The sequence below is a fragment of the Moschus berezovskii genome, chromosome 15 (assembly GCF_049115385.1).
Source record: "Moschus berezovskii isolate FMDL1 chromosome 15, NW_MosBer_1.0, whole genome shotgun sequence".
In the NCBI taxonomy this organism is placed as follows: Eukaryota; Metazoa; Chordata; class Mammalia; order Artiodactyla; family Moschidae; genus Moschus; species Moschus berezovskii.
The window spans coordinates 37,214,656-37,358,211 of NC_142474.1; the positions used below are offsets into that span (position 1 = coordinate 37,214,656).

General features: G+C 43.1%; 2 protein-coding genes across 5 annotated transcripts; one reads left to right on the forward strand and one right to left on the reverse strand.

The window, feature by feature from the left end:
* Window positions 1-3,145: 3,145 nt before the first annotated feature.
* Window positions 3,146-64,436, forward strand: RASSF2 (Ras association domain family member 2). Of its 4 annotated transcripts, none has more exons than XM_055431894.2 (11): window positions 3,146-3,399; window positions 35,107-35,197; window positions 36,631-36,706; window positions 39,038-39,189; window positions 42,732-42,820; window positions 50,257-50,417; window positions 53,310-53,411; window positions 55,177-55,228; window positions 56,024-56,145; window positions 57,833-57,930; window positions 59,686-64,436. In XM_055431894.2, the coding sequence occupies exons 2-11, from the start codon at window positions 35,139-35,141 to the stop codon at window positions 59,768-59,770; spliced, it is 996 nt and encodes a 331-aa protein (XP_055287869.1). In that variant the 5' UTR covers window positions 3,146-3,399; window positions 35,107-35,138; the 3' UTR covers window positions 59,771-64,436. The 4 variants fall into 4 exon arrangements, with proteins under 4 accessions (XP_055287869.1, XP_055287876.1, XP_088700105.1 ...); XM_055431901.2 differs by having other exon boundaries at window positions 3,166-3,399; window positions 59,701-64,436; XM_088843979.1 differs by lacking the exon at window positions 3,146-3,399 and adding an exon at window positions 3,433-3,460.
* A 52,416-nt stretch (window positions 64,437-116,852) lies between these two features.
* PRND (prion like protein doppel) lies at window positions 116,853-120,512 on the reverse strand. The gene is made up of 2 exons (XM_055424921.2): window positions 120,275-120,512; window positions 116,853-118,551 (listed from the first exon to the last, which is right to left on the reverse strand). The coding sequence occupies exon 2, from the start codon at window positions 118,538-118,540 to the stop codon at window positions 118,004-118,006; it is 537 nt and encodes a 178-aa protein (XP_055280896.2). The 5' UTR covers window positions 118,541-118,551; window positions 120,275-120,512; the 3' UTR covers window positions 116,853-118,003.
* Window positions 120,513-143,556: the final 23,044 nt, after the last annotated feature.

A 143,556-nucleotide genomic window follows, 5' to 3' on the forward strand; every position in this document is an offset into this window, starting at 1 on the left:
TGTTGTGGAATGAGAGTCAGTGGATAAATTTCCAGCTCCCTGACCTTCAGAGAGAACAATTCTGAGGTGCATTTTACAGAGTTGCTTAGTGGCCCCAAAGGAATGGAGGACTAGTTGTATATACTGTATTAACCTTTTCTCCTTGTTTATCTCACGCTACTGCTTTCTGAGATCTACTCATAAGTATATGACCTGTCCCCGTGTTCTTTCCTCACATTCTGCTTGAGGAAGCTCAAACTAAGATAGGTGCTACAGAAGGGCATGGTTCACCATTTACCTTTCTTCTGAGGCCCCTGGTCCTTGGGAGCAGGTGAGAACTCTACATCAGGTCCATGCCATGCAGGAACTGTGGGTGACCCCAGAAAGCTAAACCCAGGCCCTCCCTTTGAGTAGCATAAACAATCCACTAAGTTGACTTTAATGAGGCTCCCCTCCATCCTCAGGTCAGTGTCTGAGAACCTTGGAGAAAGAAGGAGGCAGCCAGTGCAGTGATCTCCTCTATTTTATCCCCAGAACTCCCTTTGGTCTATCAACATATCTTCTCACTCTGGTTGAAATCACAAACAAAGAAGTTGTAGCATTTCCTACTGTCTATATCCCCTACTTCTTCTTCCCTTCCCCCAGAAAACACTGCAATTGAAGAGTAGGCTTTGGGACTCCTGATTTCTCTGCATCTCCTGATTTTCTTCCCAGGCACAAAGTAGAACTCTGATCTCAGTAGACAAAGTCTACCTCTTGAGATGTTACAGGGGAACGTAGAACAATGTTGAAAATCATTTTCTCTGACCATGCTTGATACTTCTGTCACTGTTTCACTAAAGAGAAAAGGGAAATCAGCTTTGAGATTCCAAGCTCCTCAGTGACCTCGTTGCTCTTTAAATTTGTGCAGTCCCAATATGATAGCTACTAACCACATGTCACTATTATGCACCTGAAATGTGACTAGTGGAACTGAATATTAAGTTTATGTAAGCTTAATTAATTAAAACAAATTTAAAAACTGATAATTCAATTATTGGGAAATTTTAAGCATGTTGGAACAACTTGGGTACTTGTGAATATACTTTTTTCATGTGAAAGTTTCATAAAACCTTAATACAGATCAAGTATTTTTAAATTTTTGTTTCAAAATTTAATGCTCAAATTGAGAGTTTCTGAAAAGACCCTGATGCTGGGAAAGATTGAGGGCAGGAGGAGAAGGGGACAACAGAGGATGAGATGGTAGGATGGCATCACCGACTCAATGGACATGAGTTTGGGTGAACTCTGGGAGTTGGTGATGGACAGGGAGGCCTAGCGTGCTGCAGTTCATGGGGTAGCAAAGAGTCGGACATGACTGAGCGACTGAACTGAACTGAAGTGTAAATACACACCTGATTTCAACCTTAGTACAAAAATGGAATGTAAAATATTTTATGAATAACTTTATTTATATTGTCTACACATTGAAATAGTAATATTTTGGTTATGTTGTGTTATATAAAATATATTATTAAAATTAATTTCACTTTTTTTTTTTTTACTATTTTTAATGTGACTAGAAAGTTTTAAATTGCATCTGTGGGCATGCATTGTATTTCTACTGGAGGATGGCTCTAGAAATACTTTTCTGCTGCTTCTGTGAGGTCATGTGCTTCCTGGGGGTAGAAGTTTGCAAGAAAACATGAAAAACTATCTGGCTGCTTTCTCCAACAGGAGCATTAAGCCCCAGTGATGGAAGTGATGGCCACTCTTTGGCATATGTCTGGGGTGCAGGGAAGGCCAGTCTATGATGAAAGAGAAGAGTTGGCTCCTCAGAGAAGACTTTCTGGGTTACTGGAAGCCCTTCAAGTTCTATATTTGCTTCCTACGGAGCTCTCCCTGTAATTCTGACTTTAATGTTGGAGGGAAATCCTCATAATACATTTCCCTGAAGGTGCTCCTATTACCTGCAAAGCAAAGAAGCTTACTGAGAATTAACTCCAAAGTTTGGGGTGGGGGAGGGAGGATTAATGATTGCGCTTTGTGTTTTACAGCTCACTGGGAAGGAACCAGAAGATATTTTTCCTATAGAAGAAGTTGATCAGTGGTCTCCTTGTTCTGGGGTAGCTGACAGTTTTCACCACTAACCTTCAGCTGCATTTTGGATTCAAAAGACTTTTGTGGCCAGCCTGGGAAGCAGATCACCATTTATAACATTGTTTCTAAGGGAAACACATTCCATGCACCAAACAATGAATTTATAAAGTGTGTCAGGCTTCCAGGAGGGGTGAGCTGACCCAGCTGTACCCTGAGGTATAGTTTAACTCTTAGTCTCTGACACCAAAAGGCCTGGAGATCAACTCTATAGGGCTGGAGTATATATGTTAGTCGCTCAATCGTCTCTGACTCTGCGACCCTGTGGACTGTAGCCCGTCAGGCTCCCTTGTCCATGGAGTTCTCCAGGCAAGAATACTGGAGTGGGTTGCCATTCCCTTCTCCAGGGCATCTTCTCTACCCAGGGATAGAACCCAGGTCTCCTGCATTGCAGGAAGCCCATAGTATGTTTGTGGGGCTGGGGGAGAATTGCGATAAGAAGGAGGGAACAGATAAGGCGCCCCTCATCTGGGGTGCTCTAGGGATCCCTGTACACTGAAAGGCCATGGAGGCTCAGGGATGGCTAAGAGGGGGAGGTGAGGGAGGACAAAGAAACTTGGCCTCCGTATTGCTGTCATGTCTGCCAGCCCGCGAAAGCCCGCGAAGTCCAAGGGGCCTTGCTCAGCTCAAACCCTTTCTGGAATAAGCAGGTGTTAGGAAAAATATCCCATGTTCTCTGCTTGGGGAATCCAGGGCGCTCGACGTGGGCTTCGCGGGGCAGAGTGACTGATCTCTGGGAGTGGCTGTCACCGTCCAGAGCGAGCCAACGGCCAAGACGACATCCCTTCCGGAGGTTTTGGAGAATGAGTGATCCAGCTTATTCTCCCCACGCTCTCACTTCTACCCCTCCACCCCAGGCCGGCAGAGGCGCCGGCGGCCTGAGCCCCGACTCGCAGGAGGGAAGGAGGCGACGCGCAGCCACAGCTTTGTCTGGGAGGGAGGGGAGAAGCCCCGCCCCCGGCCGCGAGAGGAGGGGGAAGAAGAAAGGCCAGGGAGGCAGGGTGGAGGAGAGGTGGAGAGCCAGAGAAAAGAACAAGGGCGGGCGGCCAGATCCGATAGAGGCAGATAAAGACAGAGGGGCGGGAGAGAGGACGAGGGAGGGCGGAGGGGGGCGAGGGGGGCGGCGGCCCGACCCCCAACTCGCGGCTGCTGCAAGCTCTGCCGAGCTGCTAGGGAGCCTGGCCCGCCGACTGCTGAACGAGCTCCGTGGCCACCCCCGCCCCGCTACTTTCCAATTCCACGGTCCCCGCAGCGCGCGCGAGATGCAGCCGGTTCCGGACGCAGGCAAGGCGCGGGGCGCGGGCGGCTGGGAGCAAGGCTCCCGGAGCAAGTCGCGGGGCGCGAGGTGTGGTGCACTGGGCGGTCCTCTCTCCCCTCGCTGAAAGTTTTCTCGCAGTGTCCCCTGCTTCTTCCGTGTCAGCCCCTCAGTCCCTCAGCGCCTGTTCTCCTCGCTTCTTTCCCAGACGCTGGGGTTTCCAGGGCGTGCGGACTCCGCTGGGGCCGCGTAGGCGTGGAACCCCGGCCAGCCCGCCTTCTGAGGGACAAAGTTGTGGTCCAGGCTCGTCCTTCCCCTTCGATTCCCTGGGGGGTTCTTCCTTCTCTCCGCGCCAAGGGCGGCGGCAGGAAGCCCCCCCCCATCCAACCCCACCTTATTCCCGGGGTCCCCTGGGACTCCCTGGTGAGAAGTTGCCGGGCGGGCAGGTGCAGGGATGTCAGGCCCCGACAGCCCGGGTGGTTGGGCGGGTGGTGGTGTCCGATCCTAATCCGGTTCTCTTCTTACCGACTAAACCGAGGGTTCCCTGGAGGCGAGTGCCAACCAACAGCGCCCGAGCCTCCCTTGGCCTTCAGAAGGGCGTTGGACGCGCTGGGGCCCTGGGTCCCCCTTGCACTTCCCCTTTGCCGGCTCTTGGCCTGCCTCCAGAGCCTGAGGTCGTTGAGAACCTCGGCTTTGCGTCCTCTCTCACTGAAGAGGCAAGTGCCTTGGGCCCACTCTGGCCACCACTGCATTTTGATCGCCTGCGTTGCACTCAGTTCCTAAGCTGGGAGAGCCCTAGGGACAGAGAGAGGCACAGTGGCCTGACAGGGAGACATGAGGCTCCATTTTATCGTGGGGCGCTCCCTGGGTCCTGAGTTGTTCACCGCATCTCTGCCCGTCAGTGACAGAAGGAGCTGAGGGCCAGGCTTCTGAACCCTGCAATGCACTTTATTCCCAGGTGTGTGGAATCTGGATCCCTAGAGCTTGTTCTCCCAGAGAACAGAGTTGTCTAGAGCTGGCCAAGTTCATAGTATGTACTTTACATGTGATGAATGAATGTAGGCACCAATGAGCTGACAAATAACAATTCCTGTCACAATTGATTGTGGTACAATGGGAGGAAAGAATTAGAAACAATGATTCTTTTAAACAGCTGTGAGACAGAACCAGGGGCCTTCTTTCCAGAGCATCTGGTTGAAGAATCTGGGGTTGGATTTATTTTATTCATCAATCTACATTTACTTACTGGAAACTTTTTCTTCAGGTGGTCTGAAGAATTAAACCTCTTGTGGCTAAGCTATATTACATTGTTTGAGAAGAGGTTTTGTTTGTTTGTTTTTGTTGTTTTGTTTTAAACTTGTGTCCAAATTCAGTGTTTCAGGGACTAAAATTGAAGTCAGCCTGCGAGGTGCCCATTTGGGATCACAGACTCTGGAGTAAGGCCATGAGTATGGGCAGCAACTGTGGTTTCTCCTCTGAACAGGTCAGCCTGATGCCCGCGTGCTGCAGCAATCCAGTGGGCCTCAGGGGATGGAAGAGGGCCTCAAAGGATGGCTGAGCTCAGAGAGGCAGGGTAACTTTAGAAAGAGGGTAGTTCTTGCCCTGGGGTAAGGAGGTGGAGACACCTGGGAGTCTGGATTCAATTCAGGATTCCCTGTGCTAAGAAAGCTGGAAGGTGAATCCTGCTCCTTCTTCAGAAAAAGGGAGAGCAGAAGTGGAGTACTGAGTGTATCTTTGACATGCAACCTAAACATACCCCGTGTTCCTCTGTCCTTATTTTTATGCTGGTGAAATCTGGTTAGAATGATGAGGACACCTTTGGGGGACCTGACTGAGAGAAGGCCAGGGGACCTGGAGCCCCTAGTCACATCCTTGTCCAGGGGAAGGTAATATGCCCTCTGCAGGGCCTGCGCAGTATCTGCCCCTGCTGTATGTCTTGCTGGCAGCATCCCCACTTTCCTGAGAGTAGTTTCACTCTGCTCCAGAGTCCACTTCTCTGGGTTTCATGCAGAGGTGGGATGAGATTATCAGAGAATCCCTTGGAGAGCTTGGGAAAACTGGACGATCCCAAGAGCAGTCTCAGGGTTTGTCCACATTCCTTTTCCTCTGCCCAGAGTGAGAAACTGGGAAGGTCTCAGCAGTGTTTGGGGGGATGGAACAAGACATCCAGTCTGTCTTCAAGCAATAGTTGCAGTTTATAGGGTTTATGAAACTAGGGCAGTGGTCCTTTTCTGCACCTCCTCGCTCATCCCACTACTCGTCACAATATGGTCTAGTTATTTATCCCAATGACACACCGTGCTATTTAAACACTCCTTGCCTCTCCAGAAGAATTTTAAATAAATCCTTAAGACTGGGTTAGCTACCACAGGCCCATGATTGCTGACTTCATTTGTTTGATTATTTGTGGGTTCCTATGGAGGACGTGGTGGGGGAGGGGATGGACCAGGAGGCAGAGGGGAAGCAGAGCACAGTAAACAGGAACATCCTCCAGATTCCATTGGCTAGGTGGCCAGGAGGTCATTTTTAATCATCCCTTGGATGGTAGACTCTGGAGCCTGTAATCAGATGTTGATGCAGTTGCTCAAGGACGACTGCTTGAGGCTGTAGATTTCCTGCCTAAGGCAGCTGTGACTGAACTAGAGAAGGCAATGTCTCACTGAAGAAAGGGCAGGGAACGGGCATTTGGTTAATTCTTGTGGGATGAGCAAAGTGACTTAGAATGGCTTTTCCTAATCCTTATATTGATAAAAATTAGCAAAAAGATACATTTTATTTCCTTGAACATGTTAAACCAAAGTCATTTCACAAATACATTTACTTTTACCAGCATGTTAGTTTGATTAACTACTCCTTTCTATAATGGAAAAAGTATTGGATTTGGAGTTTGAATGGCTTTCAGATTTTCTAGCTGCATAATATTGGGCTATGGAATAGATACTGTCAGCATCCATTCTGTGTTCCCTTCACCTCAACCAATGCTGTTGGGAGCAAGGGTATAAATGCTTCAGCTCCCTCACTTCTCTGTTGGGGCAGCTTTGGGGCATATTCTATGCTGTCTTTCAGAGTTGCTTAGTAAGACCATTTCACAGTTGCTTATAGTAATAACTGACTCCCATCACTGGCTGCCTTCGCTTCCCTCTTTCACTTTCCCACTCTCTTTCCACTTGCACTTGAATCCTTGTCCTATGGTCAACCTCTGGGGGAACGAACCTAAGTCTTTAGTCTGTAGTTAAAAGTCATTTTAAGTCTTTGGGTCTCCATAGAGAATAGATCTTGCCAAAGGGGAGGAGTGAAGGAGAGGGTTGGATTAGGAGTTTGGGACCAGCAGATGAAAACTATTATATGTAGATTGGATAAACAACAAGGTCATATTATGCAGCACAGGGAGCTATATTCAATATCCTGCAATAAACCATAATGGAAAAAATAAAGATAAACCTTGGTTCTGATAAAAAAAAAGTGGAAGATTCCTCCCACCCAGCAGGACCTGAAAAGCTTGGGGCCACATTTCCAGCTATTCCAATGTCACTGCATCCAGGAATTGGTCCCTGACTATGCCCCGTGGGAATACAGCCCCATCTTTTGCATTCTCATTCACATTTTGCCCATCCCTTTCTTCCTTGTTCCATTGTTGTCTCTCTCTCACCTTGTACAATTTGAGAGCTGAGTCCTCGACTGATGCTTCAGTAGCATCCTGCAAAATGCTTTTGACATCTTGGATTCCTTTTAAATATGGTTGAGTTAATAAAAAGTGAGAAGAAAAAACAAAAGTCTCTGAGTCTCAGTTTCCCCAGCTGAATGATGGAAATGATAACTGTCTCACTGTGATACGTGCTCAGACACAGCGAGCATCCAGGCAAACGTTTGCTGGCTCTTTGAATAGTACAGGTGAGGCTATGATGGGCTTGGGAATGGGTATTGTGGTGGGCCATGAAGAATTATGCTCTGGAGAGAGAGGCTTGAGAGCCGGTAGGAGCCAGCTCCAGCACATGCCTGGCCTTGACTGGACTGGGATGTGATCAGTGTCTTAATTTCCGATTTTGTACACAGGTGAGGAGGCTAAGAATTATACTAGGTGTCGGAACTCCCCTGGCAGTCCAGTGGTTAAGACTCCACACTTCTAGTGCTTCTACTGCAGGGGGCATGGGTTGGATCCTTGTTTTGGGACTAAGATCCCACAAGCCGTGCACCGTGGCCAAAAATATTTTTTAGAAAAGAATTGTACTAGGTGTCAAAATTTAGGGTATGTTCAACTGTGCCCTAAACTGGCTGGATCATTGTGTATGAGATACTTATGGGGTTCAGTTAAAAATTATTGAAGTGTTTATGCTATGAGTTTTGGGGGGGATTAGATGATTCCACAGGTCCCTTCTAATCTTTGGTCTCCTCAAGAAGAGTCCATTGCATTCTCCTTCTGTTCATACAAAAAAAAAAAAACCTTTAACAAAAGAAAAATTTTCATGTGTCTACACATAAGTTACCCACCATGGGGCACCCAGCATTTGGCCATCCTAGAGTTTTAGTTTTACTGTAGTCTTTCCTGCTGGCACAAGAGACTTCAGTAGAACTGTCTCAGTAAATTTTGCCTTCCTTGTGGGCCAGTTTCACGTAATGACCTAGGCATGATGTGTCCCCACAGGAGGCTGCGGAGTGGGTAAAGAGGATATGAAAATGATACGCCCTTTCCTGAACCACTGCAAAGTTGTAGGCACCCACATGGAATCCAGGAAAAGTACATGTGGAGGAAGAGACTTCTATATGACAGAATTCAGCATTCCTGGTTGGGTTTTACTCATAATGCTCTATTGATAATCCTCCTGAGGGAGTCCCTGACTCAGCAATTCCAGACATTGGAATTCTTATCCTAAGGATATAATTGGACACATGCAGAAAAATAGGTGCATGAGCAGTGTCCTGTGAAACATTGTTTATAATAATAATAAAACAAAAAATGGAGACTAAATGCCCCCAAATAGTAAATTTGTTAATCATGGTGTATCTCTACATTAAAATACCATGTGATTACAAAATATTTAGGATCCAGATATGTTTCTGTTAACGTGGGAAAATATGCATTTGTAAAGAGTAGGTTACCAAACATTGTGCTGCTGTTGTTATTGTTCGCTCATTCAGTTGTGTCCAACTCCTAACGACCCCACGGACTGTAGCCCATCAGGCTCCTCTGTCCGTGGGATTCCTCAGGCAAGAATACTGAAGTGGGTTGCCATTTCCAAACAATGTACTGGTTTTGTAAGGTCTATTTACATTTGCCTCTGAAAGGGTATATGGAAAAATATTAATAGTGATTGTCACTGAGTGGTGGAATTTTGGAAGATTTTTATCTTACATTTTCTTATATTATTTTCAATTTTTTATGTATTTAAAATATGCACAATATAAAATTAACCTTTTTAACCATTTTTAAGTGTAAATTCAGTGGTTGTCTTAGTCCGTCTGAGCTATACTGTGTAACAAATGCCACAGACTAAGTGACTTATAAACAACAGAAACTTACTGCTCACAGTTCTGGAGGCTGGGAGTCAGATCAGGCTGCGAACATGGTCAGGTGAGGGTCCTCCTCCAGATCATGGACTTATCATTATACCCTCCTGTAGCAGAAGCAGCTGTGGGTCTCCTTTAATCCCATTCATGGCTCTACCTTTGTGACCTAATTTACCTCCCAAAGCCCCCCCGCACCCCCCCACCAATGCCATCATAGGATTTCAGCATATGAATTGGGAGGGGACACAAACATTCAGACCATAGCAGTGGCATCGATTGCATTCACTGTGTTTTATGACCATGCTGCTGCTGCTAAGTCGCTTCAGTCATGTCCGACTCTAAGTCGCTTCAGTCATGTCCGACTCTGTGCAACCCCATAGACGGCAGCCCATCAGGCTCCCCTGTCCCTGGGATTCTCCAGGCAAGAACACTGGAGTGGACTGCCATTTCCTTCTCCAATGCATGAAAGTGAAAAGTGAAAGTGAAGTCGCTCAGTCGTGTCCGACTCTTCGCGACCCCATGAACTGCAGCCATAGCCACTATTCATTTCCAGAACTTTTCCAAACGGAGACTCTGTACCCACTGAACACTAACTCTCCATTCATTCCCCTCATCCCAGCTGCTGGAAACTTCTATTAACATCTTCATGAGTTTGCCTACTCTAGGTTTCTTATAAAAGTGGGACTGTACTGGTAATTGTCCTTTTGTTGATCTTAAGCTTTTTGCTTTTCTGTATCTTTAAAATTAAAAAAAAAAACAATCCGTTTTACTTGTATGAAAGAAGAAAAGGAACAAGAAAGCCCTGGAGAGAATTGTGGTATTTGTTCTCTTGCATTTTCATTTCAGACTGGGCCACAAGGACCTGGCCATCCTTGTTGCTTCCACTGCCATCACCTGGGATGGGGGTCAGGGTCTGACCTTCATCTCAGCCGAGCAGAACAAAGGTGGGCAGCCAGTGGGCATCAGAGCTAATCACATTTGGGACTTGCTGGTTGCTAGCAGCTGGGCCTTGGGCCCCAGGCCTCTACTGCTGAATCATCATATCCCAGGGTTTTTTTGTGTGTGGTGATGGGATTGAGAGAGTATGCTTGGGGTTTACTGTGCCTTAAACCTAACAGCTGTCCTATAGTGAGTAAGGCCCAAACCAGATGGAAGTTGGATTGTTGAGAACATCTTTCCTAAAGAATGAGAATGAAAGCCTCAGCCTTTCTATTTGAACCATGCTTTGTGTATTCCAGATCCTGTAGCTCAACTCAACTTACTAAATACCCACCACGGCACCTGTGGCGACTGCCAAATGCTTTGTCCACAGGCAGGGTCAGCCTGCCTGAGATGCAGAGAAGACTTTAACTGGTGGAGTCCATGAGATCCTAAGTACTCTGGGAGATGGGTAGTGCCCTCAGATAATCAGTGCCCTCTTCCTAAAGCTCCATGCAAACTTTTATAGACATCTGGGCCAAGGATTGATCTCTTGTGTGGTGGGTTGTGTATTTGACAGGATAATCAGGGACATGGTGCAGAGGAGTGGAGGCAGGGGAGGTGGTGTGTATGTGTGTTTCAGTCTGGTCTGAGGTGAGAGGAGATCAGGAAGCTTCAGTACCCAGAACCTGGATACTAGGTTGCGTGGCTGTATTCAGGGGTCAAGGGAGTAGATCGAGTGACTTTGCTGTGGGACGCCTTGTTCTATGGAAAATGATTTAAGTTCCTCATTAATCAAGCTCCCAGAAGAAACTGCCCGCCCTCCAGCAAGTTGCTGAGAAAATGTAGGTCTGGGAGGGACAGGTGTACAGTACTGTGCTCTCTGGAAATTACTTTACCTGGCTCTGCCTGTTTTCTCTTTGCCCGGCTGCTCTTTGAATCCCAGACAGTGGGGGGGAAGTGAAAAGACTTTACAGAAATGGCCTTTGAAGACCATTTTGAGAAGTTCAGTTTTTCATGGTGCTGATTTTTCTTTAGGGTTAGTCAGCTGGTTTCAGGACAGGAGGAGGAGAGCGTGAGTGTGGTTTTGTGGAAAACTTCCCCTGAGCCTCCTGGAAATGTTCTGGAAACCCCTGGATGAGCTGTCTCTCCTGGGTCCAAGATCTGCTGTGTGAGGCTGAATTTCCCTGCCTATACATACTGCATAGGGTGTTAATGAGGTTAAGAAAGGGTGGATATAAGATGCCGCACCATGGCTGCCCCCGGGGGAGGCTCAGTACTTGCTGGACCCTTCCTCTGCTTGCCCTTCCTTATTGCTTCCAACTGGCAAGGAACGTGCCCATACCTGGGGGTGAAGGAAGCCAGCACTTTAGGCTTTTGCATTTCCTATCCTGGCTCCGGGGAGGCAAGGAGGGGAAACCCTAAGATCTCTGCACACAAAGCTCAGAGTCTCAGTCAGTAGCACCAAAAAAGGGAAGGACCGCTGGGGTATCCTTAGGAAGGGGATGTGAGGTCAGAGATGAGTCTCAGAGAAGCACTCAGTAAACAGGAAGTGTGGCCAGAGAGAAACCTGTGCTTGTAGGAAGTGGGGCATTGGCGGCAGCCTCCCAACTTGGCCTGGATAAGCCGGCAGCCCCTGCTGAGCTGATGGCAAGTGGAGGCTCAGAGCACGAGGAGTGACACAGATCTTGGGCCCTCCCTGTGAGACAGGGCTCCACTTAAATCTTGTAATTAGTGGGCTGGAGGAGAGCTTAATTTGCCCTTCGGAAGGTAGGACTTTAAATACCCCATAAAATAACCCTTGGTTTTGAGAAATGCAGGTCGAGAAATGCAGGTCAAGTAATGCTTAGTTTTATTTGCCTCCACCAACTTCCCATTCTTTCCTCATGCCAAGTCAGGTATATGGAATTTTGCACTTTGTTGAGTTTTATCTTGTGAGGGGACATACCTTGGCAGCAACCCTTTGGGTGAAGGTGATGGAGGTCCTGCTTTAGGGAGGAAGAGGTGACTAGGTCCTTCCCTGGGGGGCTGTAGATACTAGAAGTTATCTTTCTAGGTCTTGTGGGTTCTCTGAGCTATAGTCAAAGTCCTTTATACACACACACACACACACACACACACGCCCCCTCTCTCCGTACACTCTCTTATACACCCCTACCTACACATTCATTTGCACACTTACACTTCCCTCACACTGATACTTACACATTTACACGTGCTTACTCTCTTACACATTTACACTTATACATTTCCTCACACATCTACACCTACACATTCACACACATATAGCTTTTTCTGTATGGAGTTTTTGCTCCCTTTATGTCTTTTTGGTCCCATTCCAACACCCTGCTTATTTGACATGAGGCTAAGGGTCTTTGGGTTTCCTTCTAAATATCCATCCAGAAAGTCAAAAACTTGTGGATGTAGATGAGACTTCCCTGTAAACAGGTAGTTGCTCATCTGGGCCCGTGAGATGATTGTTTAGGGGGTGATTATTTGTTGTGACTCTCCAGGTCACTCACCTGGCCACCTGCCTACTAGCATGGGAGTAGGAGACAGGTCTTCTCAGCAGGAAACAGACCATTTCCTCAGAGCTTCCACAGGCATACTGAAGAATTCAGACCAGTGTGCAAAAGGCCTGAGCAAGAAGGATCAGTGCCCAAGCTGTCAGAGGAAGGAGCTGGGGCTTTTGCAGACCATGCTCTTGGCATGAGGGAGCCCACTTGACCACCTGCTGAATCTCATGTACTCATCTGGCAGGTGTACCAGACAGAGGCTTCTCCGGGGATAGGAGTGAGGTTGCCTGTCAGCAGGGGCCTTGGACCTGTTGTTAGACCCCCAGGCTTTTTCCAAAAGGAGGAGCAGGCGGTTTGTGGGGCCCATGAGTGTGAGGAATAGCTTGTTCTGTAGACAGAGGGTGAGATATGTCTGGGCATGCATGGCTCTGTGACATTGCAAGTACCCAGGTGTCTGGGTGGGATCTCTGTCCCCTGCAGGGTCTGCTTTTCCTGCAGGTTGTCTGCCAGGCCAGTCACTGACTCAACTTGTCTTCCCCAGGACTCTGGGGCATTCTGTGGCCAGCAGCTGAAGCCAACCTCCAGCTGCCTGTACTACTTGGAGACCCTCATGCCCAGTGCTTAGCCAAGGCACCAGAGAAGGAGCACTGTTTTCATGTCAGTTCTGTGACCTGGGACAAGTCACCTAACCTTCTGTTTCCTCATCTTTAAAGTGATAAAAATAAAGAGTTCTTTTAAGGAATAGGAGAAAGCTTTTAGAGTCTTGTTACCAGCAGCACCAGCAGCACTTGGAAGCTTGTTAGGGATATACCTTCTCAGTGGATATACCTCCACTCCAGAAGTGTTGAATCAGAAATTGGGAGAGTGGGAGAAAAGGAATCTGTATTTAATGAGCCTTCTGGGGGGTTCTGATATATATTTCTCTAGAATATGGCCGGGTCAGATGATTTTTAGCCAAAAACTTCTTCACTGCAAGGCAGCTGTAGCAAATATAAGTTCTGTTTTGCATCAGACAGTCCTGAGTTTGAACTCCAGCTCTCTCTCTTCCTGACTGTGTGTCTTTGGACAGGTTATTAATACTTAACTTCTTTGTGCTTCAATTGCTTCATCTGCAAAGTGAGACTATTAAGATTTCTTTCTACATGGGGTTGTTATGGAGATTAAATGAGTCAAAATAGGTAATAACTAGCCTGTAGTAAGCTTGCATTTCTGTTAGTGTATTATTCACATTTGTTGTTTTATTATTAGCATAGTAATATTGTTGTGATTGTTCTGTTCACTATTTGTGAGGAAAATAGGTGATCAGGGCTTCCTTTGACTAGTCTTCTGTTAGTTCTTTTTGCTGCCTACCTCTGCATAAAAGTGCCATCCCTCCTCAGGCAGGACACACCAACCTCTTCCCAATTATTTAGGTTGGTGCAAACATTTTTGTGGTTTTGGACTATAAATTTTTAAATTTAAATCATTATAACTAGGTTCAAACACATCTTTATTAATCAAAATAGGTACCATTTCAACCACAGTTTTGCCAATGAGAAATAAGTTTGTTTATTCCTGTAGCTTAAAAATCCCTGCTTTGGGATTCCACAAACTCTTGGAAAGCATTTTCTGTATTCTGCTGGTTGTGGAAGTATTTTCCCTGCAAAAAAGTGTTCAAGATGCTTGAAAAAGTGGTAGTTTGTTGGTGAGTGAAGTGAGGTGAAGTGAAAGTTCCTCAGTCGTGTCCGACTCTTTGTGACCCCATGGACTGTAGCCTGCCAGGCTCCTCTGTCCATGAGTTAGGGAGAGGTCAAGTGAATATGGCAGATGAGGCAAAACTTCACAGACCAATTCGTTCAACCTTTGAAGCACTGGTTGTGTGAAATGAGATTGGATGTTGTGGTGGAGAAGAATTGGGCCCTTTCTGTTGACCAATGCCAGCTGCAGGCACTGCAATTTTTGGTGTATATCATTGATTTGCTGAGCGTACTTCTCAGATGTTATGGTTTTGCCGGGATTCAGAAAGCTGTAGTGGATCAGACTGGCAACAGACCAACAAACAGTGATCATGACCTTTTTTTGGCGCAAGGTTGGCTTTGGGAAGTGGTTTGGAGCATCTTCTCACTCCAGCCGCTGAGTTAGTCATCATCTTTTCGTCGCACGCCATAATCCGGTTGAGAAATGGTTTGTTGTTGCCTAGAATAAGAGAAGATGACATCTTAAAGCAACAATTTTTTTGATTTGCGGTCAGCTTATGAGGCACCCACTTACTAAGCTTTTTCACCTTTCCAGTTTGCTTCAAATGTCGAATGACCATACCATAGTCAATGCTGAGACCCTTAGCAACGTCTCACGTGGGTCTAAGTCTCAGGGACGGCTCTCAGTTGGTCGTTGTCAGCGTCTGATGGCCAGTCACTGCATTCCTCATCTTCAAGGCTCTCGTCTCCTTTACAAAACTTATTGAACCACCACCACACTGTTTGTTAGGCGTTCCCAGGCCGAATGTGTTGTTGATGTTGCAAGTTAATAAGAAAATTGCTCGAATTTGCTTTTTATCTAACGTCATTTCCATGATCTAAAATAAATATAAAATAAACAACAAGTAGTACATCATTAGCAAAAAATAAATAAATAAAGCAAGAAATATGCATTAAAATGATGCCGCATAACCACATTTATTTAAGAATGTATTCCAGGATCAAACAGCAAATTTCAACAATGCAACAACTGCAGTTACTTTTGCACCAACTTACTACCTTCCGCCTCCCTTTTCTCTAACCTCTAACATCTTTTTGGGGTGCAGAGGAGCAAAGCTTTGTATTCGCAGTCATAATAAAGCTGAAGAAATGGAGTACGTATACCCAGTACACTTGACCTTATCTCTCCCTTTTGTGCTGTTTAGTGCTCTTTTCCTGAGCAGAGTGACTGAGAGCCCTGTAGGTGGTTCCCTGGAGGCCTGGACACCAGGGGTGAGAAAGGAATGGAGAAGGCATATGGGTTTGGCCAGAAAGTGGACCTTTTATTGAAGAAAGCAATGGAAGGGAAAGTATGCTATTCCTTCCTAGGCAGCCCAGATTTTGCCGTTGTCTAGGACAGGCTCAGGTGGCATCTCTTGTAATCTCTGGATCTTGGCAGAGCCCCAGGCCACAGCTCAAGTCTCCTTCCTTGTGTGGTGCTGTAGAACTGGGGTTTCCTGTTTGCCATTGATACTTCTTCCTGCTCCCATCCTAGCGAGCTGAAGTGCAGAGGGGACGGCACTGTCTCCTCTTTCACTGCTTGGTTATAAAGTGGAGTCCCTCTGGAGACCTCATGAAGCAGTGTTCAATGCTCTAGTATAAAGTACCATGTCGGAGAGCTTTCTTCTCCAACCCTGGAGCTCCAGATTGTCCCCAGAGGGCAGGGCAGAGCAGGGTTCAGAAAAGAGGTAGAGAGGGGCCTCGAAAGGGGAAGCTGCAGGCCTGCAGTTGGTGTTTCATCTGCATCTGGTGCGTGTCGCTGACTTCCTGCTTTCTGTGGTGTGGGGCCCTGGTTTGCTGGATGGGGCCCCTTGCATCTGCTCTGTGCATCTGTTCTCATCCTTGCGGATGCTCTATGCTGTCCCCTCTCCCCTTTGAAGTTTAGTAATAGGAGGGGGTGCAAAAGACAACTCATTTGTTTTTAGAAAATTCTGTTCCTTCCATTCTTGAAAAACTACTCTGAGATGCGTTTGGGGGTGTCCTCCATTTACATAGCTCAATCTCCATCATATTTCATGGTGGCTCTCAGCCGTGGTTGTACATTGGCATGACACGGGGAGATTTTAAAAATGCTCATGCCCGGACCTCTTCCTGGAGGGTCTGAAGAAATTGGTCAGAGTTGCAGCCTCAACATCAGGAATTTAAAATCAACCCTCCTACCCCACTCCCTTGGCTTCCCAGATGGTGCAGTAGTAAGGAATCTGCCTGCCAATTCAGGAAATGCAGGAGATGCGGGTTGATCCCTAGATCAGGAAGATCCCTTGGAGTAGGAAATGGCAACCCACTCTAGTATTCTTGCCTGGAAAATTCCACGGGCAGAGGAGTCTGGTGGGCTATAGTCAAGGGGGTCTCAAAGAGTCGGACACAACAGCACACACCAACATACCCTACTCTTACTCCAAGAGAGCCTAAGGAGCACCCAGAATTAGAACTTCTGAGATGCTGTGTGTCTTGAGGTCAACTGTTACTCCTTTCCACCTTGGTTTCAGTTGAGGCCTTGCCAAGTGCATGACCAGGCCTGACCAGTTCTCACTGGTCAGGGCATAGCTCTGTAAGGTTTGCCCCACTGGGAATGCTTTGTAGAATAAGCCCTCACCTTTCCCAGCCTGTCTCTCTCTTCTAGTTATATCTCCTTAGAGACTGGGACTGCCTGGGTCCTATAAATTGGCTGTTGTTCCCTCACTCCCCATCCTACCCTGGGAGCTGAGGTGGGAGTCAGGATGTGGGGCCGGACTCTGCTTATGCAAACAGGAAGACAGAAAACAAAGAAGCAAATAAACCACTGAAGAGGTTCTTCATCTCACTCTGGACTTTCCTGCCAGGGGTTTCCCCTGTTTCTGTTCTTTATTTGCCTGCTGGGACTTTCCAGTTGATCAATAAGATGAGAGACACTTAGTCTCTAGGCTGAATCAGAAGTGTTGTAGGGATTAGCCAGCCTCCTGGCAATGCTCTGAAACCAGATTAGCTTCAGTATGTTCTCTGGGCTCCCTGACAGAAAGGGAGTGAGGGCACAGGAATTTGGAGGAACCAAGAACAGACAAAGCTGTTCTTTTAAGACAGCTTTCAATGCCTTTTCTACCTCCTCAAGCTACCTATGGATTTAATGGTTTCTCTTCTCATCGGAAGTTGAGCTGGTTAATTTCAAGGGCCTGGACAGCCCCTCGTTTATTCTTGGGGAGTCTGGAAACACCTGTGAGTGGGGAGTCTGTGAAAAGAGAAAGGAAAAATCCTTTGTGCAACAGCTACAGGGTAGCTGCAGGGCTTTTACTGGTCCAGAGGTCGGGCATCTGTCCCCATTTCTACAGCTCAGCCTTACATTGCACCCAGTGATGCTGGGTGGGCAGCTGTTTCCTCCCAGCTTGAGAGTGGGTGGAAGAAGGTGACAGAGCCAGGAGGTGTTTCAAGCCCTAATGTGGGGCATGTGTGGTGGTCACTGCTGGTATCCACCCAATCCCCTTTATCTACCACATGTTATAAGTATGGACTGTTGACAGGTCTCAGTTGCTCCCTAGTCTTGAGAACTGCTCTTCAGGGAAATGCCTCGGCACTTACCCCCTCCTCCCAGGGGTGACTCTCAGCCAATGACTGACTAGTGCCAGATACAAAGGCCTGGTCTGCCTCTCTTAGGGTGGAACAGTTCCATGAAGTTGTTCACACCCTAGAGCTCCCATGGGATCAGGCTGTGGCTCGGCTCCAGTTCCTTCCCCAGCCCAGTCTTGCCTCCCTCACTTCCTTACAGGTTTCTCCTGAAGTCACTTCCTCAATAACCCATGTGCACAAGAATCCTCTGCCCCTAGGAATTCCCTGACATAAAACAGCAGGTTAGCTTTCCTAGGGCTGACTGTTGAATCCATTGTTTCCAAATAATTAATAATGAGAATGCGAATATTTTCAGGAGAGAGACACAGTGTGGGATCTGGGGCCCAAAGAGAGAAACCTCTAGGCCCAGGAGAAGAAAGAAACACTAAATTAGTGGTTTCTGTATGGTGGTAAGTGCTGTGATGAAGGACAGGCTGAGGTGTGGGTACTGTCCCCTCAACACTACCCAGGGATAGTGGGAACAGTTTGTAGGGGGAGGTAAGTTTTGGCAGGGTTCAGGGAATGCGTGAGTTTCCTTGGGTCTGAGAAGAAGGAGTACCCTCACAGAGCATGAAAAGCAGGCCCCGAAAGTTCTCTGTAGCTGGGATGTCATTATCTTCAATAGCTTAGGAACTTTTGCTTTGTCAAGACATTCTCTTGGATCTTAGGGAAGATTGTGTCCTCAAGTTGTCCTGGGAGCAGGCAGGAAGGGTCTTCATGTGAGAAGTACTAGATTCTGCTGACAAGCTGCATGGCATCACGCAGGCATTTAATGGAGCTGAGTAGAACCCAGAATATCCTGCTAGGGCATGAAGTGGTGCCAGAAGAGAAGACTGATTGGTTAGTAGCCTCAACAAGTGTCCAGTGTGTCTAGGTGACTAGGAGGCTCATGTCCTGGCTCAGAAAGTCACTCCTCTAGACATTTTAGCAGACATGCTTTATAGTTAATGGGGCTTCCCAGGTGGTGCTAGTGGTAAAGAACCTGCCTACCAATGCAGGAGACATAAGAGATGTGGTTTGATCCCTGGGTTGGAAAGATCTTCTGAAGGAGGGCACTGCAACCCACTTCAGTGTTCTTGCCTGTAGAATCTTATGGACAGAGGAGCCTGGCAGGCTACAGTTCATAGAGTTGCAAAGAGTCGGATACAACTGAAGCCACTTAGCACACACACATACATGCATCCCATCTTTTAAAGTTTTTCTAAAGAGAAGATGTACTGATTTAGAATTCTTGAGGGCTAAGTGGTCATGTTCACAGGGGGGTTCAGTAGGTTTAAGTATGTTTTAAACTTCAAAGATTATTTGTGTCAAATCTGCCCTTTCATTCCTGTCCCATGCTTTCTCTCTTCTTTCTCTGTATGGGACTCAGTGAGCTGTTTCAGTTCTGTGCCTGAGATGCTGTCTGATGTGGGAAGCCCTCTCCTTCCCCTCTCTCTTACTTTCCCCTCTTCTAAGAGATGGTGAAAAGTTGTTCTGTATTCTCAAGGCAATGTGGAAATGATGCATGGAAATGATCCTTACAAGGCATTTTGGAGTCCAGAAGGGCTTCATAAATTCTTGTTTACAGAGAAGGCAGAAGAATTGCAACTAGCTAGCTGAGCAGATCTCTCTCTTTAAGACTGTAGATACTAGTGGACATCCTTGGCAAAAGTGTCCAATTGAATCCATATCCCAGCCCCATCAGCCATCTTCCTCTGACTCTTCCTTGTATGAGAAGCAATATTCTGTTTAAGGAAGATTGGACTGAACTCTAAATTCCGGCCTTTTGTTTGCTCTGTTACTCTGTTTGCCTTAAAGTATAGGTAAATTTAGCTAGCTTTTTTTCCCCCTCTTCTGCTGGCTGGGGGTAGCCAGTGATTTGTGGTGATGGTTGGAAAGTTTATGAAGACAGATGCAGATGTTATCCTTGAGACAGACAAAGGAGGGCTTGGGTCCTAGAATCAGTTATCTGTAATTTCAGTTCAACAATATGGTAGACTGTATAAGTATTTTCCTAACATTCCTAATCCAAGAAATGTAAAAGTAAAAAACAAAAACAAAAAAACAGGTGGGGAGAATTCAGGCTGGAGACAGAGATTGGGCCAAATGAATCTGTGTGTGCTCAGTTGTATCCAACTCTTTGTGACCCCATGGACTGTAGCCCACCAGGCTCCTTTTTCCATGGAATTTTCCAGGCAAGAATATTGCAGCAGGTTGACCTTTCCTACTCCAGAGGATCTTTCCTACTCAGGGATCTAACCCACATCTCTTGCATCTCCTGCATTGGTATACCAGGCGAATTCTTTACCACTGTGCCATATCGGAAGCCTAGGTCAGATTTATAGTGATGGCCTTGGTGAAATCACTCACTACGGAGAGAGTGACTGAACTTTAGAGAATTCCCACATTTGGGCTATCAGACTACTTGATGATTTTTATCAACCTGGTAAGTAAAAAAGTATGTATGGATGTGAGAGTTGGACTGTAAAGAAGGCTGAATCCCAAAGAATTAATGCTTTTGAGCTGTGGTGTTGGAGAAGACTCTTGAGACTCCCTTGGACTGCAAGGAGATCAAACCAGTCAACCCTAAAGGAAATCAGTCCTGAATGTGGGACTGATGCTGAAGCTCTAATACTTTGGCTACCTGATACAAAGAACTGACTCACTGGAAAAGACCCTGATGCCGGGAAAGATTGAAGGCAGGAGGAGAAGGGGATGACAGAGGATGAGATGATTGGATGGCATCAGCGACATGAGTTTGAGTAAGCTCCGGGAGTTGGGGATGGACAGGGAAGCCTGATGTGCTGCAGTCCATGGGGTTGCAAGAAGTCAGACACAATTGAGCAACTGAACTGAACTGAATAGTGCTGGAGAGAGAGGACAGACATTGCAGAAGATAAACCAAGAATGAAAGGAAGAGAAGCAGCAATCAAAGCTGGTATAGGATAACATTTCCCTGGCTGGAGAAAGACTTGAATGTTCAGGATGAGGTCTGTCAATGGACAGGCACCACTAATCTGAATTCAACTCTATCTAAACTTTGGGACTGGCTCTGGCTGAGGTCCCTCATGACCTTGTGTGGTAAATCAGAGACTGCTCTTGGTTTCTGTTCCTTAGGTTCCCACCACCAGCTCCTGGCTCTGCTGATCATGGACTCCTTCTCTTGGTTTCCAAGATACTGTGTCTCTTCTTTTTCCTTCTCTTCTAGGGACTCTTTTTTTCCTGCCTACGCCTAACCTACTGGGTTCATTGGATCCTTGCCCTTGGCCCTGCCCTTCAGTCCTCCCTGCTCTCTCCTTGGTGACCTTGCCACTCTCCTGACCCCCTTCCCCTCAGCAGAGCCAGGATTCCCTCCCTGGGAGCTCCACACTGTCTCTTTCCTGGGGCACAGACCTGGCAGGGCTTCTTGTCATCAGCATCATAGGGTTCCATGACCTGCCTCAAACTCGGCCCATATTCCTCACAGCAGTGTTTATGACTGTGCATGGCACCGGACCAGCAGCCCGGTGTATTGTGGGAATCGGGCCTTTTCCAAATCTTTTTACTGATGGAGCGTGACTTTTTTCTCTACCTCTTTAAACTCATTGGACCCTGTTACTCCATCCCCACTGCCTACCTCCCTGGGACAGGCCTCTCAATCGGTCCCTTTGCCTCTGTTTTCTTCCCTAATCCTTTCTCAAAGTAGAGAGTAGAGTGAGGTAATCATTCCAAAATTCAAGTCAGATCACACCCTTCTCTTATAACTCCGCTTGTTTTCTTGTTGCCACTGTAAAAAATGATTGGTGGCTTAAAACAACAAAAATGTACTCTCTTACATTCTGGAGGCCAGAAGTCTGACATTGGTTTCAGTGGGCTGAAACCAAGATGTTAGTAGGGCTGCGCTCCCTCTAGAGCCTTTGGGGGGTGAGGGGGAGGGTTAATTTGCTTGCCTTTTCTCGCTGTGTTCCTTGGCTAATGGTCCCTTTCTCCATCATTCATCCATAGAGTAGCATCTTCAAATATCTTTCTCTGTTGAGGTTGTCTGTAGCAGAATCTCCCTCTGACTTTCTTTTAAGGATACGTGTCCTATATTTAAGGTCCACTCAGGTAATCTAATTTTATTTAAAGAAAACTGAGCGCCAAAGAATTGATGCTTTTGAATTGTGATGTTGGAGAAAACTCTTGAGAGTCCCTTGGACTGCAAGGAGATCTAACCAGTCCATCCTAAAGGAAATCACTCCTGAATATTCATTGGAAGGACTGATGTTGAAGCTGAAACTCCAGTACTTTGGCCACCTGATGCGAAGAACTGACTCATTGGAAAAGAGCCTGATGCTGGGAAAGATTGAGGGCAGGAGGAGAAGGGGACGACAGAGAATGAGATGGCTGGATGGCATCACCAACTCAATGGACATGAGTTTGAGTCAACTCTGGGAGTTGGTGATGGACAGGGAGGCCTGGCCTGCTGCAGTCCATGGGGTTGCAGAGTCAGACATGACTGAGCAACTCAACTGAACTGAACTAGGTGGTGACCCATTCCAGTATTCTTGCCTGGAAAATTCCATGGACAGAGGACTGTAGTGGGCTACAGTTCATGGGGTCACAAAGGTATGGACATGACTGAGTGCATGTGTGCAGGACAGTCTAGAATAATCTAGGATAGTCTTCCTATTTCCAGATCCTTAATCACATCTGCAAAGTCCCTGTCTCCAAGTGACATTGACAAGTTCCAGGGATTAGGACCTAGATATTTTTGGTGGCTATTATTCAGCCTACCACACACCCCATCCTATTGCACTTCAAAGTCCAAACTCCTTGACATAGTCAAGGTCATATGTACTACCTCATCTTGGTGCATGCACCTTCTGCCTGGACCACTCTGCCCTTCACCTTTGCCAGCTCCATCTCATCACTGAGGTCTCAGTTTAGAGTTCACTTCCTCCAGAAAGCACCTGGGACACCACCGACCTCCAGATTAGGGGTATTTCCTTGTTCTTCCAGCTTCAAAGCCAGCAGGAGTGAGTTGATTCTTTTTCACGTTATGTCACTATAACACTGATTTTCTGCCTGGTTTTTCCATTTAAAGGTTGTGGCAAAACATACATAAAATTTACCATTATAACCCTTTGTAAGTATACAGTTCAGTAGCATTAAGTACATTCACATTGTTGTGCAGCCATCACATTATCCATCCACAGAACGCTTCATCTTGCAAAATTAAAGCTATACCTATTAAATCAGTAGTAACTTGCCTTTCCCCTTTCCCCAACCCCTGGCAACCACCATTCTACTTTCTTGTCTCTTTGGATTTGACCTAGGTACCTCATTTAAGCAAAATTATACAGTAGTTGTCATTTTGTGACTAGATTATTTCACTTGGCATAATGTTCCCATGGTTCATCCACGTTGTAACATACGACAGGGTATCCTTCATTTTTAAGTGCTGGGAAAGGTTGGGGGCAGGAGGAGAAGGGGACGACGGAGAATGAGATGGCTGGATGGCATCACAGACTCTGTGGACATGAGTTTGAGTGTACTCCGGGAGTTGGTGATGGACAGGGAGGCCTGGCGTGCTGTGATTCATGGGGTCGCGGAGAGTCGGACACGACTAAGCGACTGAACTGAACTGAAGTCTGAATTGTATATATGTATCATTAATCTTTGCTTTTAGCTTCTCTTCTTTTCACAGCTATTTGTAAGGCCTCCTCAGACAGCCATTTTGCTTTTTTGCATTTCTTTTCCATGGGGATGGTCTTGGTCCCTGTCTCCTGTACAATGTCATGAACCTCCATCCAGAGTTCATCAGGCACTCTATCTATCAGATCTAGTCCCTTAAATCTATTTCTCACTTCCACTGTATAATCATAAGGGATTTGATTTAGGTCATATCTGAATGGTCTAGTGGTTTTCCCTACTTTCTTCAATTTAAGTCTGAATTTGGCGATAAGGAGTTCATGATCTGAGCCACAATCAGCTCCTGGTCTTGTTTTTGCTAACTGTATACAGCTTCTCCATCTTTGGCTGCAAAGAATATAATCAATCTGATTTCGGTGTTGACCATCTGGTGATGTCCATGTGTAGAGTCTTCTCTTGTGTTGTTCGAAGAGGGTGTTTGCTATGACCAGTGCGTTCTCTTGACAAAACTCTATAAACCTTTGCCCTGCTTCATTCCGTGCTCCGAGGCCAAATTTGCCTGTTACTCCAGGTGTTTCTTGACTTCCTACTTTTGCATTCCAGTCCCCTATAATGAAAAGGACATCTTTTTTGGGTGTTAGTTCTAAAAGGTCTTGTAGGTCTTCAAAATCACTGCGGATGCTGATTGCAGCCAGGAAATTAAAAGACGCTTACTCCTTGGAAGGAGAGTTATGACCAACCTAGATAGTATATTAAAAAGCAGAGACATTACTTTGCCAACCAAGGTCCGTCTAGTCAAGGCTATGGTTTTTCCAGTGGTCATGTATGGATGTGAGAGTTGGACTGTGAAGAAGGCTGATTGCCGAAGAATTGATGCTTTTGAACTGTGGTGTTGGAGAAGACTCTTGAGAGTCCCTTGGACTGCAAGGAGATCCAACCAGTCCATTCTAAGGGAGATCAATCCTGGGCGTTCATTGGATGGGCTGATGCTGAAGCTGAAACTGCAATACTTTGGCCACCTCATGTGACGAGTTGACTCACTGGAAAAGACCCTGATGCTGGGAGGGACTGGGGGCAGGAGGAGAAGGGGACAACAGAGGATTAGATGGCTGGATGGCATCGCCGACTCGATGGACATGAGTTTGGGTAGATTCCGGGAGTTGGTGATGGACAGGGAGGCCTGGTGTGCTGCGATTCATGGGGTCGCAAAGAGTCGGACACGACTGAGCGACTGAACTGAACTGAACTGAACTGATACCGTTCTCCACAGCGGCTGTGTCAACATTCACACCAACTGTGCAAGGGGGTTCCCTTTTCTCCACACATTCTCCAGCATTTATTGTTTGTAGATTTTTTTGGATGATGGCCATTCTGACCAGTGTGAGGTGATACCTGATTATAGTTTTGATTTCCATTTCTCTAATAATGAGTGATATGCAGATGACACCACCCTTATGGCAGAAAGTGAAGAAGAACTAAAGAGCCTCTTGATGAAAGTGAAAGAGGAGAGTGAAAAAGTTGGCTTAAAACTCAACATTCAGAAAACTAAAATAATGGCATATGTTCCCATTACTTCATGGCAAATAGATCTGGAAACAGTGACAGACTTTATTTTGGGGGGGCTCCAAAATCACTGCAGATGGTGACTGCAGTCATGAAATTAAAAGATGCTTGCTCCTTGGAAGAAAAATTATGACTAACCTAGAGGGCATATTAAAAAGCAGAGACATTACTTTGCCAACAAAGGTCTGTCTAGTCAAAGCTGTGGTTTTTCCAGTAGTCATGTATGAATGTGAGAGTTGGAATATAAAGAAAGCTGAGTGCCAAAGAATTGATGCTTTTGAAATGTGGTGTTGGAGAAGACTCTTGAGAGTCCCTTGGACTGCAAGGAGATCCAACCAGTCCATCCTAAAGGAAATCAGTCCTGAATATTCATTGGAAGGACTGATGCTAAAGCTGAAATTCCAATAATTTGGCCACCTGATATGAAGAACTGACTCACTGGAAAAGAGTCTGATGCTGGGAAAGATTGAAGGTGGGAGGAGAAGCGGACAATAGACGATGAGATGGTTGGGTGGCATCACCAACTCAATGGGCATGAGTTTGAGTCAACTCTGGGAGTTGGTGATGGACAGGGAGGCCTGGCATGCTGCAGTCCATTAGGTTGCAAAGAGTCAGACATGACTGAGAGACTGAACTGAAGTGAACTGAACTGAATAATGAGCAATGTTGAGCATCTTTTCATGTGTTTGTTGACCATCTGTATGTCTTCTTTGGAGAAATGTCTGTTTAGGTCTTCAGACCATTTTTTGATTGGGTTATTTGTTTTTCTGGTATTGAGCTGCATATTTTGGAGATTACAATCTTCTGTCAGTTGTTTCATTTGCAATTATTTTCTCCCATTCTGAGGGTTGTCTTTTCATCTTGTTCATAATTTCCTTTGCTGTGTAAAAACTTTAAAGTTTAATTAGGTCCCACTTGTTTATTTTTGTTTTTATTTCCATTACTCTAGGAGGCAGGTCAAAGAGGATATTGCTATGATTTATGTCTGAGTGTTCTGCCTATATTTTCCTCTTAAGAGTTTCATAGTTTCTAGCTTTATGTTTAGATCTTTAATCTATTTTGAGTTTATTTTTGTGTATGTTATTAGAAAGTGTTCTAATTTCATTCTTTTACACATAGCTGTCCAGTTTTCCCAGCACCACTTATTGAAAGACTGTGTTTTCTCTATTATATTTTCTTGCCTCCTTTGTTAAAGATAAGTTGCCTATAGGTGTATGGGTTCATCTCTGGGCTTTCTATCTTGTTCCACTGATCTATATTTCTGTTTTTGTACCAGTACCATACTGTCTTGATGACTGTAGCTTCGTAGTATAGTCTGAAGTCAGGAAGGTTGATTCCTCCAGCTCTATTCTACTTTCTCAAGATTGTTTTGGCTATTTGGGATCCTTTGTATTTCCATAGAAACTGTGAAGTTTTTTGTTCTAGTTCTGCAAAAAAATGCAACTGGTGATTTGATAAGGATTGCATTGAATTTGTAGATTGTTTTGTGTAATATAGTCATTTTCACAATATTGATTCTTTCAATCCAGGAACAAGATATATCTGTCCATCTGTTTGTGTCATCTTTGATTTCTTTCATTGGTGTCTTATAGTTTTCTGTATATAGGGCTTTGGGCTTTCCAGGTGGTGCAGTGGTAAAGAATCCACTCACCAGTGCAGGAGGCACAAGAGACATGGGTTCAGTCCCTGGGTTGGGAAGATCATCTGGAACAGGAAATGCAACTGGTTCCAGTATTCTTGCTTGGAATATTCCATGGACCGAGGAGCCTGGTGGGCTACAGTCTATGGGGCTGCAGAGAGTCAGATACCACTGAGAAACTGAGCACACATACACATAGGTCTTTTGTCTCTTTAGGTAGGTTTATGCCTAGATATTTTATTTTTTTGTTATGGTTCCAGTGGTAAATGGGATTGTTTCCTAAATTTCTGAGTTTTCATTCTTAGTGTATAGGAATGCAAGGGATTTCTGTGTATTAATTTTGTATCCTCAACTTTAAGTAAATTCATTGATTAGCTCTAGTAATTTTCTGGTGACATCTTCAGGGTTTTCTATGTATAGTATTGTGTCATCTGCAAATATTAAGAGTTTTACTTCTTTTTCAATCTGGATTGCTTTTATTTCTTTTTCTTCTCTGATTGCCATGGCTAGGACTTCTGAAACTATACTGAATAATGGTGGTGAGAGTGGGCACCCTTGTCTTATTCGTGATCTTAGAAAAAGTGCTTTCAGTTTTCACCACTGAGAATAATGTTTGCTCTGGGTTTGTCATATATGGCCTTTATTATATTGAGGTATGTTCCTTCTATGTCCATTTTCTGGGGAGTTTCTTTTATCATATCAGCATTGAAATTTTTCAGAAGCTTTTTCTGCAGCTATAGAGATGATCATATGGTTTCTATCTTTCAATTTGTTAATATGGTGTATCACTTTGATTGATTTGCATATACTGAAGAAGTCTTATACCCCTGGGATAAATTCCACTTGATCAGTATTTTGTTCAGGATTTTTGTATCTATGTTCATCAGTGATATTAGCCTGTAATTTTTTTTTAATGTGATACCTTTATCTGGTTTTGGTATCAGGGTGATTGTGGCCTCATAGAATGAGTTTCGAGTTTTCCTCCCTCTGCAATTTTTTTGGAAGAATTTGAGAAGGATAGATGTTAGCTGTTCTCTAAATGTTTGATAGAATTAAACTGTGAAGCCACTTGACCCTGGGCTTTTGTTTGTTGGAAGATTTTTGATCACAGTTTCCATTTCAGTGCTTGTGATTGGTCTGTTCATGATTTCTCTTTCTTCCTGGTTCAGTTTTGGAAGGTTGTACTTTTCTAAGAATTTGTCTGTTTCTTCCAGGTTATCCATTTTATTGGCATAGAGTTGCTCGTAGTAGTCTCTTATGAGCCTTTCTATTTCTGCATTGTCCATTGTAACTTCTTTTTCACTTTTCATTTTATTTATTTGAGTCTTCTTCCTTTATCTCTTGATGAGTCTGGGTAATGGTTTGCCAATTTTGTTTATCTTCTCAAATAACCAGCTTTTAGTTCCATTGATCTTTGCTATTGTTTCCTTAGTTTCTTTTTCATTTATTTCTACTCTTATTTTTATAGTTTCTTTCCTTCTACCAACTTTGGTGGGTTTTGTGCTTTTTCGTTTCCTTCGGTGTAAAGTAAGGTTGTTTATTTGATGTTTTTCTCATTTCTTGAGGTAAATTTGTATTGCTATAAACTTCCCTCTTAGAACTGCTTTCACCTCTTCCCATAGCTTTTGGGTCATTGTGTTTTCAGAAACTGCCATACTGTTTTCTATAGTGGCTGCACCATTTTACATTCTCACTTGTAGTTCATAAGGGTTTCAATTTTCCTGCATCCTCACCAATGCTTGTTGTCTCATGTCTTTGTAATGATAGCCATTCTAATAGGTGTGAAATGATATCTCATTGTGTTTTTAAAAAAAAATTTATTGAGGTATAGTTGATTTATAATGTCATATTTAATTACTGCTGTATAGTAAAGTGACTTAGTTATACACATACATATTCTTTTTCATATTTTTCCATCATAGTTTATCACAGAATGATGAATATATTTCCCTATGCTGTACAGTAGGACTTTATTTTTATCCATGCTATATTTAATAGTTTGCATGATTTGCATTTCCCTGATTATTAGTGATATTGAACATCCACAATTAGAAACCTCCCAACAAAGGAAAGCCCAAATCAGATGGTTTCACTGGTGAATTCTACCAAATGTCTAAAGCAGCATTAATATTGATCCTTTTCAAACTCTTACAAAAAAATTGAAGAGGATGGAACACTGTCAAATTCATTTTACAAGGCCAGATACCAAAGCCAGATAAAGACATTACAATATTAAAAAAAAAACAACTACCAGCCAACTAACTGGAAAAGGCACTGATGCTGGGAAAGATTGAGGGCAGGAGGAGAAGGGGGTGACAGAGAATGAGATGGTTAGATGGGATCCCTGACTCAATGGACATGAGTTTGAGCAAACTTTGGAAGATAGTGAAAGACAGGGAAGCCTGGCATGCTGCAGTCCATAGGGTCACAAAAAGTCCAACACAACTGAGCGACTGAACAACAACAACAGGTCAAAATACTAGATCAATATAAATATAAAAATTCTCAACAAAATACTGGCAAACTGAGCTTTGACAGTGCATTAAAAGGATCATGCACTGTGATCAAGTGACATTTTCCCTTGGAATACTAGTATGGTTCAATATATATAAATCAATAAATGTAATCATTGATCCAACTTATACATTTCTACTTGTTTATCTTGTTAAAAAAAAACCCAGCTCTTAGTTTCATTGACCTTTTCTATCATTTTTCTGGTTTCCATTTCATTTATTTCTGCTCTGATACTTGCTGTTTCCTTCTTTTAGCTAGTTGCAGGTTTAGTTTTTTTCTTTTTCTAGTTCCTTGAGGTATAAAATTAGATTGTCCATTTGAGATCTTTTGTTTTTTCTTAATGTAGGTATGTATTGCTATAAACTTCCCTCTTAGAGGTGCTTTTGGTGTATCTCATAACTGTTAGTGTGTTTGCTTCTGTTTCTATTTAAGATGTTTTAAATTTTCTTTTTTGTTTCTTCTTTGTCTCTTTGGTTGTTCAGGAGTGTGTTGTTTAGTTTCCACATATTTGTGAATTTTTCAGTTTTTTTCTACTATTGATTTTTAATTTAATACTACTGTGGTTGGAAAAGATACTTAGTATGATTTAAATTTCTTAAATTGTTAAGAAATGTTTTGTGTGTAATTTACTTTGAAATGTGTGAAAAATAAGATGAATTATTGAGTGGATAAAGGGATGAACAGATGTATGATAGTGTAAGGATAGTAAATGTCAAGGGTTCAGTTCAGTTTAATCACTCAGTTGTGTCCGACTCTTTGTGACCCCATGGACTACAGCATGCCAGGCTTCCCTGTCCATCACCAACTCCTCCTAGAGCTTGCTCAAACTCATGTCCGTCGAGTTGGTGCTGCCATCCAACCATCTCATCCTCTCGTCCTCTTCTCCTCCTGCCTTCAATCTTTCCCAGGCTCAGGGTCTTTTCCAATGAGTCAGTTCTTTGCATCAGGTGGCCAAAATATTGGAATTTCAACTTTAGCATTGAATATTCAGGGCTGATTTCCTTTAGGATGGACTGTTTGGATCTCTTTGCTCTCCAAGGGACTCTCAAGAGTCTTCTCCAACACCACAGTTCAAAAGCATCAGTTCCTCAGTGCTCAGCTTTCTTTATAGTCCAGCCCCTACATCCATACATGACTACTGGAAAAACCATAGCTCTGACTAAATGGACCTTTGTTGGCAAAGTAATGTCTCTGCTTTTTAATATGCTGTCTAGGTTGGTCATAGCTTTTCTTTGGTCATAGCTTTTCTTCCAAGGAGCAAATGTCTTTTAATTTCATGGCTGCAGTCACCATCTGCAGTGATTTTGGAGCCCCAAGAAATAGTCTCTCACTGTTTCCATTGTTTCCTCATCTATTTGCCATGAAGTGATAGGACCAGATGCCATGATCTTAGTTCTCTGAATCTTGTGTTTTTAACCAACTTTTTCACTCTCCTCTTTCACTTTCATCGAGAGGCTCTTTAGTTCTTTTTTGCTTTCTGCCATAAGGATGGTGTCATTTGCATATCCGAGGTTATTGATATTTCTCCCGGCAATCTTCATTCCAGCTTGTGCCTCATCCAGCCCAGCATTTTGTATGATGTACTCTGCATACAAGTTAAATAAGCAGGGTGACAATATACAGCCCTGATGTACTCCTTTTCCCAATTTGGAACCAGTCTGTTGTTCCATGTCCAGTTCTAACTGTTGCTTCTTGACCTGCATACAGATTTCTCAGGAAACAGGTAAGGTGGTCTGGTATTCACATCTCTTGAAGAATTTTCCACAGTTTGTTGTGATCTACACAGTCAAAGGCTTTGGCATAATCAATAAAGCAGAAGTAGTTGTTTTTCTGGAACTCTATTGCTTTTTCTATGATCCAGTGGATGTTGGCAATTTGATCTCTGGTTCCTCTGCCTTTTCTAAATGCAGCTTGAACATCTGGAAGTTCACGGTTTATGTGCTGTTGAAGCCTGGCTTGGAGAATTTTGAGCATTGCTTTGCTAGCATGTGAAATGAGTGCAATTGTGCAGTAGATGAAACATTCTTTGGGACTGGAATGAAAACTGACCTTCCAATCCTGTAACCACTGCTGAATCTTCCAAATTTGCTGGCATATTGAGTGCAGAACTTCACCAGCATCATCTTTTAAGATTTGAAATAGCTCAACTGGAATTCCATCACCTCCACTAGCTTTGTTCTTGCTACTGCTTCCTAAGGCCCACTTGAGTTTGCATTCCAAGATGTCTGGCTCTAGGTGAGTGATAATACCACTGTGGTTATCTGTGTCATGAAGATCCTTTTTGTATAGTTCTTTTGTGTATTCTTGCCACCTCTTCTTAACATTTTCTCTTCTGTTGCTGCTGCTGCTGCTGCTAAGTCACTTCAGTCGTGTCCGACTCTGTGTGACCCCATAGACGGAAGCCCACCAGGCTCCCCCTTCCCTGGGATTCTCCAGGCAAGAACACTGGAGTGGGTTGCCATTTCCTTCTCCAATGTGTGAAAGTGGAAAGTGAAAAGTGAAAGTGAAGTCGCTCAGTCGTGTACGACCCTTAGCGACCCCACAGACTGCAGCCTACCAGGCTCCTCCATCCATGGGATTTTCTAGGCAAGAGTACTGGAGTGGCTTGCCATTGCCTTCTCCGTCTCTTCTGTTAGGTCCATACAATTTCTGTCCTTTATTGTGCCCATCTTTGCACGAAATATTCCCTTGATATCTCTAATTTTCTTGACGAGATCACTGATCTTTCCCATTCTATTGTTTTCCTCTATTTCTTTGCATTGATCACTAAGGAAGGCTTTCTTATCTCTACTTGGTATTCTTTGGAACTCTGCATTCAAATGGGTATATCTTTCCTTTACTCTGTGCCTTTCACTTCTCTTCTTTTCTCAGCTATTTGTAAGGCCTCCTCAGACAAACATATTACCTTTTTGAATTTCTTTTTCTTGGGGATGGTTTTGATCACTGCCTTCTGTACAATGTCACGAACCTCCGTCCATAGTTCTTCAGGCACTCTGTCTATCAGATCTAATCCCTTCAATCTATTTGTCACTTCCATTGTATAATTGTAAGTGATTTGATTTAGGTCATACCTGAATGGTCTAGTGGCTTTCCCTAGTTTCTTCAACTGAAATCCTAATTTGGCAATAAGGAGTTCATAATCTGAGCCACAGTCAGCTCCCGGTCTTGTTTATGCTGACTGTAAAGAGCTTCTCCATCTTCAGTTGCAAAGAATATAGTCAATTTGATTTCGGTGTTGACCGTCTGGTGATATCCATATGTAGACTCTTCTCTTGTGTTGTTGGAAGAGGGTGTTTGCTATGATCAGTGCATTCTCTTGGCAAAATTCTGTTATCCTTTACCCTGCTTCATTTTGTACTTCAAGGCCAAACTTGCCTGTTACTCCAGGTATCTCTTGACTTTGTACTTTTGCATTCCAGTCCCCTATGAAGAAAAGGACATATTTTTTGGTGTGAAAAATAAGATGAATTATTGAATGGATAAAGGGATGGACAGATGTGTTATAATGTAAGGATAGTAAATGTTAAGGATAGACTAGCTGAAAGTATGTTGCTATTCCTTGTCTTACTTCTTAAATTTCATTTCTGAAAAATTTCAGAAAAAAATACTTGAGAAAAATTCTAATAATACTGTTACCTGAGAGAGCTGGCCTTTCATTCACTTACATATACATATGCCAAAAGTTCTCAACTGGGGGCAGTTTAGTTCCCAGGGGACAGTGGTAATGTCCTGAGACATTTTTTATTGTCATGACTGGGAGCCATGCTGCTGGCATCTAGTGGGTAAGGGCGAAGGATACTGCTAAACATGTTTCAATGCACAGGACAGCCCTCACAACAAAGAATGACCTAGCCCCAAAAGTCGATAGTACTGGGTTGAAAAACCCATATATATATATATATATATCCATTCAGATGAATGTATGTTGTTGTTCTTGTTCAGTCACTCAGTCGTGTCTGACTTTTTACAACCCCATGGATCATAGCACACCAGGCTTCCCTGTCCTTCAGCAACTCCTGGAGCTTGCTCATACTCATGTCCATTGAGTCAGTGATGGCATCCAACCATCTCATCCTCTGTCATCCCCTTTTCCTCCTGCCTTCAATCTTTCCCAGCCTCAGGGTCTTTTCTAATGAGTTGGCTCTTTGCATCATGTAGCCAAAGTATTGGAGCTTCAGATCAGTCCTTCCAGTGAATATTCAAGACTGATTTCCTTTATGATTGACTGGTCTGATCTTGCAGTCCAAGGGACTATCAAGAGTCTTCAACATCACAGCTCAAAAACATCAATTCTTCAGCATTCAGCCTTCTTTATGGTCCACCCTTCACATCCACACATGACTACTGGAAAAACCATATCTTTGACTAGATGGGACCTTTGTTGAAAAAATAATATTTCTGCTTTTTAATATACTCTCTAGGTTTGTCATAGCTTTTCTTCCAAGCAGCAAGCATCTTTTAATTTCATGGCTGCAATCACCATCTGCAGTGATTTTGGAGCCCAAGAAAATAAACTCTGTCACTATTTCCACTTTGTCCCCATCTATTTGCCATGAGGTGATGCGACCAGATGCCATGATCTTCATTTATTGAATATTGAATTTTAAGTCAGCTTTTTCACTCTCCTCTTTCACCTTCATCAAGAAGCTCTTTAGTTCCACTTCTCTTTATGCCATTAGGGTGCTGTCATCTGCATATCTGAGCTTATTGATATTTCTCCCAGCAATCTTCATTCCAGCTTGTGCTTCATCCAGCCCAGCATTTTGCATGATGTACTCTGCATAGAAGTTAAATAAGCAGAGTAACAATATACAGCCTTGCTGTACTCCTTTCCCAATTTTGAGCCAGTCTGTTGTTCCATGTCTCATTCTACCTGTTCCTTCTTGGCCTGCCTACAGGTTTCTCAGGAGCTTGGTAAGGAGATCTGGTATTCCCATCTCTTTAAGAATTTTCCACAGTTTGTTGTGAGCCACACAGTCATAGGCTTTAGTGTAGTCTTTGAAGCAGAAATAGATGTTTTTCTGGAGTTCTCTTGCTTTTTCCATGATCCAGCAGATGTTGGCAATTTGGTCTCTGGTCCCTCTTCCTTTTCTAAATCCAACTTGTACATCTGGAAGTTCTTGGTTCACATACTGTTGAAGCCTGACAAGAATTTTGAGCGTTACTTTGCTAGCACGCAACAAAGTAATGTATATATATGCATATTGTATGCTTGCATGCATATCTGCTCAGTCACATCATGAAGCTTTGGAGCCCCATGGACTGTAGCCTGCCAGACTCCTCTGTCCATGGGATTTCCCAGGCAAGAATACTGGATTGGTTTGCCATTTCCTCCGTCAGGGGATCTTCTTGACCCTGGGATCCAACCCACATCTCCTCCTGTGTCTCCTGCATTGGCAGGTGGATTCTTTATCACTAAGGTAACTACCCTTGAAAGTGTAATTGCTCAGTTTTGTCCGACTCTTTGAGACTCCTTGGACTGTAGCCTGCCAGGCTCCTGTGTCTATGGAATTCTCTAGGCAAGAATGCTGGAGTGGATTGCCATTTCTTTCTCCAAGGGATCTTCCCAACCCAGGGATTGAACCTGGGTCTCCAACATTGCAGACAGATTCTTTACCATCTGAACCACAAGGGAAGCCTTACATGTATATTAAACAAAATTGGACACATAGTTTTATAACTTTGTTTTCATAATGTATTGTCATTTTCTCAGGTAATTAAATTGCCTTTCATATTGTCATATTTTAATGATGATGTATATGCTGTGATTTATTGTGCCCATTTCTCTTTGGGCATTTTTTTTAGGTTGTTTACCAATCTTTAGTATATCTCAGTTATATCAACCTTCTTCTTCAGACAGATCTCTATTCTATGTAGTGAAGTTCTCTTTAGGAAGATTCATTCCTTCAAACCAGCTTGGGTGCCAGCATCCTCTGTGGCTGTGGCTTGGGCATTTGTTTTGGGGCTGTGCAGGGATTTTCATCTTTTGTTTGGGTTTTTTTCTCAGAAGCTCTGGCAAGCAGAGGCAGCAGCCAACAGTGTGGCATCTCCCTGGCCCTTTGTCAGTGTTGGGCTGCTCAAGCTATGTATCTGGGACAGGGACAAAGAACCATGTGCTCCCAGCCCCCAGCCCTTGTTCTGCTGACTTCTTAAAGACACAACTGGACTTTAACTGCTGTCTTCTTTCAAATATAGGCCTCTTCTTCTGATGAAAAGAGAAAAGAAGAATGGACTACCATCACCAAACTTCCCTAGTCCCATGTGGACAAGATAAATACATTTCCAAGTAAGATTTTTTGCTATGGGGTTGTCTTTACAGTGGCCAGTCCCATGTGGATGGAAGGCACTGGCAGAGGAGCCTCCTCTCTTCATGAGAGGAGCTCGTGTGTGTGAGAAGGAGAAAGCAACTTAGTGTGGACTGGTGAGAGCGTGCAAGTTTGCTGCTGTAGATAAAGAACATGCCCCCAGAGCCTGGCCATAGAGAGTGAAATTAAGGGGGTCTTCAAGACATAGTTTAGAGGCTCGAAAGAGTTGATGTCCTGGAGAGTTTCTAGGAGGAGGAGTTGGTTGTGACAGCCCCAAATCTTTACACTCAATGATTGGACTTAAAGTGACAGAACACCCTTTGCCTCTTGCCTGAGAAGAGGCAAAAGCATACCTCAGTCTCCTCAAGTTCCTCCCTCCTCCCAGGCCTCACTTCATTCACTTTCAGATAAAACTTGATCAGAGCATTTCAGGTTTGACAGCTCTCACTCTGATCACAAAGAGTGTCACATGCTCTCACTTCCATGTTTAGTATTAACAGAACTATGCTCCCAGGGGAACAACTTGGAAACCAGTATTTAGAGGCCTTGTAAGGTTTTTAAAAAATGTTTTTATAACTAAAAGCACGTAGAATAAAGAGACAAAAGCACCTCTTGAAGGAGAGTAGAAGAGTACGTTAGAAGAGTAACGCAGAATATTACATTAGGGGCTTCCTGTGTGGTTCAGCAATAAATAATCTGCCTGCAATGCAGGAGACATGGGTTCAATACCTGGATTGGGAAAATCCCCTGGAGAAAGGAATAGCACCCCATTTCAGTGTTCTTGCCTGGAAAATCCCATGAACAGAGGAGCCTGGTGGGCTATAGTCCATGGGGTTGTAAAGAATTGGACACAACTTAGTGACTAAACAACAAAGGTATGTCAATGAAACCTAAGTCAATGGGGCCCAGAGCGCTCCCTTTTAACTTCTTGAAATCCTAGGAGTTTCTGAGTCTCATGAAGGTCCGTAGTGAATGTCTTCTTCTCACAGCATTTGTGAGAGAGGAAAGGCTGTGGAGAGGCTAAAGAAACCTTGTGTATGGGCTTTGAAGTGCATTTGCATCTATAAATCTGTGGTTTAACAAGGCCTGCGTATTTAGCTTGGAGTTGATAAATGTAGTGAGAGCTGCTAACCTTGTCAGCAGACCAGACCTCCTTGGTTTTCTGGAGTTGCTCCTTACATTAAGTCTGTTCTAGGTAGTATTTACTCTTGATCTTGATCCTGAGAAAGTTTGTGGTGAAAGATTGGTGGTTCTACACACTATGGGTGTGTGTATCTGTGTGTATGTGCACGTGTAGACAAACACCCTGACTGGAATGACTGAAGGCCAGATTAGAGGTGAGAAAAAGAGGGAGCAATTGCATTATAAGTGACTTTAGCTGAGATTGTGACACCTTTTGTATTTTTCTCTTAAGGAATGAACTTCTCCTGCATTTGAAGACCTACAACTTGTACTATGAAGGCCAAAATTTGCAGCTCCGACATCGTGAGGTAAGGAGTCACAGGGAAGATCTGTGGGGCTCCTCCCCTAGTGGCCAGCCCAGGCTTCATCTCCATGTCTTCTGGGTCTCCATGTCTCCATGTCACCCTCACCAAGAGGGTCTCTGCCTCTCTTGCCACAGTGAGTAGCCTCTCAATGTTAGTGATGTTAGTGGGAGTCCCTAGAGTTTTTTAGAAGTACACCCCGCGCCCAGATTTTTTCTAAAAAGAATGAGTTTTCTGTTCTGGAGATAGTCCTGTGGCTGGACTAATACTAGCCTCAGAAGGAGGATCCTCCAAAAGGATGCTTTCATGAAATGACTATTTCAGATGGTACTCAAGCAACCTTTTCCCTCTTGGGCAATTCAGGAACCTCACCCTGTCCTCTGTGTTGACACATCTGGCCCATGTGCTGTTGCAGCAATCTGGACAAGTTACATAAGCTTTGGGTGGTAACTCTTGGCTTTTCCCCACAACTGCAACAGCCTTCCTAGAATGCCTTCTTAGAATGTCTTTTGTTATCCATATGTCTTTCCCCAGCCCCCTTCCTGAGTCTAAGTTTACTCGTCCTGTATCCATTTCTATAAAGCCTGTTTCGGGTAGATGGTGAATTATATGGGAACCTGGTAGAGTAATTTATACTCAGGTGTTCTTGGCTGATAAGAAGGTACATGTAATACCCTTCTAAACACATTTTCAGGTTATCAGGCCATATTGATTTAATCTGTAGAAACAGATATCAGGTGGTAGAATTTCAGCTACTAAGGCAGGCTGGTTGGGGATAGTATGTAGTGGCTTTTTGTATGTTCCTCAAACTACACCACTTAGGCAAAGTCCTACTTTGAGTTAAATTCTGCCCTCTAATCATGTGGTATAAAGTATTGATGCCAGCCTTGATCACTTAGAAGACCATACATGTAACCTGTGCTTAAATAACGCTTTTCTCCTTAAGATTCCCAAACACTCTAAAGTTGTTCCACCCGTCTTCTGCCTTCTTTTATTACCCGCTCCCTCTCTAAGGATGATCCTGGGACCCAGATTGGTTGTTCACTGAACATATGTCATCTTTCATGGGGCTTGTCCTGAAGATGTGGCCATAGCCCAGACCTGAGGCCTTCACCCTGCTTATAAAACATGGGTTCAAAAGGTTTTGCTGATTCTAGAAAGAAGACCTGACTCTTTAGGCACTGTCCTCAAACCTTCTACTAATTAGTGACTGGTTCAGTAGCAAGATTTTGGTCCTTAAAAAGCTTTTCTGAGGTATGTCCTATAGATGACTCAAGGGTATGGTAATTCCTGAGATCCATTTCTTTGGGATAAAACATCAAGATAGTTTTAGAAGGCCTTCACATTTAAATTCTTATCAGTCAACAATCCTTGAGTATAAATTTGGAATTCTTGCAGAATTTATTCACCTTTGGAGAGTTATTATGTGGCACATTAGCTAATTATTGGCTCTGAGAAGTTCTGCTGTTAAGAAATCTGATAACACGTCATCACCCAACTCATGATCACTTGATACTCTTTTTAAGGTAACAGCTCATATGCCAGATGAGCTAGTATTCTGTTGAACAAACTTGAGGAAATGTTACTTTAAATCATCAACCAGTGGGTCAGATTGCTAAACATGTTATAATGAAAGACACATCACTTTCTATAGTAGGGGAGGGGGAAAAATAGCTAATTCAAGGTTTTAGCTCTTGCTTCTGTTAGCGTAATTTAAGAATAGGCTATTTTCTCACATACTTTAAGAAATATATTTATCTTTATTTAAAGTCATTAGTATAAAAAAACAACAAAGAAACCATTGTTACAATTTGCACATATCTATGAATTTCGAGGCAACTATGTGCTGACCTCCGAGCTCAGCTTCAGAGCCTGGAGAGTGGCTTGGAGCTGAGGTATGACTGTAACTTGGGTGCACAGGAGATCCAACCAGTCCATCCTAAAGGATATCAGTCCTAGGTGTTCATTGGAAGGACTGATGCTAAAGCTGAAACTCCAATACTTTGGCCACCTCGTGCGAAGAGTTGACTCATTGGAAAAGACTCTGATGCTGGGAGGGATTGGGGGCAGGAGGAGAAGGGGACGACAGAGAATGAGATGGCTGGATGGCATCACCGACTCGATGGACATGAGTTTGAGTGAACTCCGGGAGTTGGTGATGGACAGGGAGGCCTGGCGTGCTGTGATTCATGGGGTTGCGGAGAGTCGGACACGACTAAGCGACTGAACTGAACAGAACTGAACCTGGGCACATCAAGAATACTGTCATTTACCACAAACAACATGGTGCTGGCTTCTTTGGGACTTTTCTGGACTTACCCAATTGCTTTGTGGCAGGAGGAAGATGAGTTTATTGTGGAGGGGCTGCTGAACATTTCCTGGGGACTGCGCCGGCCCATTCGTCTACAGATGCAGGATGACAATGAACGCATTCGCCCCCCTCCATCCTCTTCCTCTTGGCACTCTGGCTGTAACCTGGGGGCTCAGGGGTGAGTAAAGAGAGATAGGACTGGGGGTTGACCAGAGGTATCGGGGGACTGCATGTGTTCTCAAGCTGGTAAGTGCTACCTTCTTTCAGCAAGCCTTGATCCAAGCTCCCATTCCCACTGCCCCCTGCTCTAAACTTGTAATGAGGAGAAAGGGGCATGTGTTGGTGTTTCTGGGCTTCCAGGCCTGTCCCCACAATCAGTGAATGAAAGAGTGAGGAAGGGAGATGCCTGGTCCAAGAGGAGAAGCACCAAGGCTTGAGTGAGCAGCGTGCCATCACTCGTGGAGACCCTGCCTCTCTGAGGGGTATTGTAGTGGCTAGCCAGGCTCAGTCTGCAGATTTCTGACAGGACACCCAGTGCCCCAGCATCCTCCCCACTGGGACCACTCCTCACAGAATGACCCACCCCAGAGTCATTTAGGGCTCAAAACTTCTGTCCAAAGCTCTTTGTGTCTTAGAGGACCCTGGAAGTGGGGAAAGAATGTCAGGCCCTGACCAAGCCAGCCAAGCATCTCTGCTTCCTTTAGGTTACACCTGGAGTTGGGTGGTGGTATGACGGTCTGGGAGGTCCCCTCTCCTGTGTTCCCACAAGAAGGTCTGTGAAGACCAAGCCTGTTCCTTCCTGTAGCCAAATGAGTAACTCTGTACATCTAGTAAGGCACACCTTCTTTACTGTTTTTTTTTTTTTTTTGTGTGTGTGTGTGTGTGTGTGTGTGGCTGTGCTGGGTCTTCCTTGTGGTGCATGAGCTCTTCATTGCTGCATGCAGATGTTCTCTAAGGTGCACAGGCTTCACGTTGAGGTGGCTTCTCTTGGCAGAGCACAGGCTCTAGGGTGTGTGGGCTTCAGTAGTTGTGATGCACGGGCTTAGTTGTCCCGCAGCCTGAGGAATCTTAGTTCCCAAACCAGGGATTGAACCCATGTCCTCTACGCTGACAGGAAGACTCTTAACCATTGGACAACCAAGGAAATCCCTACTATCTGGGATTTCAGTTTTTAGGATAAAGTGACAACCCTTTGTTCCATCCTAAAATTTGCTAATGCTGACTGCCTTGGGGCCAGAGCATGGTGGAATGCCCCAAGATCTCAGCCAAAACCACAGTGATGTTTTTTCTGTTTTAAATGAGAACCAAGCCCTCTCTGTTGGCCCCATTGAACATTTTGTTAAACTCCACAGCCAAATCTATTCTCTGCTGAATTTAAGAGAAACCTACAGTGTTGCCCAAAGCCTGTAGCTGATCTGGTTTATTTCCAAGGGAATTTAAGGAGGAAAGTCTTTGCTTGTACCATCAGTGCAGGAGGAGCCGTGGAGAGGTCCAGTCAAAGTTCTTTGGTTTCATCTAACTTTGCAGTTTCATACTCTGCTTTGCTTTCGGCATTTTCACTGTATTTGGTTTCAAGCGGGCCAAACCCATTCCATAGCACCAGCCTAGCCTGTGGAGTATTACATTTCATTCCCTAAGTGAGGTGGTTTTTAAAATTCCATTTGACCATGTGGCCTTTGGCTGGCCTACTCCAGAGCCTTTCAGGCTGTACACTTGTTTCTTTTCCCTTCCTTATGGCATCAAGCTGGTCTTGGTTGCTTCTTGAAACCTGCAAATACTTCGACAGAGTTTTCAGGAATAATAATGTTATTCCAGTGCCTGCTATAGTAAAGTGAATGCCTGGACCACTGTTTTAAGAAGGATGCTGAGTTTGGAGGAGAATGGATACATGCATATAAATGACTGAGTTCCTTCACTGTTTACCTGAAACTGTCACAACATTATTAATTGGCTATATCCCAATACAAAATAAAAAGTTGTTTTTATTTTTTTAAAAGAAACATGCTGAGACCAGTTTCTGCTTGGGCAATAAAGAGGGTTTCAGACTAGGGAGTGGGCAGTGGCTGCTGTGGGTGCCAAGTGTACACCATTCCTGAGAGGCTCTGATTTCATTCTGGGGCTCAGATGCCCGCAAGTTATAACTATACAACAGGTAGTTCTTTCAGATTTTCAATTTTCAATTGTCTTTCCTTAAAATTATCTCCCTGGCAGTCCAGTGATTAGGACTGCATATTCTCACTGCAGAGGGTTCAGGTTCAGTCCCTGGTCAGGGAACTAAGATCCCACAGGCCACATGGTGTGGCCAAAAAACAAACAAAAAAATTTCATCCCTGGACTGTAAGTCCTATCTCTGCTGAGTCATAGTATTACCAAACCAAATTTGGATCTGCTCACCTACATGCAATAAAGCCAATTTACTGACACGAGGTTATAGTAAAGGAGGGTGCTGCATTTATTGCAAGTCCAAGCAAGGATTATAGGCAGCTAATGCTCAAAAGACCTAAACTCTTTGATGGCTTTCAAGGAAGAGTTTTTAAAGGCAAGGTGAGGAAGACTGTTGCAGGGTGGTAGATGCTCTTCTCATTAATTTGGTGGTGAGATAATTAGGTGGTACTTCAGGAGTCAACATCATCTGGTTCCAACTGGTTTGAGGTTTACCTGCTTGTGGTCAGAATGCAGTTAACTTTATATACCTGGTGGAGGAGTATACATACTCCTCCTGGAAGGAGTCAGTATCTGCAAAACAACTCCTGGATATGGCTCAGCATATTATCTATAGCCCCTGAGGAGGAACTAAAGGTTCTTGAATTGTTTCATGGCTAAACTATTATCTTTTTGTCTTACTTGGCTGTTTTCCTTTGTTTATGCATTTTCTCACTTCTCTGATTATGGTTTTTTTTTTTTTTTTTTTGAGCTCAGGGAAGGCCTAGAAGGCTAAAGCTTTTTAACAAATAAGAAGAGGATGCAGGGGTCTGTTCCCGGGAAGACCCCATAGGGTCTTGCTTGGTTTCACCAGGGCACCTACATTCTTCTCACCATGGGATGGTCTTAATTGGTCAAATATGATTCTCCTTTCTAGCCAAGTCCTCTGTTGATTTTGGGTGTGTTTCTCTGAGCTGCTTCCATTGTCCTTCTGAGCTTTGGCAAGTTATTTCCCAGTTATCAGGGCAATACCAGGTCTCAACTCAGATTGCCTGCATGTGACCCTCTCTCCAGCAACCCCGAGCACACTGCCATCAGTGCCACTTCAATAGTTATTCTGACTCTCGTAGCAACCAACCTATTACTTTCCATTCCTGTTAGATTCCAGAAGAAATTTCTGAGTAATTCCTCCAGCATGAATGGGTCTGTACTAGAATCTTGTTCCTAAAAATAAATGACCATTTTTAGGGTTTTCTAAATAAGGCATCGACTTTGTAGGTGCTTAGAAACCCAGCACAGGTACCACACAGGTATTCTTTGTTGTTCTCTGTCCTGGGCTTGATGTTGCTACAAATGCTGGGAGCAAGCACTTTCTCCCTCCAGAATTCACCTTCCTTGCTCAGTCCTTGGCTCAGGAGCTGGGCCAGCCTCATGAGGCCCTCAGCACAGCCTACCGTGTCCTTCATCACCTACTGCATGGTGATCCCCAGAAGTATTCCCTTTGCATGAGTGAGATGGGGTGGGACTGAGGGAGTTCCTCTGCAGAGGCTGAACCTTTTGTTTGTTTTTGCTTCCCAGTACCATCCTGAAGCCCCTCACCATGCCCAACATTCCAATCTCAGAGGTGGATGCCCTGGCTGAGAGTGATCAGACACTGAGCCCCACAGGTACATGCGTGGTGGGAGGATCCTCCAGTTTGGGGCCAACTGTGTGAAGACTGATGTGATGAATGTTGTATACTGTTACTTATTTTTTGGAAATATAAAATTCACATGGTTTGAGATTCAAAACTTATTAAGAAAAAAGAATTGAAAATTTCATATCTCATCCACCTGCTGATTTTCCCTCCCTAGAAGCAATCTGAAGGCTTTCTTCCCAAGATATTCTTTGCAAACACAAGGAAATACACACCAACAAAGCTTAGTGTTTGGATGTTGTTTTTTTCTTTCCCTTTCTTATATAAGTGGCAGCATTTTGCACATCCCATTTCTGTTAGTTTGTCTTGAGGATTGTTCCATACAAATCCAGAAAGAACTTCTGCATTCTTTACAGCTCTGCAGTATTTCATCGTATGAATAAATAATTTAATCACTTCCTATTGATAAACATTTAAGTCATTTCTAGTCTTTAGACAAACAAAAGTGTAGACAAGGTCCTTGTACATGTCTCATTTCACACATTTGTGTCTGTAGAATTCTTTCAAATTAAGTTTCTAGGTCTGAGGCTGTGTGCATTTGTAATTTTGATAGATAGATATTATCAGTTCATAATATCTTGCAAGTCCTTATATCATGCTTATCCTGTGCCTGACACTATTCTAAGTGCTTTCAATTAATCAACTTATTTAAACCCATACAACAGTCTTCTGAGGTCTATGCTATTATTAACCCCTTCTATAGGTGGTGTAGCTGAGGTTAGTGGTATATGGTGTCGGGAAGGAAGACATTTTTCTCTACCTGTTACCGAGTCCAAGCTCATTCTGCTCCACCACACAACAGGCTGATAAACTGAAAGCTGAGGTGTTCAGGCAAAGGATATGAGTCAGAAAGCCATAGACTGAGAAGATGGCAAACTAGTGTCTCCAAAAAACCCACATTATCAGGGTCTGGATTCCAATTTCTTTTGTAGAACAAAGAAGGTGAGGACATAAAGTAAAAAGGCCATTTATCTTGTCATATAGGAGGGGATGTGTTAAATTCATCTTTTCTGCAACCATTCACTGGTGGGCAGGGTCAGATTGTCTCCCTGTGAACTGAAAGTGGCTTTCACTTAACAGTTAGACAGAGGGGCAGAGTTCCTTGAGGCAGGCCATTATGTATTATTATAACAACAAAAACAAAGGTAAAATCAAAGAAACAGATCCAACATGGAGTCAAAATTGGCTTTTCCCTATTATAATCCCCCACTGTCAACGTCTGTTCCACAATCTTGTGGAAATGGGGTGATGACCGTTGTAACTGCTTCATCAGATGGACCTTTCTGAGAGTGTTCACCATCGGTGCCAGTGTTCCAAATGTTGAGATTTGTCTTCTTTTGTTTCCCTTTGGAAAGTGTCTTCTTTGTACTTGTAGACTTAAAAATATTCACAATCTAAAAGTTGAGAGTTATGTTTTATTCAGCAAAAAATTTTTAGGACTTCAAACCCAGGAGGCAGCATCTCAAGTTAAGGAATTCAGTGCTACATATGGGAAGATACAAGAGTCTTGGCTCACTGAAATCATTCTTTTGATATACTTCTCAGTTAACTAAGGACCTGTATCCTCTAGTCTCACATGCTGAGTTTCCTCAGGGAAACATAGGGAGTGGCCACAATCTGATGGCTGCAAATGGCAAGTAGTCCTTCCTTCTTGAGTTCCCTCAGGGCTCATCAGCTGACACTGGAGAGCTGCAATTGCTGATGACTGATCTCCTCTTGGTCAGGAATTTGGCCAACATTTGGGAAACATTTCATAATTAAACTGTCCCATGGTGCTGGCTGGGAGGCTCATTCAAGATCAGGCAAGAATTCTTGATATGCCACTCCAGGTGCTGAATTTTTGGTTAGGTCCTGTCAATAATTAAAGATTATCTAGATCTTCTGTCTAATTATGATCCAAGAGACATTCTCCCTTGTTAAATCTTCCCACACCTAGAATCACACTATTACAATTACTTTATGTAATAAATGTGGTCTGTTCCTCAAGATGTTTAGCCATAGAAGTTTTGTTGGAGGTCTGGTTACACACTCGGTACTGTAAGAGACAATAATCTTGTAAAAAAGACAGGATATAAGTAATGCAGCTAGTAACATTGGCAAAGACATAGTGCTGCAGGGAGACACAGAGCACAAACAACTTGGAAACAAAGAATAAATTAAAATGATGATTAGCATGACTAGTTGTAGTGTTAGTTGCTCAGTCGTGTCCGACTCTTTGTGACCCCGTGGATTGTAGCTCTCCAGTCTCCTGTCCAGGGAATTCTCCAGGCAAGAATTCTGGAGTGGGAAGCGATTCCCTTCTCCAGGGGATCTTCCCAACCCAGGGATCTAACCTGGATCTCCTGCACTCCAGGCAGAATCTTTACCACCTGAGTCACCAAGGAGTCCAATTGCAATAAAATATCAAGTCCGTAGGAGAGCCAGGGGGGGCCTCCAAATTTTGGCAGGATCAGATAGAAAATGAAATATTTCAGCTTTGTTTGCAAAGGTACACTTTATCAACTTGTTGTAGGTCATACCATAAAATATTTTTTCTGGAAAAAAAAAACTAGTATATTTCTCAAAATCATAAAATTATAAACCATATTCATCAGTCCATGTGCAAAACTTAAAATAGCCTAGTTATAGATTTGAGTACAATGCAGTTAGCAGGAAACTTGGTTATTTCTGTGACATATAACATTTTAGATTATATATCAGGACATGTCAGATGTTAGGGATTCCACATAAATTTTGGAATATCTATATTAGTGGCATTTATCCATACACTATAAACTAAGGTTCTTCTCCAACCATTTGACAAAGATTTTGAAGTAATTTAACATATCAAATAAACTTAGTTTACCCTTCCTCTTTGAAATGTCTCAAAGATGTTCTTTTGAAGTATCCCAGAGTCAGCTGGAGGCTAAAACTTTAGTCAGATTTTGATATTTGGGTAAGTTTGTTAAAAATATCAAAAAGGTATTAAAACACAAGAGGATCATAGGTCACTGGAAACAATGTTTATTCATTTAACCAAAGTCTCAAAATGATTAAAAGAAAGCAAATATGGATCACCTAAGGGCCCAGAAATTCATTCAACCTGTAATCAAAAAGGAGCACTTCTAACAGAAAGAGATATATGAAATTCCAGCCTTATATTAGTTTACTTAACAAAATCCATTTACCTAGTCAACTTCAGTCTAAATTTAGTTAATCCTGACTGGGAAAGACTAGAGATCTCTTCAAGAAAATTAGAGATACCAAGTGAACATTTCATGCAAAGATGGGCTCAATAAAGGAGAAAAATGGTAGGGACCTAACAGAAGCAGAAGGTATTAAGAAGAGGTGGCAAGAATACACAGAAGAACTGTACAAAATAGATCTTCATGACCCAGAAAATCACAATGATGTGATCACTCATGTAGAGCCAGACATCCTGGAATGTGAAGTCAAGTGGGCCTTAGGAAGCGTCACTACGAACAAAGCTAGTGGAGGTGATGAAATTCCCGTTGAGCTATTTCACATCCTGAAAGACAATGCTGTGAAAGTGCTGCACTCAATATGCCAGCAAATTTGGAAAACTCAGCAGTGGCCACAGGACTGGAAAAAGTCAGTTTTCATTCCAATCCCAAAGAAAGGCAATGCCAAAGAATGCTCAAACTACCACACAATTGCACTCATCTCACACACTAGTAAAGTCATGCTCAAAATTCTCCAAGCCAGGCTTCAGCAATACGTGAACCATGAACTTCCAGATGTTCAATCTGGTTTTAGAAAAGGCAGAGGAATAAGAGATCAAATTGCCAACATCCACTGGATCATGGAAAAAGCAAGAGAGTTCCAGAAAAACATCTATTTCTTCTTTATTGACTATGCCTGAGCCTTTGACTGTGTGGATCACAATAAACTGTGGAAAATTCTGAAAGAGATAGTAATACCAGACCACCTGACCTGCCTCTTGAGAAATTTGTATGCAGGTCAGGAAGCAACAGTCAGAACTGGACATGGAACAACAGACTGGTTCCAAACAGGAAAAGGAGTACGTCAAGGCTGTATATTGTAACCCTGCTTATTTAACTTATATGCAGAGTACATCATGAGAAATGCTGGGCTGCAGGAAGCACAAGCTGGAATCAAGATTGCCGGGAGAAATATCAATAACCTCAGATATGCAGATGACACCACCCTTATGGCAGAAAGTGAAGAAGAACTAAAGAGCCTCTTGATGAAAGTGAAAGAGGAGAGTGAAAAATCTGGCTTAAAGCTCAACATTCAGAAAACTAAGATCATGGCATCCAGTCCCATCACTTTGTGGGAAATAGATGGGGAAACAGTGGAAACAGTGGCTGACTTTATTTTTCTGGGCTCCAAAATCACTGCAGATGGTGATTGCAGCCATGAATTAAAAGACGCTTACTCCTTAGAAGGAAAGTTATGACCAACCTAGATAGCATATTTAAAAGCAGAGACATTACTTTGCCAACAAAGGTCCGTCTAGTCAAGGCTATATTTTTTCCAGTGGTCAAGTATGGGTGTGAGTGTTGGACTATCAAGAAAGCTGAGCACTGAAGAATTGATGCTTTTGAACTGTGGTGTTGGAGAAGACTCTTGTGAGTCCCTTGGACTGCAAGGAGATCCAACCAGTCCAGCCTAAAGGAGATCAGTCCTGGCTGTTCATTGGAAGGACTGATGTTGAAGCTGAAACTCCGATACTTTGGCCACCTGATGCGAAGAGCTGACTCATTTGAAAAGACCCTGATTCTGGGAAAGATTGAGGGCAGGAGGAGAAGGAAGCGACAGAGGATGAGATGGTTGGATGGCATCACCAACTCGATGGACGTGGGTTTGGATGGACAGGGAGGCCTGGCATGCTATGGTTCACGGGGTTGCAAAGAGTCAGACAAGACTGAGCAACTGAACTGAACTGACCTTGTATAAAACTTTCTAAGTAAAATGTAATTTAATGCCTCATACCTTCTTCTTTTTTTCTTTTTAGCATTTATTAATTGGGTCTTTTTTAACATTATTAACTGGATCTTCATTGCTGCATCCAGGCTTTCTCTAGTTGCAGTGTCAGATGGTAGGTGGTGGTGGTGTACTCCCTGTTGTGATGTGTGGGCTTCTCAATGTGGTAACTTCTCTTGTTGCAGAGCCAGGCTCTAGATGTGCAGGTTCAGTAGTTGTGGAGAACAGGCTTAATTGCTCTGCAGCACATGGGATCTTCTGGGACCAGGAATCAAACCCATGTCCCTTGCATTGGCAGGGACATGGACCACCGGGGAAGTCCCTCCTCATGCCTTCTTAACACATTATACCATACTGAAATGTTTTATTGTCTTCAGTAGCTTTAATTATATATTTAAATTAGAATTCCCAACTCCTAAAAATCTTAATTTCTATTGAAAACCAAGAGACAAATAATAGTTACCAAAATCTGGAGAAACTATTTTAGATACTTTTTAGCTAAAGTTATCAAGTTATTTTTTTCTTGCTGACAAATTTGCACCAGGTATAACAAAATTTCCTTTGCTTCCCTGGTGGCTCAGAGGTTAAAGCTTCTGCCTCCAATGCGGGAGACCCGGGTTCAATCCCTGGGTTGGGAAGATCCCCTGGAGAAGGAAATGGTAACCCACTCCAGTATTCTTGCCTGGAGAATCCCATGGATGGAGAAGCCTGGTAGGCTACAGTCCACGGGGTCCCATAGAGTCAGACACGACTGAGCGACGGGACAGGACAGAACAGAAAACTAGGTGCGGTGAAAGAGTGCTACTTATATCGATGGCTCCAAAGACATATCTATATTAATTAGGTCAAAAGCAAACATTAATATAAGATATCAATTTAATACTAAATACTTTCCTGTTCCCTGAACCTAAAACTCATTTAAATTTCCTTTGTATTTAGAATTGTTTGGTTTGTAAGCACTTACTTTTCTTTAAGGCAACTTAAACAAAGCTCTTTTATGAATTAACCTTAACAATAATATCCAAAGATACTTACTGAGACATACACATATTCACACAGACACAATAAGAAATATTATACTTTATTTTCCAAACTTAGTCATGAATCAGATATCACAATACAGAACTCACTAGTTTGTAAATAAGTTAGAATAAGAAAAAATTTTAAAGATTTCTTCCTTTTTTACTAATATTTATGGAAAACAAGTCAAGTTCTAAATTACTTTACCTTTTTTCAAAATTTGCATTTTTTAAAGAGATGGCAGAGATGAGGAGACTAAATAGGACATTTGCATCTCAAAGACTACAGGGAAATTTCTCCTAAGATAATTTTGTTTCCCCTTTGTTTAATACTTGCCAGCGTCTTAAGATAAACGGGGTAGTATTTTGGGACTTCAGAGGGGAGGAAGGCACTTCACATGGAGATGGAAAAGCAATGGTTGGTAAACAGATGTTTGCTTGGCCCTGAAAAGACAGTGTGACATGCGGTGAACTTTGATCTGTTTTCTTCACCACATTTAGCCCATATTCTTTGTAGATATCTCTGATGGTAGCCCTAGTCCTGTAATAGGCCTGCTATCTTAACTCCTTCAGATAGTTAGGGAAAAAGTCAGTTTCTTCCTGCGTCTTTTTGGCTAAAAACTTATTACAACCTAAAATTAAGAATTTTAGGGAATTTTTAGGACTTCAAACCTAGAAGGCTGCATCTCAAGGAACCCAGACTGAGAGAGCTGCTGCAAAGAGTCCAGTAATGGGCAGCTAAGATATATAGGAGTTTTGCAACAAAGGAGAGGTAATCAGAAGATAATTGTTGATTTAAAAAACCCAGATATTTCAAGTTAAGGAATTTATGCTTTTCTTTGTATGGGAAAATGCAAGAGTCTGAGCTCAGTGAAATCATTCTTTTAATATGCACCTCAGCTATCTGAGGCAAATATCCTGTGTTTTCACTTCCTGAATTTCTTCAGGAATCACCATAGGGAGTGGCTGCAGTCTGATGGCTGCTAACTGGCAGGTGTTCTTTCCTTCCTGAGTTCTCTCAGGACTTACCAGCTCACCATCAGCTATGACTGCAGTCGCTGATGACGGTGATAGCCTTTGTTTACTGATATGGCAGGTATTGTTCCATTTATCAGTCTTTTGGGTCTTGATTATTTTCAGCATGCCAGTGACATTTTGGGGTGGCAAATTTTGCTCCCCTACAATGGCAGTGGTAGAGCTGGGGTTTGAACCTGGGAGTCTGGCTCTTGAGTCTGGCTCTGAAGTCTGTGCTCTAAACTTTTTCACTGTATTGCTTTTTGTAAATTATGTATCATGTTTTTTCCCCAGCAAGAAATACTGTTTTTATAAAATTTATTTTTGGGGAAGCTGTAGGTACTGTAGCATTGGTCAAGAGGAAGTTACTGTAAGTGCCACATCCCAGGTCCAGTCAGACAGAGCTCATTTCCTCTTTCCATCTCAGACTCCAGGGGCCTGAAGTCCCTACAGGAAGACACCCCACAGTTGATGCGCACACGCAGTGATGTTGGGGTACGTCGTCGTGGCAATGTGAGGACACCCAGTGATCAGCGGCGAATCAGACGCCACCGCTTCTCTATCAACGGCCATTTCTACAACCACAAGGTAGGGGAGGCAGGGTGGCACAGGGCAAGGGGCAGCCCTAGTGGGAGCAAGACCCCTTCCTGGGCAACTGCCACATCAGGGCTACAGACACCTGGGGAGCCACTCAGTCTTTGCCTTGTGGGTGGGCTGCTGGCTCTGTTAGAGATGAGGGCCTCCAGATCAGGAGCCCCCCTAGATGGTGGTGGTGTAGGAAAAACTGAGAAGATGGTTGTGTCCTAGGTCTTGGGTGAGTCCTTTGGGATGGGCCACCAAATGAGGGTCCTTTGCTTCACACAGGAAAGAATTCAAGAGTGAGCGGCAGTAGAGTGAAAGCAGGTTTATTCAGAGAGCTACACATTCTTCCATAGACAGAGTGTGGGCTGTCTCAGAAGGGGGAGGTGGACCTAGGGCATGGGGTCACCTGAGAAAGTGAGAGCAGTCCTGGGAGAAACACACTCCACAGACAGAATGCAGGCCATCTCAAAAGGAGAGTGGTGGCCCCAGGGCAATGGGTCATCTGGGAATGTGAGAGCAGCCCTGGGCTATGGGGGTGGTTGGTTTTTATGGAGTGGATAACTTCCTAGGCTAATGAGTGGGAAGAATATTCTAACTATCTTGAAGAAGGGATGGGGATTTCCATAAATTGGGGTACCATCCACTTTTTGGCCTCTTATGGTTGACCTCAGAACTGTCATGGCACCTGTGAGTGGGTCATTTAGATGCTAATGCATTACAATGAGCGCATATGGAGGTGAAGATCTACTGGAAGTCAGATCTGCTGACATCTTGGGCCTAGTAGGTTCCAACCAGTTTTTGTGGTATCCTGTTCACCATGGCTGTTCCATTCTTTTAATGGTTGTGCCCTGCCCGCTTTTATCCTGTCTCAGTGAGTGAGATGATCCAAAGACAACCCTCATCAGAATCACCCCCTTTACCCCCAATCCACATGTTACTCTCTTTCTGCACCATGTGCTTCCAGCTGCTATGTGGCCTGACTTCTCTGTGAGTTAAAGGGCTGCCCTGAAATAGAGCTGCAGGATTCAGGTTGATCTCACGTGGCCTGAGCCTGTAGCATCTTGAAGCAGGGTTTTGGTTTCTGGCTAGAAATTGAGATCGGGCAGCAGCAGGAAAATTGCTGAATCCTATCCTCTAGACCACCAGGGATCAGTGGCCAGTGACAAAGCCTCGGCCCATCAACTGTGTAGAAATGAATTTCCACCTACAGGCAGAAAGAAGTGAAGCAAGTAAAGTGTTTATTAGGAAGAAAGAGTACAGTATGTGTGGATAGACATCCTGGAGGGCTCAGAGAGAGAAGTTCACACCCTCACAGTAGTTTGAATCACTTTTATGGGGCATTTCTTCTAGATTTCCTTTGATCAGTCATCTTGGTTTGCCTGGTTCTGAGTCAGTAGTTGATATATCTCAGGGTCCTCCCCTGTGTGCATGCACATCTCTTAGCCAAGATGGATTTGATCTAGGAGAGGCACCAGTGAGCAGTAGCATGAAGTGAGGTCTTAATTCCCTGCTCAGGAAGTGAACCTGGATAGCTTGAATGAAAACCAGGAATCCTAGCCACCAGACCAGTGAGGGCTAGAGGCTGGAAGCTATTTTTCCCTGGCTCTTGCTCCTAGTAAAAAATGCATTTATCATGGAGGCAAAAACTGTAAATGCAAGTACAGAGTTTATTATTAGAGACATAGCACAACAACATGTGGGAGAGCACACAGAGAAACAGTTTGTTTAGATGAGAAAGAAGCAAGGCAGAGGTGCACACCTGGAGAGAAAGGGTGTGGGTTCCTCCCTAATGAGGAGGAGCATAGGAAAGAGGTGTTTCATATAGGGCAGTTCTTTTGCGTCTTTGTCTTCCACCTGGCCAATCATCCAATTTGCCACCCTGGCTAATCTGTCTCAAGACCTTCCTCCTACGCGCATATGTACCTTTCAGACAAGAAGAGCATCCTGGGAGAAGCAAGACTCATCATGGCCTGGCATTGTCCCCTGACTTTTGATCCCTAAGGAGCCTTTATGCACAAGTGCAGTGTCTCCTTTGCCCCAAAGATGGGAAATATATGGCCTCCTGATCCTTTATTCAAACAAGATTTAGCCCATCTCTGTTCCTGTCATGACTATTATCTTTAAGGTAAATAGATAGGAGACAAAGCCTATCTATTTACCCTGTTTCTGTTACTCCATTTTGGAGAGCAAACATACCTAACCTGGAGCCCACCTATCTCCTGCCTGGAGAATCTCATGGACAGAGGAGCCTGGTGGGCTACAGTCCATGGGGTTGCAAAGAGTCAGACACGACTGAGTGACTTCACTTTCTTTTTTCTTTCCTTAACTTCAAGATTGAGAAATATGTGGTCTTTTATCTCTTATCTGGGCAGAGCCCAGCCTCCTCCATCATCTTGATTTTATGGAGTTTCTACTATTAAGGCATTTCTACTCATGGGGAGAAACTGTTCAGGCTGGGGCCCATCTATCTCCTGCCTCAAGACCCCAGGCTAGCTGACCCTCCTTCAGTCTTGCTGCTTGGCTTTAATCTGGCCCTAGAAACAATTGCATCATGGAAGAATGGTCACAGACTTCTGCATGTTGAAGTTCTAGTGGAAGGTGCTTTGTGTGTGTTATGTTTGGATGGAGGGCCTCCCTTATCTGTTCCTCTTTCCCTCCCCAGGCCTGCCAGTTGGCAAGCTCAGATCCCTCCAGCCTCCTGTGGTGGGGTGGGTGCAACTTCCTGAGCTAGGCAAAACCCAGGGCTCTTTGTTGACTTCAAAGCCTGATACTTCTAGGTTGTCAGGGGCAGGGGACTCTCAGGAAGCACAGATTGAATGCCATTGTCCTTGTCCCTTGGGTTTTAGTGCCCCATTCTTGTCTGTACACCCGCTCTGAGTCAGACTCTTCTGTTGACAGACATCAGTGTTCACGCCAGCCTATGGCTCCATCACCAATGTCCGCATCAACAGCACCATGACGACTCCACAGGTCCTGAAGTTGCTGCTCAACAAATTTAAGGCAAGTTCTCTCTGCTGGCTGTCTCAGACAGTGACATGTGTGCTTTGGGGCCCCCAGAGGTGTAGAGGTGGGAGCTATGACGAGTGTGTGTTGCTAGGGTAGGAGGGCACTGGGCAGAGAAAGTTTAGGTTCTGTAGATCCCATGAAATCAGCATCACCTGGGAGCTTGTTGGAAAAGCAGGTTTTCAGGCCCTGAATCAGGCCCACTGGAATGGGAACTCAGAGAGGAGGCCAGGGAGCCTATTCAACAAGGCTTACAGGGATTCTGATACCACTGAAGCCTGGGAAGCACCAGCCCTCGGGTCCTTCTCCACAAGAGAAGGACCCCAGACCTGATGACTGGATCAGAGCTCCATGTACATATTGACTTCTGTGCATTTAGGGAAGCTACTTTAAAAAATCAGTCTTCAATAGATGTGAAAATTATAGTGCATGGTGTCTTTAAAGTCTTGTTACTCTGTATGTTTTCCACAATCACCTTCTAAGTCTTTTGGAAACCAGGTATTCTTATTTTTACAGAAGCCAGTGTCTCCTAGTGGTTTAAGGCATGGGCTCTGGGTTTGAATCTCCATCCATCATCTGCTGGTTGGATGAGTTGGACAAGTGACTTAAAATCCCTGTGCTTCTGCCTCCCCATCTGTAAAATGAGGTTGAGAGCACCCATTGCTGGGTGTCAACAGAAAAAAAATTGCACAGCCTAAAAGTTGAGAGCTATGTATTTTTTCTATTTAAACAGAATCTTGAAGTTTGTATTGGAGTATAGCTGATTAACAATGTTGTTAATAGTTTCAGGTGAACAGCGAAGGAACTCAGTCATGCATATACTTGTATCCATTCTCCTTCAAACCCTCCTCTCCTCAAGGCTGCCACATAACATTGAGCAGAGTACCATGTGCTATACAGTAGGTCCTTGTAGGTTATCCATTTTACATACAGCAATGTGTACATGTCCATCCCAAACTCCCTAACTATCCCTTCCCCCAGGCAACCATGAGTGAGAGCTATGTTTTATTTGGTGGATATTCTTAGGACTTCAAGCCCTGGAGGCAGCATCTCAAGTAATCCTGAGAAAATTGCTCCGAGGAGACAATGAGGGAGCTAGAATACATAGTTTTCCAACCAAGGGCCAGTAGTCTGAATGTCAAAAGATTATTGTGAATTAAAGGAAAACCAGATATCTCAACTTAAGGAATATAGTGTTTTTCTAGGTATGGGAAGATGCAAGTGTCTGAGCTCACTGAAGTCATTCTTTTGATATGCACCTCAGCTATTGGGCCAGTGTTCAGTCTTTTCACATCCTAAGTTTCCTCTGGGGTCACAAGTTGAGTCGCTATAGTCCAATGGCTGCTAGTTGGCAAGTAGTTTTTGTTTCCTTCCTGAGTCCTTGTGAGGACTCACTGGCTCACCATGGGAGGTGCCTGCAATCACTGATGACTGTAACATCTTTTGTTTACTGATATGGCAGGCAGTATTTTACTTCTCACTGGATTTTCATGAGTATTAGATGAATTAAAACATGTAGAGTTTGTTAGAACTGTGTCTGGCATGGTGCGATAAATATTAGCTCTTATTACCTATTATTATTAATAAAGTTACTTACTTGCCCCATCTCCTCATCACTTTTAATGCTGTAGATAAATAGTCCTCCCCTCAAAAGAGCCTATCATTTATTTAGCTTTGTAGTGTTCAAGAAGAAGAAATGGCCACAGTTTAGATATGTAAATATATGCTTTTAGTGAGTATCTTTTGCTCCTTCCCGATTCAGATTGAGAACTCGGCAGAGGAGTTTGCATTGTATGTGGTCCATACCAGCGGTGGTAAGTATAAAGAACACAAGGCGCTTAAAACTTTTAATTAACTCAAAATCAGTTCAGTTCAGTTCAGTCGCTCAGTTGTGCACGACTCTTTGCGACCCCATGAATCACAGCACGCCAGGCCTCCCTGTCCATCACCAATTCCCGGAGTTCACTCAAACTCATGTCCATCGAGTTGATGATGCCATCCAGCCATCTCATTCTCTGTCGTCCCCTTCTCTTCCCGCCCCCAATCCCTCCCAGCATCAGAGTCTTTTCCAGTGAGTCAACTCGTCTCATGAGGTGGCCAAAGTATTGGAGTTTCAGCTTTAGCATCAGTCCTTCCAGTGAACACCCAGGATTGATAAAATAGCAAGTTAAAAACAGAATCTCTCCCTCATTTACTTATTTCTTGGTTTTGGAAACCTCCAAATGTTGTTTGTCTTCAAGGCGGGTGGGCTCCCTGGGTTAGTTCACTGCGGAATGCCATATATGGTCAGTAAACAAACCCTAAAACCTAACTGCCTATTAAAAACAAAAAAAGAACTGGATTTTCTCAAAACACAGAGGAAACTATTTTCTCCAATGCAGCATCTTCCAAAAGGCTTGAGGCATTCAAATATTGCTGAGGGATAGGGGAGCAGCAGCAGTTGCTTTGAACAATACTTGTTGAATCTCTTATTTACAAATTAGTTTCCTGACTTGTATGGCCGCATCTCCTAAGGTGCCTGGTCCATTTGAGCCCCTGAGTTGACAGCTATTTACTGTGATAAAGACCTCAGGCAACTCAGAGCTGCTCTTGGCTGTGTGTGGTTCCAGAGAAGCAGAAGCTGAAGAACACGGATTATCCTCTGATTGCCCGGATCCTCCAGGGCCCATGTGAGCAGGTCTCCAAAGTGTTCCTTATGGAGAAGGACCAGGTGGAGGAAGTTACCTATGATGTGAGTCCCTTTTTGGTCCGATATCTGTCCTAGAAGGGTGGGGGTTGGGTTGGATAAAAAACTGGGTTATAGCTTGGTTTTTCTGCCCAACTTTGTTGGTATTTCTCAATACTAGGTTTTGTTGAATGGTAATGATCAAGGGGCCAAGGAAAATTAATGTAGAGGCTAGGTTGATGGTGTGTTCTGTGGGAATTAATTGGAAGAATGCTCAGGCACAAAATGATTTCCATAGAAGAAATAAATTTATTGAGGCTTTTTGGTATACTTAAAGGCTGAAATGTTTCTGCAAACCTTTTCTAAGCAATTTCAAGAAGTTAGCTGATATTTTACCTTGCACATTAGTCTGCTTTTGCTATAGTAACAAACATTCCCAAATCTTAGTCACTTACGACAGCAAACATTTACTATCTTGATCAGGATTCTGCAGGCTGGTAGCAGTCATTCTGCTCTAGATGTGGGTAGACTTCAGGTGGCTCAAATGGTAAAGAATTTGCCTGCAGTGCAGGAGACCTAGGCTCAATTACCTGGGTTGGGGAGATGAAGGAAATGGCAACCCATTCCAGTACTCTTGCCTGGAGAATTCCATGGACAGAAGAGCCTGGTGGGCTATAGTTCACAGGGTCACAAAGAATAGGACACGACTGAGTGACTTTCACTTTTACTACATTGTATGTCTTATTCCGGAGAAGGCAATGGCAAGCCACTCCAGTACTCTTGCCTGGAGAATCCCATGGATGGAGGAGCCTGGTAGGCTGCAGTCCATGGGGTCACTAAGGGTCAGACACGACTGAGTGACTTCACTTTCACTTTTCACTTTCACACATTGGAGAAGGAAATGGCAACCCACTCCAGTGTTCTTGCCTGGAGAATCCTAGGGATGGGGGAACCTGGTGGGCTTCCGTCTATGGGGTCACACAGAGTCGGACACAACTGAAGTGACTTAGCAGCAGCAGCAGCAGCATGTCTTATTCAGAGACCAAGGGTTCAGAGGCAGTGGCTACTTAGGTTTGCTTCTAATGGCAGATGGCTGGAGTGCAAGAAACCATGTAAGCTCATTTAAAGTCCCCACTTGGATTTGACATATGTCACATCCACATATATGTTCCATTGGCCAAAGCAAGTTGCATAGCTGAGCCCAGCATTAACAGGGTGAAGAAATATACTTCTCACATGGAGAAGAGTTGATAGAACAGGGTGAGGATTCTGGTGAGGGCAGAAGAGTGGCTGGTGGGGGCCACTCTCTCACTTACAGCTTCTCAGGAGGAAGTTCACATTTGGATAGCTGAGACTTGAGGCACAAATCATCATTCTGAGCATGGTTCCTTAAATTCTTTTAGGGAGATCAGAGGGGTTTATTGAATGAGTTCCAGTCTTCTCTGCATGACTGAATCAAGAGAAAGTGCTTTTCTGTGTTTGACATTACCTCTCGTGATACTGAATACATGAGATAAAAATGAGAAGTTATGAGATAATGTATTAAATATCATGTAGATAAAGTGATCTTTATCATGGACTCTCTGCCCACCTTGAGAAAGAATAAAACTTGGTTCCTGTCTTTGAGGAAATCCTGAATTAGCACAGAAACAGATTTCCCAAGCCTTTGTGCCTAACATGAGAGAGATGCCAAAAAAAGTTGGAATAGTGCTGATAGGGGTCTTATACCCCAGACTTACTTTTTCCTCCTTAGGTGGCTCAGTATATAAAGTTCGAGATGCCCGTCCTTAAAAGCTTCATTCAGAAGCTCCAAGAGGAAGAAGATAGGGAAGTCAAGAAGCTGATGCGCAAGTAAGCATGGCCCCTGGGGTGGCTGGTTGGATTCTCCTGAGGCCTCAATGAGAGAAGGCTCTGCTCTGCAGCCTTGCAGGGTCTATGTGAGCTGCTGCTGGGATCTGGGTCTTATGGACTTTGTTCAGGGGACTTCCTGTTGACAATGCCATATGTCAGGTGGGGATATGAAACTTGTGTCTATATGTTTGTCTTTCTGCTTCTTGTTCAACTTCTCATTTTGATATGGGACATAAAAATATTCTAAGGATTTTAGGAAGGTTGTCTTGGTAGTGGAAATTCATCTGAGCAGAGTACCTCTAAAATCTCTTCCTTGTATCTTTCCTTCTTTTTTTTTTTTAATTAATTAATTAATTTATTTTTTTGCATTTCAATAGTTTAATATGAACAATCAGAACTAATTAACAGTATAACAATATTTTACAACTGAAATAATTAAAATAAACTATAAAATTACTACATAAAACAGGTCTGATCTAGCTTATTTACTTTCTATAATCTCTTCAGTGCTGCAAAACCATTTATTTCTTTTTTTTTTCATGTTTTAATAAACACTTCGTCTTTTTGTATTGCTTTCTTTTTCATCACAATAATAGAAATATAACACCATATATCACTGTAAAACACATTTCCACATAAATGCTGATAAGCACAAAATATTTTTCATCATTTACATTTTAACTGTAATACTATATGGCAGGATTAAAGCTGCATCCATCATGTGTCTAACTAACCTTGCTGTAATGAATTTTTAAATGTAATGGTTTCTGTCGCAAAGTAAAATCGTACATAATGTCTAGTGACACAGTACGCTGGTGAATGGGTGGTTTTGGAAAATGGAAATGCAACTTCATTTTTAATTAGATTTATAAACTTCACCACCTCCACCTCCAGCCAGCTTCCCAACCCTCCCTCCCCCTTCTTTTTTTTTTTTAAAACATCTCTTCTGGAAATTGCATTTGGGTTGAAAAGTCCAGTACTAAAACTTTGTTCTAGGAAGGGTTTTGTTATTTTTTTGTCATATTTAGTCACAAAGTAGATTATATTTCACAGAGATGGCAGAACAATTGAGGTTTTCTTGCCACTAGAGAATAAAGTCAATGCTACGTTTGTTGTGTTGGTGATAACTAGTATGATAGCAATTGACATTTATTGAGCACTTACTGTGCCAAACTTTAAAAATAGTTTTTGCTGTGTAGTGCAAAGCCATGTTCACTCTGTATAACAGTGTCCACTCCAGTATCTGAATTGCCATAATTCAGGAAAGGTATAAAAAACAATACTTATCAATAAGCCATGGACCTCCATGCCTGGTAGTTACTATATCCTCTTTGGCAAAATGCAGATACTGATATTAGGTTGAACCATATGAAGTTGCCATTTTTGTAGGCTCCTCCAAATGGTAAATATAATGGCAATTTCCTATGGCTCAGCCTAGTTGAGGATTAGATGATCCTCTTTGTATAGTGCCTTAAGCATATTAAGCACTCAGTGAAGGGAACCTTATTACTGTTCACGTTATTTCACCTTCTCTTTCTTTGTCAGATTTTCTAATAATTATAAAATAATTATAATAGTTTGGAGTGAGCCTCTTCAGCCCTTTCATCCTGTTGTGGTAATGAACACAGGTAATGAAGTGGTTCAAGAGTGGGCCAGTAAGAGAAGCAAAGGGTTGACACATTTGGCCCCACTGTGGCCCAAGTGGTGGGGGAGGGTCACAAGAGGGAGTGTGTTGCTTTCCACTCTCCACTGCAGCTCTTCTATCCCCAGGTACACTGTGCTCCGCCTAATGATTCGGCAGAGGCTGGAGGAGATAGCTGAGACTCCAGCAACAATCTGAGCCACTAGAAGAAGGGGATCCAGATGCTTCAGAGGCTGTTGTTGCCCAGAGAAGACTCACAGGAAGCTGGATGCCTTCCATGGAAACATTTAAAAGCAAATCTTTCCAGCTTTCAAACCACAGTGAAGAAGCCAGCAACTCCCTGTCCTTTCTTTCCCTGCTCCTTTCCTTCACTCACGAGGACTTTCAATTTTTATTATAAGGAAGACCCAAAATGTGTACATGCGTGTGTGCTCATATGGTATACATCCACATGCCTACATGATATATTCACAAGCAATTCAATTCCAAGCAACCAGCACTAGTGCCTGAGGCTGGCAAATATGCTGCTTGTAGGCAGGAAAATCAGAGGAGTCACTGCCAATCTGAGGGGTTTTAGACTGAAGAAAAGATTTCTCCTCTCAAGTGCCGGGGAGCAACCGTACATATCTGCTCAACTTTAGAAGGAAAAGAAGGCCTAGCAAACATCTGGGGTATTTTTGTGTTAATAGGATTTTCCCTGGTAGCTCAGCTGGTAAAGAATCCACCTGCAATGCAGGAGACCCTGGTTCGATTTCTCTCCTTGAGAAGGGACAGGCTACTCACTCCAGTATTTTTGGGCTTCCCTGGTGGCTTAGATGATAAAGAATCCGCCTGCAATACAGGAGACTGGAGTTTGTTCCCTGGGTTGGGAAGACCCCTAGAGAAGGGAATGGCTACCCACTCCAGTATTCCTGCCTGGAGAATTCCATGGACAGAGGAGCCTGATGGGCTACAGTCCATGGCGTTGCAAAGAGTCGGACAAGACTGAGCGACTTTCACTTTCACTGTGTTAATAGATGTTCTCTCTGTATGCATAGAAGGATCTGTGAGTCTGAGATCCTTGGAAATAAATTAACAAACCATGCCCTCAAGGCAGGTCTGATGGAAAGAAAAAGATAAACTAACAGTGGGGTAGATGCAATAAGCCCACAGGTTTTTACACTGGAAACTTTGATTGTTCTAAATAACAAGGACGTGTCTGTGTGGATGCCAGTAAAGAATGGACTCTACCTTGACCCTTGCCTCCCTGGCTACCTCTCGGAAATAGGGGGAGCCTGATGTTTCTCTCAGCATGCCAAGCTGTTGACCCCAATTCTTTGGTGCCTCCTGAGTTGAAAGAAATGTCTTATGAAACAGGTCTCACTCATTTGTACAAGGTGCTGACTGGCTGGCGAGGCCAGGGCCTGGTCGTGGGTGGCTGGGAAATTTCCCCTCCTTAGGGAAATGTGAAGACTTCTTGTAGAATGACAGGTGCCTGTAAGCTCAGTCCATTTGCACATAATCAAGGAGTCTTCCTGCACTTGGAGATGAAGTCCTATGTTTGAAGTCAAGGCTTTAAACTTTCCAACCACTATATTCTTGCAAGTTGCTCTCACATTGTATGTGGAGATGGACTCTTAGGAATGAAGACTTCTGCTATTTACCAAGTATGGGGTTCAGGGATACCTTTTGGGCTGTCCTGTGATGGTACATAGTTAGGATGGAGCTTCTCTCAGCTCTGAGCAACTACCTGGGTGATCTTTAGAGAGACTCCAATGGAGGGGAAAAGGCAAGAAGAGTCTGTCCCTTGGAGCCCCCAGTGGGAAGATTGACAAGTAACTCAGCCCCAGTACAGCTGATAATGTTTGAAGAGGGTTAGATGGATGGTTGGAACAGGGTGCTGGCTGTGGAGGTCAACCCAGCAGGGCCAAAAGCTCCTAATAGCAGGAGTCTGAGCCTTGTTGGGGTAGAACTCCCCATCTCTTCTCTACCTCCTCTCTGAAGATTTGGAGAGCTGGGCAGTTGAGGAAAGAAAAGCCACTGATCTGTGCCTGCAAGGAAAGTGGACCTTTGCAGCAGAGCTCTTCCTGCCCTGTGCATCCTTGCCCCCATCTGCCCCTGTGGCTTCCAAGAAAGACCTCTTTAGATGGCTTACAGCTGTGGTTTCATTGCTGACTTTCAAGAAGATGGTATGCTGCCACCTGTCATTTTGGCAAGGGTCTCTTAGCAAGCTTACTGCCTCTATGGGGATATCCGCCAGCCTTGTACAGGGTGGACTGGAAATCAGGAGGGCCTTAGCTTCCTCAGTGGGCTTCTGCAAAATGCACAGAAAATAATAGGGGCCCAGGCAGAGGCTTCCTTTCTTACAGATGGGAAAGAACAGTTTTGTGAATGCAAACATACTTCCTGAATTTTGCATTTGAGAAATGACTTGGAAAACTTTTCTTCTGGTTATTTTTATTTTGAATGTTCAAAGCCTTTGTTGGCACCAATAATCTTCCTTGAATGGCTTGGGAAAAAATTTTCCACAATGTAAATTACTAATGACTAACTTTTATTGGACAGCTGTTTTGGTTTATCAAAGTTCTCTTTAATTTGCACTAACATTATGATAGTGTTAAACTTGGAAATGTGAAATGTCAGTTTGCCAGATCACTTTCTGAGAAAGTGATACTGGGGTAGACTTGGTTTTTTTAAAGATTGGGGATTGGGGTGGAATTAAGGGAAATCTCTTACATGATACAGTCCACTAAATGCAGGCCCCACTTTTCCATTTTGGCTCACCCTGTTTAGAAATCATTTCTTGTGTATACCCAGTCAGGAATTTTGGAAAGATTCTTTGAAATAGAGACACTGCTGTGGTGTAGAGCTGTATTTTCTCACTGGTATCACATGGTCTTGCAGCTTTGAACTCCTGGACAGATTTGTGTGCATTTATGTAATTGTGTGCAATGAACCTGAAATCGTGTGATGAACAAAGGGCCAATTTATAGGTATTTTTCCCTCACTTGTGAAAAGCAACATAGCCTCATCTGACTTAATCTTTTTCCCGGAGCTTATGTTATAAGGTGATCAAATGAAGGAAAAACTTGAGTTTATCTGATTGGTGATAAGGGGATCCAGTCTCCCAGGTGATGTTGGAATTAAGCACAAGGTAACATTCTCAGTAATCACATTAGTGAGAATGTGACGAGTTAAATTGTAGGGGGAGGGGGAGTGGTTACCTTGAGGAGGAACTGAAAAGCACAAACAATAGGCTTGACTGTGCACACTGGTGAGGAAAGTGCATACTGACCTCCAGGCTTTTGGACTTTAACTCTGAGTTGAGGCTGAGGTGGGAGAATCTGAGATTAGCCATGCCTGTGACAAATGCTGAGCCCTGAGGTTGAGGTTTTAGCCTGAGACCTCAAAGAATAATACATTCACCTTTCCCTCCTTTCTACCAGGAAGAAAACAAGATACTCTTCTAGAGACCTCCAGATAATGATATTTTGTTATCTATGTAGATAAGACTTTAGGACATAAAGACCAAAAAATAAAGAAGTCACTCAAAACACGAACATTGTTCTCTGATGCAAAAATGTCTTGGCACGAATTCTTTCTCTGGAGTTTGAGCAGTTATTTCAGGGTTCGGAGATTGGAAAGAGAGATGGATAACAGAAGGGGAAGAAGCTCTCTTAAAAAAAGAGATGCTGTCTTTAAAAAAACAAAACTGTTTCAAAGCTCTGTAGCACAGAGAACACGGTGCCATAGGTACATCTCCAAGAGAAATTTCTGTATGAACAAAGGAATTTCACAGGTGGCCCTAGTAGTGATGAACCTGCCTGCCAGTGCAGGAGATCTAAGAGACATGGATTCAATCCCTAGGTCAGAAAGATCCCCTGGAGAAAGGCATGGCAACCCACTCCAATATTGTTGCCTGGAGAATCTTATGGACAGAGCAGCCTGGCAGGCTATAGTTCATAAGGGTCACACAGAGTCGGATAGGACTGAAGCAACTTAGCACACCAGCATAGTGCCCAAACCATGATGTGAAGGCCTACGTAGGAGGCAGAGATCTCCTTGAGCTCCAATGCAGCAGTACAGGTTCTCTAGTCAAGTCTCTACTTAAATTGTTTTACACAAAGTCTTCTTGTTAGAGGCAGGTGAGATGAGAAATGATCTAGAGAGGTAAAAATAGACAAATGTGGCACCCTTTCTTTCTGAGGGAATTGACAGCATTTACCCTGTCAATGGCAAGCCACTCCAGTACTCTTGCCTAGAAAATCCCATGGATGGAGGAGCCTGGTAGGCTGCAGTCCGTGGGGTCACTAAGGGTCGGACACGACTGAGCGACTTCAATTTTCACTTTCACACATTGGAGAAGGAAATGGCAACCCACTCCAGTGTTCTTGCCTGGAGAATCCCGGGGATGGGGGAGCCTGGTGGGTTTCCGTCTATGGGGTCACACAGAGTCGGACACGACTGAAGTGACTTAGCAGCAGCAACCCTGTCATGGGAGATTACAGCTCCTCCTGTGTTGTAGCCAAGCACTGTACCAGCTGTAAAGGGAGAACTTCAGTTTACCTGCAGAGCCTCCCCAGCAGATCGCAGATCCTGTTTTCCAAGCTGCTGGTTTCTGGTGTATAACTGCTAGTGTGTCTTAAGGGTTTCCCCATTTGAATTAGCTTTGTGAAGTATCTTTTATCTTAATCATAACTTGCTTTTCAAGCAATGGTACATGACCTGGTTCAATGTTTGGTTCTGAATTTATAAACTGATGTGTTTAGATATCTTAATGTAACTTGACAAGTCCTCAGTAGGGAGCTGTGAATTTCTGTAACATTTTGATATGTTTTAAAGCACCTGACTTAGATCTTGTTGAATAAAGCACTCTCAAAAAGAATTTTCTGGTGGACGAGTATGTGTGTCTGCTGCATTATTGGAGGGTTAGGTATGGGAATGTGAAGGTGCATCTGGGAGAGGCTTTGATTTTCTTCCTTCAGAGTTTATGGTTTGAATGTGTTCGGACTTGGTTCCAGTTTTCCAAATAGAAAGTGAAATTAGAATATTCCTTAGGAATCTTGAGTTCAGGCCCCCGGTGGAACCAAGAATTGTAGGGATAGCTGGGGACAGCTGTTCAACGAGGCTGGATTTTTGTCCTAACTCTATCCTGAATTTTGGGGGGCCAATTCACTGAACCTTTTTCTAGGACTTGTTTCCTCATCTGTAAAATGGTCAAACCACTGCCTAGGGTTGGGGACCTGGGTTTATCTCAGTTGCTGGCAGCCCCCCAGGGATTGCCAAACCTAAGACCTACCAATTACGGCCCAAGTTCTATCAGATGGTATGCGGGAAAGGTGATGGTTAATTTTATGCACAACTTGACTAGGTCATGGCACCCAGATATTGTTCAAACACTAGTCTGGGTATTGCTGTGATGATATTTTTAGATGGGATTAACCAGGTGGCGCAAATGGTAAAGAACCCAACTGCCAATGCAGGAGCCATAAGAGAAGCAGGCTTGATCCCTGGGTTGGGAAGATCCCCTGGAGGAGGGCACAGCAACCCACCCCAGTATTCTTGTCTGGAAAACCCCATGGACAGAGGAGCCTGGTGGGCTACAGTCCATACGGTCACTAAGAGTCAGACATGACAGAAGTGACTTAGCATGCACGCAACATTGAAATCAATAGACTTTGAGTAAAGCAGATCACTGTCTATAATGTGAGTAGGCCTCATCCAGTCAACTGAAGGCCTTAACAGAAAAACACTGAGGGAGAGGGAGAGGGAATTCTGCCTCCAGTCTGCCTTTGGACTACACCTGCAACACTGGCTCTTCCCTGACCTCCAGACTGCCAGCCTACCCTTGAGATTTTGGATTCCTCGTCTCCCACAACTGCATGAGTCAATTCTTTAACTCTCTCTCCCTCTCTCTCTCTCTATATATATATCTTCATCCTGCTGGTTCTGTTTCTCTGCAGAACTCTAACACAGAGAGAGGTTGTGTAGTTGGTTTATAACATTTAAATATATGATTGACAGTTGTCCTTCTAGGATATCTGGCCATGGAGCATAAAGAATGACCAGCATAATTTGGCCTCTAGAAAAAGATAACAACCAAGACTATATTTTTATCAGTGTCACTGAACAATGCTTGTATATTTAGAGTTTTCACTCCAAGCAGCAGCTTTTTTGGTGCTGAATTAATTAAACTGAGTGAAATAGATGAGCAGACAGCTAACACACATAAAGCAGTGAGGTTTTTGAACTGTACAGTATGTGGATGTAGGCAACATAAACAAAACATAAATGGTCTTCTTTGGGTCCTACTAAGACCTCAAATCAGGCAGTAAACTTTATAGAAATTAGAGTGCCTGAAGTTACCAACAAATACTAATAGCTGCTGCCAAAGGAGTTGGCAGTTTTTGTCTTGCTTTATGAAAACAGATTTTATGAAATAATTTGTTGGTATCTATTTTATGTAATGATGCTGTTACTAACAAGTTTGCTATAAGAACAAGACTTTACTGTAAAGTTCTGAATACATTCAAGTAGATTTTCCTGGAACACTTAGATGTAAGCAAACCTACTGAAAATTGAACATGGGTAAAAACTGACAGTGCTCTGTTTTAAAACCAAACAAAATAGGGGGTGGAGGGAATACAGGGGAAAAAAAGAGACAACCAAACAAAGTAAAAATTTTTACTTATTATTTAAGTATGTAGTTATATGACTATGTAAATTAACTTTATCATAATAGTAACTTATAAATATATAAGTTTAGCAGTTTTAAAACTATGGGCTCATTGGTAGAGGCTGTAAATCCTCATTGCTCAGGACAACTCCAAGTTATGCCTGTTACTCTAGTGTAATTATCAATAGCATCCCCTTTTGTTCTCAAAATGTCCCAGTGTGGGTGATAAATATGGTCACTGTGTGCATTGGTCAAAAAGCAGCTTATCACAATTTTAATATGTAAGATGTTTAAGAAAAGTCATAAATTAGAGTTTAAATGTTAAAATTAAACTTTAGTGCTGAAATCTAAACCAATGTTTTGGTGGAAGGCAGACTATAACATGGATATTTTATTTATCACTATTTTGATAATGCTGATTTAAATGTTAAGTTGTAAAACTGAACACAATTCAAATTCAAACTCGTGACTTTCAGTGTCACCCTAACTGTGTCTGCAGAACCATTTAAGGGATCAGGAACACTACTGAGAGAAACCTGGGCTCCCAGAGTGTGCATGTGCATGCTAAGTCACTTCAGTCGTGTGACCTTATGGACTGTAGCCCTCCAAGTTTCTCTGTCCACGGGATTCTCCAGGCAAGAATACTGGAGTGGGTTGCCATACCCTCCTGAAGGGGATCTTCCTGACCCAGGGATCGAGCCCGTGTTTCTTATGTCTCCTTCACTGGCAGGTGGATTCTTTACCACTAACGCCACCTGGAAAGCCCCTCCCAGAGTGTAGTTTGTACCAAAGTTTGGATCAAAGGAACAGGACAAGCATAGGTTGTCTTATTAACAGGAATAATTATGTCTTAGAGATGTCTGACGGAGAAGACAATGGCAAGCCACTCCAGGACTCTTGCCCAGAAAATCCCATGGATGGAGGAGCCTGGTAGGCTGCAGTCCATGGGGTCGCTACGAGTCAGACATGACTAGCGACTTCACTTTCACTTTTCATTTTCACACATTGGAGAAGGAAACGGCAACCCACTCCAGTGTTCTTGCCTGGGGAATCCCAGGGGGAGCCTGGTGGGCTGCCGTCTATGGGGTCGCACAGAGTTGGACACGACTGAAGTGACTCAGTAGCAGCAGCAGCAGCAGAGATGTCTGAAGTGTAATTTCAGGAATAAACTGCTGATGGGAACTCCCACACATATTGAATGTCTGGACTGTAAAAAGCCTGGAATCCAAAATGACCAAAAGGAAAGATTTTTAAAGGCAAGGGACAGAGGGCGGTCCTAAGATGGAGGAGGAATAAGTTGGGGAGACCACTTTCACCCCCACAAATTCATCAAAAAAACATTTGAACGCTGAGTAAATTCCACAAAACAACTTCTGAATGCCGGCAGAAGACATCAGGCACCCAGAAAAGCAGCCCATTGTCTTCGAAAGGAGGTAGGAAAAAATATAAAAGATAAAAAGAGAGATAAAAGATGTAGGGACGGAGATCCGTCCTGGGAAGGGAGTCTTTAAAAAAGAGAGAAGTTTCCAAACACCAGGAAACACTCTCACTGCCCAACAGTAACTCCCAGAGGAGAAGCAGTGCAGACACCTGCATCTGCCACTAGCAAGCGGGGGCTGGGCAGGGAGGCGCGGGCTGCAATGCTTAGAGTAAGGACCGGACCTGAATGCCCCGAGGGCAATCTGAGGGACCTAACTTGATAAAGCAAACCAGACTGTGGGATAGCTACCCCGCAAAAAGCCCAGACGTAAGACACTGCCAGGCCTGTTCACAGAACAAAGGACTGACTATAGCTAACCGGCTGCAGACCAGCCCACCCCCGCACCGGAGACAGGCAGGCGAGGGCAGCCAGAGCCAGAAGGGGGCAATGGTGGCCCCAGAGAGGCATCATCTACCAAACTGCAAGCAGGCTTCATTGCTGACCAAGACTTCTTGGGATTCTGGATGCTCGACATCCGCCTGAGAAGGTGTGCTGGTTGTACACCCAGAAAACTGAGCAGCAGGGACCGGGGAGGCAATGAGTCACAGTGACCACACTCGCCAAACACCTGGTCACCTGAGCTGCTCGGACCTGGGAAGGGCACAAAACGCAAGTCCGCACAAGTCTGCACCTTTGAGGAGTACCCGAGTACCTGAACCTGAGCGGCTTAGACCTGAGAAGTGCATACAACCCAGGGCCGGCCTCAGACAGTTCCCGGCAGAGCAGCATAGAGCCTGAGCAGTGTAGACTGGGAAAGCACACACGCAGTGAGCAGGGGGCAAACCCAGTGTGGCTCAGACACTGCGAGCTCATACCAGTATTATTTGTTTACAGTGTTCCTCCCTCCCCACAGCATGACTGAACAAGTGAGCCTAAAAAAAGTGTCCACCACCGCCACCTTGTGTCAGGGTGGAAATTAGACATTGAAGAGACCAGCAAACAGAAGAAGCTAAAACAGAAGGAACCGCCTTGGAAGTGACAGATGGAGAAGTCTTGAGGCTACTGTAAGAATAAGACTGAAAACCAGAGGCAGGAGGCTTAAGTCCAAATCCTGAGAACACCAGAGAACTCCTGACTTCAGGGAACATTAATCGATAGGAGCTCATCAAACGCCTCCATACCTACACTGAAACCAAGCACCACCCAAGGGCCAACAAGTTCCAGAGCAAGACATACCATGCAAATTCTCCAGCAACACAGGAACATAGCCCTGAGCTTCAATATACAGGCTGCCCAAAGTCACTCCAAACCCACTGACATCTCATAACTCATTACTGGACACATCATTGTACTCCAGAGAGAAGAAATCCAGCTCCACCCACCAGAACACCGACACAAGCTTCCCTAACCAGGAAACCTTGACAAGCCACCTGTCCAAACCCACCCACAGCGAGGAAACTCCACAACAAAGAGAACTCCACAAACTGCCAGAATACGGAAAGGCCACCCCAAACATAGCAATATAAACAAGATGAAGAGGCAGAGAAATACCCAGCAGGTATTTGCCCACCAAACCAAACAAAAGAGGAAGAGATAGGGAATCTACCCAATAAAGAATTCCGAATAATGATAGTGAAAATGATCCAAAATCTTGAAAACAAAATGGAGTTACAGATAAATAGCCTGGAGACAAGGATCAAGAAGATGCAAGAAAGGTTTAACAAGGACCTAGAAGAAATAAAAAAAGAGTCAATATATAATGAATAATGCAATAAATGAGATCAAAAACACTCTGGAGGGAACCAACAGTAGAATAACAGAGGCAGAAGATAGGATAAGTGAGGTAGAAGATAGAATGTTAGAAATAAATGAAACAGAGAGGCAAAAAGAAAAATGAATTTAAAAAAATGAGGACCATCTCAGAGACCTCTGGGACAATGTTAAATGCCCCAGCATTTGAATCACAGAAGTCCCAGAAGAAGACAAAAAGAAAGACCATGAGAAAATACTTGAGGAGATAATAGCTGAAAACTTCCCTAAAATGGGGAAGGAAATAATCACCCTAATCCAAGAAACCCAGAGGATCCCAAACAGGATAAACCCAAGGCAAAACACCCCAGTTCAGTTCAGTTCAGTTCAGTCGCTCAGTCGTGTCCGACTCTCCGCGACCCCATGAATCACAGCACGCCAGGCCTCCCTGTCCATCACCAACTCCCGGAGTACACTCAAACTCATGTCCACAGAATCGGTGACACCATCCAGCCATCTCATTCTCCGTCGTCCCCTTCTCCTCCCGCCCCCAACCTTTCCCAGCATTAGAGTCTTTTCCAGTGAGTCAACTCGTCGCATGAGGTGGCCAAAGTATTGCAGTTTCAGCTTTAGCATCAGTCCCTCCAATGAACATCCAGGATTGATCTCCTTTAGAATGAACTGGTACATATTAATCAAATTCAGTTCAGTTCGGTTCATTCACTCAGTCGTGTCCAACTCTTTGCGACCCCATGAATCACAGCACGTCAGGCCTCCCTGTCCATCACCAACTCCCGGAGTTCACTCAAACTCATGTCCATCGAGTCGGTGATGCCATCCAGCCATCTCATTCTCTGTCGTCCCCTTCTCCTCCTGCTCCCAATCCCTCCCAGCATCAGAGTCTTTTCCAGTGAGTCAACTCTTCACATGAGGTGGCCAAAGTATTGGAGTTTCAGCTTTAGCATCAGATTAACAAAGAACAAATATTAAAAGCAGCAAGGGAAAAACGTAAATAACACACAAGGGGATTCCCATAAGGATAACAGCTGATCTTTCAATAGAAACTCTTCAGGCCAGGAAGAAATGTCTGGACATACTTAAAGTGATGAAAGAGAAAAACCTACAACCCAGATTACTGTACCCAGCAAGGATCTCATTAAAATATGAAGGAGAAATCAAAAGCTTTACAGACAAGCAAAAGCTGAGAGAATTCTGCACCACCAAACCAGCTCTCCAACAAATGCTAAAGGATCTTCTCTAGACAAGAAACACAAAAAGGGTGTATAAACTCGAACCCAAAACAACAAAGTAGAACTAACACCCAAAAAAGATGTCCTTTTCATTACAGGGGACTGGAATGCAAAAGTAGGAAGTCAAGAAACACCTGGAGTAACAGGCAAATTTGGCCTTGGAGCAAGGAATGAAGCAGGGCAAAGGCTAATAGAGTTTTGTCAAGAGAACGCACTGGTCATAGCAAACACCCTCTTCCAACAACACAAGAGAAGACTCTATACATGGACATCACCAGATGGTCAACACCGAAATCAGATTGATTATATTCTTTGCAGCCAAAGATGGAGAAGCTGTATACAGTTAGCAAAAACAAGACCAGGAGCTGACTGTGGCTCAGATCATGAACTCCTTATTGCGAAATTCAAACTTAAATTAAAGAAAGTAGGGAAAACCACTAGACCATTCAGATATGACCTAAATCAAATCCCTATGATTATACAGTGGAAGTGAGAAATAGATTTAAGGGACTGGATCTGATAGATAGAGTGCCTGATGAACTCTGGACGGAGGTTCGTGACATTGTAAAGGAGACAGGGACCAAGACCATCCCCATGGAAAAGAAATGCAAAAAAGCAAAATGGCTGTCTGAGGAGGCCTTACAAATAGCTGTGAAAAGAAGAGAAGCAAAAAGCAAAGGAGAAAAGGAAAGATATAAGCATCTGAATTCAGAGTTCCAAAGAATAGCAAGGAGAGATAAGAAAGACTTCCTCCGTGATCAATGCAAAGAAATAGAGGAAAACAACAGAATAGGAAAAACGAGATCTCTTCAAGAAAATTAGAGATTCCAAGGGAACATTTCATGCAAAGATGGGCTCGATAAAGGACAGAAATGGTATGGACCTAACAGAAGCAGAAGATATTAAGAAGAGGTGGCAAGAATACACGGAAGAACTGTACAAAAAAGATCTTCACGACCAAGATAGTCACAATAACGTGATCACTGACCTAGAGCCAGACATCTTGGAATGTGAAGTCAAGTGGGCCTTAGAAAGCATCACTACGAACAAAGCTAGTGGAGGTGATGAAATTCCAGTTGAGCTCTTTCAAATCTTGAAAGATAATGCTGTGAAAGTGCTGCACTCAATATGCCAGCAAATTTGGAAAACTCAGCAGTGGCCACAGGACTGGAAAAGGTTAGTCTTCATTCCAATCCCAAAGAAAGGCAATGTCAAAGAATGCTCAAACTACCGCACAATTGCACTCATCTCACACGCTAGTAAAGTCATGCTCAAAATTCTGCAAGCCAGGCTTCAGCAATATGTGAACCGTGAACTCCCGATGTTCAAGCAGGTTTTAGAAAAGGCAGAGGCACCAGAGATCAAATTGTCAACATCCGCTGGATCATGGAGAAGGCAAGAGAGTTCCAGAAAAACATCTATTTCTGCTTCATTGACTATGCCAAAGCCTTTGACTCTGAGGATCACAATAAACTGTGGAAAATTCTGATAGAGATGGGAATCCCAGACCACCTGACCTGCCTCTTGAGAAACCTGTATGCAGGTCAGGAAGCAACAGTCAGAACTGTACATGGGACAACCAACTGGTTCCAAATAGGAAAAGGAGTGCGTCAAGGCTGTATACTGTCACCTTGCTTATTTAACTTATATGCAGAGTACATCATGAGGAATGCTGGGCTGGAAGAAGCACAAGATGGAATCAAGATTTCCCAGAGAAATATCAATAATCTCAGATATGCAGATGACACCACCCTTATGGCAGAAAGTGAAGAGGAACTCAAAAGCCTCTTGATGATAGTGAAAAAGGAGAGTGAAAAGGTTGGCTTGAAGCTCAACATTCAGAAAACAAAGATCATGGCATCTGGTCCCATCACTTCATGGGAAATAGATGAAAAAACCGTGGAAACAGTGTCAGACTTTATTTTTGGGGGGCTCCAAAATCACTGCAGATGCTGACTGCAGCCATGAAATTAAAAGACGCTTACTCCTTGGAAGGAAAGTTATGACCAACCTTGATAATATATTAAAAAGCAGAGACATTACTTTGCCAACAAAGGTCCGTCTAGTCAAGGCTATGGTTTTCCCCGTGGTCATGTATGGATATGAGAGTTGGACTGTGAAGAAAGCTGATCACCGAAGAATTGATGCTTTTGAACTGTGGTGTTGGAGAAGACTCTTGAGAGTCCCTTGGACTGCAAGGAGATCCAACCAGTCCATTCTAAGGGAGATCGATCCTGAGTGTTCATTGGAAGGACTGATGCTAAAGGTGAAACTCCAATACTTTGGCCACCTCATGCGACGAGTTGACTCATTGGAAAAGACTCTGATGCTGGGAAAGGTTGGGTGGCTGGAGGAGAAGGGGACGAGAATGAGATGGCTGGATGGCATCACTGACTCTGTGGACATGAGTTTGAGTGAACTCCAGGAGTTGGTGATGGACAGGGAGGCCTGGCGTGCTGTGATTCATGGGGTCGCGGAGAGTCAGACACGACTGAGTGACTGAACTGAACTGAACTGAAATGGCAAAGGGATCATACTTATCAATAACTACCTTAAATGTAAATGGGTTGAATGCCCCAACCAGAAGACAAAGACTGGCTAAATGGATTAAAAAACAAAACCCCTATATATTTGTCTACAAGAGACCAACCTTGAAACAAGAGACACATACAGACTGAAAGTGAAGGGCTGGAAAAAGATATTCCCCTCAAATAGACACCAAAAGAAAGCAGGAGTAGCAGTACTCATATCAGATAAGATGACTTTAAAATAAAGGCTGTGAAAAGAGACAAAGAAGGACACTACATAATGATCAAAGGATCAATCCAAGAAGAAGATATAACAATTATAAATATATGTGCACCCATCATAGGAGTACTGCAATGTGTAAGACAAATGCTAACAAGTATGAAAGGGGAAATTAGCAATAACACAATAATAGTGGGAGACTTTAATACCCAACTCACTCCTATGAATAGATCAATGAAACAGAAAATTAACAAGGAAACACAAACATTAAATGATACAATAGACCAGTTAGACCTAATTGATATCTATAGGACATTTCACCTCAAAACAATGAATTTCACCTTTTTCTCAAGCCCACACGGAACCTTCTCCAGGATAGATCACACCCTGGGCCATAAATCCAGCCTTGGTAAATTCAAAAAAATTGAAATCATCCCAAGCATCTTTTCTGATCACAATGCAGTAAGATTAGATCTCAATTACATGGAAAAAACTATTTAAAATTCCAACATACGGAGGCTGAACAACACGCTGCTGAATAACCAACAAATCACAGAAGAAATCAAAATATGCATAGAAACGAATGAAAATGAAAACACAACAACCCAAAACCTGTGGGACACAGTGTAAAAGCAGTGCTAAGGGGAAGGTTCATGGCACTACAGGCACACCTCAAGAAACAAGAAAAAAAGTCAACTAAATAACCTAAGTCTACACCTAAAGCAACTAGAAAAGGAAGAAATGAAGAAGCCCAGGGTGAGTAGAAGGAAAGAAATCTTAAAAATTAAGGCAGAAATAAATGCAAAAGAGACCATAACAGAAAGCAACAAAGCCAAAGGCTGGTTCTTTGAGAGGATAACCATTAGCCAGACTCATCAAGAAACAAAGGGAGAAAAATCAAATCAATAAAATTAGAAATGAAAATGGAGAGATCACAACAGACAACACAGAAATACCAAGGATCATAAGAGACTACTATCAGCAATTATATGCCAATAAAATGGACAACTTGGAAGAAATGGACAAATTCTTAGAAAAGTACAACTTTCAAAAACTGAACCAGGAGGAAATAGAAAATCTTAATAGACCCGCCTCCAGCAAACAAAAGCCCTGGTCCAGACGGCTTCACAGCTGAATTCTACCAAAAATTTAAAGAAGAGCTAACACCTATCCTACTCAAACTCTTCCAGAAAATTGCATAGGAAGGTGAACTTCCAAACTCATTCTATGAGGCCACCATCACCCTAATACCAAAACCTGACAGTTCAGTTCAGTTCAGTTCAGTCGCTCAGTCGTGTCCGACTCTCTGCAACCCCATGAATCACAGCACGCCAGGCCTCCCTGTCCATCACCAACTCCCAGAGTTCACTCAAACTCATGTCCACAGAGTCGGTGATGCCATCCAGCCATCTCATTCTCTGTCGTCCCCTTCTCCTCCCGCACCCAACCTTTCCCAGCATCAGAGTCTTTTCCAGTGAGTCAACTCATCGCATGAGGTGGCCAAAGTATTGGAGTTTCAGCTTTAGCATCAGTCCTTCCAATGAACACCCAGGATTGATCTCCTTTAGAATGGACTGGTTGGATCTCCTTGCAGTCCAAGGGACTCTCAAGAGTCTTCTCCAACACCACAGTTCAAAAGCATCAATTCTTCAGCGATCAACTTTCTTCACAGTCCAACTCTCACATCCATACATGACCACAGGAAAAACCATAGACTTGACTAGATGGACCTTGGTTGGCAAAGTAATGTCTCAGCTTTTTAATATGCTATCTAGGCTGGTCATAACTTTCCTTCCAAGGAGTAAGCGTCTTTTAATTTCATGGCTGCAGTCAGCATCTGCAGTGATTTTGGAGCCCCAAAAAATAAAGTCTGACACTATTTCCACTGTTTTTCCATCTATTTCCCATGAAGTGATGGGACCAGATGCCATGATCTTTGTTTTCTGAATGTTGAGCTTCAAGCCAACCTTTTCACTCTCCTCTTTCACTTTCATCAAGAGGCTTTTTAGTTCCTCTTCACTTTCTGCACAAAGATGCCACAAAAAAAGAGAATTACAGGCCAATATCACCAGTGAACATAGATGCAAAAATCCTTAACAAAATTCTAGCAATCAGAATCCAACAACACATTAAAAAGATCATATATCATGACCAAGTGGGCTTTATCCCAGGGATGCAAGAATTCTTCAATATCAGCAAATCAGTCAATGTAATACACCACATTAATAAATTGAAAAATAAAAGCCATATGATTATCTCGATAGATGCAGAGAAAGCCTTTGACAAAATTCAACATCCGTTTATGATAAAAAAAAAAAAAAACCCTCCAGAAAACAGGAATAGAAGGAACATATCTCAACATAATAAAAGCTATATATGACAAACCCACAGCAAACACTATCCTCAATGGTGAAAAATTGAAAGCATTTCCCCTAAAGTCGGGAACAAGACAGGGGTGCCCACTCTTGCCACTTCTATTCAACATAGTTTTGGAAGTTTTGGCCACAGCAATCAGAGCAGAAAAATAAAAGGAATCCAAATTGGAAAAGAAGAAGTAAAACTCTCATTGTTTGCAGATGACATGATCCTCTACATAGAAAAATCCCTAAAGACTCCACCAGGAAATTACTAGAGCTAATCAATGAATATAGTAGAGTTGCAGGATATAAAATCAACACACAGAAATCCCTTGCATTCCTATACACTAATAATTAGAAAATAGAGAAATTAAGGAAACAATTCCATTCACTGTTGCAACGAAAAGAATAAAATACTTAGGAATATATCTATCTAAAGAAACAAAAGACCTATATATAGAAAACTATAAAACACTGGTGAAAGAAATCAAAGAGGACACTAATAGATGGAGAAATAAACCGTGTTCATGGATCAGAAGAATCAATATAGTGAAAATGAGTATAATACCCAAAGCAATCTATAGATTCAATGCAATCCCTATCAAGCTACCAATGGTATTTTTCACAGAGCTAGAACAAATAATTTCAAAATTTGTATGGAAATACAAAAAACCTTGAATAGCCAAAGCAATCTTGAGAAAGAAGAATGGAACTGGGGGAATTAACCTGCCTGACTTCAGGCTCTACTACAAAGCTACAGTCATTAAGACAGTATGGTACTGGCACAAAGACAGAAATATAGATCAATGGAACAAAACAGAAAGCCCAGAGATAAATCCACGCACCTATGGACACCTTATCTTTGACAAAGGAGGCAAGAATATGCAATGGAAAAAAGACAATCTCTTTAACAAGTGGTGCTGGGAAAACTGGTCAACCACTTGTAAAAGAATGAAGCTAGAACACTTTCTAACACCATACACAAAAATAAACTCAAAATGGATTAAAGATCTAAATGTAAGACCAGAAACTATAAAACTCCTAGAGGAGAACATAGGCAAAACACTCTCTGACATAAATCACAGCAAGATCCTCTATGACCCACCTCCCAGAATATTGGAAATAAAAGCAAAAATAAACAAATGGGACCTAATTAAAATTAAAAACTTCTGCACAACAAAGGAAACAATAAGCAATGTGAAAAGACAGCCTTCAGAATGGGAGAAAATAATACCAAATGAAGCAACTGACAAAGAATTAATCTCAAAAATATACAAGCAACTCCTGCAGCTCAATTCCAGAAAAATAAACGACCCAATCAAAAAATAGGCCAAAGAACTAAACAGACATTTCTCCAAAGAAGACATACAGATGGCTAACAAACACATGAAAAGATGTTCAACATCACTCATTATCAGAGAAATGCAAATCAAAACCACAATGAGGTACCATTTCATGCCAGTCAGAATGGCTGCTATCCAAAGTCTACAAGCAATAAATGCTGGAGAGGGTGTGGAGAAAAGGGAACCCTCTTACACTGTTGGTGGGAATGTAAACTAGTACAGCCACTACAGAGAACAGTATGGAGATTCCTTAAAAAACAGGAAATAGAACTGCCATACATCCCAGCAATCCCACTCCTGGGCATACACACTGAGGAAACCAGAATTGAAAGAGTCACATGTACTCCCATGTTCATCACAGCACTGTTTATAATAGCCAGGACATGGAAGCAACCTATATGTCCATCAGCAGATGAATGAATAAGAAAGTTGTGGTACATATACAGCCATTAAGAAGAATACATTGGAATCAGTTCTAATGAGGTGGATGAAACTGGACCCTATTATACAGAGTGAAGTAAGCCAGAAAAACACCAATACAGTATACTAACACATATATATGGAATTTAGAAAGATGGTAACAATAACCTTGTATACAAGAAGCAAAAGAGACACAGCTGTATAGAACAGTCTTTTGGACCCTGTGGGAGAGGGCGAGGGTGGGATGATTTGGGAGAATGGCATTGAAACATGTATATTATCATATGTGAAACGAATTGCCAGTCCAGGTTCGATGCATGATACAGGATGCTTGGGGCTGGTGCACTGGGATGACCCAGAGGGATGGAATGGGGAGGGAGGTGGGAGGCGGGTTCAGGATGGGGAACACATGTACACCCATGGCGGATTCATGTCAATGTATGGCAAAACCAATACAATATTGTAAAGTAATCAGTTTCCAATTAAAATAAATAAATTTATATTAAAAATACAAAGGCAAAGGACATATTTACAGAAATGTAATGGGTTAAATTAAATTGTTAAAGTTCCTTTTCCAAATTTTGTTAATAGCACGAGTCATCACAAAAATTAATAATAGTAGTCTGACCAGAATCCTTTAGTTAACTAAGCTCAGTCATGTCCAACTCTTTGTGACCCCATGAACTGCAGCCTGCCAGGCTCCTCTCTTCATGGAATTCTCCAAGCAAGAATACTAGAGTGTGTAACCTTTCATTTCTCCAGGGGATCTTCCCAACCCAGGGATCCAACCTGGGTCTCCTAAATTGCAGGCAGATTCTTTACCATCTGAGCCCCCAGGGAAGCCCCTCAGTTAACTCAGCAGAAAGAACAAACTACAACATCCATGACCCACTGAAAGAAAACAAGTAGAAGCTGAATTTAAAATGATCATAATAGGATTTCTCTGGTGGCCAATGATTAAGAGTCCACCTGCCAATGCAGGGGACATGGCTTCTATCCTCGGTCCACAAAGATTACACATGCCACAGGGCAACTGAGTCCCTGTGCTGGTTCACAAATCACACTCTGAACAAGGCTAGAAGCCACATAAACCCAAAGGATCCTAAGAAAACTAAAACTATCCTACATTCTAAAATACCCTCAAAGATCCTAAACAAAGCTAAACCTTAAATCCTAAACAACACAAAACATCCTCAAGTTTCTTAAATGATGCTTAAAATCTTAAGCCCAAAATTACCTAAACTAACTCAAACAACTCTATATGACCTAAGGATCACAATAGACTCTAAAAGATCTTAAGCTTCATACCTCCCTAAAGCGCCTTAAAAATTCACATTTGCTTTAAATCTATTTTAATAGATCTAAACCCTTTCAGTCCAAAAGGCCATTAAAAAAAAAAAACTCAAGAACTCCTAAATACACTTAAATTCTAGATTCCTGTGCTTGCTAAGTTACTTCAGTCATGTCTGACTCTTAGCGAGTCCATAGTACTATAGCCTGGCAGGCTCCTCTTTCCATGGGATTTTCCAGGTAATACCAGAGTGGGTTGCCATGCCCTCCTCTAGGGTATCTTCCTGACCCAGGGATCAAACCCCTGACTCCTGTGTCTCCTGCATTGCAAGTGGATTCTTTACCACTGACTAACAGGGGAACCCCTTTGTAGGCACTTGCTGATAGGATACAACCCATCCTCCTCATCTAGGAACCTGGATGGCCCAGGGCCCTAAAAGGTGGGGATGGTGCAGAACATCCCTCTCTCCTGAGCAGGGAAGTGCCTCTTCTCTACAAGGAAAGTCTTGTAGGCATCTGGCTGCATGGCTGACCAGAGGCCCAAGTGGTCCTTTTCACATCAAAGACTCGCTCCATACTGGCTACACATTCTAACATCTTCAAACCAATGACTTGGTCAGCTTTGACATGCCCTGTCAAGAGCTAATGTTCTACCTCTTGCCCATTTGGAGCTTCTGTTAGGACAAGCAAGGTCATTTTGCTCAGGTTCAAATTAATGAAGTGCCTTAAATGTATGCTTTTGACATTATCACTAGATGACACACAATTGTGTTTTAGTTTGGATTCAAACTTAGTTTGGGAGTTGATTCCGCAGATGAGGTGGAATAGGAAACTGTGATAGGAAAGGGAAGGAAAGGAAGAAAGACAATATAGGGTTTGTTATTAATTAAATTACCACTTGGGCAACTACAGCTCAATCCTACTGAAGACCTTTGGGAACATGGTAGAGTACACCTCAGAGTTCTCCCACTGCAGGGCAAGACAGCTGGCTTATTTAAATACCAACCTTCATCAGGCAATGGTAGAGGGCTGCTCTTGGGGGAGGAGGGAGCCATTAATTCCCTAAGAACATCAGCTTGCTGTGTTCACAGGCAGCACAGACTCTGGTGGCCCAAGAACGCAGGTGCTGGCTATTAATGATCAGGTGTGTGTACACAGAAACAAGTGGTATGAACAATATCTCCTACATGAAGTCATTGTATCTGTATATGTTAAAAGCAACTATTTGTTCGATATAAATATTAAAGCTATTCCACAGCACAGGTTTGTAAACTTGTTTCTTCATTCTTCATCTAACAATTTCCTGGATGTCCTAAAAAGAAAGGCTTTTCTCCTTCACTCCAGGAATATATCTAGGGTCCATCAGTTCAGTTCAGTTCAGTCGCTCAGTTCGTGTCCTACTCCCTGTGACCCCATGAATCACAGCACACCAGGCCTCCCTGTCCATCACCAACTCCCGGAATTCACTCAAACTCATGTCCATAGAGTCAGTGATGCCATCCAGCCATCTCATTCTCTGTCGATCCCTTCTCCTCCCGCCCCCAACCTTTCCCAGCATCAGAGTCTTTTCCAGTGAAAAACTGCCAAAGTATTGCAGTTTCAGCTTTAGCATCAGTCCATATTCCACCATAATTTCTTCCTTTCAAAATCTTTAATTTAAGCACATTTGCAAGGATCTTTTTTTCATATAAGATAACATTTATAGTTTCCAGGGATCAGGACCTTATATTTTGGGCATCATTTTTCAATCTGCAGAACTATGGAAAGCCTGAGCTACTTTGGAAACAGTGAAGTTAGACAAAAATATTGCCCATAGTTGGTTTCATGATCCTATTTGGAAGATTAGAAAATGTATAACTTTGAAGCCTGAAATAATGCCCAGTCATGAGAAACAAAGTCTGAGAGAAATAAGGCAAAAGCAGGGCTGACCCCAGACCTCCAACTCCTAGGACCCACAGTTCTTGAAGCTTATTCCCTTCCAGGCCATCTCAAAGCCACCATATAATTGTGAGTAAAAGCAATTAGTGAACTGAGGAAGCTTTTGTTCTTTTGCTCTGTCATTCATTTAACACTGGAATCAATTAAGATCCCAGAGAAAGATGAGAAAGAGGGTGTTTTTTGGAAAGACTGTGTCTCAGGGGAGGAGCCCTTCTCTGTGTAAGCCTGAATGACATGCTGAAATTGCCCCCCTATTTTCTTGCTCCTGCCCAGCAGTTAGTTCCAACTTATTTCACTTTGGTGAGATCGCTTCCATTCTCAGATAACAACAGATGGCCCCATCTCAGATATCCAGCTTAGCTTTTCTTTCTCCAGGTCATTTAGATGTTTGGGGTGGCAGCTTTCAGTTGGTTTTCTTCATTCTTTCTGAGAGTGCACAGCTGACAACCCAAAGGTATCTACCAGACAGAAACAATGAGGAGTGCAGGCATTTTGGGGACACACTGCTGATATTTCAGTCACCTGACCATATGAGAGAAACCCTTTGCCCTGAAGAATTGTGGATTAATTTATGCATCATATGGACCAACCAGGCACCTGTTTCCTGGAACACTGGACTTCCTAGGCTGTGTCTACAAGATGGCTGCTGGACTCCTAGGAGTGGGCATATAGGGAGCTCAGGTCAGTGGTTGGGTAGTGCCCTTCCTGCTGATGGCATTCAGCCTTGTCCCTTTTCTTCTGACTCACTTTTCAACTGTTCCTGGGGCTCATTTCAGGAGGCATATATTGGTGCCCACTTGTGGAATATTCGAGGCCTAGGAGCCCTCCAGGTGAACCTGACTTTTTCTGACTCCTCTACGCCCTGCCCATTCCCTGCTCTACTTTCCATTTGTGGGGACAATGCCTACCCTGGACAACTTGGACCCCTGTTGCTTATCTGCTGTCCAGGCCACTAATGTTAGTTCTCAGGTAGTTTCTTGACTTCTCTGCTTCCTCCTCCCTCTTCTGTAGACTCTGCCTGGAGACGGCCTGGGGCTTACCAGGCTCAGGAGCTCTCTTTCCTCCCTTTCCACTCATTCCTCTCAGAGATTTCCAACTGCACTTAGAATGAACTCCTACACAGACCTTCAAGGCCTCCTCAGCAGCCCCTGGCTACATCCTCAACCTCATCTCACACACCTGCTCTTCTGCTCCCTTTGCTCATGCTTTCCTCCTCGTGCCACCAAACACATTCTCAACTTGGGCTATTTGAACACACAGGTTTCTCCCCCTGAAGTATCTTGGCTGCATGGTTACCAGGGCTAACTAGTTCATTCTTATTCTAGCTCATTCTCATTTTTCAAGTCTCAACTCAGATGTCCCCTCTGTAAAGAGGCCATCCTGATCACCCTACTAATGTCTTCCTTCTCCAGTCACTCTTTTCATTATTTAAGAAAGTTTTTTATTAAGATAAATTCTACTTATTAAGATAAAATATACCTATCTTAAATGTACAGCATAGAGAATTTTGACAAAGATAAACATCCATTAAGTTATGACCAACCTTGATAGTATATTAAAAAGCAGAGACATTACTTTGCCAACAAAGGTCCGTCTAGTCAAGGCTATGGTTTTTCCCGTGGACATGTATGGATGTGAGAGTTGAACTGTGAAGAAAGCTGATCGCCGAAGAATTGATGCTTTTGAACTGTGGTGTTGGAGAAGACTCTTGAGAGTCCCTTGGACTGCAAGGAGATCCAACCAGTCCATTCTGGAGGAGATCAATCCTGGGTATTCATTGGAAGGACTGATTCTAAAGCTGAAACTGCAATACTTTGGCCACCTCATGCGACGAGTTGACTCACTGGAAAAGACTCTGATGCTGGGAAAGGTTGGGGGCTGGAGGAGAAGGGGACGACAGAGAATGAGATGGCTGGATGGCATCACCGACTGTGGACATGAGTTTAAGTGAACTCTGGGAGTTGGTGATGGACAGGGAGGCCTGGCGTGCTGTGATTCATGGGGTCGCCGAGAGTCGGACACGACTGAGTGACTGAACTGAACTGAACTGAACTGATATATCCATTTGAGGGTAGCAATATCCCAATCAAGATCAAAATCAATGGACATGAGTTTGAGCAAACTCTGAGAGATAGGGAAAGATGGGGAAACCTGGTGTGCTGCAGTGCATGGGGTTGCAAAGAGTCAGACATGAATTAGCAACTGAACAACAACTCCAATCAGGATACAACCTTTCCTCAGTGCTTTGTTATCATACTGTCTGTTTCGTCAACTTCACTCTGTAGGACATTTCTTATTGTTGTCTGTCTCCCCCTCTAAAATGGAAGCTCCTGGAAACCAGAGATCTCTGTTACCTTCACTGCTGTATTCCTAATGGTCAAAACATTCTTCTCTGTGGCACAGAATGGAGTTAATGAATGATGTTTTCTATTGGTATGAGCATGGAGTCCTGCCTTCTACTGCTGCAAACTCACCCAAGGTATTCTGTGGGATTTGGCATTACCCTTTCTTTGGCAGAAAGGAATATAAGATGCTGGTACAAAAAAAAAACAAAGTGCAGGTACCGCTGGAGTGAGTAACACTCTTAGTCCCAGGGCTTTTGCCAGAGTGAACCTGTCAGAGCTCTTTCCTCTAACTCACACTCTGCTTCAGCACTGTCACATTCTGCATCTGCCCAGCCGCAGAGACCACCTTGGAGAGTCAAGGTTAGGGTCTTCACATGGAGTCCCGAAGCCAAAAGTCATTCATGTTAACCTCAGAAGTTTGGATGATGCCTGAGTGTGTGAGTTAGAGGTTTTTTTGAACTGAACTGAACTGAACTGATATATCCATTTGAGGGTAGCAATATCCCAATCAAGATCAAAATCAATGGACATGAGTTTGAGCAAACTCTGAGAGATATGTCCTAACAGGCATTCCCCAGGCCAGGCTCCTCTGTCCGTGGAATCTCCAGGCAAGAATGCTGAAGTGAGTTGTTGTTGTTCAGTCACTGAGTCGTGTCCTACTCTTTGTGACCCCATGGACTGCAGAATGCCAGGCTTCCCCTTCACTATCTCCTGGAGTTTGCTCAAACTCATGTTCATTGAGTTGATGATGCCATCTCCTCCTCTGTCACTCCCTTCTCCTCCTGCCCTCAATATTTCCCAGCATCAGGGTCCTTCCCAATGAGTTGGCTCTTTGCATCAGCTGGCCAAAGTATTCGAAGTTTAGCATCAGTCCTTCCAACGAACCTCAGGGTTCATTTCCTTTAGCATTGACTGGTTTGATCTCCTTGTTATCTAAGGGACTCTCAAAAGTCTTCTCCAACACCACAGTTCAAAAGCGTCAATCTTCAGTGCTCAGCCTTCTTTATGGTTCAGCTCTCACATCCACACATGACTACTGGAAAAACCATAGCTTTGACTATACAGAGCTTTGCTGGCAAAGTGACATTTCTGCTTTTTAATATGCTGCCTAGATTTGTCATAGCTTTTCTTCCAAGGAGCAATTATCTTTTAATTTTATGGCTGTAGTCACCATCTGTAGTGATTTTGGAGCCCAAGAAAATAAAGTTTGTCACAGTTTCCATTTTTTCCCCAGCTATTTGCCATGAAGGGATGGGACTGGATGCCATCATGTTCTTTTTTTGAATGTTGAGTTTTAATCCAGCTATTTCACTTTCCTCTTTCACCTTCATCAAGAAGTTCTTTAGTTCTTCTTTGCTTTCAGCCATTAGGGTGATATCATCTGCATATCTGAAGTTGTTATTTCTCCCGGGAATCTTGATTTCAGCTTGTGAGTCACCAAGCCCTCTATTTAGCGTGATGTACCCTGTTAGAGAAAACTCTTGAGAGTCCCTTGGACTGCAAGGAGATCCAACCAGTCCATTCTAAAGGAGATCAGTCCTGGGCGTTCATTGGAAGGGCTGATGCTAAAGCTGAAACTCCAATACTTTGGCCACCTCATGCGACGAGTTGACTCACTGGAAAAGACTCTGATGCTGGGAGGGATTGGGGACAGGAGGAGATGGGGACGACAGAGGATGAGATGGCTGGGTGGCATCACCGACTTGATGGACATGAGTTTGAATGAACTCTGGGAGTTGGTGATGGACAGGGAGGCCTGGCGTGCTGTGATTCATGGGGTCACAAAGAGTCAGACACGACTGAGCGACTAAACTGAACTGAACTGAACCCTGCCTAGAAGTTAAATAAGCAGGGTGACAATACACAACCATGTCAGAGTCTTTTCCCAATTTTGAGCCTGTCCGTTGTTTCATATCCGGTTCTGACTATTGCTTCTTCTCCTGTGTACAGGTTTCTCAGGAGCCAAGTAGGGTGGTCTGGTACTCCCATCTCTTTAAGCCTGGCATACTGCAGTCCATAGGATCGCAAAGAGTTGGACACAATTGAGTCTGAATTGAACACCGTCAAAGACTTCAGTGTAGTCAATGAAGCAGATGCTTTTCTGGAATTCTCTTGCTTTTTCTACTATCCAGTGGATGTTGGCGATTTGATATCTGGTTCTCTGCCTTTTCTAAACCCAGCTTGTACATGTGGAAGTTCTTGGTTCATTACTATTGAAGCCTAGCTTGAAGGATTTTGAGCATTACCTTGCTAACATGAAATGAGTGCAGTTGTATGGTAGTTTGAACATTCTCTGGAGTAGGTAACCATTTCTTTTCCAGGGATCTTCCCTACCCTTGGCGTCAAACTCAGGTTTCCCGCATTGCTGGCAGATTCTTTACTGTCTAAGCCACCAGGGAAGCCCCTGAAATCATTTAAAAAGGTCTTTTAAAAATCTATCTCCCAGAGGTGGTAGATGCGGAGGCAGCAGGTGAGGGCAATGCCCCCTTGTGTTACCTTCTAGATCTGGGATTTCCTGAGAATTGCAAGGTCATTGCCCAATCTGGGTATTAGCAGAGATTAACACCCAGGCATTTCGTCCTCCCAGGCCTAGTGCTGAGAATGATTTCGAATTAAGACAGGCCCATCTTTCAAACTGGATGAGTCTGATGACTAAGGAGCAAAGCAAACTCGGCAGAAAGGTGTTCAGGTCTTGTGTGCCATCAACAGGTTTGGCCCTTGCTGATCAGGGTCGGTTGGTTTATGGCGCCCCTTGGTGGTCCTAACGCTGTGTTACATCTACTTCCATACCTCTTCTGAGTAGTGGTTTCCAAAGTGAGGTAGGACAAGACTATAACCTCCATTTTAATTGAAATAATTGAATTTTTAAAATTCTTAAAAGAGTGACACTTTGATCTTTGTGCACTTTCTTGGTTTGTATGTCAGTTCCGTAGCTTGTTGCACAAGTAAAGCAGCAGGGACACTCTGAGAGTACGTGAGAGCTTCATACCTTGAAGAGGCTGCTGGTGACACCCTCCCTGGGCTCAGTGTTTGGGACATCAAAGCTTCTGACACGTCCTGGTGTGTTTTGATGCTTTCTGAGCCAGACTGCTCTGGTTTGAATCCTCACTCTGCTATTCTGAGCCCTGGCTTACTCACTGTCTACTTTCATTTCTTCATCCTTTGAATGGGAATATCACTGAAAATGCTGATTGCAGCCATGAAATTAAAAGACGCTTACTCCTTGGAAGGAAAGTTATGACCAACCTTGATAGTATATTAAAAAGCAGAGACATTACTTTGCCAACAAAGGTCCGTCTAGTCAAGGCTATGGTTTTTCCCGTGGTCATGTATGGATGTGAGAGTTGGACTGTGAAGAAAGTTGATCGCTGAAGAATTGATGCTTTTGAACTGTGGTGCTGGAGAATACTCTTGAGAGTCCCTTGGACTGCAAGGAGATCCAACCAGTCCATTCTAAAGGAGATCAATCCTGGGTGTTCATTGGAAGGACTGATGCTAAAGCTGAAACTCCAATACTTTGGCCACCTCATGCGACGAGTTGACTCACTGGAAAAGACTCTGATGCTGGGAAAGCTTGGGGGCGGGAGAAGGGGACAACAGAGAATGAGATGGCTGGATGGCATCATTGACTCTGTGGACGTGAGTTTGAGTGAACTCCGGGAGTTGGTGATGGACAGGGAGGCCTGGCGTGCTGTGATTCATTGGGTCGCGGAGAGTCAGACACGACTGAGCGACTGAACTGAACTGAATATTAAGGCCCATCTCATGGTTATACAACAGGAATTAAACAACTTTAGAATATTTAGAAAAGTGCCTTGGTAAGGATGATATAAGTGAAAGGAAGCATTACTTTTAGTTTTACTGAGCACATGTGCTTGCTAAGTCACTTTAGTCATGTCTGACTCTGTGACGCTTTGGACTGTAGCCTGCCATGCTCCTCTTTCCATGGGATTCTTCAGGTAAGAATACTGGAGTGGGTTCCTGATGCCCTCCTCTAGTTTTACTGAAGCCCTCACCAAAAACCCTAAAAAGCTTTTAAAAAATCACTGCAAAAAATAAATAAATAAATTAGATAGTATGAATAATGCAAGTGCAAGAGGTCACTAACATTAGTGTTTAAAGGTATTTTTAAAGTATTTAAGAGCACAAAAAACATAAAAGGCTTAAAAATTACTGCAAAAAACCATATATCTTTGATAATATGAATAATGAAAGTGCAAGAGGCCACTAACAACATTCAAAAGTACATTTATGTAATTTACAAATAAGAATTAGCATATATTAAGAATGCTCACTGAGTGTATGTCTAATCAGAAAAATTTTAGAATCCACTTGTTCTGAGCCCGGATAGAAACACATGATTTCAGTGGAAATGTTGGCTTCATCCAATGTGTCTTCCTCAATTTTGCTCTTTGGGGTGGCAAAGTCTTTAGTGTCATGTTTCATATGAAGATACTGAAGCACAGAGAGGTTAGCAACCTTATCCGGAGTTGCTTGGTGTAATCACCAGCTTAACTAAGCCTTTTTACTCCAAGGACTTCAGGTTTTCACACATGTCTAGATGCTCTTCATGACTTTTAACCTCTTGTGGACCTCATTCTTCACAAGAGGTGCAAAGGGAAGCCCATCAACCTTTGCAACTCACTCTCTACCTTTGCCAGCTCCCACTTCCTTCTCTGAAGAGTAATCAAGTTTGAGACCAGGAGAGTTTGGGGCTGGGCTCTGCTCTGAACTTTATTGGTCCTGCCATGTCCGGGGTGAAAAATACCTTGCATGGTCTTTGTCCTGGTCAGGGCCACTTTCACGGGCTTTCTGTGCCATTTTGGACCACGAGGTGACTCTTGTGGTTCTCAGGCCACGTCCAGAGCTGCTGACAAGTAGTGTGTAGTTGTACATGAGTGATAAAGAACTCCATCATAAGCAAAGCTTGTGTCCAAGGCCATCTCCAACCAGAGGTATTTCTGAAAAGCCAACAGTCATGATGATTTTGTAGGATGTTGTTTGGATTTCAGCATACATTTCTGGTTCAGGAGTTCATTCACATGTATAAAGGACTGGTGGAACATCTGTCACATGGCTGACGCTGTTCTAGGTAAAGATACATAAGACAGATAAAGGCCTTGCTTGCTCAGAGCTTACGTTCTAGTGGAGAAGGGAGAAACAAAAACATGGCTTTGGGCTTAAACATGAGACTTGCTTTGGCCAATGGAATGTATGTGTGGTTGAACCACACTGACTCTATTTTGTCAGTCCCATCTTAGACCCACATCATAACCCCGACCCCTTTCTGTGTGACTGAGCTTCAGCCTACTCTCAAGGAATGTGCCCAAGCCAAATAAGTTGCCGATCATCTTTTAACCTTGCCTTCATCTGGTATGAAAATTGGAAGAATGCCTTTTGTTGATGCAGATGGTGAATGGTCATAAGACCCCCAGGGAGAAGAAAAAGTCCCAATTCCTGTCATTGCTGACTTGCTTCTTGCTTGGTAGTCAGATTCTGTTTTTATATTCAGGCTCTTTAAATCCCTATTTACCCATTTTGGTTTTGGTCAATGATTCCTGTATAATGTTACAAACCTCCATAGTTCACACAGTTCTTTAGGTACTCTGTCTACCAGATCTAACTCCTTGAATTTTTTCGTTACCTCCACTGTATAGTCATAAGGGATTTGATTTAGATTGTACCTGAATGGCCAAGTGGTTTTCCCTACTTTCTTTAATTTAAGCCTGTATTTTGCAGTAAGGGCTTCCCGGGTGGCTCAGGAGTAAAAAAAAAAAAAAAATCTGCCTGCAATGCAGGAGCCTCAGGAGATGCGAGTTCAGACCCTGGGTGGGGAAGATCCCCTGGAGGAGGAAATGGCAACCCACTCCAGTATTCTTGCCTGAAGGATTCCATGGACAGACCATGGGGTCGCAAAGAGCTGGACACTACTGAGTGACTAACACTTTGCAATAAGGAGCTCATGATCTGAGCTACAGTCAGCTTTCTGTCTTGTTTATGCTGACTATATAGAGTTTCTCCATCTTCAGCTGCAAAAATATCATCAGTCTGATTTCAGTATTGACCATTTGTGATGTCCATGTGTAGAGTTTCTCTTGTGTTGTTGGCAAAGGGTGTTTGCTATGACCAGTGTGTTCTTTTAACAAAACTCTGTTACCCTGTTTCATTTTGTACTCCAAGGCCAAACTTGCCTGTTATTCCAGGTATCTCTTGACTTCCTACTTTTGCATTCCAATCCCCTATGATGAAAAGGACATCTTTTTTGGGTGTTAGTTCTAGCAGGTCTTGTAAGTCTTCATAGAACTGGTAACTTCAGCTTCTTCAGCATTAGTGGTTGGGGCATAGACTTGGATGTTGAATGGTTTGCCTTGGAAATAACAGAGATCATTTTGTTGTTTTTGAGATTGCACCTAGGTATTGCATTTTGGACTCTTGTTAACTATGAGGGCTATTCCATTTATTCGAAGGGATTCTTACCCACAGTAGTAGATACAATGGTCCTCTGAATTATATTCGCCCATTCCATCCATTTTACTTCACTGATTCCTAAGGTATCTATTTTCACTCTTGCCATCTCCTGCTTGACCACATCCAAATTACCTTGATTCATGGACCTAATATTCCAGGTTCCTATGCAATATTGTTCTTTATAGCATCAGACTTTACTTTCATCACCAGACATGTCCACAACTGAGCATCATTTCCGCTTCAGCTCAGCTATGTCATTCTTTCTGAAGTTATTAGTAATTGCCCTCTGCTCTTCCCCAGTAAGCATATTGGACACTTTCTGACCTGGGGGGCTCATCTTCCTGTGTCATATGTTTTTGCCTTTCATACTGTTCATGGGATTCTCCCAGCAAGAATACTGGAGCGGTTTGCCATTCCCTCCTCCTGTGGACCATGTTATGTTAGAACTCTCCACTATGACCCATCTGTCTTGAGTAGCCCTACACAGCATTCATAACTTAATTGAGTTATGCAAACCCCCTCACCATGACAAGGCTGTGATTCACGAAGCAGTTTGTAACATTGTACAGGAGTCAGTGACCAAAACCATCCCAAAGAAAAAGAAATTCAAAATAAAGTGGTTGTCTGAGGAGGCTTTACAAATAGCTGAGGAGAGAAGACATACAAAAAGCAAGGAAGACAGGGAAAGGTATACCCAGCTGAATGCAGAGCTCCAGAGAATAGCAAGGAGAGATAAGAAGCCTTCTTCAATGAACAGTGCAAAGAAATAGAGGAAAACAATAGAATGGGAAAGACTAGAGATCTCTTCAGGAAAATTGGAGATAAAAAGGGAACATTTCATTTAAGGATGGGCACAATAAAGGACAGAACTGATGAGGACTTAACATAAGCAGAAGAGACTAAGAAGAGGTGGCAAGAATATACAGAACTATACAGAAAAAGTCTGGAAACCATGATGGTGTGGTCATTTATTGAGAGTCAGGCGTCCTGGAGTGTGAAGTAAAGTGGGCCTTAGGAAGTATTACTATGAACAAAGCTAGTGGAGGTGATGGGATTCCAAATGAGCTATTTCATCCTAAAATATGATGCTGTTAAAATGCTGCACTCAAATGCCAGCAAATTTGGAAAGCTCAGCAGTTGCCAGAGGATTGGAAAAAGTCAGTTTTCATTCCAGTTCCAAAGAAGGGCAATGCCATTTTGTCAGGTTCACACTACTGTACAATTGCGCTCATTTCACATGCTAGCAAGATTACACTCAAAATCCTTTAAACTAGGCTTCAGCAGTACCTGAACCGAGAACTTTCAGATATACAAGCACGATTTAGAAAAGGCAGAGGAACCAGAGATCAAATTGCCAACATTCGTTGGATCTTAGAGAAAGCAAGGGAATTCCAGAAAGACATCTGCTTCTGCTTCACTGACTACACTGAAACCTTTGACTCTGTGGATCACAACAAACTGTGGAAAATTCTTAAAGAGATGGGAGTACCAGACCACTTACCTGTCTCCTGAGAAACCTGTATGCAGGTCAAGAAGCAACCATTAGAACCAGACACAGAACAATGGACTAGTTCAAAACTGGGAAAAGAGTACCACAAGGCTATGTATTGTCACCCTGTTTATTTAACTTCTATGCAGAGTTCATCATGAGAAATGCTGGAATCAAGGTTACTGAGAGAAGTATAACCTCAGATATGCAGATGATACTGCTCTAATGGCAGAAAGTGATGAGGGTGAAAGAAGAGCGTGAAAAAGCTGGCTTGAAACTCAGGTTTCAAAAAACTAAGGCCATGGCATCTGGTCCCATCACTTCATGGCAAATAGTAGGTGAGGAGGTGGAAATAGTGTCAGACTTTATTTTCTTGGGTTCCAAGATCACTGCAGATGGTAACTGCAGGAATGAAATTAAAAGACGCTTGCTGAAGGAAAACTATGACAAACCTAGACAGCATATTAAAAAGCAGAGACATCAATTGCCATCAAAGGTCTGATAGTCAAAGCTATGGTTTTCCAGTAATCATGTACGGATGTGAGAGTTTGACCATAAAGAAGATTGAGTGCTGAAGAATTGATGCTTTTGAATTGTGGTGCTGGAGAAGACTTTTGAGAGTCCCCTGGAAAGCCAGCTCAAAGCAGTCAATCTAAAGGAAATAAACTCTGAATATTCATTGGAAGGACTGATTCTGAAGCTAAAGGTCCAATACTTTGGACACCTGATACAAAGAGTCAACTCATTGGAAAAGACCCTTATGCTGGGAAAGACTGAAGGCAAAAGGAGAAGAGGGCAGCAGAAGATAAGATGGTTATATAGCATTATTGATTCAGTGGACATGAATTTGAGTGAACTCCAGGAGACAGTGAAAGACAGGGAAGCCCTGTGTGCTGCACTCCATGGGGTTACAAAGAGTCAGACAACTTAGCAACTGAACAACAATATACCCTTTTTGGCATATTGGAGTGCAGCAGCAAATGCCTCTGGATCATCTGCCCAATCTTGCCTGTAGGTAAGTTACCAAAAATAAACTTCATAATTTCACTTTATGAATTTGCCTGCTTTGTTTTGCTGTCTCAAAGTTCCTTCTCAGTTCATAGGATATTATTCTAAATCTCTGTTTTCTGGCGAAAGAGATGGTGTGTCAATTTTGAGCACAGGTCTTAGGAGATCTTACACATTTCTGCTTACTCTATTGCTCCTCTCCTCCACCATTGCTATGAGAAAAACATACATATCTGGTTCTAGCAGGATGATGAGAGACATATGGAGCTGAGATGCTCCCCCAAGCAACCCACAGCCCTGCCCTGAGGAGCACAGCTGTGCCCAGCTGAGCCCAGCCAACCTGCAGATGTGAGTGATAATATAGGATTGTGATTTTAACCCATGGAGTTTTGAGATAGTTTGTTACTCAGCAATAGCTGACTGATACAGGTGCTCTGAAGGGAAAAAAAAGCTGAGATAAAGAAGCACCTGAAGGAACATACTTAGGCAGGATGGTATGAAGAATTCTGGAATGGAGCTAATACTTAGGCTGAGACCTAAAAGTTGAGAAGCTCCCCAGGTGATAATGAGAGAGGAGTATGAGGAGACAAAGTTCCTGAAGCTGGAAATAACTTGTGTTTTAGCAGAAGACCTGGGTGGCTGAAGCAGAGGTATTCTAGGAAAAGGGGCAAATGAAGCTAGAGAGAGGTACAGAGCTTTGCAGACCAGTATAAAGTGTTTGAATTTTATTCTCAGTACAGTGGGAGGATTTGAAACGGTTTTAAGGAGGAGAGGGAGAGAGAAGAAGAAGAAAAGAGGAAGGGAGAAGAGGAAGGAAGGAGATGAGAAGAGAGGAGAGAGAATTGCTTTTATAATTTTAATTGTTCATCTTTGTCCTTGTGAAAATAGAAGCAAGAATACCAGTTGGGAGACTGTTGAAGATATCCAGGTGAGATAATGGCAGAGCCTTGGCCAAGTGGGGACATTGGCAGTACTGAGAAATGAGTGGGTTAATACTGAAGTTTAGAATAGATTTCATAGGACGAAGCCTTCTGGTTTGGGGTATGTTGGAGAACTATCATCAGTGACTAATTCCCCACCCCTAGAAAACTATTCCTGGAAATCCAGAGGAAAAAAAAGAAGATAGGTGATGGGTATGTCCATGGCATTTGAGTAAGAGTGTAGAAATAATAGAAGCAGTGTAGTAACTAATATTTGTTTATTTACTATTTTCTATATACTTCCCTAAGCTTTTGACATCTTATACCAACCTATAAGGAAGGTCTTTATCTCGACTTTACAAATGAAACAGAGATGCCATGAGGGTCAGTCACTTGTTCAAGGGCACACATAGCTGGTAAGAGGAGCGCAATGATCTTGGGTTTGGCACAATCTCTCTTTTGGCTACACTCCAGGGGAGGATCCCAGGAAACTGGTGTTGGACTTTGCCTTTGCAAGTCTTTCAGAGATCCCTCATTCAGATCTAAGCAATGTCCCCCATGTGGTGAAAAGCTCTTTTGTCTTCTTAAGTCTATACCTAAGACTAGAGCTGACACCCAGTCTTTGAAGACTGGTAAAGGGTTTTCAGGATTGATTAGCCATTCTGTAGTGGGCAGAGGGAGACATGTTGGATGCAAATTCTGGTTGAGCTGATCCTCCTGGACTCCCAGCAGCTCCAGCCCCACAAGTTCATTCAGTATCTTAAGAAGATGCCTCGATGAGGCAAGAAACTCCTTCAAAGTAACTGCAAGCCCTTCTCAGTAAAAGAGCCCAATCTACCTCTCAACCAAGCCTGGTCGAGGACTCATGTGAACTGGAAATGCCTAAATTAGGGGAAGAATGTGCCTTGAACATTGTTCTCTTCTCTGAGAGGATTTGATAAATGGAAATAGAAAGGAAGCCAGGGGACCAAGCAGGGAGTGGTTACAGAGATTGGTTCTATGACCTATAAGCTGAATACAAGATTGTTGACACCAGGCTTTCCAAACCTTTTGACAGGGCACCTGGGACCAGAAATGCCATCTGCACCTGGTTCTGCTTTGGGTGGAGACTGTGTCAGTGCAGAGCCAAGTGGAGTCTCCTGCCTGCACACCAGGGCCATGACCTTCACTTGAAGACTCCAGCAGCAAGAGATGATTCTCCAACCTTGTTGATGAAAAATTTTTAAATGTGAAAATTTATTTTATTTATTTTTGGCTGTGCTGTGTCTTCGTTGCTGTATACGGGCTTTTCTCTAGTTTCAGAGAGTGGGGACTGCTCTCTAGTTGTGGTGCTCAGGCTTCTCATTACAGTGGCTTCTCTTGTTCCGGAGCATGAGCTCTAGGTGCACAGGCTTCAGTAGTTGTGGCCAACAGACTTAGTTCCCCATGGCATGTGGAATCTTCCTGGACCAGAGATGGAACTGATGTCACTCGCATGCAAGGTAGATTCCTAACCACTGGGCCACCAGGGAAGCGCCTAAAATTTATTAAAAGGAGGCAACAAGGGGACTTCTCTGGTGGTCCAGTGACAAAGACTCCATGCTCCCAATGCAGGGGGCCCAGGTTTGACACCTATTCAGGGATCCCGCATGCCACAACTAAGAGCGTACTCAAACTAAAGGTCCCATGTGCTGCAGCTAAGACCCAGAGCAGCCAAATAAATAAAAAAGGAAGCAAAGAGACAGGGAGGTTAAAGCATGACCTTTGAACCTAGACTGATGAAGTAGGTTCCTTGCTCACTACCAGTCATGCCTAATCCCTAAGCTTCAGTCTCCCCTTCTGTAAAATGGGGATAATTATAGAGCCTGTCTGATATGGCTGTGAGGGTTAAACAAGCCACAGGAACAGAGCTTGGTGCGTATTAACCATAATTTGATTCGTATGTCTTCATTTTTAAAGCTTTTTATTCAAATTGTCGTGGATTAGTAGAAGCAAGTAAAATGCATAATAGGATGGGTGGATAAAAGAGAAACTGTGTAATTTAATTAAAGCCTAAAATAAACAAACAAAATCAGTTTTCCATACATCTACTCCTTAAGCTCCCAAGTGGAGAAGGCAGTAGCCATGTGCCCCAGGCCCTGTGCTTTCCCTGGAGAAACAGCAGACATCTAGGATTTTGTTGTTTTTTTTTTGTCTCACCTCTTGAGATCTTAGTACACCAAACAGGGATTGAACCCTGGCCCTCGGCAGTGAAAGCACGGAGTCCTAACCACTGGACTGCCAGGGAATTTCCAGTCAAGGGTTCTTTTGGGGCTTTCCCTTCTTCTCCATTCCAGGGCTTTACCCTCATCAAAATCAATAGCACCACCCAACAAGGAGACACTAATTGCAGAACTGCTTGAAGCCTTTCTGACCCTCTCCTCAATGTTGGGTTGTTAGCTTTAAACTCTCTAGAAGAAATCAATTGATGCCTCAATCTTGGTCCTTTAGTATTTTCATCCTTATAGAATCTGGATTTGGAAGGGCTTGGGGCTCATCTGGTGGGTCCCTGAGGGAGGCAGGATGCTCTGCAATGGGAGTGCCAGGTTTGAGGATGACTCCTCACCACTGTCCTGGCCCTCCCCCTTCACTAGAGCCCCTTCTCTGCCTCCCATGCAACTTCTTTCCTGTACCCATCAGATCCCAGCTGTGCCCTCTGGGCTGCCCAGGGCCCAGGTAGCTCCTCTGGATCCTTAGTCTTATCCTCAGGCTTCCCTGGGGATGGAAAGGTAGCCCTTGGAGCCAGGGTCCAGGCACCCAAGTTCTCAGGCCCAAACTGAGGAAGGAAAAGTGGCCCTACACTTTCTATGTGTGTTTTCCCCCTCCCCAGCACCCCCTCCAAAGGCAGGCACCAGCCTCAGCCCCTTAAAGATGAAATCTTGACACAGAGGACCAGCCACTTACTTTGCCAGGGCCTAGTGTAAAGTGGTGATAAAAAATTATTGAAATTTTCTAATGTACAAACTTCCAACTGTAAAATAAGCCCTAGGAATGTGACGTGACTAGGAATGCATTGTGACTATAGCTAATAATACTGTATTGTACATTTGAAAGTTCCTAAGAATGAAATTTCCCTTATGGTTTATTTATTTTATAACTGGAAGTTTGTACCTTTTGATCCCCTTCACACATTTTCCACCCTTTCTCCCTTCCTCTGATAATGACCAATCTGTTCTCTGATCGGTGAGCTTATCTTTTTTTTAATTTAAGTTTAAAATTTAAAAATTTTACTTATTTACTTTTGGCTGTGCTAAGTCTTCATTGCTGCACATGGGCTTTCTCCAGTTGCAGCAAGTGGGGGCTACTCTTCCTTTCTGTGCACAGGCTTCTCATTGTGGTGACTTCTCTTGTTGCAGTATGCGGGCTCAGTAGCTGCGGTGCTTGAGATTAGTTGTCTCTTGACATGTGGGATCTTCCTTGACTGAGGGTTGAACCCATGTCTCCTGCATTGGCAGGTGGATTCTTAACCAATGGGCCATCGGGGAAGTCCCTTGTTTTTTATTTTTTAATTCCACATGTAATTGAGATAGTAAAGTATTTGTCTTTCTCTGCCTATTTCACTTAGCATAACGTCCTCAAGGTCCATCCATGTTATCTAAAATGGCAAGATTTAATTCATTTTTATGGATGAACACTAAGAGTGAAGATCTTAGACATTCTCATCCCCCCAAAAAGTGTAGCTGTGTGTGGTGATGGATGTTAAGTAGACTTATTGTGGGTATCATTTTACAATATATACAAATATCAAATCATTGTGTTATACTCCTGAAAACAATATAACTGACCTTTATATCTCAAATTAATAAAAAAGAATTTCAAAGCAGTGACAGCAGAGCGTTGAATCAAGCATAGGGCCCTTCTGATGGCGACACAGTCCACATGCCCATGAAGCTGACCCTGATGACAGAGGTGTGCTCTGCTTATTGCACTTTCCTAGGACTTCTAAAGCTATTTCTCTCTGTTTTTGTTTTTCCTTGGAGATATAATCCACATAGTCTAAAATTTATTCCTTCAAAGTGTACACATAGTTCAGTGATTTAAAGTATATTTGTGAAGCTATGCAACCATCACCACTATCGAATTCCAGAACATTTTCATCACCTTGAAAAGAAACCCCATGCCTACTAACAGTCACTCCCGATTCTTCCCTCTCACAGCCCCTGGATATCATCAATATACTTTCTGCTTTTATGGATTCCCATATTCTAGACATTTCATATAAATGGAATCAGATAGTTATGTGGACTTTTGTGTCTGGTTTCTTTCATTTGGCATAATATTTTAAAGATTCATTCATTTTCATGCCCTTTTATGGCTGAATAATATCCCGTTATAAGGATAGACCACATTTTATCATTCCTTTGTTTTAATATTTCTTTCTCAAATTTGATCTCTACATGATGCAGTGAGTACAAATAATTATCCCATAGTCAAAGATTCACATACTTCCTCCTTTTTCAGTTCAGTTCAGTCGCTCAGTCACGTCCTACTCTTTGCAGCCCCATGAACCGCATCACCAACTCCCGGAGTCCACCCAAACCCATGTCCATTGAGTCGGTGATGCCATCCAACCATCTCATCCTCTGTCATCCCCTTCTCCTCCTGCCCTCAATCTTTCCCAGCATCAGGGTCTTTTCAAGTGAGTCAACACTTCGCATCAGGTGGCCAAAGTATTAGAGTTTCAGCTTCAACATCAGTCCTTCCAATGAACACCCAGGACTGATCTCCTTTGGGATGGACTGGTTGGATCTCCTTTCAGTCCAAGGGACTCTCAAGAGTCTTCTCCAGCACCACAGTTCAAAAGCATCAATTCTTCGGCGATCAGCTTTCTTCACAGTCCAACTCTCACATCCATACATGACCACGGGAAAAACCATAGCCTTGACTAGGCGGACCTTTGTTGGCAAAGTAATATCTCTGCCTTTTAATATGCTATCTAGATTGGTCATAACTTTCCTTCCAAGAATATAATCCATAATAATCTATAAAATCTGTTATCTGTTATATACTGCAAATACTTTTTTTGCTGCTTGTATTTTTTCAAGACTTGATTGTTTAGAAAAGTTTTACATTTACAGAAAAGTTGAGAAGACAGTTTCCATCTAACACATACTCAATGTCCTCTATTATTAACATCTTACGTTAATGTGGTACTTTTATTACAACTAATGAGCCAATATTGAAGCATTATTTAGTTGTTTGTTTTTTTACGCTTCTCTTGGCTGTGACAGTTTCTCAGAATTTTCTTGTTTTTTAACCATCTTGATGGCTTTGAAGAGTACTGGTCAGATATTTTGTAGAATGTACCTCTATTGAGTTTGTCTTTATGTTTCTCTCATAATTAGACTTGAGTTATGAATTTTGGAGAGGAAGACCACAGAGGTAAAATGCCGTTTCCTTCACATCATGTCAGTAATACATACTATCAACATGATTTGTCATTGTTGATGTTGACTGTAATCACCTGGCTGAGGTGACATTTATCAGGTTTTTCCCTATGAAGTTACATTTCCCATCTTTCCATATTGTCATCTTTGGAAAGATATCACTAATGCAACTCACACTTAAGGAGTGAAGATTATGCTCCAGTCTCTTGAGGGCAGAGTATCTGTATAAATTATTTGGAATTCTTCTACCTAGGAGATCTGTATTTTCCCTGCTATATATTATGTATTCAATCATTTATATTAGTATAGATTCACAGGCATTTATTTTATTCACATTATAATCCAATATTATTTTTTTGTTGTTGCTCATATTGTCTTAATCTTGGCCCCTGGGAGCTCTTTCAGCGCTCCTGTGTCAGACAAATCTGTATATTATCACCGTGCTTATTTAACTTCTATGCAGAGTACATCAGGTGAAATGACAGATTGGATGAATAACAAGCTGGAATCAAGATTGCTGGGAGAAATATCAACAACCTCAGATAAGCTGATGATACCATTCTAATGGCAGAAAGTGATGAGGTACTAAAGAACCTCTTGGTTAAGGTTAAAGAAGAGAGTGAAAAAGCCAGCTTGAAACTCAATATTAAAAAAAATAAAAAACTAAGATCATGACATATGGTCCCATAGTGTTGAAAGTGTTAGTTTCTCATTTGTGTTCAATTCTTTATGACCCCATGGACTGTTGCCCACCAGGCTCCTCTATCTCTGGAATTCTCCAGTCAAGAATACTGGAGTGAGTAGCCATTTTTTTCTCCAGGGGATCTTTCTGACCCAAGGATCCAACCCAGGTCTCCTGCATTACCAGCAGATTCTTTACTGTCTGAGTCACCAGGGAAGCCCTAACTTCATGGCAGATAGAAGGGGAAAAGCATGGAGGCAGTGACAGACTTTATTTTCTTGGGCTCCAAAAATCACTGTGAATGGTAACTACAAACATGAAATTAAAAGAAATTTGCTCCTTGGAAGGAAAACTACAACAAACCTAGACAGTGTATTAAAAGCGGAGACATCACTTTGCCAGCAAAGGTCCATATAGTCAAAGCTATGGTTTGTCCAGTAGTCACATACAGATTTGACAGTTGGACCATAAAGAAGGTTGAGTGCCAAAGAACTGATGCTTTCAAATTGTGGTGTTGGAGAAGACTCTTGAGAGTCCCTTGGACTGCAAGGAAATCAAACCCGTCAATTCTAAATGAAATCAACTCTGAATGTTCATTGGAAGGACTGATGCTGAAGCTGAAGCTCCAATACTTTGGCCATCTGATGTGAAGAGTCAATTCACTGGAAAAGACCTTGATGCAGTCTTTCCAGACTGAAGGCAAAAGAAGAAGGGGGCCTCAGAGAATGAGATGATTAGACAGCATCATTGACTCAAAGGAGAAGACAGAGGATATGGTCCACTGGAGAAGGGAATGGCAAACCACTTCAGCATTCTTGCCTTGAGAATCCCATGAGCAGTATGAAAAGGCAAAAAGATATGACACTGAAAGATGACCTCCCCCTTCCCCAGGATGGTAGATGCCCAATATGCTACTGGGGGAAGTCAGAGAAAGAGCTCCAGATTGAATGAAGAGGCTGAGCCAAAGTGGAAACGATGCCCAGTCATGGATGTGTCTGGTGGTGAAAGTAAAGACCAATTTTGTAAACAGCAATATTGCATAGGAACCTGGAATTCTAGGTTCATGAATCAAGGTAAATTGGAAGTGGTCAGACAGGAGATGGCAAGAGTGAATATCAACATTTTAGGAATCAGTGAACTAAGATGATGGGAGTGGGCAAATTTAATTCAGATGACCACTCTATCTACTAGTGTGGGCAAGAATCCCTTAGAAGAAATGGAGTAGCCCTCATAGTCAAACAGAATCTGAAATGCAGTACTTGGGTGCAATGTCAAAAACAACAGAATGATCTGTTTGTTTCCAAGGCAAACCATTCAGCATCACAGTAATCCCAATCTATGCCCCAACCACTAATGCCAAATAAGCTGAAGTCGACCAGTTCTATGAAGACCTACAAGACCTTCTAGAACTAACACTGAAAAAAGATGTCCTTCTCATCATAGGGAACTGAAATCCAAAAGTAGGAAGTCAAGAGATACCTGGAATAACAGGCAAGTTTGGCCTTGGAGTACAAAATGAAGCAGGGCAAAGGATAACAGAGTTTTGCCAAGAGAATGCACTGGTCATAGCAAACACCCTTTTCCAACAACACAAGAGACAACTCTACACATGGACATCACAAGATGGTCAATACCGAAATCAGATTGATGATATTCTTTGCAGCCAAAGATGGAGAAGCTCTATACAGTCAGCATGAATAAGACTGGGAGCTGACTGTGGTTCAAATCATCAGCTCCTTATTGCAAAATTCAGGCTTAAATTGAAGAAAGTAGGGAAAACCATTAGACCATTCAGATATGATCTAAATTAAATCCCTTATGATTATACAGTAGAAGTGACAAATAGAGTCAATTAATTAAATATGATAGTCAGAGTGCCTGAAGAACTATGAATGGAGGTTTGTAACATTGTACAGGAGGTGGTGACCAAAACCATCCCCAAGAAAAAGAAATGAAACAAGGCAAAATGGTTGTTGGAGGAGGCCTTACAAATAGCTGAGAAAAGAAGAGAAGTGAAAGTCATAGGAGGAAGGAAAAAATATACCCAACTGTATGCAGAGTTCCAAAGAATAGAAAGCAGAGATAAGAAAGCCTTCTTTTGAACACTGCAAAGAAATAGAGGAAAACAATAGAATGGGAAAGACTAGAGACCTCTTCAAGAAAATTAGAGATAAAAGGGAGCATATCATGCAAAGATGGGCACAATAAAGGACAGGAATGGTAAGGACCCAACAGAAGCAGAAGATATTAAGAAGAGGTGGCAAGAATACACAGAAGAACTGTACAAAAAAGGTTTTAATGACCTGAATAGCCACGATAGTGTTATCAGTCACCTAGAGTCAGACATCCTGGAATGTGAAGTCAAGTGGGCCTTAGGAAGCATTTCTAAGGAGGCGGAGGTGATGGAATTCCAGCTGAGTTTTTTCAAATTCTAAAAGATGATGCTGTGAAAGTGCTGCACTCAATATGTCAGCAAACTTGGAAAACTCAGCAGTGGCCACAGGACTGGAAAAGGTCAGTTTTCATTCCAATCCCAAAGAAGGATGATGCCAACAAAGGTTCTAACTGTGACACAATTGCTCTCATTTCACTCGCTAGCAAGGTAATTCTCAAAATCCTTCAAGCTAGGCTTCAACAGTACATGAACCGAGAACTTCCAGATGTATATGCTGGATTTAGAAAAAGCAGAGGAACCAGAGGTCAAATTGCCAACATCTGTTGGATAGCTGAGAAAGCAAGGGAATCCCATAGAAATATCTACTTCTGCTTCACTGACTACACTAAAGCCTTTGACTCTGTGGATCACAAGAAACTATGGAAAATTCTTAAAGAGGTGGGAATATCAGACTAACTTACCTGCCTCCTGAGAATCCTGTATGCAGGTAAAGAAGCAACAGTTAGAACCAGATATGGAACAATGGACTGGATCAAATTTGGGAAAAGAGTATGTCAAGGCTGTATATTGTCAACCTGCTTATTCAACTTCTATGCAGAGTAGATCGTGCAAAATGCTGGGCTGGATGAATCACAAGCTGGAACCAAGATTTCTGGGAGAAATATCAATAACCTCAGTTCATGCGACGAGTTGACTCACTGGAAAAGAGTCTGATGCTGGGAGGGATTGGGGGTGGGAGGAGACGGGGACGACAGAGAATGACATGGCTGGATGGCATCACCAACTCGATGGACATGAGTTTGAGTGAACTCCGGGGGTTGGTGATGGACAGGGAGGCCTGGCGTGCTGTGGTTCATGGGGTCACAAGGAGGAGGACACGACTGAGCGACTGAACTGAACTGAACTGATGCAGATAATATCACCTTAAAGGCAGAAAGTAAAGAGAAACTAAAGAATCTCTTGATGAAGGTGAAAGAGGAGAGTGAAAAAGCTGGTTTAAAACTCAATATTCTAAAAACTAAGATCATGGAATCTGATCCAATCACTTCATGGTAAATAGGTGGGGAGAAAAGGGCAACACAGACAGACTCTATTTTCTTGGGCTCCAAAATCACTGCAGATGGTGACTGCTGCCATGAAGTCAAAAGGCACTTGCTCCTTGGAAGGAAAGCTATGACAGACCTAGACAGACTATTAAAAAGCAGAGACATCAATTGCCATCAAAGGTTTGTATAGCCAAAGCTATGGCTTTTCCGGTAATCATGTATACATGTGAGAGTTGGACCATAAAGAAGGCTGAGCACCGAAGAATTGATGCTTTCAAATTCTGGTGCTGGAAAAGACTCTTGAGAGTCCCTTGGACAACAAGGAGATCAAATCAGTCAATACTAAAGGAAATCAGTCCTGAATGTTCACTGGAAGAATTGATACTGAAGCTGAAACTCCAATACTTTGGCCACCTGATGCGAAGAGCCAACTTACTGGAAAAGACCCTGATGCTGGGAAAGATTGAGGGAAGGAGGAGAAGAGGATGATAGAGGATGAAATGGTTGGATGGCATCAACGACTCAATGGACATGAATTTGAGCAAACTCCAGGAGATAGTGAAGGATAGGAAGTATGGTGTCCTGCAGTTCATGGGGTCACAAAGAGTCAGACACAACTGACTGACTGAACAACAACAAAAATTCTGGTGCTTTCAAGACAAAGGGATGGTGGAAGGAAAGAGATTCAGGGGAAGTGAAATTCCTGAGGCAGACATGTAGAGAGGCATTTAGGACCCCACTGTGAGGGTTCTAGTCCTTGCAGATATCTGACAAGACTGGGTCAGCAGTCATGTAGAGGAATGCAAGGTGATCCAAACTTATCATTGGATTTGGAGACACTCACAATCGGCTATTAGAGAGACACATGTCAATAAATAATTGCACCACAAAACCACAAGGAGATTGGTTATCTTACCCAGAATCTTAAGACAGGTCTTGTCTGAGGTGGTTCTGAGTATTCTGCAGAGGGTAATAGAGGGCTTGAGAGGGCTGGGCAATATGGTTGTGTTGGAAACCATGGGTTACGGAAGGTGAGCTTAGAGAACAAAAAAGGACCATGTCGTGAAGGACCTTGTGCAGTTTGTTGAGGTACTATGAGCTTCTTCTGTGCAAGGCAGAAAGCTCTTACAGGGATTTGAATAGATTTGAAGGACCTTTAAAAACAAAGAATGGTAGATCCGGAATAGATTGTAGATGTCACTTCATTCTGCTTTCCTTGAAGAATTTGAAGTGTTTACAACATGGATTGTTTCTGATACACCTGAAGAATGTTCTTAAAAACCTGCCATATCTTTTTTCAACAATTTTGTACTTTGTGTGTGTGTGTGTGTGTGTGTGTGTGTGTGTGGTGCAGGTAAACTCTTGAGTACCTGAGCTTTTGTGTGAGTGGGAAAGCAAAGAAATTCATCCTGTATATCTTTGAGCCACTTACATATATGGTTGCTATGGCACTGGCAGAGATATACAAAGTTCTTTTAAGACAGGATAGACTCTCCTAAGTGGGTGTGGGAGTAGTAGGAAGTAGGAAACTGGGTTTCCAGGGGCAAGACAGAATAATTCACTCATTCAACTGATGCACTCAGTTCTGTGCTAGGTGCCGTGTGGGACACAAAAGAGGCAGAAACTTCAACTCTTATCCCTGAGGGATCCGTATTTGACTTGGGAATACATGGATAAAGAAGGCAATGTCAGTAAGATAAGACAGTGAGGTCTGATCTGTAGAGATGTGTTAAAGACATTTCAGTGGGATACAAGAAATCTTTGTGGATTCACAGTGTTGCTAGTTTTGAAGTGATAGACATAAATGGGGGGAGCAACCAGGGAGAATTCCATGCTTGAGGTAGGGCCATGTACACATGGATGATCTTATGTTGGAAGCCATCAGGGTAAGCACCCCCAATCCAGGAACCTGAGGCCATAAACAGAGAATCTTTGCTGGCATACATAGGAATTGCCCAGCAGACCACACAGAGATCCTACTGCTTCTTGTCTTAGTTTGTGCAGCTAAAACAAAGTACCATAGACTAGGTGGTTTATAAACAACACAACTTTACTTCTCAGAGTTCTAAAGTCTGAGAAATCCAGGATAAAGGCATTGAGAGATTTGGTGTCTGCTGGTGTCAGAGGCAATTCCTGGTTTTTAGACAGCTGTCTTCCCTCTGTATCCTCACACAGAGAAGGAAGGAAGGAGTTCTCAGAGGATTCCTTTGTAAGGGAAGCCCTCTCCCTTCCCTCCCTTCCCTGATAGCCCAGTTGGTAAAGAACCCACCTGCAATGCAGGAGACCTGGGTTTCATCCCTGGGTTGGGAAGATCCCCTGGAGAAGGGAAAGGCTACCCACTCCAGTATTCTGGCCTTGAGAATTCCATGGACTGTATAAGTCCATGGGGTTACAAGAGTTGGACACGACTTAGCAACTTTCACTTACTCACTCACTCCTTTCTTAGGGTGAAACCTTTATAACCCAATCATCTCTCAAAGGCTCCACTTCCTAATATTATCACATTAGAGAGGGTAGGATTTTGACATATGAAGTTTGGGGAGACACACACATTCAATCTATTGCACATCTCATTCCCCACCTCCAAGCACTTGGGCCTTGCAAATTTAGTCCAAATGAGACTGTAGACTCTGGAACTAACAGCTATATCTTCATTACCTTTAACACCCACTCAAGATGAGGTGATAAATCACCTCTTTCCTGAAGGATCTCCATAATTAGAAGTTGAAGCTACTCTTATATTTTTCAGTGTTTAGATGTATATTCTTTTGCTAAACAAGAGTATCTTCCCCCTCAGACATTTGCCCTAGTTTTTACGTGATTGTCCACTCACTTGTTGATGGACATTTAAGTTTCCTCCAGGTTTGGGCTATGGGCTATTCTGAAGAGAGCTGCTATCGACATTTGAAATATGCAAGTTTTTTTTGAGGACATATGTTTTCCTTTCTCTTGTATATATATACCTAGGAGTGGAATTGCTGGGTCAATATGTTGAAATATATTAGAAACTGCCCAACAATTTATATTAGAAAATATTAGAAATAGAATATATTAGAAATATATTAGAAATGTATTAGAATATTTTAGAATATATTAGAAAATGCCCAACAGTTTATCAAAGTGATTGAACAAGTTTTCACTCTCATCAGCAGGGTAAGAAAGCTAGGAATGGGTTTTGATGTGCTTCCCAAGTGGTGCTAGTGGTAAAGAACCCACATGCCAATGCAGGAGATGTAAGAGAGGCGGGTTCGATCTCTGGGCTAGGAAGATCACCTGAAGAAGGGCATGTCAACCCATTCTAGTCTTGCCTGGTGAACTCCATGGACAGAGAAGCCTGGCAGACTGCAGTTCATAGGATCACAAAGAATCAGACACAACTGAAGCAACTTAGCATGCACGAATTCCCACTTAATCTTAGGTTTCAGAACTTCCCTGGTGGTCCAATGGCTAGGACTCTGTACTCCTAATGCCAGGGGGGCACAAGTTTGATCCCTGGTCAGGGAACTAGATTCTTCATGCTACAGCTAAGAGTTTGAGTGCCGCAACTAAAAAAATCCTGTGTACCACAATGAAGACCTGACATAGCCAAATAAATAAATTAAAATATATATTTTAAAAAATCCTTCAGATCTCAGCACAAATATTAACCCTCAATTTTAATACCCAGTTCCCCTTTACTCATGTGAAATTGATTAGCCATATTCATTGTTTAAGTCTGTCTCCAAAATTGACCTATTCTAAACTAACTGTGGTCTCTAATACTGTAGCCCCTAGGCCAAGCACACAGGAGTAGCTCAGTAAATGTTTATATCCTAACAGATTGGCCAGTGGGTAGAGTCCAGTTGTCTGGCAGTTTAGCTGCCCTCCTTTTGGTCTGCACATAAGGTTGTTAGTCCTGTTTTCTAGTGATCATCCTCTTTCATTTCTAGCCACTCCCCGAGTCATAGTCCATTTTAGAGTTATACTAAGCTGTCTGTGGTGCCCTTGTCATCACTTTCTAGCCCTTTAAGTCATTGGGCATTCTATTTCTTCTTAATAGGAGCACCCTTCTGTGCTCCATTGTCTTACTTTCTAATGACCCATACCTAAATCTCATCTCTAATCTCCCCAGGAGCAGCTAATCTGCTCTATTTTAAGCCTCCATAGCAGCCTCCCTAGCCCCTTTGAGCCTATAATGTTTCCCCATCACTGTGACTGTGAACATTTCAAAGCAATATATCCTAAGATTTTGAGGAATCTCATTATAGCACAGGTTTCCCCCATAGAATTCAGTAAAGTTTAATTAGAAAGAATAAATGACCACCCTCTGGTGACAGCTATTTTTAAAACTAGTGAAATAAGTTCTACCCCTAAATGAAATGACTCTGTAGTATAATAAGACTGAGTGACAGAAGGCATAAATGTGCCTGAATCTTATTTAGACTGGCATCCAGATACATGAGAAGATGTACTAGAGTGAGAACATTTCTGGGGGGGGTTCCAGCATTTCCCCTGGGAGGAGAAACATGTAAGGCAGGTGGTGAGGACAAGGGAATCAGACAGGGGAGGACAGGCAGGTTCAAGATGGAACATCTCAGACTCACCATGTGCCAGACTTAACCTTTTTCCTTTTGCAGTTCTGGTTGCCTTCAGCCCATTCCCTGCCCAGCAACTAGAGTCATATTTCTAAATGGAAGCCTGAGGTAGTATTCAAGCTTGATACAGTATTCCTAATACTCTTCACTGCTTGCCCTTACCTACACTCTTCTCAAAGCATAGTCCATGGACCAGCGGTGTTGCATCACTGGGATCTGCTAGAGCTGCAGAATTTTGAACCCACCCACCCAAACCTGCTGAAGCAGAGACTGCATTTTACCAAAATTCCCAGTAAAACTTAAGAAAGTGCTGCCCTGTAGGACCAACAGAATGAAGGAACATGGTCTTGCCCTTCTCGTTTTCTAGCCTTATGGCGTCACTCTTCACCACATGCCTCCACATCTCTATTGAACTGAACAACTTTGCAACTCCTTGAATGTACCTGGGTGGTTTTGCTTTTGTTTCTTGCAATAATACTGCACTTCCTTATCTTCTTCACCTAGATATACCCATTCATCTTTTCAGACTTGCCCTCTCTGGAAACCTTTCTTGCTAGTGCCCTTGGGTAGACAGAGCTTTCCCATACTGCTCAGTCATTATCCACTTTCTCAACAGACTGAGACCTGGAAGGCAGCAGTGGCAGTTTTTTCACTGTGGTATCTGCAGAGCCCTGGGGATGGTCAGGTGTGTGATAGAGAGTCAGTAAAGATTTATTGCTAACTGATCTTAAACTCCAGTGGAGGCCCAGGTGCTATCTCTCTTCTGCTCTGGACTGGCTGTTCCCAAGCCCATGTACCACTGGGTGGCCCATCTGCATGTGAGGAGACAGATCTAGAAAGCAATCTTCAATCACCTACAGCCCTCAACTTGAAATGACTTCATCTCTGACTTGAGAGGGCTACAAAATTGCCTATAGAATGAATTAATATGTATAAAGTTTATAAATTTAAATTAGTTGTCCTGGAACCAGTCACAAATGACAATGTACATCTCTTCTCCCTCTGCAGTCAGCTGCTTATTTGAGACTAGCCAGGTATACTAATCATGTTTTTGAACAAATCTGCATATTTTGATGTTTTGATATCCTAAAAATACTTTTCTGGCTGGAGAAAGACTACCCTCTCAGGACCAGTCAAATTTTAAAGATAGCAAAGGCTTAGCTGAGAGAAGTGGAGCCTGCTTTCTATCAGACCTGTGCATTCCTACTTTAAAGAGTTGGGAGCCAGAAAACTAGAGAGCAACAATATAAGCGCAAAGTCCACTGAAATCATTCAGTCTAGCCAATCCTAAACTGTTTATTGTATCCTGCTTTGCCCTTCCTGAGGAAACCCCAATCCGAGTTTCTGACTTGGGCTCTCCCTTTGCTCTTGCTTCTGCTTCCTAACCAGTCTGGTGTTTGTTCTGTGATCCTTTGGTGCTGGCAAGGTGTGTCTCTCATTTCTAGGGAAATTGTGATCCATGACATTGACTTCTTGCTGTTGTCACTCAGTCATCGTCATAAATGAAGACCTGGGCACAGAACACCAGGTCACTATTGGTAAATGGTACAAACCAGGGCCCCCCCCAACTCCCAGAAAGCTGGCCTAGCAGTTTATCTGTGGTTATATGTGTATGCGCTTGTGCCACCAGAAAGTTAAGACACAATAGCAGGGACATTGCCTTACTTGCCCACCATTATAGCTCCAGCACAGAGTAGACCGACACACAGTAGTAACTCAACAAATGTTTGTTGAAGGAAGTCATGCCCAAGATAAAGCATGAAAGGACATTAGCTAAAATGGTGAACATAATTTAGGAGCTGAGCTAGTGCCCAGAGGAAAATTATCTGTAATTCTAAGTAAAAGCCATCTGCTAAGGCAGAGGGCCAACAGCCTTGAAATATAGATGTGGGAACTCCACAGACAGGGTCAGGTCCTGTCCTGAGAGAGAGTCTGGCAGCTGGACTTTTGGAGACTTCAATCTGCACAGGTCAGTCTCTTAGCTGAGAGGGAGCAGTTCACTGACCACACTAAGTCTGAGATTCCAGATGGGACATTTTAGAACCTGCTTTTATGACAATAAGCCCAGAAAAGCCCGTTAAGTGTGAGTGGGTGGGTGCTCTCTCCACTTTGGCTATGCTGCTGCTGTCACGTCAGTCGTGTCCGACTCTGTGCGACCCCATAGACGGGCAGCCCACCAGGCTCCCCTGTCCCTGGGACTCTCCAGGCAAGAAAGAACAGGAAAGTGAAAGTGAAGTCGCTCAGTGCTATGTAGGCCAAAATCTGAGGGAAACCCACCGACTCTTTGCCTCTTGCTCATCTCTATTTTATTTTTCTTCAGGGGAGCAGAGATGATGATAATGTTTGGTTTAGGCACAAAGAAGGATAGATAAAATGAGTTTTACAAGATGCTAAAAGGGTTCCGGAACCAATTCCAATGTGTGTGTGCTGGGGCATGGGGTGGATATCCCCACACCAACTGGGTGTGTTGGACATAATTCTGCTGAATTTTGACAGTATCTGCCTGGATATAGTGTCGATCCCACAGGTTAAGGGTTCATCCTGTAAGACTGCCTGCTTTCCACCCCCATTTCAGATACCAGTCCCAAGTCCAGGGTGTCATCTGTGCTTCTGACTGACCAACAATAGATCTGAGTTTCCAAAGACCTACTCTTTGAACTCAATTAACTTACCTAAGTGGATCATAATATTAAAAAGGAAATATATCACTTTGCCAACAAAGGTCTGTATAGTCAAAGCTATAGCTTTTCTAGTAGTCACGTATGGATGTGAGAGTTGGACCATGAAGGCTGAGTGCTGAAGAATTGATGCTTTTGAATTGTGGTGCTGGAGAAGACTCTGAGAGTCTCTTAAACAGCAAGGAGATCAAATAAGTCAATCCTAAAAAAAATCAACCTTGAATATTCATTGGAAGGACTAATGCTGAAGCTAAAGCTCCAATATTTTGGCCACCTGATGCGAAGAGTCAACTCATTGGAAAAGACCCTGATGCTGGGAAAGACTGAGGACAAAAGAGGATGAGATAGTTGGAGAGCATCACCAACTCAATGGACATGAATTCAAACAAACTCCAGGAGATAGTGAAGTACAGGGAAACCTGGTGTGCTGCAGTCCATGGGGTTGCAGACTCAGACATGTCTTAACAACTGAAAAACAACAAAATGGCTCACAGAACTCAGAAAAACATTTTACTTGCTAGATTAACAGTTTATTACAAAACAATATGACTCAAAAACAGCCAGATGAAAGAGATGTGTAGGACAAGGGATGGGGAAGGGTGTGGAGTGTTTATGCCCCTCTAAGTGCAAATAGGAAAAGGAGTGCGTCAAGGTTGTATATTGTCACCTTGCTTATTTAACTTATATGCAGAGTACATCATGAGGAACGCTGGGCTGGAAGAAGCCCAAGCTGGAATCAAGATTGCTGGGAGAAATATCAATAACCTCAGATATGCAGATGACACTACCCTTATGGCAGAAAGTGAAGAGGAACTCAAAAGCCTCTTGATGAAAGTGAAAGAGGAGAGTGAAAAGGTTGGCTTGAAGCTCAACATTCAGAAAACAAAGATCATGGCATCTGGTCCCATCACTTCATGGGAAATAGATGGAAAAACAGTGGAAACAGTGTCAGACTTTGTTTTTTTGGGCTCCAAAATCACTGCAGATGCTGATTGCAGCCATGAAATTAAAAGACGCTTGCTCCTTGGAAGGAAAGTTATGACCAACCTTGATAGTATATTAAAAAGCAGAGACATTACTTTGCCGACCAAGGTCCGTCTAGTCAAGGCAATGGTTTTTCCTGTGGTCATGTATGGATGTGAGAGTTGGACTGTGAAGAAAGCTGATCGCCGAAGAATCGATGCTTTTGAACTGTGGTGTTGGAGAAGACTCTTGAGAGTCCCTTATACTGCAAGGAGATCCAACCAGTCCATTCTAAAGGAGATCAATCCTGGATGTTCATTGGAGGGACTGATGCTAAAGCTGAAACTCCAATACTTTGGCCACCTCATGAGACGAGTTGACTCACTGGAAAAGACTCTGATGCTGGGAAAGGTTGGGGGCGGGAGGAGAAGGGGACGACGGAGAATGAGATGGCTGGATGGCATCACCGACTCTGTGGACATGAGTTTGAGTGTACTCCGTGAGTTGGTGATGGACAGGGAGGCCTGGCGTGTTGTGATTCATGGGGTCGCGGAGAGTCGGACACGACTGAGCGACTGAACTGAACTGAACTGAAGTGCATCACAGTCCTTAAATCTCCACGTGCTTACTACTGGGAAGCTCCAAACCCATCCTTTGGGGTTTTTATGGAGGATTCATTACATAGGGAATGTTGATTAAATCATTGGCATTTGGTCATTAATTCAACCTCCAGGGCTCTCCTCTCCCCAGAAATTAAGGGTTGGGACTGAAAGCTCCAAACCTTAATTCACGATCGTTCCCCCTGGCAACCAGTCCCCATCCTTGGGTGCTCTCCAAAAGTTACTACATTAATATAAATCCAGTAGTTGTGAAAAGGCACTTGTCATTAATATCAAGACACCTTTATGGCTCTCAAGTGATTTTAAGAACTAAGGGAAAGGACCAAGTATTATGACAAAATTGTTCTAATCCCATTGGAAATTTTTCTAGTCACTTAGGAAGTTCCAATGTTTTGGGGATCTGTGAATGCATAACCATGGATGAAGACCAAATATATATGAGAAATGTATTTGGTCATCTGAATGACCAGAAAATGACCAAATATACTGATACAAAAGGGGGAACAGGCCCCAAATGTACTAAGCGCATGTCACTAAATTGAGATTTAATACCTAAATTGATTACAATTTCAACCTCTCCCCAGAGTGGAATCTTAAGCCAGTCAATCTGGAATTACCTGGTGAAGTGAAGTGAAAGTCGCTCAGTCATGTCCTACACTTTGTGACCCCACAGACTGTACAGTCTGTGGAATTCTCCAGGCCGGAATACTGGAGTGGATAGCTTTTCCCTTCTCCAGGGGATCTTCCCACCCCAGGGATCGAACCTAGGTCTCCCGCATTGCAGGTGGATTCTTTACCAGCTGAGTCACCAGGGAAGCCCAAGAATACTAGAGTGGGTAGCCTATGCCTTCTCCAGCAGATCTTCCTGACCTAGGAATCAAACCAGGGTCTCCTGCATTGCAGGCGGTTTCTTTACCAACTGAGCTATCAGGGAAGCAACAGGAATTACCTGGTAAGCACTAGTAATATAATCTGCCTGTTAGGCCCCTGCTGTCCCTTAAAGGAAGGCAACTTTGCCACAAACAGTTGATTCTTTGCTGGTTACTTCCTTTTTCCACCCCCTCCTGTCTATAGAAGTCTTCCATGGAGAAGGAGATGGCAACCCACTCCAGTATTCTTGCCTGGGAAATCCTATGGACTGAGGAGCCTGACAAGCTACAGTTCATAGGGTCACAAAGAGTCGGACACAACTTAGTGACTAAACAAGTCACTGTATAAACATTTTATATATTAAAAAATAAAAAAATATAAAAGTCTTCCATTTTGTACAGGTCTTTGGAGCTCCTTTCTATCTGCTAGCTTGGATACTGCCTGATTCAAATTGATTTTTGCTCAAATAAACTCAAAAATTTAAACATACTTCAGTTTTTCTTTTAATAATATATTTCTTATAAATCACAGCACAGCAGATGTTATAAAGCTCTATCATTTTGTTCTTGAGTAGCAAGTAAACTTGAGTCAAAACAGCCAGTTAAAAAAGTTAGAAACCTGAATTATGGATTTGGAAATTCAAGAAATTCAAGTGTTCAAGGAGAACACAACTACAGGTCTTACCTAACTAGGACCCTTCCCTCGGTCCCTTCCCTCTGCTTAGTCCTTGAACATCTCTTTCCTTGGTGTTGAACCTTGTTTATTGAGCCTAGAGCCTTGTTGGTTGCTGATGTCACCTCTGATGAGTCTTAAGCGAGTAATTCTTCCTGTGGATAGTGTCGACTGGAAAAAAAAGTATAACATGAAAATTGTGAGTTAAGTTTTATTTAGGGCATCTTAGAGAGCTCTGAGGAACTGCTCCGAAGACATAATGGGGGAGGTCGGTATATATGTGAACTGGTGAATGCATGCCATCAAGCACATGTCTTGGCAGAAGTTTGCTGATAGTCATGAGGAGCAGATGTCACCGTTAATGATTTTAGAGCTTTTCTAGATATGAGGAGATGGAAGAATTGGGGCTCATAAAATCTTCTGAAAATATCTAACTATTTGAAGGCCTGTTCTGCCAGTTTCTCCCAGAGCATAGACTGCCTCATTTCTGATCTACCCCCGAACTCCTTTCAGTATGTGTTGAAGGTCAGCAACTGCAGTGGCTAGAGGGTTAATCCTTGTAGAGGCAGATGGCAAGTGACAATTCTTAGCTAACAGCAGTTCCCCTGCCCCCGCCCCAAATCTTTCACCCTCACACCTCCATCTATTCAGGGACACCAGCTGTGTTAAGTCCCCTGGTCCTGATTTGTTCCCAGCTTCCTCTAGTTCCTTTCTGGCCTTCTGCCAACTTCCCTGTACAGTTTAAGGCCAAGCCTATTGGAGTTAAAACAATTTGTATTGTTTAAGAAGGCAATGCTTTCCTACAAAAAAGATGTGGAAATTCCAAGGGAAGATCAGGGAGGGGTGGGTGGGGGTTGAGTGGATGAATGAAGATAAGAAATTCACAGATGGAAGCATCTTGGGGATTCAGGGACACTTAGGTATTGGAGGAAAACCTTTTTCTGGGTAGTCAGCTTTGGCCTGGATGCAGCTGCCAGGAAGATCCTTTTGGGAGTGGGGTGGTCAGTCTGAGGTCTCTCGTGGGTCCAGGTGAAGGCTCCCATTTGCCAAGGGAAACAGCTGAGTCTGTTTATCTGGAGCAGGTTTTTGATGGGATTGGCTAAGAGATGTCAAAAATAAAGCATCTTATTTACATTTTGCAGGTGTCTGTTTTTCCCAGTAGCATAGGAGTTTGGCTCCCTTCTCTTCTACCTGTGAGGCTGGGTGCCCAACTGAAACAGGGACTTCTATGGGCAGTGAGGATAAGATAAGGACAAGCCCTCTGCTGTGCCTGACTGCATGACCTTCGGGCAGATAAAGTGGGCATGCAGCCACTGACCTGAGCTAGGATTATCAGAGGTCTGCTCTTCAACTGAGCAGCACCTGAGCTTTCAGTTGGGGAAATGAAAAAGTCATCATGCCACATCTGTGTACGTTTTCTTGACTACTTGCCTGGCATATGTAGTCTGCCCATGTGTTATCACTACCTGCATATAGGCACGTGGGCCCCACTGTCAGCATTTTAAGTTGAGACCCTGGCAGACTCCAGAGTGTGCCACATAGCAACATATGGGTATTAATATCTTAGGGCATCCTTGTCCAGCTATATACAGCACATGAAGAAAAGGCAGAGAAGAAAGATGTAACCAAACCGAAAGTGCAAAGTTAAGGCCAAGGGTTCACTTCCCAAAGTCAGTCACTTGTTACCAGAAAGCTTGAGGTAGAGAGTAGGGGCAACTCAATTCAAACTCATGGCCACTACCTGGGACATACCTCTTTAGGACAAGAGGGTGGGGTTTCTCAACATTGCCAGTCATATCCTAAGCCAGGTGGGGTGTGAGGGCTCCGGGAAGATGCTGATCTTATGCCCAGACAGCTCAGAGGAAAGGAGAATCATGGGCTATTTACACTGTGTGCTTGATTTCTGCTGCTTTTGATTTTTACGACCTGGAGAGCATTCTTGCTGGGATGCAGATACTTTTATTTCCTATTTTACTGAAGATCAATAAAAAGGCAAACATCACACTGTGCTTCTTCTGCCAGTTAGGGAGTGTGGAGTTGTGCAAACAAACCACCCTCTGAGCAGAAGCCCCCACACATTCTGGCTTTCCAGATGTTTTGGGCCACAGACTAGGTGTAGGATGGAAACTGCTAACAGTTTTACAATTTTCAAATAGTCTTTATGCTCAGAAATTAGTTGGAAAGCTTTAGGTGTGTTGTGTGCAAAGTAGAAAAAATGCTCAAGCACCATTTGGAGAAAAGGCAGATGCTGTAACTTAAATAACAAAGAGACTCTTAAAGTTAGCACAGGATACTGCAGCGGGTAGAATGAGAATTGCTGCAACTATTTAGGAACATAATCTAGGCATGTCTAGAAAAATTTAAATTACACATAGGTTTGTTCTGGGAATGTGGCATGTATAAATCTACTACACAGAAATAAAAGTAACAGATTTCAAAGTTGTCTGTACATTGATGTTTATTGTTTACAGTGGCAAAAAACTGGAAACAACCTGAAGGTCCATCAACAAGGAAATGATTAAATCAATCAGGATCTAGTCCATGCTATAGAATATTATGCCACATCCTAAAGGACAAGTTAACTAACTAGGTGGCTGTTGCATCAGGGTGAAGGTGATAACACAGTGAGACAAACTGCAGAAAAATAAATGTGAGTTGTATGATTACAGTATTTTTAAAAAGCAATCAAACAAAAAACTCTATCTGAGCACAATGAAAGTATGGAGGCTACATATTAGGCAAGAGGGAGAGTGGGATGGGGAAGACATTAGGACCCCCAAATCATAGAAAAATGAAAAAAGCATAGAACAAAGTTGAGCAAAAATTTAGAATATAAATGATCACTTAAATTATTATTGCAAATATGTACATTTGTATATGCAAATGGTAAGGACTAGGAGGTTATAGGGCAAAATGAGAACACTGACAATCAGATGCTGGAACTGTGGGCAATGTTTGGTTTTGGATTTCTGTTGTAATTTTAGTGTCATTTTTACAATAAACATTTAAAAAATGAATGCTTAGAAGGGACAAGAAATCAATGGTTGGTGAAATTATTCACTTTTAAAATGACTCCATCAAGAATAATTCAGAAATCCTTCACAATGTCTTATACATAGTAGGCTTTGACCAACCTTTGCTAAAGTGAAAAACTAGACTCACAAAGCCTTGACAGGATCTCATAATTCCTAAACATGAGCAAGGATGTTCAAATACATATGGAATCAATTTAAAGTTCCAATAATAAATTTGACATTTAAATCACTATATACCAACTGACTACACACCCACTTAAGTCTGGTTTCTGGAACTATTAATGAAATGAGGAAAGACAGGAATTATAGAAAACGTACTACATCATGGCTGAGTATTTTCACATAAGAAATGAAGTCATTTTACTTACGAGGCTGTGTGTGCCCTTATAATTAAACTCGGGAGAGCCGGGACTTGAAATTTCAACATCAGTCTATAAGTACTTTGTTGTTACTGCTATTGTTATTATTAAAATATTGACATGTAGGAAATAACCTGTATGTGTTCTGGACTTTAGTCTTAGTTTCTGATCTAGAACTCACCAGGACTGTGGAAGATGAGCATAGTGCCAGCAGCATGAAAGCCACAGAGGTGGGAGTTCCTCAGGAACTCCTGCGCTGGAACTCCATGCACTGTCAGGGCAGGGTGTCAGGTATCCCTCACACCCAGGGGAAGGTGCTCCACTGGGCTGTCTGGCCTCCAAGTCCTCCACTGGCTTTCTATGTAAAAACCTTCCAAATGTATCCTTGAGAAGAACACTGATTAGCAGTGGAGGTTCAGAACAAGATATACCATTATCAACACTCACATTTTAAAATACTTTGGATAAAATTGTCTGACAATGCACATTTTTTCACCCATACAGACAATTGATAATATTCAGCAACTTTTATCACCAAATATGGTTCAACAACTCCTGAGGGTGGGGGATGGGTACTCTGAGCATATCCTCAGAGAGCCTCTGGGGGCATCTTTTAGAGTATTAGATTCATTATTTTATTTAAACTGTATTGATATTTTGTAATATAAATGTAGTTTAACTAATGATAATTCTTATTTATGGCATGTATGAATTCATTACTTGATCTTCTTAAAGATATACTTTATTTTTAACATTTCTACTGAGGAATTGTGCTTTTGAAGCTGTTAAGTGGTTCATGGCAATGATGGCCCCTCACCAAAGTGGCAGTAAAAGAATGACCAGAGATTGTATGGAGAACCTGTATAACGGGAATATATTTAAAGATGCTTGTATGCATGTATACCTAAAAGCATGCACACAGGGTTGGAGGAACATTAGAAAGTAATTATCATTCAGAAATAGTTTCTTAAATACATTAATTACTTCAGAGATGCGAGTAGCAAATACATATACTTCTTGTGAAGAAACATCTTTGTGCCATAGATCTAGACTACTCCAGGAATCAAGTTGGTAATACTTCCTTACTAGGCAATATGGACATTTGTCTAGATTTTATTTATATTTTAGCTTAATTCCTATATCTTACTTTAATTTAATTAACTTCCATGTACTAAGTTATCAAAAACGTGGCCATCAGCATCAGTCATTTCATATTTCCAAAAGTAGAACTGTACAGAGCAGGAAATATGGGTTAGATAAGCCAGGGTTGAATTATGTCTGATACTTTCTAACTACTTTACTATTTTACTTCTTGGAGCCTCAATTTTCTCATCTATACCAGGAGAATAACACCTATTACACCTACCTCTGAGAGTTGTTGGGAAGCATTGTGAAGTGCTTGGTATGGTCCCTGGCACATTCTTTTATCTGCTTACCAAATATTTATTGCATACTATGGTGGGCCAGATGCTACACCAGAGTTGAGAATGCAATGATGAACAAGCCAACTTTAGGTAGAGCTTGGAGAGGATTGATACCCACACATTTATCAAATATAATCAAGCACCTGAGTGAATAGTTGGGAGTGCTATTTAAAGCGCTGAAGAATCAATCACTGCTCTTTGGTACCTTCAGAACACGTGGGATTTGGGGTTAGAGGAGGAGAACTGGAATAACTTGCTTATGGTTTGCTTGCTTATTGATCTCTGTGGCTGCCAACCTGCCTGCAAGCTTATTTCACAATAAACCAAATGAAACCCAGCAGGCAGAGCATCATGGGCTGGTCCAGAGTGACCCGAAGTCCTGCTCCCCTTTCCAACCAAAAGTCACAGTGCTTGATGGAGCAGAGCTCCCTGATCAGCTGCCACAGGACCCGCTGATAAAGCTTGTTGTCTTGTTTCTCACGGGACAGTTCCTCTTGATTTGCCACCTGGGTGGCATTAATGCAGCTGGTAACAAACTTTTCCTTGGTGACATTGGCCTCGGAGCAGCCGTTGTAATGGATGCCGTCAGGAAACTGCCAATAGTTGGCTTCATAATACCTATTGCCCTCCACTCCAAAGTCGATATCCAGCTTTCGGCCTTGCTTGATGAAGGACCCTGGGTGGATTTCCGCAGTGTGGGCTTCCGTGACCTGGGAGGTACTTGGCAAGACCTTCCGGTTCCACTTGATTCTGTGCTTTATGCCTCTCGCCTTGACTGAGGAGACTTGGCTAAATAGCAGGACACAGACAATGGCCAACCAGCATCCACCCAGATGTTTCTTCATTGTGTCAGAATCTGCAACAGAAAAGGCAGGAGCAGTTAACTTCATCAGTGGAGTTCTGAGTCTCCCATGTCCCCTCCTGTGTGTAGGAGATTCTTTGAGAAGAATGTCATTCTTGCACCCTTTACATGTTTCCTGAAACATAACTCTTCCCAGGCTTGGTCTGCATAGGGTTAAGTCAAAACCAAGTTTCTTGCTGGAATTACACCATTCAGGATAGTGATCTTGGTTTTCTCAGACAGATCAGAAGTTGCAACAGGCAATTTGATTATTCATGGATATCTTTTCTAATCACATCCTGGTGAGAGTGGGGTCCCACCCTCCTCCCTCAAGCAGCTTCTTATTGCACGTACCATGCCAGCTGCAGACATTGCCTCATTTAATTTTCACATGGGGTAGGTATGTTATCATCCTCACTTTATAAAAGTTGAATTGGGTTTCAGAAGTTAAGTAATTTGCCTGAGGCCACACAAAAGCAGGGAATGGGGGGCAGATTTGAATCCAGCTCTGTGATGCTTTTCCCAGGTACCCAAGGGCCATGTCCCATTATCCTTTTGAGTTGCTGAAGGGGATGGTGCTTTTGATTCACTGGGCATGAGGTTAAGTGAATAGCAGCTCTGATGGCCCCTCAGTTAAGTGAACAGCAGAGCCTGTGAAGAATTTCAGAGGAAATGAAGTAAGAGGAAGGACAAGAGGGCTTGGGGAAGCACCAAGAGTCAGGCTGGCTCCAGGACATCTAAAAGACTGCTGATGACCTCAGGAAATATCCCTCCCCCTTAAGGCCCCCAGTCTGGTAGTTAGTCACAACTGGTTCCTGAAACTACAATAGCTATTGTGGAACTCCATCTCTTAAGGTCAAATATTCAGGCCATTCAGCACCTGGACCTTTGTCCATGTGGATCAGGAATACACAGAGAGTTACAATAGCAGGGCCTGCTTAGACCGTCTTCTAGAAGATTTCCTGAGTTCACCAGTGCCAGAGCTGAAGGAGGTTGAAAAGTTTATCTCACTTAGGCCCTAACATATCCTCCCTGCAGTATTCCTTAAAATGATTAGTACTTCTTTGTTCAAAATGTTCAACTCTAGTGTGACACAGGTTCTTATGGAGAAAAATAGGCAAAATGCAACCTAACTGCATGCACATCCAGGCTTCTTTGGACTCCTGCAAAGAGACTTCTGCTGACCTCTCTTTACATGCAGACATCACCTAGTCACTGTCCCAGGGTGGGCATGAGTGTGCCAGGCAGCAGCCTGAGCACCCAGCCTTCCAGCATCCCACTCATCAATGCCCACCAATCACAGTGAACTCAGACAAGCTTTCTCCAAAGAGATCCAAGTGTGAAGAAAACATTCATTAATCTCATAAAACTATTTCATCAGCCCATACCACTTGGTAGGAGAAGGCTTAAATAAGAATAATAGCATAAATTATGTGTGCATCAAATTTAAAAATAAAAGCATAGAGACCTTGAGAAATAAATTAGTCTTCAGAGGCAAGGGCTTAAAAACACAAGAAAATCCTAACCAGCCAACCATTAAGCTAGCATTTTATTATAGCATCAAAACATAGACAGGAACCCCAGTGATGTTTGAATCTTCTCTCAAGTGTCCCCAGACTAGGAACCCACCCCAGGAGGTGAGAGTCAAGAAATCACTGCATGGTTTGTAGTGGTATTAAAAATGAACAGCCCTGGCCACAGAAATGGTTATCACACATAAACTCTGCTCCCCACATACCTTAGGATCTCTCTGATGCACCTCTGGAGCCACGGGCACACTGTCTTCTTGTGTACCTTCTGCACATACTCCTGGACCTGCCTAGCTATGTAGGAGCTGCAGGGGGAGGTGCATTCCTGCTGCTTTCCAAATATGGGAGCCTTTCCCTCCTGGCAGGACCAATCAGGGGTTCCCAAGTACTTCTTTGCCTTGAGACAGATGGACCCTTTCATTACTCTTTACTAATTTCAGTTCACCAATAAATACCATGTGAAGAACTTGGTGAAGTCCAGAAAAACTTGAGAGGTGACTTTTATTGATCTTATTTAATAAAAATATTTTAAACTATTTCTGTTTGATTAAGGAGGATATAAATGAACAGCTAGATGAAGAGGTACACAGGGCATGTCTGGAAGGTTTCCAAGCACAAGAGTTCCCGTGGAGTGTGGGGTACATCACTCTTCCTGAATGTGAATTCACCAACCTGGAAGCTCTTTGAAACCCATGCCAGAATCGGGTGACAAACCAAATATTATAACGAAAGATGTTCGTCTCACCCCTATCACTCAGGAAGTTACAGGGCTTTAGAAGCTCTGTGCCAGGAACTGGGGATGAAGATCAAATATATATTTCTTACTATATCAAAATGTCACAACTGTACAGATAAGTGGCTGTATCTGTTCAAGGAGTCTGGTTAGGGCTATTTTAAGACTGATATTTGGAGAGGTGATTTTAGATTGAAAAGAAAAAATGTTAGAAGGAAAATGCTTTTCCTTCAATATTTATAAGAAGGTGTTTTATTTATTTAATTTTTAATTTTATTTTTTAACACCAAAAACATTTTGTATTGGGGTATTATGTTATTACCATATGTTCTGTAATTATTAGTTATGTTATTAACAATGTTCTGTTACTTTGAGCAGAGTTCCATGTGCTATACAATAGGCCTTTGTTGTTTATCTGTTTTAAATATAGCAGTGTGGGGCCACACTCATAGCTCAGCCGATAAAGAATCTACCTGTAATGCAGGAGATCCCGGTTCGATTCCTGGGTCAGGAAGATCCCCTGGAGAAGGGATAGGATACCCCACTCCAGTATTCTTGGGCTTCCCTGATGGCTCAGATGGTGAAGAATCCTCCTGCAGTGTGGGAGGCCTGGGTTTGGTCCCTGTCTTGGGAAGATCCCCTGGAGAAGGGAACGGTTCCTCACTCCAGTATTCTGGCCTGGAGAATTACATGGAAAGATGAGTCTGGCAGGCTACAGTCCATGGGGCTGCAAAGAGTCAGACATGACTAAATATAGCAGTGTGTACATGACCTTCCCAAAGTCCCTAACTATCCCTTCCCCCCAGCAGCCATAAGTTTCTAAGTCTGTGAGTCTAAAGAGGGTGCTTTAAACAAGCCTTGTTGGTTATGCATACTGTCCTTCACCTAAAGACCAGTTTCAGAAGCCAAGGGGCCTTTGCTAGGCAGCCTCTGTGGGAAGGATCAGGTTGGGAAATGAGTGAGAAACCAACTGAACTTCATGACCCACAGCATGGACCTACAGGGAATGAGGGAGCTTCTTCAGAGTACCTTCCTTGGAAAGCAGGGCTAATGTTGGGTGGAAGACAAATGAGAGCACTTGCCAGAACTTTGGGTTGCTAGGAATTGTTAAACCCATGAATTATTCCAAAGGCCAATGCGTTGAATATTTATAGAAACCCAAAGGCCGAAGAATTGATGCTTTTGAACCGTGGTGTTGGAGAAGACTCTTGAGAGTCCCTTGGACTGCAAGATCCAACCAGTCCATCCTAAAGGAGGTCAATCCTGGGTGTTCACTGGAAGGACTGATGCTAAAGCTGAAACTCCAATACTTTGGCCACCTCATGCGATGAGTTGATTCACTGGAAAAGACTCTGATGCTGGGAAGGATTGGGGGTGGGAGGAGAAGGGGACGACAGAGAATGAGATGGCTGGATGGCATCACCAACTCAATGGACATGAGTTTGAGTGAACTCTGGGAGTTGGTGATGTACAGGGAGGCCTGGCGTGCTGTGATTCATGGGGTCGCAGAGAGTCGGACACGACTGAGCGACTGAACTGAACTGAACTGAACTGAAGGGACAGAGACAAAGGAAGATGAAACCCACACTGTTCAAAGATGGTGTGGGTTGAGAGTGGGTTTCCTCAGAGTGCCTCTCTCTAGTGATGCCCAAGTCTAGGTGGGAGAGACCTGGAAGATCTGCCTCATGTGGTACAAGGGGTTGTGCATGGTTATCAGGTGAACACACAGAAGGGACTCACGTAAGTGTTCCTGTTATAATCATTACTGCAACACCAAATCAAAGTGACTTCTGGAGGTGAGACCGGAATGAGATCTACCTGTAAATAGAATACCATTTTCACCCTGAATATGACCCTATCAATGGTCATCAAAATTCACTTCAAAGCCCTTTTTTGAACCATATTAAGAATGGTGATGCCAGATGATGCCAGAAGAGTTTACAAAGACATTTCACCCTGGAGGTGGGAAACCCCAAATCAAATGCTGTCCCTGCAGGGGTTCTGCGCTAGGTGGATTTTTGGCCTCCACATGGACCTTTCTTTCTTCTCTGCCTCTGCCTTTAAATTTTATTCATTTTTCCTCTCTTAAAAAAGAAACTTTTTCATTTTCTTTCTAGAATCATAGATATTTTGGTTTTGTGGACATATACACACATTATCAGTAGTGGAAAATGAAATGCAGAAGAGAGGAAGAGAAAGACTTAATATTTCATTATCCAGAGACAAATGTCAATACATATTTGCGCAACATAATAGATGCTTAGGGTAATAATTAGGTTTGGGATGTTTAGAGCTGGAAAGGACTCTGAATCCTCTAGTCCAGCTCCTTCACACTATAATGTCATCGGGCCCAGATAGCCCCAAGGTCACCCACCCAGGAGGCTGTGTTGTCCCTGCAGGCCCGTTGCCCTGTTCTGAACTCTGTGTTCTGTCCACCCTGCCTGTCCCCATCTGGCACAACCAACTCCAGGGCCTCTCCCCTCCAGGCCTTCTCCATTCCCCTTCTTTCTTTTCCCTTTCAGGGGAGGACTTTGCCCAGAGGGTAGTGGGAGGTTGGTTTAGAGCTGATGAGGCTGCAGATTCCTCTTGTCAGTGAACAAAAGGCTGTTCTTGGAGGCACAGAGGAGTGTAGAGGGCTGTGAAACATTTGAGAAGATTGGAGGAGCCCTGGAAGCTGCAAATGAAGCAAGAAAACTGTTAACCAGATGCAGAGAGTGCAGAACTGCTCTGATCCTGCCCCACACCCAGCAGATGAACAAACAGCCAAGGAATTAGTGAGAGAACATTCTGTTCCGTTCTGTTCTGTTCCGTCGCTCAGTCTGTCCGACTCTTTGCGACCCCATGGACTGTAGCCTACCAGGTTTCTCCGTCCATGGGATTCTCCAGGCAAGAATACTGGAGTGGGTTACCGTTTCCTTCTCCAGGGGATCTTCCCGACCCAGGGATCGAACCCGGGTCTCCTGCATTGGAGGCAGACGCTTTAACCTCTGAGCCACCAGGGAAGCCCGAGAGAACATTAGTTTCTTCAAATGAGCTGAAAGGCCAGGGCTGGGTAAATTGTATCTTCCAGCCTTGAAAATTATATTAAGACAATAATAGAATTTTGATCATCTTTGAGAAAACTGGGAGAATGAGACTGATTTCACCGAGTTGGGTGCTCCATGACACAAAGACTGTGCTGTGTTTCTCTCCAACATCGTTTTCAGCCAAAATCTGGGCTTTCTCTGCCCACCAAAGCTGAATAAAAAATGTGCAGACAGAGTTTGAAGGTAATAGAAAGTTGACTTTAATTCTCAGCTGGTGGCGAGGGGAACACAGTAGGCTCATGCCTCCAAGACTTTGCTCCCCACTCTATGAAGAGTCTAGGGGCTTATATAAGATGAGGGATCACAGTCAGGAGTCAATGATGTTAGGCTCTTGCCAAAAATAGTCATAGGCTGGCAGCAGTATCCCAGTAATTGAGTCCGGCAGCTCTGTGGCTCTGTGGCCTTCCTTCTCATATGTAACTACATGGGGAAAGGAGTGTTATAAGGGTAAGCAAAGGATAATAGGTGCGAAATGTAATTCCTGCAGAATTAGGGGGCTGAAAACAAACTTAATTGCAGACATGCAGAGTTAGGAGCAGTTAAAAAGAAACTAGGAGTGTTCAGGCCTGCTCATTGTTCTGTTTATCTTTTTTGTTCTCAGGAAAGGGAAAGAAAAAACTCTTTCATCTTTTTCCTTTTCACTGAAACAATACGAATAATCAAAAATTATGTGGATTAAGAAAAAAAGCAAAACAGGGAAAGATTGAGTTTTAGAATGCATGAATGGATCATTATTATATCAACTCTATGTTTGTTAGATCTTGGACTTTTTTGAAAACATTTAGAAATAAATAAAGTGATCATTAAGATAGAAGATGCCATGGCAAAATCACTGTATACAGAAAGGTTAGTGTGTGGGAAGATTACCCACCATATCTTGGCTTCTTGAAATTTATCAAGTGTCTGTTATGTGGGAGAGCATAGAGATGAATAAGGCAGCTAAAGTAGCTCATGACCTAACGATAAAGAATTGAAATGTGTTTTGGAAAAAAACACTTATTAGATAGCTGTGTAGTTATCTAAACAGCCATACTCAATTTTTTCTTTTTATTGAAGTCTACTATACACACAGGGGGATTCCCTGGTAGCTCAGCTTGTAAAGAATCCACCTGCAGTGCCGGAGACCCTGGATCGATTCCTGGGTCAGGAAGATCCACTGGAGAAGGGATAGGCTACCCACTCCAGTGTTCTTGGGCTTCCCTGGTGACTCAGCTGGTAAAGAATCCACCTGCAATATGGGAGAATGGGTTTGATCCCTGGGTTGGAATGATCTCCTGGAGAAGGGAACAGCTACCCAATCCAGTATTCTGGCCTGGAGAATTCCATGGATTTTACAGTCCATGGGGTCGCAAAGAGTCAGACACATCTGAGCAACTTTCACTTTCAGTTTCATACACACAGAAAGCTGAACATATCCTAAGTATACAGCATTGTGTATTCTTACAAACTGAATACACCCATGTAATGAGCACCAAGATTAATGAAATGAACATGACAAAGTTCAAAGCCTTTTATCTTCCCATCCGGTCACTGCCCCTTCCCTATACTGACCACTCTGCTGACTCCTTACACCACAAATTAGTTTTGCCTGCTTTTGTACTTCATATAAGTAGAATTATGGTTTGACCGGTGTTTCAGTGTTATAAAGAATCTACTTGCAATGAAGGAGAAATAGGATACACAGGTTCAATGCCTGGGTCAGGAAGACTCCCCTGGAGAAGGAAATAGCAACCCACTCCAGTATTCTTGCCTGGAAAATTCCATGGACAGAAGAGCCTGGTGGGCTACAGTCTATGAGATTGCAAAGAGTTGGACATGACTGAGCACACAAGAGTGTGAAAAACATGCTCATAAGTAAGAAAATAGGGAACTACTGAAGATTTAGAACACAGGTAACAGCATGAACTCTGTGTTTTAAGTTGATCCAGAAAGGACTGGAGTGTGAAGGCAGATGGGCTTTAGGAAGCATTGCTACAAACAAAGCCAGTGGAGGTGATGGAATTCCAGTCGAGCTATTTCAAATCCTAAAAGACGATGCTGTCAAAGTTCTGCACTCAATATGTCAGCAAATTTGGAAAGCTCAGCAGGCCACAGGACTGGAAAAGGTCAGTTTTCATTCCAAAGCCAAAGAAGGGCAATGCTAAAGAATGTTCAAACTACCTTACAGCTGCACTCATTTCACATGCTAGGAAGGTTATGCTCAAAACCTTCAAGCTAGGCTCCTGGTAGGCTGCAGTCCATGGGGTTGCGAAGAGTCTGACACGACTGAGCGACTTCACTTTCTCTTTTCACTTTCACGCATTGGAGAAGGAAATGGCAAGCCACTCCAGTGTTCTTGCCTGGAGAATTCCCAGGGACGGCGGAGTCTGGTGTGCTGCTGTTTATGGGGTCGCACAGAGTCAGTCACGACTGAAGAGACTTAGCAGCAGCAGCAGCAGGCTTTAGCAGTACGTGAACTGAGAACTTCAAGATGTACAAGTAGGGCTTAGAAAAGGTAGAGGAACCAGAAATCAAATTGTGGACATTCATTGGATCATAGAAAAAGCAAGGGAATTCCAGAAAAACATCTACTTCTGCTTCATTGACCACACTAAAGCCTTTGACCGTGTGGGTCACAACAAACTGTGGACAATTCTTAAAAAGATAAGAGTACTAGATTACCTTACCTGTCTTCTGATAAACCTGTATACAGGTTAAGAAGCAACAGTTAGAACTGGACATGGAACAACTGACTGGTTCCAAATTGGGAAAGGAATACGACAAGGCTATATATTGTCACCCTGCTTATTTAACTTATATGCAGAGTACATCATGCAAAATGCTGGGCTGGATGAAGCACAAGCTGGAATCAAGATTGCCAGGAGAAATATCAATAACTTCAGATATGCAGATGACACCACCCTTATGGCAGAAAGTGAAGAGCCTCTTGATGAGGAAGAGGAGAGTGAAAAAGCTGGCTTGAAACTCAATATTCAAAAAACTAAGATCAGGGCATCTGGTCCCATCACTTTATGGCAAACAGAAGGGGAAAATGTGGAAGAATTGACAGATTTTATTTTCTTGGCTTCCAAAAATCACTGCAGATAGTGACTGCAGACATGAAATTTAAAAACTCTTGCTCTTTGGAAGAAAAGTTGTGACAAACCTAGACAGCATAGTAAAAAGCAGAGACATCACTTTACCGACAAAAGTCTGTATAGTCAAAGCTATGTTTTTTTCAGTAGTCATGTATGGATGTGAGAGTTTGACCATAAAGAAGGTTGAGTGCTGAAGAATTGATGCTTTTGAATTGTGGTGCTGGAGAAGACTCTTGAGAGTCCCTTAGACAGCAAGGAGATCAAACCTGTCAATCCTAAAGGAAATCAACCCTGAATATTCATTGGGAGGACTGATGCTGAAGCTCCAATACAGTGATTACCCTATGTGAAGAACTGATTCATTGGAAAAGATTCTGATGCTAGGAATGATTGGAGGCAAAAGAAGAAGGGGACAACAGAGGATGAGATGGTTGGATGGCATCATTGACTCAAGGGATGTGAACCTGAGCAAACTCTGGGAGATAGTGAAAGACAGGGAAGCAAGGCATGCTACAGTCTATGGGATCACAAAGAATTGGAAATGGTTTAGTGATTGACCAAAAACAGCAACAGAAAATACTGGAGTGGGAAACAGCTGAAACTTCTAACTGAAGATTCAAAGAAGGGCAGAGAATGCCAGAAGAGCATACCATGTTGAAGTTCCTCATTTAGTTCCCCACCACTTTTCTAATGTCTCTTATGTTTTTGTAAAGCATAATAATTAAAGCATAATTTGATCTGTGGTTTTCTTCTCTCCGTAGTATGCAGGAAAATGTCCCAAAAAAGAAAGTCTTCCCCAGAAATCCAGCCCTTCACCTCCCCTGAATTTCTTTCACAACTGTTACCTGGAACAGGTGAGAGGGACCATGCATTGTGTCAGGGTAATGAAACTTTCATTTATCCACAGTGCCCCTCATTTTCAGGGGAAGCCTTAGGGATGCTGACAAGAAAGCTAGTATGAACTCAAGACCTGGGTTTTTATTCCACCGTGCCATTCTCTGCCTTTAGTGACTTCAGTTATCATCAGAGGAGAGCTTAGCCTTCTCTGTCATGTAAGTAGCTTTTTTGTCTCAGAAAACAGATGACATATTTACTGAGCATCCTTGGGGCAGGTGGAAGTTCACCCTGAGAGTCAACTTTCACAACTGTGTAAGAAGTATCACTCATTGCCCCCCACCAACTAGGGCTTTTCAAACATTGCTTGGTGATGTTGGAATCACAGAGTTCAATACAAATCTTACAAACCTCTCATCTGAAATATAAAAAGATTTGTATTCAATTCTATGATTCCAACAGTGTCAAGCAATGTTATAGTCCATGGGGCCACAAAGGGTTAGCTATGACTTAGCTACTAAACAACAAAACAAGCTAAGCTCTAAATGCAGTTTTGAGGGCATGGGCATGTGTTAACATGTTCATTACTGGCCTGTTAGAAATACTAATGAAGGATTTACTAATATGAAGGCAACTAACAAAGGCTGAACAACAGAACATTTCCAAACAAGAAAAGGAGTACGTCAAGGCTGTATATTGTCACCCTGCTTATTTAATTTATATGCAGAGTACATCATGAGAAACGCTGGGATGAAAGAAGCACAGCTGGAATCAAGATTGCTGGGAGAAATATCAATAACCTCAGATATGCAGATGACACCACCCTTATGGCAGAAAGTGAAGAGGAACTAAAAAGCCTCTTGATGAAAGTGAAAGAGGAGAGTGAAAAAGTTGGCTTAAAGCTCAACATTCAGAAAACAAAGACCATGGCATCTGGTCCCATCACTTCATGGAAAATAGATGGGGAAACAGTGTCAGACTTTATTTTTGGGGGCTCCAAAATCACTGTGGATGCTGATTGCAGCCATGAAATTAAAAGGCGCTTACTCCTTGGAAAGAAAGTTATGACCAACCTAGATAGCATATTAAAAAGCAGAGACATTACTTTGCCAACAAAGGTCTGTCTAGTCAAGGCTATGGTTTTTCCAGTGTTCATGTATGGATGTGAGAGTTGGACCGTGAAGAAAGTTGAGCACCGAAGAATTGATGGTTTTGAATTGTGGTGTTGGAGAAGACTCTTGAGAGTCCCTTGGACTGCAAGGAGATCCAACCAGTCCATCCTAAAGAAATTCAGTTCTGAATAATCATTGGAAGGACTAATGCTAAAGCCAATACCTTGGCTACCTGATGCAAAGAACCAGCTCCTTGGAAAAGACCCTGGTGCTGGGAAAGATTGAAGGCAGGAGGAGAAGGGGATGACAGAGGATGAGATGGTTGGGTGGCATCACCAGCTTGATGGACATGAATTTGAATAAGCTTCAGGAATTGGTGATGGACAGGGAAGCCTGGTGAGCTGTAGTCCATGGGGTCGCAAAGAGTTGGACACTATTCAGCAACTAACTGAACTGAACTGACCTCAAGTGGAAGTGACACATAGGTATGAAATGACACACAGGGAAGGAGAATTAGATATAAACTTGGGAGGAAAAACCAAATGAAATGAGTGCCATTAGAGGAAAAGCCAAAACATCACATGCTTTATTCAGATGAGTTCTTAAATGATATGGCCAGGCCCCTGAACAAGGAAAGCAGGTCAAAGTAAATAAAACATGGAGGCACGGAAGGGTGGGTCTTTAATCATCTGTGTAACTTCTCTACTAGGTGGAAAAGAAACAACTGGGCTACCTCTGCTGTGCAGATTGAGAAGTCCAGAGAAATGCCATCTTTGGGGAAAAGGGTAAAGTTTCCACCAGGTGGATGAAAGTTGTTGAAATAGTTTGCTGGAGGAGTAACTTATAATCTAATAGAAAAGGCAGTCATCACAAAAACTGGTGCATGAAACAACTTCCAGGTCCTCCAATCGTTTATCAAAGACCATAGTTTTTCTTGAGGAAATTTTAGTATTTAATGTTGAGTAAAGGATGGATGATTTCAGTGTGTCTGCCCTCTGATGCCCCCTCACAATACCTACCCTCTTATTTGGGTTTCTCTTACCTTGGTCGTGGGATATCTCTTCACATCTGCTCCAGTAAAGCGCAGCCGCTGCACCTTACCTTGGACAAGGGGTATCTCCTCAAGGCCGCCCCTCCTGACCTTGAACGTGGAGTAGCTCCTCTCGGCCCTCCTGAAATCATAATCACAGAAAACTAGTTGATATGATCACATGGACCACAGCCCTGTCTAACTCAATGAAACTAAGCCATGCCCTGTGGGGCCACCCAAGACGGGTGGGTCATGGTGGAGAGGTCTGACAGAATGTGGTCCACTGGAGAAGGGAATGGCAAACCACTTCAGTATACTTGCCTTGAGAACCCCATGAACAGTATTAAAAGGCAAAATGATAGGATACTGAATGAGGAATTCCCCAGGTCGGTAGGTGCCCAGGATGCTACTGGAGATCAGTGGAGAAATAACTCCAGAAAGAATGAAGGGATGGAGCCAAAGCGAAACCAATACCCAGTTGTGGATGTGACTGGTGATAGAAGCAAGGTCCGATGCTGTAAAGAGCAATATTGCATAGGAACCTGGAATGTTAGGTCCATGAATCAAGGCAAATTGGAAGTGGTCAAACAGGAAATGGCAAGAGTGAACATAGACATTCTAGGCATCAGTGAATTAAAATGGACTGGAATGGGTGAATTTAACTCAGATGACCATTATATCTATTACTGTGGGCAGGAATCCCTTAGAAGAAATGGAGTAGCCATCATGGTTAACAAAAGAGTCTGAAATGCAGTACTTGGATGCAATCTTAAAAATGACAGAATGATTTCTGTTCATTTCCAAGGCAAACCATTCAATATTACAGTAATCCAAGCCTATGCCCCAACCAGTAATGCTGAAGAAGCTGAAGTTGAATGGTTCTATGAAGACCTACAAGACCTTTTAGAACTAACATCCAAAAAAGATGTCCTTTTCATTATAGGGGACTGGAATGCCAAAGTAGGAAGTCAAGAAACACCTGGAGTAACAGGCAAATTTGGCCTTGGAGCACAGAATGAAGCAGGGCAAAGGCTAATAGAGTTTTGCCGAAAGAACGCACTGGTCATAGCAAACACCCTCTTCCAACAACACAAGAGAAGACTCTACACATGCACACCAGATGGTCAACACCAAAATCAGATTGATTATATTCTTTGCAGCCAAAGATGGAGAAGCTCTATAGAGTTAGCGAAAACAAGACCAGAAGCTGACTGTGGCTCAGATCATGAACTCCTTATTGCCAAATTCAGACTTAAATTGAAGAAAATAGGGAAAACCACTAGATCATTCAGATATGACCTAAATCAAATCCCTTATGATTATACAGTGGACATGAGAAATAGATTTAAGGGACTAGATCTGATATAGAGTGCCCGATGAACTATGGACGGAGGTTCGTGACACTGTACAGGAGACAGGGATCAAGACCATCCCCAAGGAAAAGAAATGCAAAAAAGCAAAATGACTGTCTGAGGAGGCCTTACAAATAGCTGTGAAAAGAAGAGAAGTGAAAAGCAAAGGAGAAAAGGAAAGATATAAGCATCTAAATGCAGAGTTCCAAAGAATAGCAAGGAGAGATAAGAAAGCCTTCCCCAGCGATCAATGCAAAGAAATAGAGGAAAACAACAGAATAAGAGAAACAAGAGATCTCTTCAGGAAAATTAGAGATACCAAGGGAACATTTCATGCAAAGATAGGCTCAATAAAGGACAGAAATGGTACGGACCTAACAGAAGCAGAAGATATTAAGAAGAGGGGGCAAGAATACACAGAAGAACTGTACAAAAAAGATCTTCACGACCAAGATAATCATGATGGAGTGATCACTCACCTAGAGCCAGACATCTTGGAATGTGAAGTCAAGTGGGCCTTAGAAAGCATCACTACGAACAAAGCTAGTGGAGGTGATGGAATTCCAGTTGAGCTCTTTCAAATCCTGAAGATGATGTGGTGAAAGTACTGCACTCAATATGCCAGCAAATTTGGAAAACTCAGCAGTGGCCACAGGACTGGAAAAGGTCAGTCTTCATTCCAATCCCAAAGAAAGGCAATGCCAAAGAATGCTCAAACTACCGCACAATTGCACTCATCTCACAGGCTAGTAAAGTCATGCTCAAAATTCTCCAAGCCAGGCTTCAGCAATATGTGAACCGTGAACTCCCAGATGTTCAAGCAGGTTTTAGAAAAGGCAGAGGAACCAGAGATCAAATTGCCAACATCCACTGGATCATGGAGAAAGTAAGAGAGTTCCAGAAAAACATCTATTTCTGCTTCATTGACTATGCCAAAGCCTTTGACTGTGTAGATCACGATAAACTGTGCAAAATTCTGAAAGAGATGGGAATCCCAGACCACCTGACCTGCCTCTTGAGAAACCTGTATGCAGCTCAGGAAGCAACAGTTAGAACTGGACATGGAACAACAGACTGGTTCCAAATAGGGAAAGGAGTACATCAAGGTTGTATGTTGTCATCCTGCTTATTTAACTTATATGCAGAGTACATCATGAGGAACGCTGGGCTTGAAGAAGCACAAGCTGGAATCAAGATTGCCGGGAGAAATATCAATAACCTCAGATATGCAGATGACACCACCCTTATGGCAGAAAGTGAAAAGGAACTAAAAAGCCTCTTGATGAAAGTGAAAGAAGAGAGTGAAAAGGTTGGCTTGAAGCTCAACATTCAGAAAACAAAGATCATGGCATCTGGTGCCATCACTTCATGGGAAATAGATGGGGAAATACTTGAAACAGTGTCAGACTTTATTTTTTTGGGCTCCAAAATCACTGTGGATGCTGATTGCAGCCATGAAATTAAAAGACGCTTACTCCTTGGAAGGAAAGTTATGACCAACCTAGATAGTATAATAAAAAGCAGAGATATTACTTTGCCAACCAAGGTCCATCTAGTCAAGGCTATGGTTTTTCCTGTGGTCATGTATGGATGTGAGAGTTGAACTGTGAAGAAAACTGATCACTGAAGATTTGATGCTTTTGAACTGTGGTGCTGGAGAAGACTCTTGAGAGTCCCTTGGACTGCAAGGAGATCCAACCAGTCCATTCTAAAGGAGATTAATCCTGGGTGTTCATTGGAAGGACTGATGCTAAAGCTGAAGCTCCAATACTTTGGCCACCTCATGAGATGAGTTGACTCACTGGAAAAGTCTTTGATGCTGGGAGGGATTGGGGGCAGGAGGAGAAGCTGGATGGCATCACCGACTCGATGGACATGAGTTTGAGTGAACTCCGGGAGTTGGTGATGGACATGGAGGCCTGGTGTGCTGTGATTCATGGGGTTGCAAAGAGTCGGACACGACTGAGCGACTGAACTGACCTGAACTGAACTAAAAGGGGGTTGAGCCTTTGCCACATTATTTACCTAGTAACAGGTTTATTTAACCTGGTAACAATTCTGTCACCTCTTGATACCAGCCTGTCCTCTAATATAACATATTGCAGGAGGGGCAAGCAGGTTTTAAAGTCAACCACTTTGTGGTTAAATATTGTGGTGCTCACCTTTTTAGAGGCAGAGAATTTTTTATAACATTTTTCAGCTTTCATTGAATAGGCTTTGATTCTATGGCTAGAAAAGGCTTTGGACTCAAGGCTTTTAGAAGAAAAACAAATGGGCTGAAATATTCTTACAACAGATTAAATTTCAAACAAATGCTCAAATCTCCCTCTACCCGTTCATCACTTCTATTCTTAGGTAGGTAATTCTATGCTTAAAATATTTTTTATTTAAATATAATTCAAATACCATGAAATTCACCATTTCACACTGTACAATTCAGTGATATTTAGTCTACTCACAAAGTTTTCATTGTCACTATCTTATTCAAGAATATATGTGTCATACCAGAAGAAAGCTCACATTCATTCAAAGTCACTTCTCATTACCTCTTCTTTCCAATTGCTAGCAATGAATAATCTCCTTTCTGTCTCTGGATTTGACTACTCTGGATATTTCATATAGATGGAATCATGCAATATTTACCCTTTCGTGTCTGACTTTTTTTCACTTTAGCATCACATTTTCAAAGTCCATTTATATCATAGCATAGATCAGAACTTCATTCAGTTTTTGTCGTTTACACTTGTCACTCTGGAGGGCATAAATGCTCCTCAATTTGATGTTGTGGTTTGATTATTGCAAACTAGGAGACACTGAATAAGATAATGTCTCTGTTGTTCAAGTACCCTTCAGGTGATTTTGTCAAAAGTAAGGTTGTAGCTTTCACAGGGCATTTTCCATAAGTTGGCTGGACAGAGCCAAACAACCCAACCTGGTTTATTTATTAAGTTCATCTTCTGGCAGATTCTGAGGAATGTGACTGCCCTAGCTGTGGGAGTCAGATGTGCAGCAAAGCCAGAGTGGGCCTCCTCCGTTGGTGGCATTGAAAAATCATTCTCCTAAAATTCTCAAAGCTGAGAATGGTCTCTGATGGATTAACTGGGGGAATCTGGGCTTGACTGAGTATATCCTCATTCATCAAAGGTCCAGAGATATTTCTTGAGGAAACATCAGCCCTGCCTGATGGCTTTAATTGGAGGAGGGAAACCTTTCCTTTGGGCTTTCCTGATGGCTCAGCAATAAAGAATCTGCCTGCCAATGCCAGAGACACAGTTTTGATCTGTGGATTGGGAAGATCCCCTGGAGAAGGAAATGGCAGCCACTCCAGTATTCTTGCCTGGAAAATCCCATGGACAGAGTACCCTGGCGGGCTATAGTCCGTTCCATTCCGTCGCTCAGTCGTGTCCGACTCTTTGTGACCCCCGTAGACTGTAGCTTACCAGGCTTCTCCATCCATGGGATTCTCCAAGCAAGAATACTGGAGTGGGTTACCGTTTCCTTCTCCAGGGGATCTTCCCAACCCAGGGATCGAACCCGGGTCTCCCGCATTGGAGGCAGACGCTTTAACCTCTGAGCCACCAGGGAAGCCCATGGGGCCACAAAGAGTCAGACACAGCTTAGCAACTAAATGATAACAACAACAACCCTCTTAGGCTAGTCTGGTCCATAGCAATAGCCTCAGTGTTTGCCTGATGCCATGGAAATAGCAAACGCATGATGTTTTGTCACCTCCTGGAAGGCAGTATAGAGAAAAGATTCTTCAGACTGGTTGGAGAGAAAAGACATGGTTGGAGAGAAAAGACCTCCTTGGAGGACTGGAATAAAAGGAGATTCAGAGACATGCAGGGGGATGGGGGAAACATGGCTGGACAAAAAAGAGAGTGTCTCCTTTCTTACTGAGTTCCTGGTCTAGACAATGGGAAGACCACCTGGGTGGGTCTGGAATCTGTGGGGTTATCCCTGCACATTGAAGCTGGGGCCTTGGGAAGATGAGCTGGGCCTAAATGAAACCTGAGTGGGAGCATTCCATATATGGGCAGATACCATGAGAAGGGCGACAGGCGAGCCTAGCATTCAAAATTTGGCAGCATGAGGGGATATAATCTTGCCAACTTTCTATCAGTTCAGTTCAGTCGCTCAGTCGTATCCAACTCTCGGCGACCCCATGAATCACAGCACACCAGGCCCCCCTGTCCATCACCAACTCCCGGAGTTCACTCAAACCCATGTCCACGGAGTCGGTGATGCCATCGAGCCATCTCATTCTCGGTTGTCTCCTTCTCCTCCCGTCCCCAACCTTTCCCAGCATCAGAGTCTTTTCCAGTGAGTCAACTCATTGCATGAGGTGGCCAAAGTATTGGAGTTTCAGCTTTAGCATCAGTCCTTCCGATGAACACCCAGGATGGATCTCCTTTAGAATGGACTGGTTGGATCTCCTTGCAGTGCAAGGGACTCTCAAGAGTCTTCTCCAGCACCACAGTTCAAAAGCATCAATTTTTCAGTGATCAGCTCTCTTCACAGTCCAACTCTCACATCCATACATGACCACGGGAAAAACCATAGCCTTGACTAGACGGACCTTGGTTGGCAAAGTAATATCTCTGCTTTTTAATATACTATCAAGGTTGGTCATAACTTTCCTTCCAAGGAGTAAGCGTCTTTTAATTTCATGGCTGCAATCAGCATCTGCAGTGATTTTGGAGCCCTAAAAAATAAAGTCTGACACTGTTTCCACTGTTTTTCCATCTATTTCCCATGAAGTGATGGGACCAAATGCCATGATCTTTGTTTTCTGAATGTTGAGCTTCAAGCCAACTTTCTATAGTAACCCTTAAATTATAGCTAACACTCACTTTTATGTCAATTAACTCCTAATCAGCGTAACTCTAAGCCAGGTGTGTTTGCAGTGTATTTGTGTGTGGGAGGAACATTATCTGGCTTACAGTTTTAGTTCTTCATAAATATGAGCCAAACTAAACATATTTATTTGGTTATGAGGTTCTTCACTTTGTGTGAGACATGGGGGCATGGTGGCGGGTTTCAGGGTCTGTATCCAAAATGGAAGCGTTTGTTTGCTCTGCAATGGGCACTATGAGATAGGTACCCTTGGTAATCCTAAGTGGATTGGTGGGCAGTGGCTCAGTCTATTGAAGGAATAGTGTGATCCTGATAAGGGAATAGGATGTGACTGTGAGGCCACCATTAAGTTTGTCTTAGTCCTTGGACTGCCTTTGAGCTCTCTTGAGAATTACACTAGCATACTGCTATGACATTTCTTGATAGGTGTTGAAGTCATAGTCCTTAATACCTCAAAATGACTGTATTTGGAGTTAGGGCCTTTGAAGAGTTAAAGTTAGGTTAAAATGAAGCCATTAGGGTGAGCCATAATCCAATTTGAGGAGTGGTGCCCTTACCTCAAATCCAGTTTGAGGAGTGGGTTACCATTCCCTTATCCAGGGGATCTTTGTGATCCAGAGATCAAACCCCGGTCTCCTGCATTGCACGCGTATTCTTTACCATCTGAGCCACAAGGGAAGCCCAGTCTTTATAAAAGGGCTTCCCCAATCACTCAGCGGTAAAGAATACATCTGCAGTGCAGGAGATACAGGACACGTGGGCTTGATCCCTGGGTCTGGAATATTCCCTAGAGGAGGAAATAGCAACCCACAGTATTCTTGCCTGGATAACCCCATGGACAGAGGAACCTGGAGGGCTATAGTTCATACGGTCTCAAAGAGTCGTACATGATTGAACATGAGCTGGTCCTTATAAAAAGAGATTAGGACACAGAGACACACAGAGGGAATACTGTGGGAAGACACAGGGAGGCCATCTATAAGCCAGAGAAGAAACCAACCCTGATGATACCTTAATCTCAGATTTCCAGTCTCCAGAACAGTGAGAAAGTAAATATCTGTTGTTTAAGCCACTCAATCTGTGGTACTTTTTTTTAATGGCAACCCCAGCAAACTAATCAAGATGGTATATTCAACAAGAAAGGCAATGAAACAAGGTCCTGTAAGGTTTTCTTAAATGATCAGGTTGAGTAAGGGTGCTAAAGAACAGAGTAACTAAAAACTTTTATCTTTACTCTATATAAAGATTAAGATAATGATCTTGCTTTTGTTTGTTTATTGTTTGTTTTTAGAGAAGGAAGGAGGAAAGGGGCAGATTTGCCAGGACAGTTAGGGAGAAAGAAGCCCCCAGTCCCAATCACCCTGGTGGCCTCCAGCCTAGGGACTCTGGCATGAGGTGACATGTATATATTCTAGGGCTTAGGGAACTATGGTTTGATTAGAGAGGGCTACTAATCTATGGGCCCTGGCTACAGGTCACTTCTGAAATAATATGAGAGAAGTGTGTATGGGACAGTGAGTGATGGAAGAATCAAATAGGGTAGGAGACATTTTAGGCTGAACTTGCTTTTTGGATTTCTGACCCTTTCTTCAGTGTGTCTGCCCTCTGATGCCCCCTCGCAATACCACCGTCTTATTTGGGTTTCTCTTACCTTGGCCGTGGGACATCTCTTCACAGCTGCTCCAAGAAAGCGCAGCTGCTGCACCTTACCTTGGACAAGGGCTATCTCCTCAAGGCCGCCCCTCCTGACCTTGAACGTGGAGTAGCTCCTCTTGGCCCTCCAGCGCCCGCGCAGCCACCGCCTATTGGTCATGGGGTAGCTCCTCCTCCGCAGGCCCTGGCCTCAGGCGTGGAGTAGCTCCTCTCGGCCACGCCTCTTTGCGTGGTGGGTTGCGCCGGGGTCTGCGCTGCCAGGGGCAGCGTCTCTCAAGTATGCGCCGCCAGAGGCAGCGTCTCTCGCGTCTGCTCTGCGGGGGGCCACAATAACGTGATCACTGACCTAGAGCCAGACATCTTGGAATGTGAAGTCAAGTGGGCCTTAGAAATCATCACTATGAACAAAGCTAGTGGAGGTGATGGAATTCCAGTTGAGCTCTTTCAAATCTTGAAAGATGATGCTGTGAAAGTGCTGCACTCAATATGCTAAAATTTGGAAAACTCAGCAGTGGCCACAGGACAGGAAAAGGTTGGTCTTCATCCCAATCCCAAAGAAAGGCAATGCCAAAGAATGCTCAAACTACCGCACAATTGCACTCATCTCACACGCTAGTAAAGTCATGCTCAAAATTCTCCAAGCTAGGCTTCAGCAATATGTGAACCGTGAACTCCCAGATGTTCAAGCAGGTTTTAGAAAAGGCAGAGGCACCAGAGATCAAATCGCCAACATCCGCTGGATCATGGAGAAAGCAAGAGAGTTCCAGAAATATCTATTTCTGCTTCATTGACTATGCCAAAGCCTTTGACTGTGTGGATCACAATAAACTGTGGAACATTACCTTCTGAAAGAGATGGGAATACCAGACCATCTGACCTGCCTCTTGAGAAACCTGTATGCAGGTCAGGAAGCAACAGTCAGAACTGTACATGGAACAACAGACTGGTTCCAAATAGGAAAAGGAGTACATCAAGGCTGTATATTGTCACCTTGCTTATTTAACTTATGTGCAGAGTACATCATGAGGAACGCTGGGCTGGAAGAAGCACAAGCTGGAATCAAGATTGCTGGGAGAAATATCAATAACCTCAGATATGCAGATGACACCACCCTTATGGCAGAAAGTGAAGAGGAACTCAAAAGCCTCTTGATGAAAGTGAAAGAGAAGAATGAAAAAGTTGGCTTAAAGCTCAACATTCAGAAAACAAAGATCATGGCATCTGGTCCCATCACTTCATGGGAAATAGATGGAAAAACAGTGGAAACAGTGGAAACAGTGTCAGACTTTATTTTTTTGGGCTCCAAAACTGCAGATGCTGATTGCAGCCATGAAATTAAAAGACGTTTACTCCTTGGAAGGAAAGTTATGACCAACCTAAATAGTATATTAAAAAGCAGAGACATTACTTTGCCAACCAAGGTCTGTCTAGTCAAGGCTATGGTTTTTCCCGTGGTCATGTATGGATGTGAGAGTTGGACTGTGAAGAAAGCTGATCACCGAAGAATTGATGCTTTTGAACTGTGGTGCTGGAGAAGACTCTTGAGAGTCCCTTGGACTGCAAGGAGATCCATCCAGTCCATTCTAAAGGAGATCAATCCTGGGTGTTCATTGGAAGGACTGATTCTAAAGCTGAAATGCCAATACTTTGGCCACCTCATGCGACGAGTTGACTCACTGGAAAAGACTCTGATGCTGGGAAAGATTGGGGGCGGGAGGAGAAGGGGATGACAGAGAATGAGATGGCTGGATGGCATCACCGACTCTGTGGACATGAGTTTGAGTGAACTCCGGGAGTTGGTGTTGGACAGGGAGGCCTGGCATGCTGTGATTCATGGGGTTACCAAGAGTCGGACACGACTGAGCGACTGAACTGAACTGACCCTTTCTTCAGGTTCCCCTTGGATTCATCTGAGTCCCCTCAAGCTGGAGCCCTGCAGAAGACCAGGGGGCGCCCTTGACAGAGGCCATGAACTGTGCACAGTGCCTGAGGCTTGGGACCTTTGAGCCAAACCCTTAAATATAAACACAAACCAAGGCAAAGAGTTTCCACAATGTGCTTCGGTGAACATACTATATGTGTGGGCTTCCCTTGTGACTCAGACAGTAAAGAATCTGCCTGCAACACGGAAGAGCAGGGTTTGTTCCCTGGGTCCAGAAGATCCCCTGGAGGAGGGTATGGCAACCCACTCCAGTATTCTTGCCTGGAGAATTCCATGGACAGAGGAGCCTGGCAGCTATAGTCCATGAGTTTGCAAAGAGTCAGACATGACTGAGCACCTAAGACTTTCACTATTTGTATGACCTTGAAAACTGACAGAGTGTCTCTGGATTTGAGACTTCCCATGGGCAGCTAACTAATTCGGCTTGTTTCTGAGACATTACACAAGCTGACATCACTGCTGCCAGCAGGTTGATTCTTTTAACTCAGGCCAGGTAAGAGTAATGTGCTCTCAAAGCAGGAGAGGCAGCACTTAGGGCTAAATCAAGAGAAGGCAAAGACTCTCTATTGGCTACTCCCCACCTCCCCCCATCTCCTGAGACTTCAGTGCTTCTTCAAAGTCTTGGCCAGGGTTAGAAGAGATGACTTAGGCTTCTAAGTCCTTGTTTCTTGGTGTGGTCCCGGGACCACTGGGACAACACATCACCCAGGAGCTTATAGAAATGACAAATCTCCAAGCTCACATCAAACATATGGCCTTAGAACTGCATTTTGACAGGGTTCACAGGTGATTTGTGTGCACATCTGAATTTCAGAAGTGCTGCATTTGTGGCCTGGGTACTATTCCAGGTTTAGCTGGATCTCTCACTAGTGGTGGGCCTCAGGACTCACCGGTGCTTCCAGCTTTTCAGGCAGCAGGTATTAACTACTTTCTTACATCTCCTATGCTTTTCATCCCTAGAACTCTCAGCTCTCTCCTCCCCAGGGAGTGTTCCAGTCAGGTTTTTAGTCTAACTGCTCTGTTTTTCAGGGCCATACTGCCTTCTATTTCATATACATCTTCCTGTAGAGCAGTGGAGCTCCATTTGCAATTTCCACATCAACAGCAGCATTGCCAGGGAGTGTGTTAGAAATGTAAGTTCTCTGGTCCTGTCCTGCACTCTGGAATCAGAAACTCTGGGGTGGGATGCAGCAACTTGTGTTGAACAAGCCTTCAGGTGGTGCTGATGGAGGCTCCAGTGTGAAATCCTGAGGGAGTTGTTCCAGTGAGGTTTCACAGAACCAGCATGGCACCATCTGGGAACCTGTGAGAAATGCAGAATCTTGGGCCCCAGTCAGACGCACATTCAAGTTTGAGGAGCATTGCTCCAGGGAAAGAACAGAACACCAGCTCTCCAGGAAAGGAAAACTGTAGCAAGGCACAGTTGAAGCTCATAGGCTGGGTGTGTGTAGCAGAAGGTGTGGCTTCTTGGAGAACAGGGGTAGGCCTCACAGGAATGGGGCAAAGGATGGGTTTAGTTCCTCCAATTAAAGCAGGAGAAGCTAAATCCTCCAGGAGTTTCAAAGAGCCAGAGAGGAACTGACCATTCTCAAGTGGAAATGAACTATGTAGGTCAGTTGCTTAGACCAATGGAAGGTCAGGGCCTGAGCCTGGGGAAGCTCAGGTTCTGGCCATATTAAGATTCCCACTAGAGGGAGAAGCAATATAGACCCAAATTTCCTTCCAAAGGCAGAGGACACTTCTTTGGCTTTAATTCCAGAGAGGAAGGGAAAGAAAGTTTGACACCTGACACTTCTCCAGAAAAACCTTCTGTGAGAGTTAGATTCAGTTATTTAAAATTGATATTTTAATTTTTTAGTAAAAATCCTTTAGCACAAGGAATCCAGATCGGAAAAGAAGAAGTAAAACTCTCACTGTTTGCAGATGATGTGATCCTCTACATAGGAAACTCTAAAGAGGCCACCAGAAAATTACTAGAGCTAATCAATGAATATAGTAAAGTCACAAGATATAAAATTAATACACAGAAATCCCTTGCATTCCTATACACTAACAATGAAAAATCAGAAAGAGAAATTAAGGAAACAATCCCATTCACCATTGCAACAACAACAACAAAAAATACCTAGGAATAAATTTACCAAAAGAGACAAAAAAAAAAAAAAAACAAAACCTGTATGCAGAAAACTATAAGACACTTGAGAAAGAAATCAAAGACAACACAAACAGATGCAGAGAAATACCATGTTCTTGGATTGGGAGAATCATATTACCCAAAGCAATCTACAGATTCAATGCAATCCCTATCAAACTATGGTATTTTTCACAGAACTGGAACAAATAATTTCACAATTCGTATGGAAACACAAAAGACCCCAAATAGCCAAAGCAATCTTGAGAAAGAAGAATGGAACTGAAGGAATCAACCTTCCTGACTTCAGACTATACTACAAAGCTACAATCATCAAGACAGTATGGTACTGGCAAAGAAATGGAAATATAGACCAATGGAACAATATAGAAAGCCTGGAGATAAATCCATGCACCTATGGGGACCTTATCTTTGACAAAGGAGGCAAAAATACACAATGGAGAAAAGATAGTCTCTTCAATAATTGGTACTGGGAAAACTGTCAGCTACATGTAAAAAAATGAAATTAGAACACTTCCTAACACGATACACAAAGATAAACTCAAAATGGGTGAAAGACCTAAATGTAAGATCAGAAACTATAAGACTCTTAGATGAAAACATAGGCAGAACAGTATCTGACATAAGCCACAGCAAGATCCTTTTTGACCCACTTCCTAGAATAACGGAAATAAAAACAAAAATAAACAAGTGGGACCTAATTAAAAGGTTTTTCACAATGAAGGAAACCATAAGCAAGGTGAAAAGACAACCCTCAGAATGAGAGAAATTAATAGCAAATGAAACAACTGAAAGGAATTAATCTCCAAAATATATCAGCAGCTCATACAGCTCAATAACAAAAAACAACCAAATTAAAAAAATGGGCAGAAGACCCAAACAGAGATTTCTCCAAAGAAGACAGATGACTAATAATCACATGAAAAGATACTCGACATCACTCATTATTAGAGAAATGCAAACAAAACTACAATGAGATATCATCTCATACTGGTCAGAATGGCCATCATCAGAAAGTTTACAAAAAATAAATGCTGGAGAGGATGTGGAGAAAAGGGAACCCTCTGACACTGTTGGTCAGAATGCAAACTGAAAACAGCCACTATGGAGAACAGTATGGAGCTTCCTTAAAAAACTAAAGTTACCATGAGTGAGTGAAAGTTGCTCAGTCGTGTGCAACTCTTTGCAACCCCATGGACTATACAGTCCATGGAATTCTCCAGGCCAGAATACTGGAGTGGGTAGCCATTCCCTTCTCCAGGGGGTCTTCCCAGCCCAGGGATCAAACCCGGGTCTCCTGCATTGCAGGTAGATTCTTTACCAGCAGAGCCACAAGGGAAGCCCAAAGTTACTATATGACCCAGCAATCTCACTACTGGGCATATACCCTGAGGAAACCAGAACTGAAAAAGACGTATATACCTCAATGTTCTTTGCAGCACAATTTACAATACCTAGGACATGGAAACAACCTAGACGTCCAACCATAGACAGATGAATGGATAATGAAGTTGTGGTACATATACACAATGGAATATTACTCAGCTATAAAAATGAACACATTTGAGTCTGTTCTAATGAGATGGATGAACCTAGAGCCTATTATACAGAGTGAAATAAGTTAGAAAGAGAAAGACAAATATCATACATTAACACATATATA

Bases quoted from the DNA above. Each gene is read 5' to 3' on its own strand.
- PRND (XM_055424921.2), bottom strand. From the start codon at position 118,540: ATGAAGAAACATCTGGGTGGATGCTGGTTGGCCATTGTCTGTGTCCTG.
- RASSF2 (XM_055431894.2), top strand. From the start codon at position 35,139: ATGGACTACCATCACCAAACTTCCCTAGTCCCATGTGGACAAGATAAA. The intron at 35,198-36,630 runs GTAAGATTTTTT...TTTTCTCTTAAG, and splicing joins CAAGATAAATACATTTCCAA to GAATGAACTTCTCCTGCATT. The intron at 56,146-57,832 runs GTGAGTCCCTTT...TTTCCTCCTTAG, and splicing joins TGGAGGAAGTTACCTATGAT to GTGGCTCAGTATATAAAGTT.